Here is a 141,576-nt window from a genome sequence, read left to right on the forward strand (position 1 = left end):
GTTACTTTGTGACCCACTGGCCTAACCAGGGCTTCCTGCAAGGGTGTGGGTGTTGTGCTATCCACTAGAGTATGGATAACTTCCAGTGGCTACATCACTGTGAATAGTGACTTTTTCATCCACAGCAGCCCTCGGTTGTGCTAGCTCCTCTGGTGAGGGGCAGGGCCACAATGAACCCCTCTCCCATCTATGGCTGAATATTTACTGGTTCCGTTTTTGTGTGGGGTCTGTGCACAGCTGTTGTGAGTTCCTTGGTGTCATGACTGTGTCAAGCTCATAAGACGGCATTTCACAGACCTGCTTTTCATCATGCTCCCTCTTGCCACAAGATCCCTTAGTCATGGAGAGGCTGGTATGGGGATCCTGTTTAATGCTGAGCTCTCAGCAGGCATTTGTTTTCAACACCATGACCAGCCTTGAATCTGTCTTAACCACCGTTCGCTGCAAGAGACGCTTCTTTGATCAAGGCCCGGGACAACATTAGTCTATGGGTATAAACAGAATATTTAAGAGAAGTTTGACGTGTATGATTAACAGCACAAAAATAGTAGAGTTTACCTCAGCAATGAACCTGTGACTGGTCCACTGTACTGGGCATGAGTTTTCTCTACAAAGTAGGCCTCAGATTCAATCAGAGGGGAGTTGGTTTCCTCCTCCACTGCTCATGCCACTATTACACCAATAAGCACTTTGTATCTGGCATGTTGGTGTGGTGGCACACAAGGTCTAAAGCTGGGAAGATCATTGCTGACTTTTTGTCCCAGCTACCTCTATGGCAACCTCTGGCACTGAAGGCTAGCCAGCAGGAAGGAAGCTTTCATCTCAGTTATAACATTGCTTTTCTGTATTCTGTAACGGAAGTGTACGGTGTCTTTCGCAAAAGAGTTCTGTTGGTTTCGTTTTTCGTTGTTCTTTCTGCACATTTGACAGTGCCTTGCTTAAGCAACCCAAGATGACCTCAGACTCGCAGCAATCCTCCTTTCTCAGCCTCCTGAGATCTGGGGTTTAAGGCATGTGCCGCCATGCCTAGCTTCAAATCCTGTCATTTCCCAAGTACTAGCAAGCCTCTACCATTTCCCATTATTAAGAGATTAAAAGGTTGGGGAGATGGCTCAGTGGAAAAAACACTTGCCATACAAGAGTGAAGACTTGAGTTCAAATCCCAAGAACCCATAAAAGGCCAAGTCCATTTGGCACAGGTTATAATCCAGGCACATTTACAGCAAGATGGGAAACAGAGATAAAATTCCCAGAAGCTCACACCCCAGCTTCCTTGATGTACACAGCAACAAACAACAAAAGAGAGACACTGTCTCAGACAAGGTCGAGGGCAAAGACTGATATCCCAGGTTATCCTCTGACTTCCATACCTGTCATGGCATGTGCCATTTGGATGTACCCATGCGCGCACACGCACACACACACACACACAAACATGGCCAACTTCCTTGGTCCTAAATACTTCTTCAAATCTTCTTCCTTCTCTGCATCCCTGCCCAAAAGGCTCGCTCCACCACCCATCCCAGTGTTCTCTTCCTGGGGTTTCCTTGCCACCCACATTCACTGAACATTATCATCTGAATCCTCAGCCTATTTCTCCCGCCATACCTTCCCGTTGTGCTAGGCTGAGACTACTGTTTGTTGTGTCTGCATCTATCAGTGTCCTTCGTTGACCATAGCCTTCACAGCCCAGCCCTGGGCCGTGTCCCATTCACTTCTAAATCCTTACGATAACAGGGCTGAGTGTGCAGTGAGCCTCACCAAACAGAAGTGGCCTGTTGAGGTCCCTTGATGATTCAGAGGAGGAAAGATCTAAAAGTCTTCCTGTGCTACTTTCTAGACCTGTAGAAGCTGCATCCCAGACAGCTGAGCTAGAAGGGCCCCAGAGGTCACCTGCATTAATCCTTTATCTTTGAGATGTTGGACTGAGGCCCAGAGGGGGAAGGCCTAGCCCAAGACTGCTCACCAGGGAGGAGTTGTGGCTGGAATTCAGACCCCTGGCTGGAAGCCTAGGGTTCTTCCTCCTCTAACCATTCTATCTTGTCTCCTTTCTCTGCACAAACCATACCACAATGGCCAGTTACTGGGACTGAAAAATCAGCCTCTGATCTTGTAGTTCTAAATCTTTCCTTGTTCCTCTGCAAGTAACAACTATGAATTAACTTAATTGACATTTTACTAGCATTCTGAGTATGGGTGCCAATTAATGATTAAATTCTTATGGGGTAATGAATATTAAAAGCATAGCTTTCTAGTTTTTTGTTTTATCATTATTATATTATTTATTATTTAATTAGTTAATTAATTATTGCTTTGTTTTTACACGTATGGATATTTTGCCTACATATATGTCTATGCACCCACTATGTGCCTGGTGCCCATGGAGGCCAGAAGAGGTCATCAGACCCTTTGGGACTGCAGTTACAGACTGTTTAGTCGCCACGTGGATACAGGAATTAAACCTGGGTCTTCTGGAAGAGCGGCTGTGCTCCTAACCACTGTCCCATTGTTCCAGCCTCAGGTTTCTTATTTTTCATCCATTAAAGATCCATGTGAGACTTATGTCCATGACCAAAGTGTTTCAGTCATTGTAGCTCTATGCTCTGATAACTGGCAAGACTGGAGTTCCTCTCATGAATCATTCGCCTATGTCCTTTAGTTTTGACTTGCTTTTCCCCCCCTTTCAGATATTATTTTTGGTTGTCTAGAGGAATTAAGGGCAGGGGAGGAGTCTATCCCAGGCTACTGTAATTCAGGTCAGTTAAGCATGGCTTTCAACATGACAAAGAGGCCCAGTGATTAGGTGAAATGGTGTGTGTGTATGTGTGTGTGTGTGTGTGTGTGTGTGTGTGTGTGTGTGTGTGATAGTGATAATGAATTAGTTAATTTTCTTGTTGCCTGACAAAAGCACTTTAAGGAAGAATTTAATTTGGGACATAATTTAAGAAGGCATACAGTAGGCATGTCAGGACAGTGCACATGTTGGGGACAGCACAGTGGCAGGAGCAGGAGGCGGCCAGCAGAGAGTGATGGCAGTGGGTGCGCTCAGCCTTTTTCTTTCCATTTAGTCAGGGCCCAGCCCATGGAAAGTTGCTGCCCCCATTCATGGTGAGTCTCCCCTTTTCAGTCTAATCTCTCTAGAAAGGCACCCAACACTGACCTGTGGCACCCACATGCACCAACATGAACATGTGCACAGATGAACACGTATACAACATTCATAATCTCTCTCTCTCTCCTCTCTCTCTCTCTCTCTCTCTCTCTCTCTCTCTCTCTCTCTCTCTCATTACCAAAGCAGGGCTAAAGAACTCCCTGTATACTGTGGAGCTTCAGAATCCCCTTGGAACTGTTGTTTGAGTAGAACGGTCTCATTACCAAGATTTATTGTCTTTAAAACAGTCATTTTAGGAATCTCTCCTGCGTTGTTCATATAAATCTCAATTACATCTTACGGTTTTCTTCCTATGGATCACAATGAGTCTCATTTATATTATTTTAAAATGTTTCCTTCATAGTCCTGCCATTCTAAATGAGATCTTTTTCACTTTGTAATATTTCTCTATATCAGAATAGTATTGACGATCTTCTTTTTATCTGACACCTTTGACAAACCCCCATTCTTGTAGTTTTCTCCTTGATTTCTTCAGGTCTTCCTGAGACCCCAACTTACATTTGCTGTTATGTAAATTATCTGCCTAATTCAGTGAGCTAGTGAGTGCTCATCGGTGCCCCCTCAGGAACTTTAGAGAAGTGCAGGTAATTTGACCCTGTAACCCTTGTAGGTGGTGGGCTATTTCCACTGAACCTCAGCCTGGAACAAGGGGCCCCCACCTGGGAGTGTGGGAATGGCACTTGGACTCCAAACTCACTAAAGAACAGTGGAAAGTGTAGACAGGCCAAGAACCTAGCACCTGTGCAGACCAGTATGAATGGAGAGCAGAAACCATCCACTTTGCAGGCACTTTAAAAAAATTTTTGGCCTTGGAGCATGGAAGTCGGCAAAGGATTTAAACAGCAGGTGCAAGGATGGATTTGCATTCTGCAAAGAACACTCTCTGCCATGTGAGAACAGACTGCAGGGGGGCCAGAGGGAAAGGGGGTGCAGCTCCTTATATAACAACTCACACAGCCTAGTGGCTTTCCTGTATTAACGCTTCAGCTCCTAGGACACACCAAGGGAGCTCAGGTCTGCTTCCAAACCAGCACAGATTATCATGGGCTAAGGTAGTCGTAGCAGGGGGCATGGTGAACAGGATTAAACATAACAGGACCTGGTGACAGATTGACTGTCAAAGGAAGATGGCAGAGGGGAGGAGATAGCAGGTTTTCCACATATCTTTTGGGCACTGGAATTTTCCTATTGTGTTGTCCATGGCACTTGGCCCCTCTGTTCCTTTCCACAGGGAGGGTGGAAATTGAGGCCAGTTGCCTGGATGCTTCTTGCCCTTCCCACCTACCTGTTTTCTGCATGTGGGGTGGGCTGGGGGGAATCTTGCTGGATCTGAGCTCCCTGCTCTGTCTTCCTACAGCAGTTGATGGCTGAAGGGAGAAATGTTTGTCCTAAACTGTCAGATGGGAACTCATACAACTCTGGCAGCTTAGAGATTTCATCTCCTCCCCACAGATCCGCACACCAAGACCAAGGAACCTGGGAAGAGACGTTCCTATGGGCACAGAGGAGGCCAGGAACTCGGACCTAGAACTTACGTTTCCTGGTGTATGAGACACTGGTTGCATTTTCGTAGCATGTGTGGATATCAGACAATGATATTAGCAAATGTTTAGGCACCTGCAAGGAGCCAAACGAGGGTCCTAAAGGCCACTGGGGTGAAGACAATAGGGTTGGATGTTAGATTTTGCAGGATAAATGAGTGGCAGTAGTCCACAGACAGCAGATGGGCTGACACACAAGTATGAGAGCTAGGACACAGGGCAGAGCCCAGGGGAAGCACCAGGGTCAGGGAGCAAAGTGTGTCCTGAGCTAGAGGAGAGGGCTCTGACCACAGGGAACAGTTTGAAACCCCTGTAATTCATTCTGGGGTGTTTTAGTTCATCTGTCTCCAAGGGAGACAGACCTCCAGAAGGTCTGACACCTGTGAGGATTGGGTAATGGCCAACTAGCCTGAGGTGTCCAGCTCAGTAGCAGGGCTTTGTCCTGCTGACGATAGGGCCCTCAACCCTATGTTCCCCTTTTAGACTCAGGGCAGCAGACCCAGAAATGTCAAGGTAGTAGCTATAGGATAAACACAGTCATGGAGAGAAAGTAGACCATGCTGAGGACCAGGAATCAGAAGAGACTTGAGGCCAGTAGACAAGCCTGAAGAGTGTGCTGCCCCATCTGGCCCCCCCACCCTGGCCGTGATCTCACTTGAAGAAGGTCTGGAAACCAGTTACGTGTTGAGTCATCCCAGGCCAGACACTCGGAAGGGAAAGGAACCTGGCCCATTCCCTCTGAGTGCCAGGCCAATGCCATTAGCCAGAATCACCTCTGCTCATCCCTAGCTCCTCTGTAGGCAGTAGCCCTGTGGCCCAGACCTTGGCTGAGGCTGAGTAAATCCTTGCATTTTGACTGCCCACAGCACATCTGCTCCACCCCGTGAAAGAGTGCCTCAGGTTGCTATGAGCAGTCATTGAGGTTGTACCTGCTGGTGTTTGGCTGCCTTTCAGTTAGGGCTCAGGGAGTGGGGAACTAACAACTAAATGAGGTTGCCTCCCCCTGGAGCTTGGAGATTTAGTATTCACAGGTTCCCCTGCCTCCCATGTCTCACTTCAGCCTCACATACAGCACTACTAGTAAGCAAGTCCACACTGTCCCCATATAACAGATGGTGCCTTAGTTTGGGTTTTATTGCTGTGAGCAGACACCATGACCAAGGCAACTCTTATAAAGGTGAACATTTAATTGGGGCTGGCTTACAGTTTCAGAGATTCAGTCTATTATCAGCATGGAGGGAAACATGGTATCGTGCAGGCAGACTCGGTGCTGGAGGAGCCAGAGTTCTATATTTTGATCCAAAGGCAGCCAAGAGGGGACTGTTTCCTGCACTGGCCTGAGCCTGAGCGTAGGAGGCCTCAAAGCCCACCTACACAGTGACATACTTCCTTCAACAAGATCATACCTTCTCCAAGGAGGCCACACCTACTAGTAGTGCCACTCCCTATGGCCAAGCATTCAAACACATGAATTTATGGGGGCCAAAACTATTCAAACCACCACAGTTGGAGAAACCTACATGATACCAAAAGAATGGTCCCTGGATCTCATGAAATAGCAATACCAAAAGGACAAGAAAATCCAGCCTTCTCCCTAACTCTTGCTGGTCTTTGACACCAGAGTTTCCTCCGTGTTACATGAGAATTCTATCCTTGCTGCAGAGTTGTGCAAACTATAACCATCTTTCATCTCTCAACAGTCACACTGTAAAAAGTCAAAATGTCTGGGAAAGCCAGTTCTGGATAGAGCCTTTAGAATCGGCCTGATTTTTGGGAGGTAGAGAGGATTCCTCAAGGACATAGCTCATGAGTGACAGAATCATGACAGGACCCAGGGCTGTGTTTTCTCCCCTATGCTCTCAGGATCTATAGGCCTTTTATATAATGTTCATCCCCATTCCATAGGTGGGAAAACAGAGGCATCAAGGAACCACAGTGCTACCCTGTGGGACTCAGCACCTTCATTAATCGGGTCGCTTTGGAGTCTGATGTTTATGAATCAGAAGTAGCCACAAAGAAGGGGTATGGACTCCCTGCCCTCTCAAAAAATGCATATCAGGGTGTTTGGGGTACTAAATTTAGCAAATAGTTGACATTATATTTCAGAGACCGATTTCCTCTAGTTAGCTTGTGAATTCAGGAGAGGACTGTTTAAAAATGCATTTCAACCTTTAAATAACCTTGGTTTTCTTAGATAAGGGAAAAAAACAGGTCAAAAATCCACACTCATGGGCTTTGCAGCAGAAAGGTTATGGAATAAAACGTCCTTTGCTGGAGGATACAAAGGAAATGGCTCTCTGTTTGACAAAGGAGAGGACTCCTCCAGCTAAATCCTGCCTTATGGACAAATGAGGCCTCCCTCCCTCGACATGATCAGCTTAATTCCCTGTTGCTTATCTGCAAATCCAATAATGCCAGTAAAACAAGCACTCCTGGAGTCTGGGCACAGGGGCCTGGACCGACCTCTTATCTTCTATTTTAAACCCCAGCCTCAGTTCCTGAGAGAGCTGGACCAGTCTGCTTAGAGGAAAAAGCAAGCAAAAAAAAAAAAAAAAAAAAAAAAAAACAAACCCTTAGAGCTAGGGACACAGTGCTTCTGCTCTGGGTCTCCTTGCCCAGGGGTGTTCTAGCAGTGCCTCAAGATGGAGCAAGGTTGTGTTAGATGAAGGACAGGCACAGCAACTTAGCATCCTTCCTGCACCTCTGTACTCCCAGTAAAAGAACCACAGGCTGCACAAGTGAGAGGCTCTGTACTCTATCCCCAGCACCCATGTCAAAAATGAGGTACAATAGCCTGCACTTGCAATCTCAGTGCTGGGGAAGTATCGATAGAAGCATCCAGGGACTTGCCAGCCAGCCAATCCAGCCTAAAAACAGAGAACCCCAGATCCCTTCAATAGATTAGCTCAAAAAATAAAATTTATGACTCCTGAAAAACAACTAGAGGTTGACCTCTGGCCTCTATATGCATAAGTGCACGTGTGCGCGCGCGCGTGCACACACACACACACACACACTAAATGAATAACCAGACTAAGAATTGTGGAGACTTCCTACTCTGCTTGTATTAGTAGAGCTACTTGCATTGTCTTCCTACTGCTGTATCATATTGCCCATGGTGATTCAGGGTGGATCAGCCTACATTGTTTCAAATTGCTTTTTTTTTTTTTTTTTTTTAAAGCAAATACATGCATTGTACAGAGACAGAGTTTGTTTGTCTCCCCAGTTCTGGGACTTGGGATATTGTCTGCTATGCAGGGACCGCTAGGTCTCAGGTGCCAAAAGCTTGGAACTTCTGGAAGGAGGAGCCAAAAGTAATGGAGGATGTGGTCCCTGGGGTGCCATAGCCAATGACACTAGACCGCCTTTCTCACACTGGGCAGTTTTACTTTTAATGAGACCATTCATTAATTGCCAATGTCCCATCACATTAATCTGTTCCTCTGTCTTTAAATGTTTCTCATAAAGGATGCTTTGTGATCCATCTGGTGAAGTCAGAATTATTTATTCAACTGAATCCCAATCAATAGACATTCATCCCCACCTCCGCTGATTTCCTCTATTCTAGAATAAAATGGTAATGAATACATTTCTGTGTCAATAGACATGTTTCCTTTGGCTAGAATTCTGGAACAATTCTGAGTCAAAAGCTCAAGCTCTTGCTTGGTTTGTCTAGAGGATGATAGTTAAGTCTATGGGCCCTGGAACTCTCTGCTACCTAAATTTGAAGTTGAACCCTTACTGTTTATCGTGTGCGTGTCCTCGAGCAAATTTTATACTCTTTTATTTCTTCATCTATAAAATGAGGGTCACAGTAGTAGTTATCTCAAGTGATGTGGGGATGACGAGAGGAGCCATGTGTAACCAAGTTGAATGAGTGTGACTCATGAGACATCATAAAACCAATTTATTTTGTTTCTTTTGGTCTCTTTACATTATTCCATGTAGCTTCTTTCTCCCTAGAATTAGATGAAATTCAGTCCTAAGACTAAACCTTTGGGCTTTCATGGACATTTCAGGCAACCCAACGTTGTCTGACCTGTCATCCATCCTCTTAGACTAACCATATCCGTCTCTCTGTGTGTGATGTGATGCTGGGGAACAAGCCTAGGACCTTGTGCATGGTAGGGAAGGTTTCCACCATGGAATTGCATCCTTCTTCCCCAAAAGACTTCAGCTACTTTAACAACTCCTACCCAGTACAGTCTAACATAGAACAGCATCTTACAGGGGAGGGTAAGCTTGCAAAGAACTATCTGACCCCTCTCCAGGTTTCTAGATGGAAGGAGGGGGATGGGAGGAGAGGAAGTCAGGTTTCTTCTGTGACTGTACTCTGAGGAGCTCCTGTGTTTTTAAGAGTGCTGTTGGGAGATGCTGGAGACTGTGCTATCACTGATGTTCCTTCTAGCTGATCCTTCCCTGGGGCGCCTCTTCAAGTTCCTTTCTCCAGCCCTAAAAAGCTCAGGCTTGCGCCCTCCCTGCTGCCGTCACCTCCTACAATGGAGACTTCTTGGCCTGCACCTAAGCCACTCACACTTGGGTATCCTGGGGTCAGGACCCAAGGAACCATCACTGTCCCTTGTCTTGCAAACCTGGGCACAAGTCTATGCTGAGTCCTCCCAACGAAACCTTCCAGCCAGGAGGGAAGAGGCAGGTTGTTCCTGGCTCTATGTATTTGTCATGGATGGTGCCCCAAGGCCGTCATGGCCATACATTAAACTCCACTATGGGTCTCTGCAAAGCCTTACTCACTGCATTTGGGGTGAAGGCAGTAGCTTACTCCACATTTTCTAATTATTAGGAGTCTCTAGGCCCTAAGGCTTTCTCTAAAATTTCTTCTAAACTCTCCCCAGACCTTCTTTGAAGCATCTCTTATATGTGACAAGATGAGTGTTGGCTGGGGCACAGATCCAGGCTCTTCAAAGTCCTGCTTTTCTTTTTGTGAGACAAGGTTTCTCTATGTAGCCCTAGCTGTCCTTGGATTGGCTCTGTAGACCAGGCTGTCAAACTCAGAGATCCGCCTGCCTCTGCCTCCCAAATGCTGGGATAAAAGTCATGGGCCACCACCAACCGATGAATGTGTGATCTATTAATTCAGATCTTTGACTGGAACCTGGAGCAGAAGAATTCCATTTTATCATCTATCAACCAAGTTTGTTTTTATGAACTACATAGAGGGCTTACCTGACATAGAAGACATACTCAGCAAATGATAATCTTGTATGATACAAACCCAGTGGCTCTCTGTTATCACACACTGATATCGTAGCTGTTGTATTTGCTCTTTTTAAAAATGCCTTCAGAGCTTAGAACCTTGGACACTAAGCTTGTGCGTATGTAATTATTTGCTATTGTGTTCAGCAGTGCTTTGGAAAATAGGCTGTTTTCTCTATTAGTTGTTACCCTATGTGTTTTCAAAGCCAGCCACATGCCTGCTTAGCCTCACTTTCATCATCCACAGTGGAGCTCACAGTCTTTGTGGCTCTTCAAGTGGGACTAACTCGGGGTACTGTTTGACCACTGATATGCTAGCATCTACACCACAGCTTTGAAAGCACTGGGACATGCTGGGTTGCTCGAAAGGCCACCCCACTCACAAACCAGTTCTCATTCTAAGCTCAACATAGACACTTAATATTACTAGCAGAACTGTGTCCTTATTGATACACATCCAACCCTCACCCTACTTTCTCTCTTTTCCTACTAGCAGTTTTCTGTACAATTTATTTATTAGCCTCGTTTCCTTTTAGTTATCTTGTCCCCGATTATAGCTATCTAAAGGCTACTCCCAAGCAGCTATTCTCAGCTTAGAGCCCTGTAGTAACTCCCCATTGGCTGTACGATAAAAACCCAAACACACTAGCAGACAATCTAGCTTTACCCAACCTTGCAGGCCCATCTGCTGCCACCGGGACCATTCAGCACCCTGGTTAACTCCCTGGGTTTCAAGCACACTGTGTGCACTCTTCTGTGTCTGTGACTTTGCTCATGATACCTAGTTTGGGGTAGATATAATAGCTGGTATTCATAGTCTCTTGGTAACTATTAATCTCCCCCCTTTCCTTTCCTTCCGATCTATAAAAAAAAATCTTTTTCACTCTTCAAGGCCCAAGTCAACCATTACCCTTTTCTATACATAGAAGATCTTCCTACTTCCAAATTCATTGACTGTCCCTCCTCTGGTCTACTCTTGCAAGCACTCAGTTACTGCTATAGTCATCATTTTTCCCTGTTTATACTGCCAGAGTGAAAATTTCCTGAGAGCGGTCTTGCCCCTTATCCCTGCCACAGCCACCAACCCCTGCATCAGCCTTACACCTGGTAATGTCTAGTAGACATCTGATTGATTTGAATTGCTTTTGCCAGACTGCAGGATCACAATGCCAAGCCACAAGGCAGAGTTCAGCCTGTGCACATATTCATTTATTATTCATACCCCTTTGCTTCCACAGTTGAAAGAGGTGGCCTCGTTTCATAAACTGTTGAACTAAGCATAGATGATGTAGGACTCTACATGGCAGGTCTTCTTATCTGGGGGAATGGATCTTGCTGAGGAGAGCTGGCACTGGGGTCCTCAAGCTTAGGTGGCACACCCCCTTACAGACTGACTCCAGTTTGTCTTTTTAAAAAATGCCTACAGTATAACAAGAATTTAAAATACCAGCAAATACCCCATGCTAACGGTATTTAGACCAGTGGTGAGGAAGGCATCTCGGGCTTACTGCGTAAAAGGGTTTAAGTAGAGATGACCTTGTTCCTGGGGATAAATTTGAAAAGCTTATGACCTTCTTCAAAGTCACTTATATAACTCAACTGTAAGAATGTATAATGTTTAGTCGGCAGTCAACTATAATGTTCTGTATATGGCTTTCCAGAGCATCCCTTTGATTCAGCCACTGGGGTTAACTAAAAAAGTGAGCCAGTGATGTCATCATTCAAGTGGGAAACCCTCCACGAGTTGTGAGTTGAGTGTGAACACTACAAACCCTGTAGAACATCCAGATCCTACCCTGCCACCAGTTTCTAAAAAACATATCTCACCAACATTCTTGTGCAGATCTTCTTTGTCTGTAGAGGGGCTCACAGACTCCGATGCTCGCTCTCTCTCTCTCTCTCTCTCTCTCTCTCTCTCTCTCTCTCTCTCCCTCCCTCCCTCCCTCTCCCCACCATATATACTGACTGAGTCTCCAATAGCTTTTCATATCTCATGTGTACATACTTAGTCATGAAACAGCAACACATTTCCCCTTTCTCTTGAATATCACACACACACACACACACACACACACAAAATATGCACTGGCCTACAAATCCTTGGCTTCCCCATAGCATACAGGTTCTTGGTCCTCCCACATCTCATGTACATACATGTTCTTGGGTACACACACACTCATCCATGCACTGGCAGGCTTCCCGGCTCTTCTGAATCCCACATGCTCACATAGCCCATGCAGAAAAAGAAGCCATGGAAAGCATCTCATTTCTGCACCTCACTCTACCTCCAGATCTTGCTCCCTTAGGACAGAGCCAGGAGTGTCTGTTTAATAGATTCAATTACTTCAGGCTCCAGAGACCTTCCAACTTAATTCTGATTGCATTAAGGTGTCAGAGAATTTGGAAAGAAAGGGGAAAAGACAGCCGCAAAGTATTGATGGGGAAGTCTTCCAGACGCTTGTCATCCTACAGAGGTAGATAGCAAATAATTATAACTTTGTCAGAGGTGGAATGGACAACAGGGAGTTTAGGGGTCAGTGCCTCTCATACACCCTTTTTTCAGGTCTTCGGCCTAAAGGACAGCAGCCTCTGGGGGAGTAGCTTTGCTGCTGTCCTCTGGCTTCCAGGGAAGGAGGGACAAACTAGCCCTCTGCTGCTCTGAAGACCAGGCAGCAGCTTTACACTGCACCCTACTCTTGGGAGATTTTCTTGGGAGGTCCAGTATGACAGTAATAGCCCTTAGGAGGTTAATAAATAACCCAAGTGAACAGGGTTTGGGGAGCTAAGATCTCACTCTAGACAGATAAGGATTTAAGAGTAAACACATGCACAGCACATGGACTACTGGGAAGCAGAGGATGGAGACTGTGGACTGGGAGTTAGTATGTGAATGCTGGCTTCACCGAGGACTACCTGTGCAGCCTTGAGCATTGTGCTTGTCTTCTCTGTGCTTCATTTCCTCTGCTGAAAAAAAAATCTATCTATCTATCTATCTATCTATCTATCTATCTATCTATCTATTTATCTATATATATATATATACAGTTCCTAGGCCAGTCGTTAATGAAGTTATTTAAATCTCACCTAACAAAGCCCCAACCCCTGATAGCTCACCAAGCAGTCCATATATCATCATTATTGTATTTGTAGTTTATGGGTCAGACAAGGCTGAGAAGCTGGAATAAGCCCCAGGGGCAGGTTCTGGCTTGGCTCCAGGGCAGTAAGATGAGACCCACCCTAAACATGGGGGTCATTACCACACTCCTCCCAGTGCTGCCAGAATATCTCTCCATGGAGGCTCTACTGCATATCCGGTGCTGCTGAGCCTAAGGTACACTTGAGGAGTGTATAGGGTCTGTGTTCATCAGTAGTCCCTTCCCTGATCCCCATTATGAGGTTCAGGCTGGCCTTCCAGCCTCCTACGTTGCTGGATACCTGGCCTCTCCCTTCTTCCATCTAGCCCTATTATGGATCTTCCATCTTTCCCTCCCCTGCCTGTTATTAAATGTAGGTCCTCTGTACAGCCATCTCAGCAGCATTCAAGGTTAGGAGGATCTTTCTTGAGATTTTGCTGCCCTCCAAAAGGGCTTTGAGAGATGAGAGACCCTGGTTCAACTTCAGCTCCAACACTTCCTTGTTCCTTGCCCTTCGGTCAAGCCATTTCTCAGACTTCATTCCCTGGGAAATAGGGATAAAATATTTGCTTGTCAAAGCTGTTGTGCCCGCTAATGCTCCAACTTTCTAAGGACCTGGAGTGCAACCGTAAACAGAACTCTTCCCTTGGTTGTGGAAACGTGGATGGGAAGCGTAAGGTCCAAAAGAATGACCCAGGCAGAGGAAACACCGTTTACTTAACTAAAGATCAGAAGGTTATGGAGGCAGGCACATGAAATGGGAAGTTGAGAAGGAAACAGGGACTCAGTCAGTACTCAGACCAGAGGCTCCCTGAGTTGAGTCCAGGGTAAATCTGAGATAGTCAAGGACTGAGGGATAGCTGAGGTCCTAGAGGGAGAAACTGAGGCTAGGTGACAGCATCCTTCCGGCAGAGAGTGGGCATCCCGCGCGGTCTGCATCCACCGGCCAGGGTGGGGTCTCCGTCGAGGCGGGGCCAGGGGCGGGGCGGCGGCTGCCACGCAGGGCTCAGCCTGGGGCGCGAGACCCGGCGCCTGCGGTGCGGACTGCCTCTCCCGCCTCAGGCGCGCTCCAGCCCGCGCGCTCCCGGTGCCCCGCGCACTCCCGCCGCCTCTCCCGAGCGCTGCACCGCGCACAGACAACCGTTCTGGGAGCCCGCGGCCGGGGCCCTGGCGTGCAGAGAGGGCCTCGGCGGGGCCCAGCGGTCGGGCCGGGGAGGATGCGGCCCGGGGCGGCCCGAGAGTTGAGCAGGGTCCCCGCGCCAGCCCCGAGCGGTCCCGGCCACCGGAGCCGCAGCCGCCGCCCCGCCCCCGGGAGACATGACTTCCAAGCCGCATTCCGACTGGATTCCTTACAGGTACGCGGGCCCGGCTTCCCCGGCTCCAGGGCATGTTCGGACCCCCATTCCAACGCTGAGGGCGGGGAGGAGGACGGGAGCGCGCAGCCAGGGCACCCACCATCCTCCGAGTCGGGATGCAGCGTCGGTCGGGGCCATCTGGCCTGGAGGCAGGGTACTGCTCCCTCAGTCTCCTTTCCAACACCGGGAGCGCGGGTTGGAGGTGCCGGGCTTTTCCATCCCAACTTTGAGGGCCTCAAAGCCACCTGCCCTTTTCCACCCTTCTCAACACCCAAAGCTTCTTAAAAGATCTCTAGCCTTGTTGAGTCGGGTGGCACATGGAGAAAGGAACTGCTGTGAGCCAGCCGCCCCCTAGGCCCAGCACCCAGGACATGCGTCTGGATAGCTTGTGCGCACACATCCCTGCATCTTCACGCTTGCACACAAACAGAGCATCTGCGCGCTGGGCCAAATATGTCCCTGCTGTTCAGTTCATATCCCCAAAGCATGGATTTGCTGAGATGGTTAGAACCCAGGCCACATGGCAGCTTACATGTACCCATATATCTCAGTAGACCTTAATTTGGGGGCTGCACAGGTGCATACATTCAAATCTGTGCGTATAGGAATACACCGTATTACCTACTCATAAGTACTATTCAGTACCTTTCAGAGATGCTTGTTAGTGGAACTAGCTCACAATTCAGAGAATTGCTCTCACACACGCTCACGTGCACTCAAGAGCATTGACCAACCTCCTGTTCCTGGATACTTGGTTGGGCAGACCTAAGAGAGACTCGGGTTTTCTTGTGTGGGTGGTGGGGGAGGGGTGGTCTCCAGCCTCACACAGGTGCAGGCCTTTCTCCATCCACTACTCAATTCTATTACCAGGGAAAAGAGCTCATTGCCATAGCAGCGCCACATCCGTGGCCACTCATTGGCTCTCTAGTTGCCATGGGCTACCGGGCTGTCTCTAAAGCCTCCTGAAGAGGCATGTGTGTAAAAAGGGAGCTGGACTGCTAAGACCCACTTTTTATTGCTGACCCAGGTGCACATTTGTTGGTTTGCAGAATCAGACACTCAGGACCCACATAGCCCATGAAGGAAAGTGATCCTGACAGAGTCCTTCCAAAGAGTCGGTCCAGACAGAACCCCAATTAGAAACCAGCTCGAACTGCCTGAAGCTTGTTAAAAGCGGGTCTTTCTACCAACAGGCACCTGTCATAGGCCTGGGAATTCAGCGATTTTTTCTCGAGAATAATTATTGCCTCTGAGCTCAGCCTCTGTGGGGGCTTTTTGAGTTATTTTCTGTCTTACCACCAACACACACAGAGACACATGTAGACAGAGAGTCATACACAGGCTCCTGCAGACATGTGAGCCCACACCTCAGTCTCACATGGATAAGGGAGAAACCTCCAATTGGGAACTGGGGCCTGAGTTGTACTAACTCAGAAGACTATGTGCCCTTGACATATATCCAGGATGAGGGTGCAGATAGTGCTGAGGCCATTCTGGTATTTTCTTGACTCATGTGCAGCCTTACAGAGTATCTCTGACCATTTGTCTGCCAGCAGAGGTGGAAGGCAGTGCCTATGGACTGAACAGACAATAGTGCTGTGGAAGTATCTTCAAGGAGATCAGTTGTTGGGTAGTGGCCAGCCACAGGCTACACTGTGACTGTGGCAATAATGCTGTGCTTAGGTTTTGCAAAATGGAAGGCTTGGCTGGTTATGGTTCAAGACTGATTCTACCAGGGACCCAAGGACTAAAGCAACTTGCAAAGCTTGTAGAGAAAAAAAAAAAAATCTACCTCAAGCTAAGAGGGTTTAGTCTGCGCCTAGGAAAAGAGACCTCTGGGAGATAGGATTATCTCTGAGAACTCTATTGCAAGTGCCCAGGGCATTGATATCCTGAAATGGGTGATTGGCACTCAACCCAGCCTAAGCCTAACCATCCCCCATTCTCCCTCCCACACTCAGCTGAAAGCACAGAATCCTGCCACCCTGGAAGCCTAGCCCTGAAGGCAGCTTGGCACCCTGTGGCCCACCCTGCTTCCTCTCTCCCTTCCTGTCACCTGCCTTCTTGTTCTGTGCAGTGGGGAGAGTGGGTATTCAGCTGGGGGTGGGCTGCCATCAGGAGGAGCCTCCTCTGCCCTGTTCAGTCTTTCTGAGCATGCGCAGAGCCTGGAAAAGCACTGGGTTTGGGAATAGACTTCCTAGTAGGGAAGACCTGTGCTGAGAGGCGATCCAAATGGCCCTTTGCATCACTAGGCTGTGGATTGCAGGCAAAGCCACAGGTCTGTCTGGTGGCAGAAAACTGGGACAGAAGACAAAGCACAGTTCTTGGCAGCTAGGCAGGGGGCAGCATGCATACACGTGCTTTGCCTAGTGTGAGGTTTTCCCTAATGCCACAGCACTTCAGACTGGAATGTGGTGTATGGGGGAGAGAGACTGACTTGTTAGCGCTTCTGAAAGGCTCTCTCTCTCTGTCTCTGTCTGTCTGTCTGTCTGTCTGTCTCTCTCTCTCTCTCTCTCTCTCTCTCTCTCTCTCTTGCATCCTGCATTCCCTTGGCTCAGCTCATTTTCCTCAAAGCAGTGATAGTTGGTGCTAATCTTCTTAGGGGTAATTTTGGCTCAGTTTCTAATGATCATGGATTAAGCTCACATTCTGACTTAAAAGGGAGCCATTCCATTTATAAAGATCAACAACTAGAGTCATTTTTTCCCATCTCCTGTTACCTGTATTCTTGAAGAGTATTAGATGCCTGTAATGTTTGACTCTGCAGCTTTTTTATAAGTTGTAGGTGGGTGGAGTTCCAAGGAAGGACTGTAGCTTCAGGCCTGTTATAGGCCTGTGCAGTTGGTGGTTGTTTATTTGCATGTGTGTGTGTGTGTGTGTGTGTGTGTGTGTGTACGCCTGTGTAAATTTATGTGTACCACATGGAAGCCCATGGAAGCAAGGAGAGGGCAAGAGGTCCCATGGAACTAGAGTTACAGGCAGGTGTAAATTTGCCATGTGGGTGCTGGGAACTGAACTCAGGTTCTCTGCAAGAGGAATAAGCACTTTTAAATGCAGAGCCTTTCCTTAACACCCATTCTCAGTGTTCTTGCCTGCAGTGCCCAGGGTTTTCTTCACCAAATCATGAACTCCTTGTGAGCAGGCACCTCATGTGACATCTAGCTGAACCTCCAGCACTACCCAGCATAGAGAAAATGCTACCTCTATAAATCAAAGTGCTGTCAAACTTCAGACAACTTTTAGGAATTCCTGGACTTCCTGGTCCCATCACAGTGAGGCCTCCTGAACCCCTGAAAGGTACAGTTCCCACCCTAGAGAATCTCAGGCTGCATGGGCTCCCCAGGCCCTTACAGTTTCTTTGTGTGTGTATGTATGTATGTATGTATGTATGTATGTATGTATTCCTGCCAAGCATCTTCCATCAGCCAGTTGTGAATGGAAAGCGCTTCCTTGTGTTGAGTCTAAGCAAGACTTTGGGTTTCCCGCCCTTTTGGATCTTGTTAGACCCCACCCCCACCCCCCACGTCCACACACACCTTCAGTTCTGCTGCCAGGCTTAACCTCAGGCGTCTATTTTTGACAATCTCAAGCAATTCCTTCTGGAAACTAGTTTTTTATTCTTTAAAGATTACCAGCTGTGGTTACAAAAAGTCATTTGCATGGCTGATTATTAGAGAACCCTATGGTACTTGCCTCAAAGAACAAAATTGTTATGTCCCCCCAGTAGTTCTGAATTAGCAAGCCAAGGCCAAGGCCACCAGTAGCTTTAATTTACCTACTGTGCTTAGGAACCCCTGGCCGGAAAGGTGCTGCCGATGGCTCATCCTCGGACTTGAGAGCTCCTCTCCATTTATGGAAGTGCCCCCATTTCCAGCCATGTGCCACGCAGCTGCTAGGCAGTGGGAGCTACAGATATGCACTTCCCTCATTCTGGCATTCGGCACAGACTTGCAGCCTCATACTCAGGGCTGCTTGTCCTTAGAGCCCCTTGCTCTGGTTCCTGGGTTCCGAGCAGCTTCTGCTGCTGAGGGAAGGAAGGATGTAGACAGAAAGGGTTTACAGGTTGTAAAGCAGACGTGGATACAGATGGCTGAGTCTTGTCTCTACATTGCCCTGTGCCTGTGCCTCTGATAGTAACAGTGGATTAGCTGGAGATTACAAAGTGGAATGTATCCCCAGGTGAGTCAGTCTCTGGATGGTCATTTCTTCAGTCTCTACTCCACACTTTGTCTCTGTAACTCCTTCCGTGGGTGTTTTGTTCCTCCTTCTAAGAAGGTTCGAAGTATCCACACTTTGGTCTTCCTTCTCCTTGAGTGGTTTGTGAATTGTATCTTGGGTATTCTGAGCTTCTGGGGTAATATCCACTTATCAGTGAGTGCATATCATCTGTGTGCACCTGGGAATCCATCCCATATATAATCATCAAACCCAGACACTATTGTGGATGCCAACAAGTGCTTGCTGACAGGAGCCTGATATAGCTGTCTCCTGAGAGGCTCTGCCAGTGCCTGACAAATAGAGAAGTGGATGCTCACAGCCATCCATTGGCCTGAGCACAGGGTCCCCAATGAAGGAGCTAGAGAAAGGACCCAAGGAGCTGAATGGGGTTTGCAGCCCCATAGGAGGAACAACAATATGAACTAACCAGTACCCCCAGAGCTCTCGGGGACTAAACCACCAACCAAAGAAAACACATGGTGGGACTCACAGCTCCAGCTGCATATGTAGCAAAGAATGGCTTAGTCGGTCATCAATGGGAAGAGTAGGCCTTGGTCCTGTGAAGGCTCTATGCTCCAGTATGGGGGAATGCCAGGGCCAGGAAGTGGGAGTGGGTGGGTTGGTGAGCAGGAGGAGGGGGAAGTGGATGGTGGTTTTCCATAGGGGAAACCAGGAACCGGGATAATATTTGAAATGTAAATAAAGAAAATATCCAATTAAAAAAAAAAAGAAAGGGAAAATAACAAAGCCAAAGTGGAATGTAAAATGTAGAGAAGGATGGAAACAGGTTTCCTAAAAACAGTGGTCTGGTCATACTGGGCTTTCCCAGCCTACAGTAGAAGTCCCTAGACTGATTCCCTCCAGCGGTGTAAATGGCTGTAGATAGCTTGACTCTATGGGAGTTGAAGTTACAGCCTTTTTGACCCTGGCATAGAGCAGCTAAACTGGGGGGATTCTGAAGACTGGAGCCACGACTGGAACATTCCTTGGCCTTCTAGGTCTGGCTGCCAGTAGGAGGTGACCATAATGAAGGAGCCGCCAGGGTCAGCTGGGAGACCCATCCATCAGTGTCCTGTCTCCATCTGAGCCTCCTGGCGGGGCTGCAGCTGGCAGCCTGGGCTTGGCAGTGATTCCATAATTGGAACCAGCGTCATTAAAAAGCCATTAATGTCTCCTTGAATGGTTATCATTTAGTGCAGCCTAGAATGGTGCCCATCAGAGAGGCAGGCCTGGGAGGTGTTGTGAGAAAGACACACCCCAGGAATGGAGCCTCAGGGGAGCCAGAGAGGCAGGGCTGGATGGGTGGAGGCAGGGAGGGAGCCTTGGTTCTGCTCCCCCTTGAGACAACCGTCATTATTGTCACTGTTCCTCAGTACAAGCTGCTGTGCTGGGGATTCTTTTGTTATTCACCAGGGAGCTTGTCTGTGCCCATGTGCTTTGTCCTTACTAGAATACCCTTCCAATGCAAGCTTGTCACTGCCCTATGACTGTGATCGCCCAGTATCCACACAGCTCTCCTATACATCTGGCTTTCTCTGTGTTATGTGGATGGGCTATTATAGGACCTCCTCCAAGCATCCTGCTGGACCTAGAGGGGGCCATTCCTTGAAGCCACCCCACCCCACCCCCGTGCCGTGCGCCATTCCTTTTGAACATACCCGCCACCACTGAGTAAAGTGCTGGGTAGCTCTCTGGGCCCATCTGTATTCCCTGTGACTTCTAGAATCTCTCAGACCCTGTTCCCTTGTGCTCACCTTTCTCTGAAAGCCATAGTTAAGTTCCTCCTTATGGATGTGAGGAGAAAGACCACCAACCAAATCATGACCAAATTAGTTCAAGTTTTATTCATGTACACAGGCTCTCTCTCCCTAAGGCAGGGTTCAAGAGATCCGAATTGGATGAAGGGAAGAGAAGATTTTTATAGCTCAGTAGTAGGGATTTCCAAATAGGGGATTCGGCAGGCAAATCAGTGGGGAATCACAGAAGCAAAACATAAGCATAACCAGGTGGTCCTAACAGCCTTCTGTAACAAAGGCATGGTGGTAATAGTGAGGCGGTCATAACAACCTCTTGAAACAAAGGCATTTGTAGTTAAGGTTACAGGTGGGGCCTAGCCCAATCCTTGAGAAACACATTTCATCATAAACAGGAGTGAACCTAGTTTGTCTTTAATATAAGATGGCTTATCAGCCCAAGATGGAGGCAGGCTAGTTTATCACTACCTGTATCTTATCTGCTAGCCAATGGTACTAAAACCTATGGCTCAGTGTCCCTCTTCCCAACCAGGAAATGTGGAAGACAGTGGGAAAGGAAGGACCGTGCTCGTGGAAAACAGCCTCTGACCCCAGACACAACTGTATGGAAAGTCCAGGGCTGTGTGACAGTTCCTGTGACAGGAAAACACCTCCCCGTGTGGCACCAGGCAGTGAGGTCACCACTTCCAGAAACATCTTTTGTTACCAAGCTGCCTCGGGAGCCTCTCTTTCAGGAGATGGCTTTGCTGATGTGCGTCTTACTTTTCCTAGATGTCCCTAGACATTTTCATTGGCACCGAGGAAGGCATGTTCTTTGGTATGCTTAGCCGAGACCAACACCTGGAATGATACCAGGTGGCTGCCTCTGACCCCAACACTGTGCTTGGAAAGAATGTAGCCTGTGACTTCTAGTAAAAGGTAAATATCCTCTCCCTCTGGCACAGAGGTGAATACTGACCTGTGGAGATCACACAGGGACTTCTGAGGCCAGGTTGCCAGCACACAGATGCAAGGATCAGAGGCTGCCAGGCCCAACCAGAGCATCTCTGGATTTCAGACCCTTCAGCTCCTGCCAACAGGGATCACTGGATAGAGCGGGCATTTCTCACCCGTATTCTAGAAGCAGAGTGTGTGCTGCTATGGGCCTTGGTCTGGTCAGTGAGGCTTGGGTATCAGTTGCCGGGAGGGCTCTGTCCTTGTGCCACTGATGTAAGTAGTAGAGTGGTAGGCAGCTGTGGCCTCCCAGGTCTTTTGAGACTCTTGGTGTCTTGATTTCCTGACACCTCTGCTCTTTCTAGAGACCCAAGAGACTTAGGTTTCTAGAAGTGCTACAACTCAGGGTCAGTGTGCCTTCCATGGCAAGTTCGGCCACAACAAAGTTTTAGGCAGCTTGTAGAGGCCTTGGGTCCTGGTAATGCATCTAGGAGCACCAGATACAGCCGTGCTCTTGGGCAGGCAGGCTCTCTGGGGAAGACTGGGGCTTAGAGGCTTGTCTGTGAGCTGTCCTCTCCTGTCTTCTAGAAGCTGGGGGGTTGGTAAATGAGGCCATTTTGTACACAGTCCTACAAAACAGTTGGGGCTCCTCAAAGATCAATACAGAGGTGCTAAGAGAAGGCCTTCTACCCAGGTGTCATGTATTTGGGAGAGCCATCAGGTAAAATGGTGCATAGTAGTCCTGGGTGACCAGAAAGGTGAGTGGCAGTGGGTGGACTGGCTCCACAAGTAGTTAAGGGACATGTCAGTTCAGCTGTCAGAAGGCAAGCAGGGCTTCACCTCAATTTTGGAGTAATTTTGACCTTGTCTTTTGCCATTTGTCTTAGTTAGGGTTTCCATTGCTATGAAGAGACACCATGACCAAGGCAACTCTTATAAAGGACAACATTTAACTGTGGCTGGCTTACAGGTTCAGAAGTTCAGCCCATTGTCATACCAGCAGGCATGGCGCTGGAGTAGCTGAGAGTTCTACTTCTTGTTCAGAAGGCAATGAGGAGAAGACTGTCTTCCAGGCAGCTAGGGGGAGGGTCTCAAAGCCTACCTCCACAGTGACACACTTCCTCCAACAAGGCCACACCCACTCCAACAAGACCACACCTAACAGTGCTACTTCCTGGCCAAAGGATATTCAAACCATCCACACATATACCGTACTCGCCTTTACACAAGCAAGCCTACTTCTTAACACAGGTGTCTGCACACTCTTGTGCACATACATGGAAGCCACTCATACACTTCCTTACAGCCCCCCTCAAACCCTATGCACTCATGCCTACTTGAGCTTGTCGCCATCTGCTGGGTCTGGTTCAGCTAGTCTCCAGCATATAACTATGAGGAGCAGCCTGGGGCTTCTGGAACTCTGGGTCTCAGGTTCCACCGCCACCTCCTGGCAACATCTTGAGTTGGCATTTCATAGAATTTGGGCTTGAGGTGTCTTGAACTAGCAAGAAAGCTAAGTGGTTTAAACTACCAGTTCCCTGTTACGTATTCTGCCTTCTTTAAGCGTCGGGGACAGCCTGTGTGAAAAGAGGCTGCCTGACCTGGGACTGGTAAGACTCAAGGGTCTGATGCCCTTGGTACAACCTCTGCTGTGCCAGTGGCCAGGCTAATAGTCATCTGCTGGGCTGTGCATTGTGTCTGCCCGGCCTGGTCCTGGGGGAAACTGGTTGGTATTTTAACCTCTCCAAATGAGGATGCTATGTACAGAGGCTGTGTCAGTATATCCCTTAATCTTGCCTGGGAACCAGAAACTTACAATAGGGAGATGATCTGCCCCCAGAAGACCCAGCTTTTCCCCAAAAGGGTTGAAAGGTAGAAGAATCAGATGTGATGACGGTAGTGAACTGGCAGAAACAAGTCCTGGCATGAAGGCTGGCCTTCTTGGGATTGGTTAGTAGTGAGTGGTGCCCCTGCTTAGGCTCCTCTGGTTGTCACTTAGGCCTGGCCCTGCTCAGGGATCTGAAGGGGTTTCATCCTGTTCTTATCCGGGGCCAGGCTGGCTCGGAAGTTCTCAGGGTAATGGAGGAGAAGAAGCTTCTATCAGGGCAGAAAGATGGCTTGGCTTTTTGTTTTCTGTTGTTTTTGTTGTTTTGTTTTAAGACAGGGTGTCAGGTAGTCCAGGCTGACCTTGAACTCCAGTCCTCCTGCCTTAGTCTTCCTAGGGCTGGGCTTATAGGAGTACTGCACCACACCCAGCCCAGGGTCTTCTGCTCACTAGACAAGTGCTCTACCACTGAATGACACCCCTCCCTTCTTATCTTGAATTAGCTCCTAGATGGCAGCCTCTGTTTTTCTCCCTTTACCACATGAATTCACTGGGAACCATGGTAGAGTTTAAAAGATGGGGCTGGGTTCTGAACCACCTCCTGGAGTCTTACTGGGCAGCCCTGAATCCTTTGTTCTCCCTCTGCAGTGTCCTAGATGATGAGGGCAGCAACCTGAGGCAGCAGAAGCTCGACCGGCAGGTAAGTGAGGCTGATCGCTGTCTGATTGGGTAGAGAATAAGCCCTCTTCTCCTTTACCTGGTTTGTGTTATATTAACCCTACCCCAGTCCTTGCCTCTTCTGCCAGGCTGACAGCTAGTCAGAAGATGCCAATAACATGAGTCCTGACCCAGACAGGGTGGGCTAGAGACCCTAATACAACTCCTGGAACCCAGCCTGGTGATCAGGGTGCTCCTCTTGGCCCCTCTGTGGGAACCCCTTCCTCCTAGAGGAGGTAGTGGGCCAGTCCACCTGTGTGCCTACCCTGTGCCTCTTGTAGCGGGCCCTGTTGGAACAGAAGCAGAAGAAGAAGCGCCAAGAGCCCTTGATGGTACAGGCCAATGCAGATGGACGGCCCCGGAGTCGGCGAGCCCGGCAGTCAGAGGAGCAAGCCCCCCTGGTGGAGTCCTACCTCAGCAGCAGTGGCAGCACCAGCTACCAAGGTACACTCTCTGTCTGCCCCAGAGACAGCCAGCCTAGGGAATCCCCTGCATGGGTTACCATATCCTGGGGGTCAGGATGCTAGGGGGACTGGGAGTGGGCGGAGCTTAGGGATTCATCCTGTAGGGTTTGCCCTGATTGAGTGTTGTACCTGGTTCAGGCCAAGTGAGACATCCTCAGCCTTGCAATCCTGCTTATGTTCAGAATGCCACCTCCTGAGCCAGGTGGTTACAGTGATGGATTAGGGAGCGCCAAAGTCCAGGTTTCTGACCTGACGCATGTCTCTGAGATCTTGCACCCACCAGCACTCTCTCCTAGGAGCTCCTGGGTCACCTGCCTCCTTCCTCTCTGAGCTCTTGCATCCTCAGAATGTCTAGCTTCTGACCTGTAGGTCGCTGTTTCTGGCTGAGGGCTCCTTCACTTACACGTATACTCACACTTAGTGCCTCAGCAGCACCTAGCCTATGGGAATTTCATCTACCCAGGTGTGGATCTTTTGCACCTGGGTGTCCAGGGTTTTCTTCTTAGGTTTGGTGCCACTATGTTTGTGTGTGAGAGAGAGGGAAGGAGATAGGAGATAGATGGGGTTTGCTGCCCTCTGCTGGCTCTTGGTGTTAACGCAGGGGCTCACTTCCAGAAGAGGTAAGGGTGTGACATCAGAACTGACACTCTCCAGAGACGTTTGACCTGTTGCCAAGCTCTGTGATACACAACCATGAATCTGTGGCTGTGGGTGCTGTGTGAGCATCCAGGTGTGGTCTCTGTTCCCACAGAGCTTCTGGTCTAGGTGGGAGAGAATGTCGGCAGGTGGTTATAATTGTAAACAGGCCATGTGAGGAGAGCAGGGTCCTAGCTCTCGCTGGTGCTTCCAGGAAATCTGAAGTAAGAATCGGTCAGATGGGAAGGACGGTGCAGGCGAGGACTCGTAACATGAAAGGAGTGTGGTTCATACAGGGGACTAGGCCAGCCTGGTGCAGCTGGGTGCAGAGTGGGGCAAGGTTGAGGAAGGAAATGCAGGAAGCCTACCAGGAAGGAGGCTGCTGGTCTTAGGAGCTTTCAGAAACTGTTGATCGATTTTGAGCAGCTTGGGGTCTCACTGTGTGGAGAATGTGGATGGCACCAGCTGCGCCTTTCCTATACTTTCCCGCTGGTGTACCCAGCTCTTTGTTTGACAGAGCCCTTCCTCCCTCACAATGGATCCCATGAGCTCAGCACCCAAGGCCTCAGCAGGCTTTCTAGAGTGCCAAGATGCCTTTCTTGGCTTCAGTCTCTTTCAGAAGATGTGGGCATTGTGTCCTTCCCATCTTTCATGGCACATCCTCATCACACACAAACACACACACACACACACACTCACACACTGTACATGCCCAGGCTCAGAACAGTTGGCAGAACCCAGAGCTTTGGTTCCCAGCTGTCAACTTCAGTGTAGTGCGCAGAGGGCCCACCCTTGTCCGTTGTCTGTTTGCGATGACCGGGTTGATACTGTGGGTGAAGAGCCACACAAGGGCTGAGGTGGGAAGCGGGAGCTCTGATCTCACCAACACCCATTCTTTTCTTTCTTGGGTTCTCTCCTGAGCAGTTCAAGAGGCCGACTCGATTGCCAGTGTACAGCTGGGAGCCACCCGCCCACCAGCACCAGCCTCAGCCAAGAAATCCAAGGGAGCGGCTGCATCTGGGGGCCAGGGTGGAGCCCCTAGGAAGGAGAAGAAGGGAAAGCATAAAGGTTAGTTAGCCTGGCTTCTGCTCACACCTCCCAGAGGCCTGACCTCACTGGGGGGTCAGGGGGAGGGCAGAGCTTATCCTCCTGACTTCAAGGTGGTATAGTGTGAGCAGTCTCATTGAATGTGACCTCAGGGTGCCCATCAGTGGGCCTTGTCTAGTTCATGAGTACCTTGGCTAGTTTGTGGGTGTGGAAGGCCTCGCTAAACTGCCAGGAAGTGAAGTTTAGCTAAGCTATGACTCAGGATCACCCATTTCCTCCCAGCCTACCTTAGCCTGAGCTCTGTCCATCCAGTATCAAGCTAGGACGCTCCCTTTGGCAGAAGTGCTCTGCCCCCCCCCCCCCGCATTTGCTGCCAGTTCTACCTTATGTAGATTTCTCCCAACTTCCGTTCTTGTCCCCAGGACTCTTAAACCCACACACCAGTATGTTTTCTCTGCTCCTCAGTCAAACAGGTCCCCAGAGATCAATGACAGTGATGGTGGCCACTTCCCCAAGTCCTGTTTCCTGGCTACTGTTTCTTCAGTCCTTGTTCATAGCCATTGATTTCTAGGCTACTGTGTCATAGTTGGACAGTGGGGTGTCAGGCAGGATCCTTGGGCTTCGGGAGCTGGCTGTAACACTAAGCAAAGCTCGGCCAGGCAGAGAGGCTGCTACCTATGGGCCAGATCTTGTTTCTGCTACTAAAGCTGTGGCCCCTTGGGCAGGAAATGTAAAGAAGCCAGGCTCTGTAAGATGATGACGGGGCACGTGGAATGGGAGACCATGTGCTCTGGAAGATGACTTTATGTCAGCCACAGTCTTTGAGGGAGGGCCCTATTTTTAATGATGTATGTGAGCATACTGTACGCGTGTGAGTGTGTAAAGAACAGCAGTATGTGTAATGTGTAACTGGCTGTGTCCAGGAAAGACTGCTGCCTTCGATTACACCAGTATGTGTAATGTGTAACTGGCTGTGTCCAGGAAAGACTGCTGCCTTCGATTACACCAGTATGTGTAATGTGTAACTGGTGTGTCCAGGAAAGACTGCTGCCTTCGATTACACCAGTGTGTGTAATGTGTAACTGGCTGTGTCCAGGAAAGACTGCTGCCTTTGATTACACCAGTATGTGTAATGTGTAACTGGTGTGTCCAGGAAAGACTGCTGCCTTCGATTACAGCAGTATGTGTAATGTGTAACTGGTGTGTCCAGGAAAGATTGCTGCCTTCGATTACACCAGTATGTGTAATGTGTAACTGGCTGTGTCCAGGAAAGACTGCTGCCTTCGATTACACCAGTATGTGTAATGTGTAACTGGTGTGTCCAGGAAAGACTGCTGCCTTCGATTACACCAGTGTGTGTAATGTGTAACTGGCTGTGTCCAGGAAAGACTGCTGCCTTCGATTACACCAGTATGTGTAATGTGTAACTGGTGTGTCCAGGAAAGACTGCTGCCTTCGATTACGGTTTGGATCGATCTTGTTTTCCGTCTTCTTCTTTCCAGTGTGCAGTTGATTTTGTAGATAGTTGCTGTCTGTCTTAAGGATGTGGAGTATTTCAACCCCTGGCAGTTATCTGTGGGGAAAGATCGGAGAAGAAAGAAGCCCATGTCTTTTTACAATTTATAATATTAACAGGATGACAGCAGTCATTAGTTTTTACAGAGGGTCCTGTCATCCATCCCTTCCCCTTCATGGTCACCTGAGCATCCAGGCTTTCTTCTCCCTCGGGATGTAACTCAGGAGTATCTGGCCTGCAGGCACCAGCGGGCCAGCAACTCTGGCAGAAGACAAGTCTGAGGCCCAAGGCCCAGTGCAGATCTTGACTGTGGGACAGTCAGACCACGACAAGGATGCGGGAGAGACAGCAGCCGGCGGGGGCGCACAGCCCAGTGGGCAGGACCTCCGTGCCACGATGCAGAGGAAGGGTGAGCCCCGTGGGGGCCCAGCTGGGACCAAAGCTCAGTCCCAGGTTCTCTTCTCCAGGAACACAGCCTCCTTATGTTTGGTCCAGCCCTTCCCTGGATGTGGGGGAGGAGCATTCTTGGAATCAAATGAGAAGTTTGGGGCCATGACCCGTCATAAGGCCAAGTTAAGAGAAAGAAATATGAACAGGGGTAGCCTGCCAGCAGCCTATCCTATCTTTAGCTCCCACGAGGACCAGGTTTACATGCAGATTTCTTTTTCCTTTTGCCCTTTGAAAGGAGTTGTCCGTTTGTCTGATGGGAAGCAGGGCAGGTCCTCCCTGGAAACTCACTGCCCAATTTCTCTGTCATGAACCCTAACCCTAGGGAATCCTGGGTATAGCCTTGCAGGTCCACACCCATTATAAAGAACCTACTAAAAGACTGCTTCATGGGAAAAGAACTGTAAGGCCACTCAGAGGGACATTCAGGGTCAGGCAGGACAGCTGGGACAGGCTCAGGGCAAGCTCGGGGAAGCAGAGTCAGACCCACCCACAGACTGAGCCCAAGTCTGTGGTCTCTGCCATCCATGGCCTCTCGTCAGAAGTGCAGCTTTCCTGGGCAGGCTCAGCTTAGCTTAGGCTTTGATACACAAGAGATAGGGATGATGTAACTGCAAGTGAAGAAGAGGTGTGAGGTAGGGGCTGAGCTGAAATTGGGTGGTGGGGATGTATTCCTAGGAGAATCGTGACGAGCCCCAGTTCATGTGTGCACCAGAGAGAACCCGTGTCCTTGTATGTGTCTGGATGAGTGGGAGTCCTTACAGCTCTGTGAGGGTATGTGCAGATGGGTATCCCTGTGAGTGTCTGGATGTAGGTGAGTCAGTGGCTGAATGTGCATCCACACGGGATCACCTGTATTCCCACTATAAACCGTGTGTGTGCTCATCCCTACCTGTACTCTGCTCACCGTAGGCATCTCCAGCAGCATGAGCTTTGACGAGGACGAGGATGAGGATGAAAACAGCTCCAGCTCCTCCCAGCTAAACAGCAACACCCGCCCTAGTTCTGCCACTAGCAGAAAGTCCATCCGGGTGAGTGAGGAGGAACCTACATCCCTGCTAGGGGGCTGCCGTCAGTAGTTAGCTCTGCCAGTAGGCGGTGGTCTGGTTTGTTTTCTGTTGTGATAAACACAGACCAGAAGCATCCGGGAGAGGAAAGGGTCCCTTGGCTTGCACTGTCAGGTCACAGTCCATCATCGAGGGAGCTCAAGTAGAACCTGTGTAGGAACACTGCTTGCTAGCTCAGTGCCAGGTTCATGCTCTGATAGCTTTCTTACATAGCTGGACTCCACCCACCTACGGATGGTGCCGCCCACAGTGGGCTGGGTCCTCTCACATCATGACCATCCGTCATAAACATGGCCACAGGCCAGTTTGATCTGGGCATGAACACCTTTTGGCACCCCACCCCCACCCCTCTCTGCTGTGTCAAGTCAATAAACTAGGACATGAAGTAGTTCATGTATGTGACATCATACGGTGCTAGGTTTCCTTGGGCTTGCTGTCTGTGTGACGACAACATCATACGGTGCTAGTTTTCCTTGGGCTTGGTGTCTGTGTGGAGTTTCACTAGCTGGGTTCTTCTGCTTTTCTGCTGTACTTCCTATCTCTTCAGCAAGGTCAAGGGGCTAGGGTATGGGAAGAGCTGGCCTTGGGCAGGATGACCTCCTGAGAACCTGCCCTTATCCCTGACTCCACTCAGGAACTACTGAGGAAAGGGATGGGCTAGAAGATAGCTGCCGACCCTGGAGCAGGATGGCCACACCCACATCCCAGGGACGCCGACCTGATCCCCTCCTTCCCCTCACTGACTCGGGAGGCAGACTTTTGTCCTAGACCACCAATCACGCGCATAGTGTCCTTTTGATTTGGGTTTCTACTCTCCCTTTCCACAGGAGGCAGCTTCAGCCCCCAGCCCAGCCGCCCCAGAGCCACCAGTGGATATTGAGGTCCAGGATCTAGAGGAGTTTGCACTGAGGCCAGCCCCACAAGGGATCACCATCAAATGCCGCATCACTCGGGACAAGAAGGGGATGGACCGCGGCATGTACCCCACCTACTTTCTGCACCTAGACCGTGAGGATGGCAAGAAGGTGAGGTTCCTCCGGGCATGTATTTTCAGTTTGAAGGCCGGAAGGCTAGAATAGGAGGGGAGCTCAGCTCTGAGGCTGACCTCTTGGTTCTCCAGAGAAGTAAGCGTTTTGTGTGGGCTTAGGGGCTTGCCAGTGCTTGTGTGTGTACATGGGGGAGGGTGCAGGGCAAAGAGGCCGGATGGGTAATGTTACTTTGCCTTACTCTACTCTTTAAGGTGTTCCTCCTGGCGGGCAGGAAGAGAAAGAAGAGTAAAACTTCCAATTACCTCATCTCTGTGGACCCAACAGACTTGTCTCGGGGAGGCGATAGCTATATCGGGAAATTGCGGTACCAGTGTTCTCCCAGGAAGGCGAGGGAGGGAGGGGACGAGCAAGTCTTCTGATATCTCTGAAGGAGTCTTCCCAGCCTTGAGTCAGACAGGACCAGGCTGCTCCAGGGTGTTGGGTAGTAGGCCCAGCGTGAGTGACAAGTCAAACCAGGGTGTTGCCAATGATATAGGCCCCAGTGGAGGAGTTGCTTCGGGTCCCTGGTCAGAGCCAAGGGAGAGGCCTGCAAAGAAGCCCTGAGGAGGTGAGAAGGGGAGGCCCTGAGTGAGGTCTCATTGAGGAAGAATAAGTAAAGACATGAGTAACGTAAGCTGGACACAACCTGGGCAGGACAGACAGACATTCTCCGTGAGGTGCAGAATGCTCTCAGGCCTCCTAGATGCCACACTGCTTACTTTGTAGAAAAAGCAGTGCCATTGTCCCCTCTGAGAAACCCATGAACACTGACTCCCTGGATTTTCCTCACTGAAATGAAAGTCAACCCTTTGAGTTAACAGCTTGTGGAGTACTTCCACTGTGTTCCCAGGTCTGGCCTGGCCCATGCCATGAATGCTGTGTAGGCTCCTTGGAAGAGAAGGCGCTGTCCTGTGCCATGGGAAGAGGTATGTAAGCCTGTTGGGTGTGTACCTTTCCTTCAGGTCCAACCTGATGGGCACCAAGTTCACCGTTTATGACAATGGCGTCAACCCTCAGAAGGCATCCTCTTCCACGCTGGAAAGCGGAACCTTGCGCCAGGAGCTGGCAGCGGTGTGCTATGTGAGTCCTTAGTTCCTAAGCAGATATGAATCCAGGGCAAGGTGCCTGACTGGGGGCTGCCCCATTTACCATGATGGGTAGTCAAGACTGTGTCTAACGGGCTGTCTTCTGTAGAGTGACCCTGTGTGGGACTAGACCTTAACCTGTCTTCAGGGTTCAGGTCACAGCAGGCTAACTGCCTAGGGAGCTCTGGGAACCATCCTTGTGGCCTGACCCAGGAGGCTCCTGGACAGGAGGAAGTAGAGGCCTGGGTTCCTTTCTGTACTTGACCCACAGCTCGCTGCTGCAGCTGCATTGCCAGGCACTGCGTTGGTACGAGGCCTTTCAGAATTGTTTCAGAAAAGAGATTCTGTTCCCTCCGTGGTCTGGAAACGGAAGCTTGGAGTTGGGGCAATTGCCAACATTATACCAACAGGAACAAGATTGGGGTATAAATAGAAGAACATTCTCTGTTCACACTTGGTTTCTTCCTTTTAAAAGGAAGATATACCGGGGACACTTCTTAGGGACAATTAAGACTCTGCAGTTACTTTGGATGATCTCATAGTGCCATCTGCTGGTCAGTTTTAGAGAAGCAGCCTGAGACCGTCTAAATTCATGGTAGTGTTGGCTGGACTTAGGACATAGTAAACAGAAACAGTAAGACCCTATGGCATTTTAATCTTTAGTGAGAGACAAGCCATAAAACGTATGTAAATGAAATAGGCACGTTCTTGATCAGTGTTCAGAATGAAAAATCAAGTAGAGGTATGGGTATATGTGAAGGTGTGTGTAGACCCGTAGGAGTGACGGCAGAGAGGGTCTTGCCAAGGTAACTCCTGAGAAAAGATCAGAAGTGAAAATCAGCTGTGTGCATGTCTGTGGATGGCAGAGTGCTTGCAGAAGAGAGAGTTAAGATAGCAAGAAAACTAAGGAGTAGGGGCCAAATCACATAAGGCCCTGACCACAGAACACCAGCTCCAGCAGGGAGAAGAAAACCTCCTTTAACACTGCAAGGGCTACTGTGCTGAGATGTTGGGGGGGGGGGGAGATCAGGGCAGAAAGAAGGGGTTGCATTAGTGGCTGTCTGGTGGTCTTAGATGCTGGTGTAACATGAATGGATAGCTGACAGAAGCTGTGGCTAGGTTAGAAATGAGGTGAGAGAGTGACGTTTGTGTGACTCTAGTGCACTTGAGTGAGGACACTGTTCTCACTCTGACCTGAACTGCTGACCGGCCACTGACTGGAGCAAGCTGGGGTATACATGGGACCAGTCTGGCCTGTGCTAGATTTAGAGGTGACTATTAGACCATCAAATGTAGATGTTGCAGACATTTTATTCTTCATCTTTACCTCCCTGGTTCAGGCTCTCCATGGGTAAACACTTGTACTGAATTCTCTTGTTTTCCCAGGAGACAAATGTCCTAGGCTTCAAGGGACCTCGGAAGATGAGTGTGATCGTCCCAGGCATGAACATGGTTCATGAGAGAGTCTGTATCCGCCCCCGCAATGTGAGTCTCTATCGAACGCTTCCCTAGGCTCCAGCCTCTGTACGGGCTTCTAAGAATCCCATCAAGGTGTAATTTGAGAAACCCTGGAAGTCCAGGGATCCCTAAGAAGCCTCATTCCTGGGAGAGATCCCTTGGGGGGGTTATGATGCCAAGTCTTGGGTCTGGCTCAAGTGAGCTCCCCACACCCCACCAGGAACATGAGACCCTGTTAGCACGCTGGCAGAACAAGAACACGGAGAGCATCATTGAGCTGCAGAACAAGACGCCAGTCTGGAATGATGACACACAGTCCTATGTACTTAACTTCCACGGCCGTGTCACACAGGCTTCTGTGAAGAACTTCCAGATCATCCACGGCAATGACCGTGAGTGTTGCCACTCCCTGTTTTTGATGTTGTACGCATGGTGCCCAGCCCCCACCCCACCCCCAATCCCCTGATCTGGTCCATATCAGCCAGTGATGGGATGTGGGTATATGGCTTTTGTTAGAACTTTCTAACTGTAGTGATCTAGAGTCCTGCCCCTAGTGCCCTGCATGTCTGGGGCTTGGGAATACCCTTTAAATGGATGTCTTTTCTCTCCTGGGCCCTGCTGTCTGTGTGCATCTCCCCCCTTCACCCTCTTGCTTCATAATGTTTCTCTTGAACCTTTGTTTTGTTCATCCTTTCGATCTCTTTGGCATTTCTGCTTTCTCCTTCCCTCTTGTGGCCCATGTCTTACCTGGTCTCCCTGTCTCCACCATTCTTGCTTGTGCATGCCACAGCGGACTACATCGTCATGCAGTTTGGCCGGGTAGCAGAAGATGTGTTCACCATGGATTACAACTACCCACTGTGTGCACTGCAGGCCTTTGCCATTGCTCTGTCCAGCTTTGACAGCAAGCTGGCCTGCGAGTAGAGGCCCCCCACTGCCTTTAGGTGGCCCAGTCCGGAGTGGAGCTTGCCTGCCTGCCAAGACAGCCCTGCCTACCCTCTGTTCATAGGCCCTCTATGGGCTTTCTGGCCTTACCAACCAGAGACTGGCTGCTCTGCCTCTGCTGCTGAAGCAGGGGGGACAGCAAATGGGTATGACAGGAGAAGAATATTTCTGTGCCCCAAGGTCAACACACATGCCCAGTCCTGGGTCAGTCCCCTGCTGCAGTGGTGTTATCACACCGGAAAGCCTCTTCACCTGGAGGTACAGAGGGAGAGGAAGCACAAGCCTGGCTGCTGTGGCTCAGCCATCCACTCAGCCTACGAGTCAGAGACAGTGGGTGTCCCGGGAAGCAGGGGTACAGTGAGTGTGTGTGTATGTACAGGGCACTCAAGCTGTATGTAGAAAAAGCTCTGGTGGTCAGCAGAAAGCACTCCCACTTCAAAAGGGCCCATTAGGCCCAAAGGGGGTTAGGAGTGGTAGGGATAGGTGCGTGGCAGGTCCCTGCTAGGATTGCAGGGGCCTGGCCATGTGTATTAGCTGGAGGCTTAGAATGCTAGCTCATTTGTTGCTACAGATTTGCCCAGTGCTTGCACACGTAAGAACCCAGCTCTCAAGGCCAAATATCTGAGTGGATGGGGATGATAGGAGTCATCCAGTAGACTCCCTACATCAGGGCTCTCAGCAGCCCCAGCACAACACCTATGACACACACACAGGATCTAGGTCACCATTCAAGTAATGGTATGCTTCAGGAAGAATGTCCTCTCTGGGAAGACTCAGCTCCCATTATTGCCAGCATGCCATGATCAGTGAGGGCTGTGTGCCATGCTTAGGGGGATGGCGCAGGGTGAGGGGAGCAGAGGATATTTTAGGGCCACAAGAGCTCAGAGGTAGCGGACCTCTGTGTGGTTCACCAACAGCAATGCTGATCCCTGAGTATAGGGCACATGTCTCTTGGTTACCTCACTGGTTAATGGCAGAGTTGAGAACCTCAAATTCTTTTGTTCCTACTGTTGCCCAGAAACTAGACTCTCTGACCTGCTAGGGTCTATTCTGCATGTCCTTTCTCTTCCCAGTTCCAGAGATGAAACCCCTCCGAGTTAATGTATAAGGTTGGAAACCTTTCAGTAGGGAATCAGGCAGTTCCCTGTTGAAAGTTGTCTGAGTTTTTGCACACCATTCTGATCTGATGTGGCCTGTGCCTGGCTCCTCTATGAGGACTTCGAGCTGTGCACAGACCTTAGCAGGACCACTGCACACTTTGTGTCTGTGTGACAGGCAGCCCAAGGGTTCTGGGGCTGGGCTTGGACACGCCCTCCATTGGGATGGCACCACTCATCTGGTGGGCTTGGGAACTCCAAGCTCTTGCCTGTGTGCCATCTGTGAGAAGCTTCTTGGAGCTGAGACACCAGAGGGAAGCAAAGAGCATTTAGACATTGCTTTTTGCTTTGAAATAGATATGTTTGGAAACGCTAAGTAGAAGTTTAAAAAGTAGAGTCATGTAGAGTCATGCTTTGAATATGTGGGTCATGCTTTAGATATGAAGAGGCTATGCAGGTAAGGAGGCTGGATTGATGTAAATGGAAGTAGTACTTTAAGAAAGCTCTAGATTTCCCAGGTTGGACACTCGACGAAAGGCACACCTGCTGCAGCAGGTTCTGACACACCTGAGCCATACATTGCCATCAGAGAACCCTCAGCGAGGTAGCCTTTGTTTACAGTCTAGTTTCTAGAGGGCAGTAGGACTTCCATGCTGGGGCTGGCCTATCTCCTGATGAAAGATTACAGTGCCATCTCCTTCCCATAGTTCTGTGTCTGCCCTCCCTCCCTGACTTTATAGGGAGAAATCTCCTGACATTAGAGGTGATAGAAACCAGAGCTTTAGTCTAGTCAGGCTGTTTCTCTGGGTTGACAAGTTTAAGGTTGAACAGGCTGATTTCTGGAATCTCATGAGTGGAGGGGACCCTGGTGGTTAAGAGCGGAACTGGAAGCACAATGGAAAACTCTTGGACTCTGCTCTCTGCTTTACCACACACAAAAAAGAGGGTTCTTGGCTATTTGAATATAAAGTTGGTAGCACCAGGAAATAGGCTGAACTTTGTAGCCCACTGTGGAAAGGAGCAGCCTCAGCACAAACCCCTCTGTCGGGCCCTGAGTGACAAGACCAGCCTCACAAGGTCAGATTTTAAGACTCAGCTCCTGGTGATAATGCCTTTTCTTGACCACTGGCGCTGTGAACACAGGCTAATGGACTTCAGATACCAGGGCCCCGGGATCACCTGGGTTAGCCTCTCCCACAGGAAGATCCCTTACCCCTCATCCCCTCTTCTTTTTGGTCCTTGGCTGGGTAGCAAATTGGTGAGAAGAGCAGCCTAGTCTGTAAGAGTGCAGGGCAGCTGGAACCTTAGGCAGCTCCTCTGTATGCTACCGGCTCCACACCCTAACACTCTCCACCCTCTGCTCCAAACCAGTTCTTCTGCAGAGTGGTGATGTTAGCTTCCCCAGCTCCTCTCCAAGTCTAGCTTTTTCTGTCCTTCTGGCTCCAAGGTGCTCTGTGTCTGTGTGTGTGTGTCTGTCTGTGTGTGTGTGTGTCGAGGAAAGGGCAATCTGCAAACAATGAACAGAAGTTTAAGATCACATCAGAGTAGGGAAAGACAACGGAGGCAGTGGTGACCACTGTGGACTGTGGATGGTGCCCCTTCATTCCATGCTCTTTCTCCCATGGTTCTGAGCAGGCGACTGTCAAGGAAGTGTGTTGTCAGTTCACTGGAGGAGGAGCTGAGATGTGCACCCTTTTAAATGAACATGGGGTGGTGATGGTGCCTTAACAATCTTGACACTAAGGTGAAGCAAGCAAGTAAGGTGTGTGCCTCTGGGAAGACAGGAGTCGGAAGCCAAGGTGTGTGGCAACAGTCTGGAAGAGAGCTTTTGGTAATCATACCGTCTTCAGTGACAAGGCAACAATGCTGTAAAGTGGGTTTGTTTGGTTTTGTTTTTTCTTTCTCTTTTATGGAAATGGCAGGTCTATTTGCCTCAAACGTTATGTAGAAGTAGTTCTAAGTTTAACAAGCAATAGAGATGACTGCTTAGCTAGGATCTGCAGGGAGCTCTGCTCTGCAAGCACAACACCTGTCTCATAGATGGACAGCCTGGTTTCCCTTCTCAGCAGTCCTGGCCTCCCCTTCTCTGTATTCCTTGCCCCAGCTACGATATCCTCATGGGATTTCAGGATGCCAGGTGCCATCAAAGCATGCTTTTTTGTGGTGCCTAGCACTGTGACTGGGGCCCAACTGCCCTGCAGAGTTGGGACCTTGCACTGCCCTAGACCCTGGCTTTAGATCTGCTTCAGTCTCCAGAACAGGCTATGGGATAGATTTTTCTTTCAGTTTATGGCCACCTGCCCAAATTGACTTCCAGCTTACAATCTTCTGTCATTTCAAGATCGTAAGAAGTACTGGGATGGGTTTGAGTTTTCAGCACAGAGGCGAGTTGATCTAGGAGCATACAACTGTACTGAGCAGCTAGAGCATTTGAGCAACCCATGTAATCTTTGTGTTTCCCTCCCTGTAAGAAGGCCTGTCAGAGCTTGCTGTAGGAGTTAGGGTAAATGAAAGTTAGTCCTGGCTCTCATCACCACCTTTCCTAGCTCATCACTGTGCCTTCTTTCTTCCCTAAGAAAGACAATGCACCCCTCTCTTCTGTTCTCCTGCCCCTTCGCCCCCACTGAGGTCCAGGTAGAGCAGATGAGGCTGAAATGTAGAGTGTTCTATAGAGCATCTCAGTAGCATAGAAGGAGAAGCCCAGCTCCAACCTCCTGGACCCCATACTGGTGACCAGCTTGGTGAGGACAGGCAAAATTTCTCTAGCTGAGAGCACACTTAGCCAGTTTTCACGCCTAGAACATATATGTCGATTTGCACATGATTGTCTTTTCCTATTTTGGAGTGGTCAGACATTTTATTTTTGTTCAAAATTATCTGGAGTTTTAGACAAACTTGCAAAACTGTGCTTTTATTAAGTGACTTTTTGAATAAACTTTTTGGTATTCTGAAGCAAATGTATTTATTTATTGGTATGTGCAATGACAAACTTGGTATTTTCCCATAATGACATTATGTATGTTGTAGAATTTAGTGTTTGTCTAAGTACAGACATGTATCAACACATTAAACTTGAACTGTTTGACGGCTGTGTCCTTGGTTTTCATAGAGAAGAGAACATGTCTCTCCTAAAATGTTCTCCATCCCAGTCCTTTCTAGGCGCTTCAAAGGGTCAGGTGCGTAAGAGCAACTGAGGGCCCAGAGCACGTTTAGAACCAGTGAGTGGCATACAGATCAGCACTGCCTTCTCCTGTGAAACCACATCTATAGCATGGGGAAAAAAGGGTTAGAGGATACTTCAGGTCATCTGGTCACTTAAGGAACTGGCTGACAGTTCTTAAGTATGCTTGGTGGACATGGCCCTTGTGGACAGAACTGGGCTGTAGTACTCAAGAGTGGGAAAGGCCCAGCCACATGACTGCAGGCCTTGCTTGGAGGTGGGTCTATTTAAACAGGACTCTTACATAGTGGGAACCCTTTTTCAGTCTGTGGTGGATTTGAGGCCAACATGATGAAAGCCTATAGTTGTTCTAAAAGGAGTCATCACAAAGTCACAAGAACTCCTCAGAGTGACTCTGGACCATTCTTGGCATGCAGAGTGGCCATAGAGTATCAAGTTGGGTAGTCCAGAAGCATGAGATTCAAGACAGTGATGTGCTAATAAGCACCTACCATTGCACACTTCACACTGGGCAGCTTTCAGAAACAGTCCTGTAAGGTGGACGTGATTCCTGGTCCATCCATAAGGAAAGTGGTACCCTTTGAAGTGAAGGAATGGCCTGGTTTTTTGATACTACAAAGTGTTTTAGACATGCTAATGGTTAAGGAGATTACAGAATAGTTGATTAGTATCCTTCCTGATCACTGCCCAATAGGTGACATATGAAATGTTCTTTGCAGATACAAATTGTCTAAATAAAAAGAATTTAAGAGCAGGTCTATAATTAGGGTTCATTTATCTACTCAGCTAAGTGTTTTTGATGTGAGTCAAAAGCATTCCCTACCTGAACATGGCCTGGTTCCTGTAGTGATTGCATTTGTGAAGACCATATACAGGGTGTTCGACAAAGGGAAGAGGTTTTGTTTGTTTAGTCATCAAGTTTAAGAAAAAATCCTCAATTGTGTAGAACACATGCAGAGGAAAATCTTTATTTATACCTATTACCTCTGGTTTGCTCTTGATTGCCAACTTAAGGGGCTTAGAATCACCATGAAAACATACTTGTCTATGAAGGTGTTTACAAGAAAGTTAGTTGAGGAGGAAGACCCATCCTTACTATGGACAGTATCATCCCTTTGGCTGGGGTCCCAGACTGATAAGAGGGGCAAAACAAGCCAAGTGCTGTGTATCATCATTCACCTCAGCTCCCTGTGAGCCTGCCCGCTGGCTCCTGCTGCCCTGAAGGACTGCCCTCAACTACATGCTCCTCCTGCATTGTTACCTTCCATACAATGAGAACGTTTAATTATGCCGTGAGTTTAGGTTCTTCTTTCCAGAGTGTCTGAGTGAAGACCATTATTGCTTAAGTCTAAATACAAAGAACATAATTCTCTCAAGCCATTATTTCTAGAGGCTGAGTCCATCTCCACTCTTCAGCATACCTCCCAGGCCCAGGCCTTGAGATAAGGAGGCACACAGTCTTGTTCCATAGCTGTGTTAAGGGGTCTTCTGGCTGATCACCCACCTGACTTACCAAGCACACTCCTAGGTGATGTACAGTGGCTTCTTAGGCCAACTACTGCTATGGTGCCCCATAGGTCACTGGAGACCTAATGGTAAGGCCTTGATGAAACCCTTAATATTGAGAAATGAAGATCATACAATGAAACCAAGCCCCTTGATTTTGGTCAACCTGTAAAAATCATATCTAAAAGATAAAATTCTGGGAAAAAATGCCTATATTCCAAATTACTAATAGGTTCTTCAAAGTTTCTGGTATATACAAACAAATATATTCCTATATGCAGACTAACATGTAGAGTGGCAAGAACCATGAAGGACTGGTCCTTTTGGCAGGAATTGTTTCCATAGCTAATCCCCAATGATAGAGTTGGTGCTAAACCCTTTTCACCTGATTACCCATCTATACACCAACCACACTGTTCTTGCTAACCTACTTTTTTTGCCCAAATGTCCTTCCTCCTCTTGCCATGTTTTAGCTTTCCACAAGGTGTCTCTGAGATTTTTTTGGTACTTGGCAAGAACATTCTTGTTCTTCTGTGCTCCTACAGTTTAGGGTCCACACTATAATGAATAAAACAGCTACCACATGATATGTTGTTTTGCATGAGCTAACAACATAAGCATGCTGCCCTATGTGCACTGACTACCTCATTTGCAGCTTACAGCCCTGTAAGACCTGTGTTTTTACTACCCTCACACTTTATAGATGCCCAACCAGGCTTGGGATGCTTAAGGAGCCAATCCAGAATTCCACAGCCTGAATTGCAGGGAAATCTGTCTGAAGAATTCACAATCTCTAGCCTTCCTATGGTCCATAGTGCATCTGTTAGATTAGCACATTAAACTGAAATTCGTACAAATTCAGTCTTCTTAGTTGGGGCATTGGACTATGCACAGACACTCAGTACTTAGCACAGGGCCGTTGTCCAACAAATGAATGAGAAGGAAACAAGTTCTTATCTAATAACAGAATTATATCCTATGAACAAAAATTAGAACCAGTGATACGGGGCTATCTTAAATCAACTTCTCATGGTGGATGCCAGAACCATCCAGAAAACAATCTGCTCAAACAAGAGTATCTGCGTTGCTTTTTACACTTAGTTATGTCAAGACCATCTTCAGTACATGTTCAACTGCATTCTGCACAATTTCAATCAAACATTCTACACAGGGATTGGTACAGTGCAGCGTTTGTGTTTCTCTAGTCCCGTTAACATGTAAAGCTTTCTAGTAGCTGACAGTGTCTTAGTGTGGTCTCAGACCTGATGACAGCCAGGGCAGTACGCTCCTGAGTGGTCCAAACTATCTTCTGGCATCATAGGCATGCCAGGCACAATAGAACTCTAAAGACTATCCAGCTTCACAGAATTCCTTAAATTTTGAGTCTCCCATTTCATGACTCGGAATGTTGTTGGAGATGCACAGCCTTTCAGCTTTCAATTCATGTAACTGAACTGACACACCCTTGTTAGAATTCTCAGGGTTTCCTGGCTACTTGAGCTCCTCATGGAAGGACCACCATACTTAAGCAGTCCTGTAGCTTCAACAGCCTCAAACTTCAGCTCTGTGGGACACAGATTAATGCCTCCAAATCCCTCTAGCCACAGAAGACATTCAGAGTTGCCTCTAGATTTGGCAGTTCTGTTCAACAGAATAAAGACAAAGGAAGCAGGGATCGAGGGAATATACAAGCAAAATGGTCTCCAAATAGGCCCGTGAGTTCATGGCCTGCTGCTCTGGAGGAGTCAGGGCATCTTAGAAGGCTGTGAGGAGAGACTGCAGCTCAATCAGATATCTTGCTGTGCTCTGGGCCCCTAGGCTCAGAATTGAGCATGCTCTTCTCAGGGACCACTAACCAGCTGAAGGCCCAAAGAATAAGGCATTTGGGAATCTAAAATCTTCATTCTTAAAACTTAAGTCCTCAATATCAGCTAACCCAGTTCTCTTTCACGGTCATCCTATCCTAACAAATCCATTCAATAAATCATTCACAGGTAAATCATCTGTTGCTCCTATGAGGAGGGGTCAGACATTTGCCTAGGTGGTACCACCTGCAAGCACAAACAACCAAATACAATTACCGAGTGGATTAGTGTCTCTGATAGGGAAACTCATGAATAGGAAGGTGATTCTGTGCTGTGTTCACACTCTGATAGGGAAGCGCATGACTAGGAAGGTGATTCTGTCCCGTGTTCACACTACTGGCTACTTTACAAAGTGACAGGTGTGCAAGCACCGGGAAGGATTAGCTGTATCCATGGTAGTGGCCCAAGAGCTATGGTATTGAACACAGAGGATGCAGAGGGCACAAGGCCATGGATGAAACTGAGGAAAGGTGCCATGGGAACAGAGTAATGGATACTTTCCCAAGCAGGCTGCTTTCACTCAAAACCCTGGGGGTTGCGCTTCCTCAACATACCACCCACGTGTGCATTATCAGTGCTGACTCCCAGCCCTTCATTTGTAAAGTCCTGGGGCAAGTTTTCCTTGGTGGCTTCCTCTTGCTCACTGTAGCCATCTGCACTGAAACCAGCATTCTCTGCCAAGACAGCAGGATCCTCCTCTTCATGAACACAGCAGGAGCATGATTCTGGTTTGGGATCACACGGGGCAACAGAATTATCTTTCTGGGCTCCAGGGTCAGTGGGCAAATGATCCCAGCTCAAACGCTCTGATCCTTCCTCTTCTATCTCTCCCATTTGTTCAGCAATTTCTTCAGCAGAGGGCTCTTTTAGGTCAGGGTAATCCACCAGGATTGTTTCTTGCCTACGCTTGATACCATCCGAAAGGTCATATATTGGATAAGTCTCTTCTGGGTAACCTAGAGAGGAAAGTAGCACAAAGTCTTAAAAAGAGCATCTTTGAAAATAAATAGTGTCAGGATCAGAGAGCATTCTCTGGCAACAGCCATCCTATCCTAACAAATCCATTCAATAAATCTCTAAGATGGTCCTAATAGTCCTCAAGTTTCACTTGAACAAATTCTGAGCAGTCTGGCTGACTGTCTCAGTGCTCTGTGAAATACAACCCAGGGCAGAGGAAAATCCTTTGTAAGTAAGGTGCTTGGGGTAGAGGTAAGTCTCACCCCTCATGTTTCTGCAGCATTGATGAAGATTATGCAAACAGCATGAGCCTTCAGCGCTACAGATGGAGAGGGCTTAGCTTAAGGCTAGTATTTACAATTTCTATTTGGAACCAGTTCCAAATCTTCTGGTGGAGGTGGGGCTGGGAAAAGGAATGCTAAGCTCTTTGAAAAATAAACCACAGTGCTTTCTACTTATCAAAACAACCAAATAGTCTGTAACTGTCAGAAGCTGGGGCAAGTTAGCAAGACATGACCAAGACCCCACAAGGCAAGAACTGCATTTTTAGAGACAGAACTTCCAATGTTGGCATCTTCATTTTGACAAAATGGAACAAAAGGAAAAAACAACAAACAGGTAAGCAAAGTGAGTAACACTGCACCAAACCTCGGCTATGATAATAAGAAAGAGGCTGTGCTGCCAAGTAAGGAATGAAATGAACTAAATCTGTGTGTGCCAGGCCACGCCGAGCGGCAGATGGACCATGTGGGGGCTCATATGGCAGTGCTGGCAATGCAGTGCTCACTACACAGTGGAAACTGCAGAACTCAAATCCATTTGCACACTGATGATAACTGCATATTCAGCTCCAACAGACACCACTTTTGCCCATCAATTGCGAAAAACAGCAACCTTTTGGTACATGTGAGGTATCTAGAGACATTTTTACAACAGTATTATACAAATATTCAAATTTATAAAAGTATTACAACATTTATAAAAGTATTAAAACGCTGCAGTTTTTTAGGAGGGTGGTATAGCCTTTATTTTGTTATATTTTTCCTACTAGTTTTAATTACAAACAAGTTTTAGAAGAAAACACAATTCACCCAAAATCCTTCCACTGGTAATTTGTTTACCTCTGGCTTTTAAAATCATATGCATAGTATTTCCTGCTTTTTTTTTAATAAAGAAGGATTATGTTGTTTAATAAAGAAAGAATATATAATGTACTGTCGTCCTATACATATGTATCATTGGCATTTCTCTGTGTCATGCAACCAATGTGATTTGCCATTCTTATATAAGGCATCTGAGCAGCTTCCTTCTGATGTCTCCATTGCAAACTATGTGGTGGTGAGGAACTCTGTATAAACCCAGACCATCTACTCCAATTCCTCAAGAATTCCTCCATATTCTTCTAGAAATATGGAGAGTAGGCCAAGGAGAACAGTCATTTTAAAAGATTTTGTATCCTCACCAAATTACTCTGCAGGAGAGTCATATAGTAGTTCAGTTCTCCCAGTGATGTAGAAACTCCCTCTTACCAAACCCTTACCATCACTGGCATGATCATCAGAATCTTGGCTATACAGCCTTCACTCCCAGGATAGCTGTGGACAGAGTTCTAGGTAAAACAAGAGTGCAGCTACCACTACGGTTTGAGTGTCCCTATCCAAAACCCTTGTTGAAGTTCAATTCTCAAAGTTGTATGTTAATGGTATTTTGATGGCAGGTCTTTAGGAGGGGATTAAATCAGAAGGTGGGATTAAAACTGAAGGTAGTTTTCACATGATGGCATTCATGTCTTTGTAAGAGGAAAAATTGAAGGCATCAATCTTGTTCTGTCTGGCCATGTGACCTTTGCCATACAATGACACAGCAAGAAGTCTCTCACCAGATGCCAAGTGGATGCTGACACCATGTTTTTAGACTCCCAGAACATCAGCTAAATAAACCTCCATGCTTTATGAGCGACCTCATCTGGTATTCAGTTATAGCAACAGAAAAATGGACATTGATAATTACCCAAGGCCTTCATAACCTCATGGCAGGGGCTTGCTACTTAGCTCTCAACCACTGACTTCTCAAGAGAAGTCCATTTGCTTGCCTTCACTCTATATGAAGAGCAAAGCTTACCTTTGCATTTTGATGATTACCTGCTTTGGTGTCAGTGGGAAAGCAATTAGACTCTAGCTCTAGGCCCAATCTAGCTGCCCCAGGATTCAGTCATCCTGGCCTCCATGGCCCAAGGCATCAAGCCAAGATGGCACAAAGTCCCAGGGCAGCCCTATGACCATAGTTATGCCTACACCTAGCAATCTCTATACCAGCCCCACAGAAACAGGATCCAGGCCTACCCAGCAACAAATGAGCTATAGATTCCAGACCAACCCTGAAACAGGAAACCCAGCCACAGAATCTATGTCTGTCCAGAATCAAGGTACATCTAGAATCAGAAACCAAGTTGTTAAATGTAGACATAGGATCTAGACTTATCTACTGATAGTGCAGACCTGAAGCTAATTTCCACAGTCTGGTGGAATGCTCACTTCAGAAGATGTGAGTAATAGACAATACATCGCACCAAGCTTCTAGATCACCTCTGGATCCCATAGTCCCAGGACCTAAAGAAACATCCACAAGACTTTCTAACAAAGAATAGGTCCTCAGATTGCCCCAGCACCAGGCCAGACCTTTTAGACTCATGTTTCCAGGCCCATTTCAATACTTAGCCTCTGCAGACTTGGTTTTATAGCTCATTCCATCTCTAGGTCATCCCCCAGGGGATCCAAGCTTTAAACAAGCCGCATAAAGATACAAACAAAACAACAACAAAATCTAACCATAAAGAAAGACTGAAAGAGAGGAAAAGAACAAGGAATCTACAAAAGAACCAGATTTTTAAAAACTACCAAAATAATAGAGGCTAGTGAGATAGCTCCATAGGGTAAAAGCACTTACCTTACCACCAAGTCTAACAACCTGGGGGTCCATCCCCAAGACCAACTCAGTGGAAGGACAGAATCAACTTTGACAGGGTGTCTGACCTCCACATGCACACTATGGTGTACACCCACATGCATATGAACACACATACAAATACAAACATAAACAAATGTAGTAAAATATTAAATGACACTAGTAAGTCGTAACCTACCAATTGTTACATTGAATATAAATGAGTTAAATTCTCTAATCAACATAATAATGAAAAGATTTTAAAAATAAAAAGGCCCAGCTCTGTGCTAGCTTTGAGACATTTATTGCATCTCTAAGGGCATAGAGTGAAGAAGAAAGAAATAGAAGATACCCCATATAAATTGAAAACTCAAAAACAATATTTATATGTAAGTAAAACTAATGTTAAATCGAAAACTATCACTAATGACCCACCTGAATGCTGAAGTAGCTCATGTCAAATGATTTTACTTAATACTTTAAAATATCTTTAAGAAATATAAGCAAACAACAAAGAGTCATTGCTTCTGGGAAAAACACAGTAATTCAAAACATGAGAACCAAACTAAGCAAATTATACAGAAGCCACTAATAAAATAGTCAACACAGGAAATAGGATTTAACATGATAACTTATCCCTATTCAAGAGGATATGGAGCAAACAGAAAACAGAACTACTGTAAACAGAAAGGCATGATCACAAGATGAAAAATTTATACCCATGAATAAAGGTCACAAGATCAAGATCAATATGCCCGAAAATCAAATCCATATATTAGAAGTTCACATTAAAGAATTCTGTAACAAGATATAAATGACAAAGAAATGAAAAATATGAGAAATTGTGGAGGTTGATCAGTGTACTTGATTTTTAATTACTAGATCATGAAATCAAAGAAAGATACGTGTTAAAGCATTAATAAAAAGGGACGAAAGGAAACATCTACTCACTGAAGGAAGGTTCACAAACTGCTGGGCAAAAGTAGTGTAAAAACACACTCATGTTTACACAGACAGAACCAATGGCTGTGACTGAATTCAGATTTTTAAATATAAGATGAAAATAAATTCCAGGCTACCTACTGAGAAAAGGGATCAGACCAAACAATATTTCTTATTTTCAATCAAATGAAAAGTACAGAATGAAGAAGGATTTTCAGATTTTTTTTTAATATGTGAGTGTTCTTCCTGCACATATGGCTGTGTATCATGCGCATGCCTAGTGCCCAAAGAAGCTAAAAGGATTCCTTAAAACTGGAGTTACAGGTGGTTGTGAATAACCATATGGGCTCTGGAGAGGGAACCTAGGTACTCTGGAAGAGCAATCAATGCTCTTACCCACTGAGTTGGGTCTCTAGCACCAGATTTTCAGATTTTTAAGGAAAGGTGTGGTTGTAAATATTCTAGCAAGATGAAAACTCCATATACATATCTAAGTATTCTGAATTTATGGTACTTTATATAGAGTAAAAATGCTTTAAATGAACGTGTCATTTCTACATCACTTCAATGAAATGCCTAAGATAATTAGCTCAGAAGAGAAAGGTCTGCTGTGGCTGAAGAGTCTAGAGAGTCTAGCCCAAGATTGGGCAGCCCATTGCTTTAGGCCTCTGGCAAGAGCAGCACCTTATAATTGAAGCAAGTGTCAGAGCCAAATTGCTTACAAAGGCCAGAAAGTAAAGAGAAAATGATTGGGGTGCCACACAAAGTCACCCCTGAGGGCACCCACAAAAAGAAATAGGAACCTTACTTGAGGCCCTACTTCTTTTTGTTGTTGTTTGTTTGTTTGTTTGTTTGTTTGTTTGTTTGTTTTTCGAGACAGGGTTTCTCTGTATAGCCCTGGCTGTCCTGGAACTCACTTTGTAGACCAGGCTGGCCTCGAACTCAGAAATCCGCCTGCCTCTGCCTCCTGAGTGCTGGGATTAAAGGCGTGTGCCACCACTGCCCAGCTCCTACTTTTTTTCTTTTGTGACAGTGTCTGACTATGTAACCCTCTTGCCTGGAATTTGCTATATAGACCAGGCTGGCCTGGAACTCACCGGGATCCATCCACCTGCCTCTGCCTCTGGTCAGGTTAAAGGTGTGCTGTACTACACCCAGCTATCTTATTCTAATTGTAATTTAGAGAAAAATAATGTTGAACGTGCTTTAATGTGCATATTTGCAATCTGTATATCCTCTTTGCTGAAATGTCTGTTTATATCGTCTGCAAATGTTCAAGGCCTACAGAACAAGTGGTACACAGCAATTCCAAGGAAGGGAAAGGGGCTGACTGAGCTCCTTGAGTTAATAGAAAACAGACACAAGAGTTCAGAGGAAGAAGGGAAGTTAGAATTTGCTGAGATCTACAGTTTCTGCGGTACTCTAATGAGTACTGAAATGGGAAGGAACAAGATGTATGAACGTCCTAAAAGCGGTTGTGTTCTACTATCCAGGGGAGACTTGTGATTCACTAGGTGCAAACTGGCCTTCCTAGGGCTAAGTCAGCCCTTGAGTATACTCCAGAGCCAACCTAACAATGAGAACAAAACACAGGTCTTTGAGAAGATCAAAATGATAAGCCTCTGTGTACAATATTAGGAAAAGAAGCTACAGGAAGGAAAGATTATTGGCATCAGGACAGAAAAGTGCACACTCCCCTGTGTCACAGGCATTGAGTAGGTAGGGAAGATTATGAGCAACTTTTTTTCTAACAACATTTGAATGAAATTTTAAAAACTACCTTCAAAGCACATTTAAGAAAGTATTAAAGAAATTGAATTTATTTTTGTAATTCTACACAAACACACATGTGCATGCACGCACGCTGGCACGGGTGTGCACATGTACAGTCCAGAAAACAAAAATCCCCCAGGTTGGCATTGATAAACTCCACTAATAATTACAGATTAACAGCAATTCTACACAACTCTTCTGGAACAGTCTGCAATCCCAGTACATTTTATGAGTCTGTGACTAACATTACTCTAAAATAAAGTCCAAACTCAGCATAGGATAAAAGAAAATTACTAGTAAGAAGCCTTTATAAACACAAACATTAAAAGATAATCCTTCACAAACAAATTCAGAGACCTACAACCAGATATTACACAGAGAGTCCTTGGGACACACAGCTCTAAATAGAATGTCTCTATCAAATCCCTTCTCCTAAAGCTGAGGGAATCTTAAGGAAAAAGAGGCCAAAAAAGTATAAGAGCCAGAGACGATAGATGGAGGACATTAGGAGAACAAGGGCCTCAGAATCAACTTAGCAAGGCTCCTATGAGCTCACAGACACTGAAACAGCAAGCACAGCCAGCATGGGTCTGTACTAGATCCTCTGCATATGCAATGGCTTCCAGTTTAGTATTTTTATAGGACTCCTGTGTGTGAACAAATGGGTCTCTCATTATTGTGCCTTGTCTTGGGGCTCTTTTCCTTCTGCTGGCTTGCCTTGTGCAACTTTAATGTGATGGCTTTTATTTTATCTCCTATTTTGTTTTGTTACATTTTTGTTGTTATCTCTTAGAAGCCTGTTTTTTTTTGTTTTTTTTTGTTTTTTTTTTTTTTTTTTTGTAATGAGAGACAGAAATGGAGTGGATCTGAATGGGAAGGGAGGTGTGGAGGAATTGGGAGGAGTAGAGGGAAAAGAAAGTGTAATCAGAACATATTGTATGAAAAAAGAGTATCTTTAATGAAGGGGAAAATCCTTTGCAAATTGAGTCAGGTTACATATTACCATGACATATCAAGTAGGCTTTAACCTAGAAAGTAGGTTTTAACACATGAATATTTTCTATATTATAACAACAACAACACACACACACACAAAACAAATGTAAGGCTCTTTTTCTTTAATTGTTACATGTATGTGTTAGGACCTAGGTAAAATGTTAAGGCCTAGGTAACAGTTAAATGGATAGACTTTCTCCTATGTTTCTGCAGTTACTAGGAAACTTTCTAATGCCAAGATTAATTACATATTCTGTTATGTTCTGTGTCCTTTGGAACCAATCATGATAGAAGCCAGTAGAACTGCTTTGTATAAGTTACCTACAATAAGCTTAGACCTGAACCAACTACCTAACTGCACCTATATATAAGCTTTCATGGTATTTACCTTTCTAAGTTACCCCTGGGATGAACCCATCCTGGTGGACAAGTTAGGACATGAATATTAGGCAAGGCAAGTGCCCTGCTACAGTTGAATACGCCAACCAATGGGAGCAGGAAAAATGTACAACAAAGACATGTTCCTAAGGAAATATCAATCCCTAAATCCTGACTGGTGAAATAACTTGGCACAGATATTTGTGGATTTGGAGCTTTAAAACCCTCTAGGATCTTAACTCTGGGTCATGGTTAAGTCCCAAATCTGGACCATGGCCCTGGTCAACTATTCCCGGGGCACATGCTCTATAAACTATTCCTGTCTGACTGAGATTGGGGTTCATGTGGTTTGTGAGGCAATTCCTAGACCCCAACATGTGTATTCCTAAATATATAAATACAACCTGCTTGATCTGTATGCTACATATATGGTGTGTGTGTGTGTGTGTGTGTGTGTGTGTGTGTGTGTGTGTGTATGTGTGTATGTACGTATGTATGTATGTGTGTTTTCAGGGCTCACCTGAAACCATACCATTTGGTACTGAATTAGATTGGAGCTCACCCACCATGTGCAAACTCTAGGTTTCACACCATGGAATACACACACACACACACACACACACACACACACACACACACACACATACACGGTCAATTGATTTGTAACCAGTATGCTAAAGTTATTAATTAAATCAAATTAATGGAGAGTGACACAGTATTAAGATATGCAAAAGCAAATTTAAGTCCTAATGCCTTACAATCTATAAAGATTAACTCAAGGAAGGAGTTGGAAGGAGGAAAGGGAAGAAAGAAAATGATGCAATTATATTTTAATTTCAAATAATTTTTTTTTAATTCTCAAAATAAGGCTGAATGTAAACACTAAATCCATATAACTTCTAGATGAAAACATCTGGATTAGGCAAAGATATCTTAAAGAGATCAGACAAAAATGTGATTCAACAGAAAAATGACAAGTATGACTTTATAAAAATTTAACACTTCTCTTAGAAAGATGCTATTGAGCAAATAAACAGGTAAGTTGCGAGTATAAGAAAATACATGTAAAATGCCTAAGTGGTAAAGTACTTGTATCCAAGATGCATGAAAACTCCTGCTGCTGTGCACAGGTGAGGCACACATATACTGCCAATACCAGGGAGGCTGAGCCACAGGGTGATGAGTCAGGCTAGCTTGGGTGCTATACAGTGAGAATCAGGCCAGCCAGGGCCACTGTATCACAAAACCTTCTCTCTCTCTCAAACAAAAGGACCATCCTGCACAATTAATAAATATGTTGTACCTTAATAAAAATACAGTCAACCCAATATTCAAAAATGATGATTTGAACAGACTCTTCAACAAAGATATACAGTTTGCAAATAGCACATGTAAAAAATGTTTAGGCATTGTAGTCACTGGAGAAATGCAAATTTGAGTTATGATTGCAATACCACTGCAAACTCATTAGAATGGCTAACATTTACAAAGATAGTACATTAGCAAGGATATGGTAAAACTGACTCTCACAAGCTTCTAGTGGAAACGTACAGCCACTTTAAAGTGTTTAATAAATTTAAACATGCACCCACTATAAAACCTGAAATCCCACCCCTAAACATTTACCAAAAGAGAAGCACAGTATGTCCAAAAAAGCCTTTCATGCAAATTTCACAATAGTTTGAATCCTACAGTTCAAAGCAAGAAAGAGTCCAGTGTTAATCAACTATTGAGTGGATTAACAAATTGTGGTATATTTATATAATCCTACCCAGCAATATCAGAAAGAACTTGTGCTACAATCTCAACACCACACATGAATCTCAAAAGCATTCCTCTAAATAGAAGACAGCTATCACAGCGCTGCCAGAGGCAGGAGGTAAGACTTCCTAGGGTGATGAAATTGCCCTATTCTGACACTATAGTGTGATTATCACCGTACATTTGCCAAACTTTTCCAACTGCACATTTAAATTAGGTAAACAACTGGCAAGATCTTTCTGGGTGACAGCTAACAAGGAAGGGGCATTTTACCTTCCCAGTCCTCCATGTATGGGGCTTCCTCAGCTTCCTTCTCTGGAGATGTGTCGATGAACTTGCCTTCTTTCATGACCCTGGTGATTTCTCGGAGCTGATGCAGTAATCGTTTCTCTTGGTCAGAAGTCACAGCCTGTGCTCTGCTGAGAAACAGACAATACAGCCATTTAGTGGTCAGCACCCCTAGATAATGGAAAAACTTCACCATGATCTGTTCGGACCATCAAAGAGGAGGTCTAGCAACAGGTGATTTCTGGATGTCATGGCTGTAGCCAGAGATGTTAGTTCAATGCTGTGATTTTATAAACGGGGAATCTAATCTCCAGAATATTTCAATCAAGTAGCTGCTTGAGGTTCCAAGATGAATCAACATGGAACCAAGATCCCAGTGGTTCCACCCTCAGGCCTCAGCAGCCCGATTCCCCAGTTTCCCTGCAGCTCTTACATTTATTCCCTTCACTATGAGACACTTTCTCTGAAGCAAGACCTCAAAGAAAAATATTCTAGGCCATTAGACTCAACCAAGGAAAATACTAGACTGGAACCACAGGGCTTTTTCCATTTGTACAGTCTGAAATTTCAGAGGTAGATAATTCACAACACTCAGCCAAGTAAATCAGAGAAACTGGGGAACTGAGATCCACAAACTGAAATCTACGCACAGTGATTGGTGCCTTTTCTTTTTCCTCTTCTCCTTTCTTTTGGAATTCCTACTAAGCAAATACTACCGATGAGCCCATAACCCACCACAGTACACAATTTCCACAGTTTAGAAACCTCAAACTACCAACAGAGCTATGGTTCTGGGCAAATACCGGCAAGCACAGCATGGGACTTGAGGATAACCACACAGCTGAGAGGAACACACTGCATCTCACAGAAAGGCAGCGTCCTGGACAGAAACAGAAACCATCTAGTGGAGGATTTAAGAGAACTACTCTTTATTTCCGTATAGCCCAAAACATCCATCGGCAGCGCCTCATGCACCAGTAATGGAGGTGCCCTCCACTCTACTCAGTGCAGGTGCTCCCTGTGTCCCTCTCTGTGTTCAGACTAACAAAGTTCACCTAACAGAAAAGCAGGTTTCTCCTTCAAACATTAAGACTGTAAAAAAAACCTGCCCAGTTATCCAACTTCCTCTAATGAAAATGGCCCATTCTCTGGGAGAATTCAGGGACAGAATAGGACAACCTGCCTGCTTCCACAAAGCTTGGGCCAGCAGTTTTTACAAACCATTTCTGTAACTGTACACAGAGTGTACTGATGCTAAATGAAACAAAACTGAGCCTCTGCTTCCTAACCCAGGGAAAAATGGAAGCCCTTAACTACAATAGCCAGGCTTGGAGAAGCATCAACAGACAAAATTTCAAACTAAAACATCCTTTTAACTTGGAAAAAGTGTGTCTGTGCTGCCCATTAAACACAGAGGGCAGGATCCATATTAGTGCATCTTCAGAAGTTACTACAATGAATGTTTCTATGGAATTCTCTCTGTCAGGGTGGTCATGTACACGCATGGCAACATGGCCACAGCCATCTAATGCCTCTGTGCCCATCTGCCTGGTTTTCATTTCCTCACCTTCTGCTTTCGTCTGCCTCTCTGAAATGTGGCCTCCACTATATCGTTTTCCAAAACTTATAAAAATCATCAAGACTGCTCTACTCCTGAGTATCTTCCAGTTTGTTCCTTTTGATTTCTCATACTATAGTGCATCCTTCTGAATTTCCTGCTTTTGCCACAGACACAGCTGCCTTCCTCCCACTTCTGCAATCATTTCTTTTAGTTCTGACTGTGCCCATTTTCTCTGCTTACTAAAGTCTGGCCATCATGAAGGCACAATCTTTGGAGTCCTGTGTCTCCATTCTTGAAGTCATGCTCCAAGGAGGCTGTCCGAGTAGCACAGGTTAAGCTATGACCCTAAACGGAAGATAACCTAACCTGTCCTTCATCTTTACTTTTTACCCAGATGTCCATGCTGCCCAATTATTTCCTCAGCAGTTCTACTTGTGACTTTGTTGTCACATTAAATTTCAAATTAACCTTAAATTCAATCCCTCAAAACCAAGCTCCACCTGGCCAAGAATCATGAGAAGCCACATGAACAAGCAGAGCTGGATAATAAATAGGTTATATACGGCAGATTCCAAAATGCTAGAAAAATAAAAGATCACAGGTGGAAAATAATGGCATCTGACTTTTAACCAAAGGAAGTAGCAAGTCCAAATTCAAGAACTAAATACAGAGAGAATAAACAGAAAGGCAAGAGCAAGGCTAACAACACAACACAGTGGCCTCAATAACGTGGTGATCTCATCTTTCCCAGCAACAACACCCAGTCCTTTATTCTGCTCCCAAGGCCCACATTTCCTGTCGCTGTTGTATATTAGATGTGGGTGTTCTGATAGCATCTCAACCATACTCAAAGTTCAGTCCCTGTTTGCTCTCTCAAAATCCTTATCTTCTTTCTCTTCTGTGTTTTATCTTAGTTAATGCTGGAATCTCCTAGGAACTACTATAAATCTCCAGGCATCTCTGTATCCTTTTCCTTCCATGTCCTTATTTAGTTAGTTTTCCATTGTGGGTACAGTCTCTCTTCTGCTCATACTATAGCTTAGAGTATTCAAGTGGCAATCTTCCTATTCCATCTTCCTGACTGATGTGATTGGTTCATTGATAGCTGCATGATCCAAGCTGGACCAACTGTACTTTCTTACCAACTGGATCTTGAGCAAGTAAGTCCTGAAGTAGGATGATAATTCATCCTGGAGCAGTCCCTTTGCTCCTGCTTCCTAAACACTGAGAGCCACTAAGAGCCACTATGATTGCCTCTTTTCCTAAAAGCTGGAGGTTCAAAACTTGGATATCTTGAGATACCTCATATTTTTCTAAGTTGAAATCTAATAACTAGTACTGGTTTGCTTCCAATAACTACAAATTCCCATAATCTGTGCCCCTCTTTTATATTTTCACTGCCTATCACTCTGTTTCTTTTGGTTGGTTCTGTTTTTAACAACATTTGTCCACACAACCTGGCTGGCTTAGAGCACCCTGAATAGATGGCTGGCTGGAACCCTGCCACCTTCCTGCTGCCACCGTCAAGTGTCCACCACACTAGCACTTCCCATTGCCTTTTGCTGGAATGTTCTCAGTAGGCTTCTGGCATATGTCTGCTATATTCTAAACAAGAAAACATGACATTTTTTCTGAAAACCTTCACAAAAACAATAAATGCTAAATGCAGTCCATCATTCAGATACAGGTCTTAGTTGCCTTGTTGTCTCCCATTACCCACCTCTCTAGCCATTTATCCTATCCTGACTGTAAACACTACACCAGCTCCCAACAGAATGCTACTTCAAGCACCTGCCTTCTTCTCTCACCATTACTGTCTCCTTCTGAAACATTCTTTTTCTGAACTCTGCTTGAAGAAACTGTTCTATCTTGTAGAGCTTATTTAAGATCTTCCCTTTCAGACCTTAAGATCCCACTCACACCTACAGAGATATCCAGGTTCTAATCCCTAGAATCCATAAACTTCCCTCTAAGGGGACTATGATTGTAGGTGGACTTGAGGTTTCTAAAATCAGCTGACATTATAATGGGAGGTTATCCTGGATTATCTGAGAATATACAATGTAGTTACAAGTATTCTTAAAAGTGGGGAAAGGAAGCAGTAGAAGTCAAAGAGATATGCTTTGAATAGGTCTCAATCCAATATCTTTAAAGATAAAGGAAGGGGCCGTAAGCCAAGGAGTGTGGGCAACTTCTAGAACTTCTAGACTGCGAAAGGGCCTTGCAAAGGGAATCCTGCCAACACCAACAATTCTCACCCAATACAGGGCCACTAACCCAAGAACTCAAGCATAACTCTGTATTATTGAAGCTACTAGATTTGAGTTTATTTGCTATAGCAGTATACTTTATGCTCTCAAATAGTTACTCCTAGAGTAACTAATACCTGTCATTAACAACCATACAAGCTGTGCAGAACAAATGAAAAGAGGTTCCTAAGAAGACACTATTGTTGCTGAAGACCCTGCTTTAAAATACTAATTATTTCAGGGTGTGCAGATATCATCAGTGCTCCAGCAGAAGGACTTAAGACTGAATAGTGACAATTCTGTTCTCTCAAAGGTTGCAGGACATCAGGGAAGACATGCTTTGATGGTCAGTATCACCCAATATGCCCAGAAGATTCAGGTAAGGACTCTCAGAGAAAATGATGCTCTTGTTGAAAGCACAAAGTCAAATGGGTGTATGGTGGGGGTAGGAGGGAGATCGATGCCTCAGCAAAGGAAAATAAATTTGCAAGTTCCTAGATGAAAAAGTGCACAGATGCTTTAGAAAAAAAAAAAGAGTTGTTATGTGGGTTGGGCATACAAGAGAGCACACAAGGAACATCTGCAAGCTCAGGCTCCTCAGAACCAGGCTCCTTGTTAATCTGCTTCCTTAGGCTGCACCATGTTTCCAGCAGGTAAGTCACAAGACAAACCACTCCAAAAGGAAAGAAATCTTGCTAATTCTCAAGGCAGAAATTAGAACATTTCACCTTAGTCCCTTAGCCTGTGTATTTGAGTTTGATATTGTGTTTTCTATCAGACATAACTTGGAGGACACTGAATGTGTGTAGAGCTACATGTACATGAGAAAGATGTCTAAAATAAATCTACTGGTCATATCAGGAGTCATTTCCATGTTTCTATTCACACACAAACAGGGGACTACAATTTGAGGATGTCTTCTTATATACAACAAAGGATGGGCAAACTAGATGTCATCAAGCAAAAGGCGAGGAGGCAGAGCACAAACAGTTGAAAGATGGCAAACAGAAGGGGACACCGCCTATTCCTTGTATCAAAGACTCCATAGTTGCTCATGAACGTAATATACTGCATGTGATTTTATGGCCCACTGTGAAGTTTTCCCTCCTCCCTGTAAGAGGGCTCAGTTGAGACAGACTCTGTCTTACTCCTCAATACCACATCTGGTGTTCCTTTCCTGGCTCTTTTAGGTGCCTCAGTTTCCTTAGTTGTTCCAGTTTTCATAACCCTACCTTTTCAGATCCTTGGTCAGTATGGCAGAGTAGAAGTGTACCTTCCTAAAGGATTAATTTGGCCCTTGACACCTACTTTGCATGTTGAATTCTGCATAGGAGAACACAAAACACAAATGCCTGCTGTGATAACAGTTGCTTTTTTAGATATTTTAAAAAATGTGTATGAGTGTTTGCCTGGATGTATGTCTGTGCACCACATGTATGAAGTACCCACAGAGGCAGAAAGAGAGCAATGGATCTTCTCCCCTGGAACTGGTTAGAGACAACTGTGAGCTGCCCTGTAAGTGCTAAAAATTGAGCCCAGGTCCTCAAGAAGAGCAAGTGCTCTTAACCACCGAGTCATCTCTTCAGGCCCTTGCTTTTTTTTGGGGGGAGGGGGTATTTATTTCATTTACATTTCCAATGCTATCCCAAAAGTCCCCCACATGCTCCCCCACCCACTCCCCTACCCACCCACTCCAACTTCTTGGCCCTGTCATTCCCCTGTACTGGGGCATATAAAGTTTACACGACCAATGGGCCTCTCTTTCCAGTGATGGCCGACTAGGCCATCTTCTGATACAATATGCAGCTAGAGTCAAGAGCTCCGGGGTACTGGTTAGTTCATAATGTTGTTCCACCTATAGGGTTGCAGTTCCCTTTAGCTCCTTGGATACTTTCTCTAGCTCCTCCATTGGGGGCCCTGTGATCCATCCAATAGCTGACTGTGAGCATCCGCTTCTGTGTTTGCTAGGCCCCGGCATAGTCTCACAAGAGACAGCTATATCTGGGTCCTTTCAGCAAAATCTTGCTAGTGTATGCAATGGTGTCAGCGTTTGGAAGCTGATTATGGGATGGATCCCTGGATATGGCAGTCTCTAGATGGTCCATCCTTCGTCTCAGCTCCAAACTTTGTCTCTGTAACTCCTTCCATGGGTGTTTTGTTCCCAATTCTAAGAAGGGGCAAAGTGTACACACTTTGGTCTTTGTTCTTCTTGAGTTTCATGCATTTAGCAAATTGTATCTTATATCTTGGGTATTTTTTCTTATTTGATATCAAAATACAATGTTCAATAGCCAGACTTTACTTAAAATTTATATTAGATAACTAGAAGATCCTTCTTAAAACTAGGTTATTTGGCCCAACAAGATTTATAAATTTCACAAACTCTTACAATAATTTGTACAACACTTAATATTTGAAAACAAGTTTCTCAATGATAAGAAAATGAAATGTTAATTGAGAAAGGATACATATATTGTGCCTAAGCTGACAATTATATAAGATAAAAACATATGGTCTATACATCAACAGCCAAAGTGTAGAAAATCTATAAATGTGAAATTGTCTGAGTCCTATTTGATGAAAACTTACCTCTCACCATTAGGTCCAACTCTGTTGATTAATTTTTCCATGGCTTCTTCTGTCTCTTTTAGTTTTTCTTGTAGTTGAACAAGCTCAAAGTTGGCTGAAAAGACAAGCATCAGTCTAAGAACCATCATGGGCAACTCCCTAAGCCCTTTCCAGAAATGGCTAGCTGAAATGGTCTGTGGGAATCCAGGCTTGTTCAGAGACTCAAGAGGACAGGGATTCTCTGACTAATACAGAGGTCTGGCCAGCAGGCACAACAGGATACACATTCATTTAGGCTTATATAAATTAGGTATATAAATGGCCTAGATTTCATACCTCTCTGTGTAGTCCTGGCCATCCTGGAACTCACTCTGTATGACAGGCTGGCCTTGAACACAGAGGTTTGCTTGCCTCTGCCACCAAGTAGTGGGATTAAAGGCATATGCCAGCCGGGTGGTGGTGGCGCACACCTTTAATCCCAGCACTTGGGAGGCAGAGGCAGGCGGATTTCTGAGTTTGAGGCCAGCCTGGTCTACAAAGTGAGTTCCAGGACAGCCAGAGCTACACAGAGAAACCCGGTCTCGAAAAAAAACCAAACCAAAAAAAAAAGCATATGCCACCACTGCCTGGGTGTAAAACTCCTTTTAATTCAACTAATACCTGTGAAGTGGGTACAAACTGCACTGTGTGGTACGAGGTTACTATTATTTTGCATGATTCATAATAAAATAAAAAACTGACTCACTGGTATTGCTATTGCTATAAACAGAAGTCCATTTGGCCATTTGAATTACTTCTGTTTCTATCTGTCTCTGACAAGAGGAAGGTCTTAACAATTTTTGTTTTTTATTTTATTTATTATTGGTGTTTTGTTTATTTTGTGGTGTGTGTGTGTTTAGGTTAGAGGACAACCTTCAGGAGTCAGTTCTGACCTTCCACTCTATGGAGGCAGGGTATCTCTTGTTTCTCCTATACTTCACACTCTGTGTTAGCTGGTCTGCAAGCTTCTAGATGATTCTCCTGACTGTCTCAATGTCATCAAAAAATACTGGAATTACAGAAGCATGCTACAACATCTTATCTTTTTAATGGGTTCTAGGGACCAAATTCAACAAGCACTTCCGCCCACTGAGTCCTCCTACCAGTTCAAGATTTCCTTCTATGATTTTTGTAAATTACTGATACATGTCATCATTACTAACTACCTCATAATGAGACATAGCAGTTTTCTTCAGAGAGTCCTTGACTATTTAAGATTTCCAAAAAGGCTGTGAAATATGATTGAGGATTTAATACAATAAAGAACCCAAAAGTCATTCAAAAGGAGATACTGCTTAGGGCAGCTGCTTCTATGCCTCATCCCCAGGGCATTCTATCAATGCCTTTCTTTTAAAAACTTATAAGAAAAATACTTTATAATTTTAAAATTAAAAAAAATAAAAGCAAACAAGAAACCTTTGATGGGTGAAGTGATACAGATCTTCAATTCCAGCACTCAGGAGGCAGAGGCAGGCAGACCTTTGTGAGTTTGTACTACACAGCAAGACCACTACAAGCTCAGGAGTCCATGCTTGTGTAAGTTTTACTCAAGCCATCCAGACATGGTTCCCAAAATTCTTTTCACAAATCCCTTCTTTCTAGGTAATGGCTTCTTACAAGTTATTTTTCTCTGTGTGTGAAGTTTATGTGTATGTGACCCAAGCAAGTTAGTGTGCAGGTGTATACAAGAGGATGACAAGCAGCATCCCCCCCCCCTCCACTCCCTTATTCCTTTGAAATAGGGTCTCATAATAAACCAGACACTCACCATGTTGGCTAGGCTGACTGGCCAGGGAATCTAAGGACTGTCAGTGTCTGCTCACCAGCACTGGAGTTGCTGGCCTGCACAGCCATCCCTGGCTTTTTACATGAGTGTTGAAGATTCTAACTTAGGTCTTCATGCTTGCTTAGCAAGCGCTTTACCCCACAGATTACTTCTCCTAGCATCATGCTAATCTGTAAATTCTTAGAACAAAGGACTATGGCAGCACAGAGTACTCTGGCTGGGCACTATTTGACAGCACATTTAAAGACTCCAGAGTGTCAAGAGCTAAAAGTGGAATGTGACAATGATGCAATTTCTCCCTGAATTTTCCTCTGTGAAATAAACATATTTGCTCCAAATATTTTGCAGTCTGTAAGTGAAAAGTAACTAAGCCAAATGTTGACCGTTAATTTCCTACTCTGTACCAAAGTGAAGTAGCAGCCTCTTGCTAAAGCACAAGCAGCACTCATCCTCCCTCTCTGGTCCGACACCCATACACAACACTTGAGAAACGCTTTTGGGACACACCCACAGACTTCCCTTGTTGTACCGGACTCCGACTCACTACCACTGAAGACAGGGGACAGAGCACTTACTAATCTTCCTGTGGGCGTTTCCAGGTGGGGCAGTGGAGCAGTTCCGATCCTCTGCAGTTTTCCCCTTTGAAAGCTGAGGATGAAGGAGGCACAGCACATCAACAGCAGCTCAGAACCTCAAAGTCACGGAACACCTCATGTTAAATGAAAAAACAAAAAGAGCTGGGAGACAAAAATTAAGTCAGAAATCAAGCAAGCATCAACATTAGAGAAATGTCTTTTTAAAGCCACTGAGTCAAGAAGGTAAAAATGATTGAAGCAAAGATCAAATCACAAGGAAAACAAAGTCCTGTCAGTCACCTGCTATACTCATGCTCACCCAGTGGCAGGTGACACAGCACCTGGGGGACATTCCTATCTCCACTCAGACTGCCTGTAGAACTCCTGGGTGAGAAGAAACTAAACTCCCTTCACTTTACTGAGGCATGAGTGTAAAGTGAGGCTTCTATACCTCAACATAGAGAACACGCCTGTAACCTACAAACCCTGCCTAGAAGTGGAACTTATTTGGGGGTCTCCCTTAAAAGACTCAGCAAGACTTCCCACAACCAGGAAATGTAGGTCTTAGTGTCTGGACAGGACAAAATTACAGAGATGACATCAGGCCCAGTATCGCACACCCTGGCACCTCACAGTGGCTGCTTGGAAACCTTGGTGCCCATCCTATGAACAAGCTGCTTCTTAGAGCATCTTAATGGTCTATCAGCTTGCAAAGATGCCTAGTCTTTTGTTCTTTTTTTTTTGAATTATAGTGCTGACTGGATTATGAACTAGAAGATCCAAGCTCAAATCCTGGACTTGCATTTTAGTTGTAAACCTATCCTAAGATTTCTCTCTGTAAAACTGAGATGATGATGGTCCCAACAAGTTCACAAGGAGACAATGAGGCTTTCAAAGACGCGATGGATTTGAAAGGGCTACATGACCCTTGCAGGGGTTTACCAGAGACAATGATTTTATTACAATGGCATTAGATTTTCACTGATATACATATATAAGATATACATACATCTTATACATATAGGATAATTTCACTTACCTTAAACAAAATGTACAGTATGTACAAAAAGATCCCAAAGCCATAGATTGGAATGATCTGGCCCATCAGTCCTCTTCCACTACCCCCTCCTCCAGCACCTCCACCTGCTCCCTTGGCCTTTGCAAAGGCCTCTGCAAGGTGAGACCTCTGGAAACGAGCCCCTGGTGTCTGACCATCTGAGGGTGCCGAGTGGTGATGCATCATAGGTGGAAATCGGTCCAATTTTCCTGAGAAAATTAATTAATTGGTTTTATCTCTTCTGTTTTAAATATGTATTGAAGTTCAAATAATAAAAGCTACTTAAACATGCTTAAGAAAACAAGCAGGAATTTGATTAGAAAGATAGGGGTTTCATACAGATGCAAAGCATGTTGTGATAAACTCTATTTGTTCACTAAACCCATTTTCTTTTCCTTCTGGATCCATAGCTAAACTACATTTCCCAGCCTCCTGTAGAGTTAAATGTGGTCCTGTAACAGAGTTCCAGACAAAAGAACTTGGCCTATAAAGCTTCCCATAGGCTCAACTACATGATCATTTTCCTTCTATAGGATGGATACTAATGTCCAGGGAGACCTTGAAAGTCATATGTTGGAAATGGCAGAGCCTCCATTAGCCTTGGTTTCTAAGTAACTGTGGCACAGGCCTCCACTGCTGCTACCCTGATAACTTGGAACCATCTGGTCCTGTTTGTGTAAGCGAGAAACAAGCTTCTATTGTACGGGGGCCATTATATACGTTGGAGTCTATCTGTTACAGTGGTTAGCCACCCCTATCTAATACAAAAGGAAATGTAATGTCCTCAGGAGAGAACGGAACCAGAAACTGGAAAGCCATCAGGATTCAGGCTGGCTACTTTCACATTCCAACTCCAACTCTCTCCTCTCTATGGGACCATAGCCTTTTCCCTTTGTTTCATTGCTCACATCTTCATTCTCCTTCTTCAGATAACTTCTCTAATTTCTTCATGCCTATAGTAGAAGACAGTCATTCCAAACCTCTCAATTTGCAACTCCTTCAAGAAAATAGCTAATACTGGCCCTAATTCCAAATTCCTTGGAGGAAGATTGAGTCCCCAGCTTGGGGAGGAGGCAAGCATCCCTTTTTGAATTGGCTACAGCTGAGCCCCAGGATTCATAGAGCAGAAACAAGGTCAAAGGCCTAACCTTGGAAGAACTGAGAGAAGAGGAGGTTTATCATCCACTGTTTTGCATTTTAAAACTTGAACCAAGAGTCAATACAACAAGCACGATGGGAGACAAAATCTTGAAAGGGCCATAGGTAAAAGGGTGCTTGAAAAGACAGTGGGGAGAACACTCTAAATAATGATTTCTCTTCCTCCTCTTCCTCCTCTTCTTCCTCCTCCTCTTGCTCCTCCTCTTCCTCTTCCTCCTCTTCCTCCTCTTCTTTCTCCTCCCTCTCCTCCTTCTCCTCCTCCTTTCTTCTTCCTCCTCCATGTATGTATGTATGTATGTATGTATGTATGTATGTATGTATGTATACTCTGTGTGTTCATCTGCATGCAGAAAATGCTGGGAATGGAACTCAGAATCTCTGGGAGAGCAGCCAGTGCTCTTAACTACTGAACCATCTCTAATAGGGGTAACACACTAAAATATAGAACACCAGAGAACAAAAAGACCTTAAAGAAATTCTAAAAGTACAAATTTGCTGGGTTTGACTTCAACAAAATTAAGGGTTTCCATTCAATATAGAAGACCATGAACAGAATCAGGAAGAATGAAATTGAGGAAAAAATTCTAACATGTAAAACTGATAAAGGGCTACATATCTATAAAATACAAGAGTCTGCCACTTAATGACATCAGGTAAAATTCACAGCAAAAGGAACCAAAGACACGAGGAAGGAACTTACAGAAGGGAAAGCTTAAGTGGCTGCCAACACACAGAATGATGAAACTCAAAGTAAGGCGCTTACTGGTTGGTGGTGAGTTATCAGTACTAATGGGTATGCAAACTACGGCAGTGACCAAATGCTCAATTAGTGAGATAGGACTTTCTACCCAACAGGATGGTGGAAAGTGCAAAAGTGAGCCAAGATATGGGAAGGCAAGAATTTGTGTTCACTGAGGTAAGAGAATGCAAACACACAGCCACCCTGCTAAGTGGCTTGCCTGTCCTCCGAGACAAAGGCTGGATGATCCATTAGTCCCTCTCTGCTGGGTAAATTTGAGAGAAGTTGTCATATAGGTGTTGTTATAGGTTGTTGTCAGTCATATAAGTTGTCATATAGGTGTTATAGATGTCATATAGTCGTTATATAGGTGGGATGACTTACACACTACAGATCTGAGATGATATGCTCACTGTGATGATGTAGCAATATACTTCAAGCAACTGACCTCCATAACTGGAAATGAAAAATTGAAATGGAATTGATGTATTTTATACAGACTTTATGTTTTTAGAAACTATATTATAAGAGTGTCTACAGACAGACATGGTAGCACATATCTATCAATCCAGTACTGAGAAGATGAGGCAGAGGATTGTGGGTAAGGCTGGCCCGGGCAACATAGTGAGATCCTGTCTCAAAAGTGGGAAAGGGAACTGAGGATATGCAATAGCTCATAGATAAACAGCTGGTCTGTCATACCCAAAGCTCTAGAGTAAGTCCCCAGCACTGAAACAAGCTAACAAAGACAAGATAGAACGCTAGAGCAAAGAAAGGGGACAGGAAGGCAGAGGAGCCTCACAGCCTCCCAATCTGCTTTGCCTTTCTTGCTGGCTGAAAGTCAGGAATTTTCACTGAACTATAAAAACCACTGTGAAGATGATCTGCATAGAAAAAATATTTACTCTTCTGAGAGATTTCTCAAATAAGAGTGTTAAATAAGCTAACGAGCCATGCATGGTCATAGATCCCTTTACTTCTAGCACTAGGGAGGTGAAGGCAGGAGGAGCAGGAATTCAAAGCCATACTTGGGTAAATAACTGGCTTGGGTTACAGGAGTTACAGTCTCAAAAACAAACAAAAAAGCAAAATAAAATAGGATGACAGAAAGAGAGACAGTGATAGGCAGACAGACAGAACTGATGACTATGCTTAAGTCCCAGATTTTAAATTTAACTTTATCCCTATTCCTTTCTCATCTCTGAACTGCATTTTTCTGAGAAAATCTTATAAGCAGGTTTGTGGAACACCTTTAAAAACACATGCCTCAACCCTTACTGTGCAGTAAGAACTGTATTGACCTTGTTTTGTTTTTTTTTTCTATGCCTTCATCTTAAAAGCACTCTTTTCTTATCTGTAAATATGTACCACTTACCTAATAAGACACCTTTGAATAAAAAATCCCTTAAAGTCAAAAAAGTCAGGGTGGGGGATGTCATTCATTTGGCAAAGCAGCTGTCTAGCATGCACGAGGCTCCAAGGCAGGTCCCCAGCACTAGTCCCCCCAAAAGAATAGCAAAATACTCTTGCTTAATCTTTTAAACTTGGGTATCAATAACATCACTTGAATAATGTAACTTCAAAGCCACAAAACAACACACCACACAGGCACACAGAGCTAAGGCACTTAAATATGACTATCTTAAGAAGCCCACCTACACACTGGGCTTATGCATCTTTTCTTAGTAGACTCCCTTTTGCTTTATAAGATCCTGGCTACACCCAAAGTGAGAGTATCTATGAGGGGAACTTCTCAGACTAAACACCCAGCCTCAGCAACGCTACATTGCCATTTCTTGCTATGAATGATAGTATGATGTAAGCTGAGCACACATATAATTACTTTGCATTTCTTTCAAGGAAATACAAAAGTATAAAGGCTTAAAATAAAGGCATCAGAAAAGGTACACATAACCCAAGAAGGGGAAGGACATGCAGCTTGAGGATCAGTAGGTTAAGTTTTTGCTTTGCAAGCTTGAGGGCTGGAGTTTGGTCCCCAAAACCTGTATTTAAAAGCTAGGCATGGTGATATGCATTTGTAATCCTAGTGATAGGGAAATAGAGACAGGAGGATCCCTGGAACTTGATGACCAGACAGCTAAGCCCACTTGGCATGTTATAGTCAAGTATCTTATCTCAGAGAGAAGGAAGGAGGAATAGATAGATAGATAGATAGATAGAGCCCAAGGAAAGACAGCTGAGGCTTCCAATCCCTTCCAAATATGTATCCACACACATGTGCACACACACTTGAAAAACAGACCATGAAGTTCTGTGAACTGAGAGCTATCTTTAAATGGACTCTGTCCTTAGGTAGAGGGAAGGTAAACAAGGAGGTTAGATCATTAGCTACAGGGCATGGAAGCTGCCTTCTGCCTTGTACCCTTTCTAACCGATGCTCCTTTTCAGTAATGTTCTTTTCCCTCCCAATACTGACTTTGGATGCCATGGAAGCTATGGAGCAAGCCCTTCGTCTCCAGAGTGGGTCAACCCAAGAATGGTGCCTTACACTTGTAATTTCAACATCTCAGAGGCCAAGGCAGAAAGACTGCCATGAGTTTGAGGGCAGCATGGATACCATAGGGAGTTCCAGGCCAACCTGGGCTATAAAGTGAGACTGTCTCAAAGCATGAGGAAAAACTGAAATTATACAAATAATAGTGCATCAGTGTGCTGGTTAGAGTAAAATGCCTCCCACAGGCTCATAGAGTTGAATGCTTAGTTACCAGGGAGTGGAACTCATAGGATTAGAAGGATTGGGAGCTGTGGCCTTGTTGAAGGAACTATATCACTAGAGGGTATGCTTTGAGGTTTTAAAAACACATGACAGGCCTTTTCTCCCTTTCTGCTGTCTACAGATCTGAGATGTAGAGTTTTCAGCTGCTTCTCTAACACCATGTCTGCCAGCATGCCGCCATGCTTCCTTTCATGGTGATAATGGACTAAGCTTCTGAAACTGTAAGTAAGCCGCAGTTAAATGCCTTCTTTTATAAGACTTGCCATGGTTATGGTATCTCTTCACAGCACTAGAACACTGACTAAGACAGCAAAGGAAACACAACTTTGGGCAAAGAAATGACCAAGTCATCAGCTCTTGATTTGGGTGCCAATGACTATCTCGCTTACATTGTTAAGACTCATATTAACTGATGGTTTTTGGCTTTAAGATTATTAGGCAATGTTCCCCACCTTCAGACAGGGTTTCTCTGTGTAGCCCTGACAGCCCTGGAACTCACTCTGTAGACAAGGCTGGCCTGGAACTCAGAGATTCACTTGCCTCTGCCTCCTGGGTGTTGTGCCACCACTGCCCCGCTATGCAAATTTTAAAAAGTACCTAGCCACTGAGATTAGCCCCCCAGAACCCATGGCAAAGATGTAAGGGGATAACTGACACCACATAGTTTTCCTCTGGCCTTCCATACTTGCTATGGCATGAGAGACCCACCTCCCAGCTCTCTTGCTTCCTCTTTCTGCTTCTCTATCTCTGTCTCTATCCCTGTCTCCGTCTCTATCTCTGCCCCCTCTCTGTCTCTCTCTGTCTCATGTGCATATATATACTACTAAGTTTAAAATGATATCAAATGATCTTAAATGTTTCCATTTACCTCTTGTCCCAATAATTTTATGAACTTTGTCTGCTCCTTAAAGGTTTGAAAAATATTTTGTTTTACTAGGTCCTAGCACTTTTAATAAATTATAGTTCTTGGTTAATTTTAATTTTTTATATTTAAAAAATATCAGTTTTATAAATGTATTCTTCCTTAGAATATTATATACATTTCATCAAAACACATAAAAGTAGCTCAAAGGTTATACAAATTTTCTCTACATTTTTTCAAATTATTTCATTACTAATTCTGGGTATTTACAGTGTCTTTAGCTTCCCCAGGGTTTTAGACAAAAGGATGGACCATCTAGAGACTGCCATATCGAGGGATCCATCCCATAATCAGCCTCCAAACGCTGACACCATTGCATATACTAGCAAGATTTTGCTGAAAGGACCCAGATATAGCTGTCTCTTGTGAGACTATGCTGGGGCCTAGCAAACACAGAAGTGGATGCTCACAGTCAGCTATTGGATGGATCACGGGGCCCCCAATGGAGGAGCTAGAGAAAGTACCCAAGGAGCTAAAGGGATCTGCAACCCTATAGGTGGAACAACATTATGAACTAACCAGTACCCCAGAGCTCTTGACTCCAGCTGCATATGTATCAAAAGATGGCCTAAGTCGGCCATCACTGGAAAGAGAGGCCCATTGGACATGCAAACTTTATATGCCCCAGTACAGGGGAACGCCAGGGCCAAAAAGTGGGAGTGGGTAGGGAGGGGAGTGGGGGGGGGAGAGTATGGGGGACTTTTGGGATGGCATTGGAAATGTAAATGAGGAAAATACCTAATAAAAATATTTTTTAAAAAAGAATGGCATATAATTATAAGCAGATCTGAAAAAAAACAGCTCTTGTACATATTTGCTACATCTTTAACTCTGATTTTTCGCTTTCAGGATTTTTGTCTTTCTTAGACCTACTGTACGTACATAACTTCTACCAATTTTATTTACGTATTTTTATTCTTTCTTGAATTGCTGTGTTAATAAATCTTTGGCTACTTATCAAAATGAAATTTTGTTGCTTAGGTGCTTTAAATTTGAACATATTATTTTATTGCTTTTTATTCATTATAAAATTTTAAGCAATACAGGCATACGTAGCTAAACTCTCTTCTCAACCATATCTGTAGCCAATTCTACAATGTTACCTAGTACTAGCCTATTCTTTCAAATATTTTTTAAAGAAGTATTTATTTATTTTCTGTATATGAGTACACTGTAGCTGGCTTCAGACACACCAGAAGAGGGCATCAGATTCCATTACTGATGGTTGTGAGCCACCAGGTGATTGCTGGGAATTGAACCACTGGAAGAGCAGTCAGTGCTCTTAACCACTTAGCCATCTCTCCAGGCCCCTCTTTCAAATATTTTTAAACATATCAATATATTTTACATTTCTTGAAGGCTCAAAAAAAAAAAAAAAAAAAAAAAGCTCAGGCTTTTTTGTGTTCACATCCTTGCCTGCATAGTTAAGTATTTCTCTATAAGAGATTTCAAGTTGTTCTTCTGGGTTAAGGGATGTACACATGTTTATATTTAACAAGTATTCTCTAATTTCACTCCACAAAAGACCATATGGATTTACACACTGGATGATCTTGATAACTAATCAATATCTTAATTTATAGTTTGATCTCCTGTATTTAAGCAGACCAGTTTTCCTTTCTAATAGACTTTCCCCCCTCTTGCTATTAGGGGTTGTTAATCCTTTTATTGTTGTTTCAAATTTTTCTTGTGCTAATTTAATACAAAATAAAATTTGTAAGCATTACTTTTAAATTGCATTGAGATTTTTCTCTTAAATTTATATAGGTAAATTATAGCATGCCAAAGCACCATTAAAAGTTTTTTTCTGTAGACTAAAACTACTAATATATTATTATATATGATATTTTATTATTATATTAGTTATGCATATGGTCTACCTTGTTATTTATTTAAAGCTAAGAAAATTATTATTATTATTTTAACTTTCTATATTGATAGTAGTTTTTGTTTAGTTAAAAATCTTTTTCAAAATTATACAAAAAATGTTAAGACAGTATATTTAAAAAGCAGTCTTTCTCTTGATACAAATAAACTTGATATAATGTATGTAGCAACATGCCTTCAAACTCTTTTACTGTTTTAATAGGCCTTTTAAAATGACATAAAATTTAAATCAGATGAGATAAAACTACCGCTTTACATTATTTTAAACTGCAGACTAATGATGCTGTTAAGATTTCTTGGCCATGAAAACTTATTAGACATGTACGTTGTTGAAGATTCTACTGGGATAGAAAGGAAAAGAGCCATAGACAAAATAGAAATGAAGTTCCCTCATGGAACATGTTGATAAAGGGCACTGTGTCCAACAAAGACAGACAACATGCAAGGTTATACCACGGTTTTCATTAGTACATGAGGTTGGCACCATTAAGGAAGTAACAGGAGTTAAGGAAAGGATGGTAGAGACTGGAAGACTTTGCATACTACTGTGCAGTACCCTGGATCTTAGATCAGGAAACTGACTTAATGAGAAAGGTGCCTGAGGAGAACTAATCTAGCAGTTGAATACAGGGCCTAATAAAGGAGAAAGTAGGATCTGGAAGAAACAGCAGAGAGGCATTACAGTAAGTTAGCAGTGAGGTTCAAGAGCCAGAGGTGATGGCCAGAGCTGTAAAAAGGGGAAAATAGGCCCAAGACCTATTACCATGTAATTAGCAGAAGCATTTAATATCAAACATAGCAGAGATGTGGGAAAGATTTAGTTTCCTAGGAGAAGATAATGAAGGACTGAGAGGCTCGTGGTTAGGGTGAAGCCGGCTCACTTGCATCTGAAGTAGTGGTGGAGTACAGCAGAAATGGTATTTGACTGCAGTCAGATTGAGCAGTAACTCTGCTCAACCTAAGTGGCAAAGCTGGAAAACTGGATGAACTCTTCCCACCCCCCACAAGCCTGGAGGAATATGTATCCTCACACATACGGGGAAGGGGGCAAAAGGGAAACTGAATGATCACAGACAAACAAAAGCAAACCAATGTCATACAAGTCAGAGGACAGAAAAGGCCACTGGAAGGACTGCAACAATAAACTGAAAGCTGGGTGTGGGTGTACCTGTAATCTCAGCAATCACGGAGGCAGGGGACGGAGAGTCCTGGGGAGAGGGGGAGATGTGCTGCCACTGGGGCTGTGCAGTGAGATTGCTTAAAAAAATAAACCCCACCTTGTTAAAGACTAGTTTCTGATTTGTTTTCAGGTACAACGTATGTTTGAGAAACAGATGGAATGCCACATGATATTCTGACTGCTGGCCATTTTAGACATAACAGAAACCAAAGTATAGCAGTCTACTTCCTTTATACATGGTCCCACTTTCCATAAGTCCAGTTACCCACAGACAGCCATGATCTAAGAATATCAATTGGAAAATTCCAAAATAAGCAGTTCAGAAGTTAAAAACTACATGCCATTCTGAGTAGTGTGATAAAAGCTATGCCACCTCACCTCGTCCAGCCCAGTACATAAATTATCCCTACATCCATAGCACCCATGAGGCATAGCTGCCTGCGTACTAATCAGTTAGTATCCCCTCAGTTGTCAGGGTGCTAAGGCAGCACTGCCCAAGTGACCCTTACTTTATTGAGTACTGGCCACAAACCTGACCTGAAAGGTAATGATGCTTCCAGTTCTGTGGCAGCATCATTACAACTGTTCTTCTTTGTTATTAGTTCCTGGCATGTACTTACTATACCTAATTTATAAATTAAATTTCCTCAGAGCTATGTATGTGCAGGAAAAAGTACATACACAAACATATCTGGAAGGAGTGGGAGAGGGAGAAAGGTGTAGCCTTTCAGCAAATGTGTAAAGAGAGTCATACCATATTCCATAGCCATGTGTAAAAATAAACAAAATGGGCCTTTATCTCGCTCTAGTCTAAAATTAACCAGAAGTAGATGAAAGACTTAAAATATTTTAATTAGAGATATAAGTCTTTATGACCCTGGATTAGGTAGCAATTTCTTAAATATAAAACCAAAATAACAAAAAGATAGTGATTTTGACATAAACTTTTGCCTATAAAAGACACCATCAAGGAAATGAATATAACCCACTGAGTGGGAGAAAGACTTACCAGAGACATTTAGCTGATGAGAGCTAGTATCCAAATTACTCTTAACTTCTTAACATTCAATAGCAAAAGACAACCTCATGCAAAACAGGCAAAAGGTCTGACTGGAGACATCTCTATAGAAATGTCCAAGTGCCTTAACCCTTGAGTCATCTCTCCAGCCCCCCAGAACTTCTTTCCATGGAGTTCAGGAGTGACTCATGGGGGTAAGAATAGAGCAGGTGTTTCAAAACCAACACTGAGTGAATCCTGGGGAGGCAAGAACTGAACACACATCCATTAGAACTGACCCAAAAGGTTATTACTAAAACTTATTTTAGAATGAAGGTTACTCATGACATCACAGAATCATTGAAAAACTAGATAATGCCATTTTGAAAAGTGGAGAAATAATTTGGAGCATATAGGCTAGATGGTAAAAACAGCTTGTATAACCTAGCAGAGATTCTTCAATCTGCTAGTTCCTGTGTTTACTACTGAGCACTTTACAGCATGCCTGGCAGGCACCCTGTCAGACACAGACAACACATTTGCAGGTTCTCTTACTTTCTCTGCAACACAAGAAAGTAGCTATCAGCTATCACCTATTAGTCACTCAATGAATACTAACTTAAACAAAGCTCTGTCAAATCGTCCTACTTTGATCTGTATAGGACATTACTCTCCCAAGCTGCCTGGTCAATTCAACGTAGCCCTTCCCTGTCTCTTGAATCGTTCTTTAATTCCTCCAAGATTCAGTCTCAACCCCTCTTTCTTTTCCTTTTGTAAATGTGTTCATTCTTAAGGAATTGATTATAATCTCCAAAATGTATAGCCACGATCCTGACTTTTCCCCTAAGCTCTTTGCCTTATCCCCAACATCAACTGTTTATTTCTTTTGTATATTTATTACCTCAAAGCCGAAAATGAAACTCATTTTCACCTTCCACACCCTGCCTTTGTAGATTAATTCTCTCAAATTTTGGCTTTGACTAAAACCTCTAAAACCAAGGACGTACTTGAGAAAGTAGGCTGGGGTCAGAGCACGGAAGATGAAGGGAGTCTTCTTTTTATACAGATAAACGGCCTCCACAGGGAGGTCTCACCTACCAGAGCTTGGTAAACCAAGTTTTTCACAACAGAAGAACCTCAAATGTTTTAAAAGTCAACAACAATTAAACATGTGGAAACTACTACTTAGAGTGATTTTTAGGAGAAACATTTCAATTATGCAATATTCAGGTATACAAAAGTATGGGTGACATATCACATGTTCACACCTAGCACCCAGGGCTCCTTCTCTAACTCTCGGAGTTCTGTGTTCATATAATCATTTCACTTAACAATGGGAATAATCCCTGAAACTGCAGTGCTAGCAACTCTGCTGTGTGAACACTGAAGTATATACACAAATTAAGATGTGATGCCATCACTAAGCAATGTAATCTTACGGGAACATACTTTATGCAGCCACCATGAGCCTAACTTCTTGCCTTTCCCTTCCATTTAACTTGTTTGGTTTCTACTACTTTAATGTTTTTTGCTATTTGGTCAGTTCTCTCTCTCTCTCTCTCTCTCTCTCTCTCTCTCTCTCTCTCTCTCTCACACACACACACACACACACACACACACACATCTCACTTAACAAATTATTATGTGTCCAAGTTGGTTAGTGCAGGTCTCCTGCACCCAGCATATACAGTACCAACATGCCAACAGCAAATACATGACTGCATTAGTGCGCTTTTACATTTCATTGAGGTAACCATGGTTTGTAATGATTAAGTAATCAGAAAACACACGTAATACTGGGGCTGAAGACACGGCTCGGTAGTTAAGAGCATTCGCTTCTCTTGCAGGGGCCCCGAGTTTGGCTCCCAGCACTCACATGGCAGCTCATAAGCCTGTAACACCAATTCTAGGAGACCAAGCACCCCTTTCTGGCTTCCACGAGCATTGCAAACACTCACATACGTAAAATAACTCTTATAACTATACATACCATAGTGCCCTGAATGTTTGAAACTTTAAAGTATGAACAAATGGTGGTAATAGTTGTTCAGCACATACTTAATGACACCGAACTGTTACCTAAATGTGTTTAAATCATAAGTTTTGTTCCATATACACTCTACCACATTTTTTAGTCAGAAGACTTATGTCTTTCACTTTAATATTTCATCATTTTTGATCTAAATATATAACCTTAACTGCTTGCCATAAATTTAATTTCTTCTTGTCTTAAATATTCTACACATCTCAAAGTGCAAACATTACTGAGCATAACAGCAAATGCTGTGTTTTACTTGGTATTAACTGGCTGTCACTGAGATGGCTCCTCCCCTCTTCTGAGTTCTTGCTTTGGTTCCAGGCCTCATACCGCCCGAACCATTTTAACACTTCTTAGCCACAGTACGTGCTGCTCAAGAAGAAACTTTTTGGCACTAAGAACTCTGGCCTTTCTCCAGCGACCAAGGCTTCTAGACAGTAGCAGAGTCAGCTCAGGGTTAGAAATCAGTGCCATGAAGCAGAATCTAAAGGCTTGACCACAGAAGATCATTACTGTATTTTGGATCCTAAATACCTCCCAAAGGCCAATATGGTAAAAACCCTGGTGTCCAGGCTTCTGCTTTTGGGAGCTGATGGGACCTTTAAGAGGGGCCTGGTGGCAGGTCTTTGGGTCACTGGAGGTGTGCCTTTAAAGGTGACTGTGAGAACCCAGGTCCCCATTCTTTGGCTTTCTGGATCCTAAGGGTTTTTGCCCTTCAGATGTTCCTGCCTCATCACAGGTCCAAAATAAGCAGGCTAAACCAATCAGAATCTCCAAAACCAATAGCCAAAAATAAACCTTTCTGATAAATAAGCTGACTGTCTCCAGTATTTTTTTTAAAATCTGGCATCATGACACTATACTATACCCATGCTACTCAACTCCCTACCACTGTTTTGTTTGTTTTGTTTTGCCTTTTTATCTGAGAGTGATCAATACCTTGGACCAGAAATGTAGCCATGGTGATATGTATAGCTCAGTTCACCAATACTACTGACCAGCATCTTAAATAAACTTTCAGTTTTTCTACCTATTCTCCAGATAAAGACTGTTTAGATAACTTCCAATCTTTTAGTACTGCAAAGTTTTATGTTATGAATAGGATTTGTAGGCCTTTTTAAAGATTTGCTTTAATGGGGTTTGTGGACGGCTCAGCTGTAAGAACACTTACCATACAAGAATGAGGGCCTGAGTTTGGATGCTTAGAACCCACGTAAAGCTGGACTCAACAGCCTGTGATTGTAATACCGTCTCTCCCTTGATGAGATGGTAACCCAGCTACAAACAGAGACCATGTCCCAAACAAGATGGAAAGCAAGGACTGACACCTCAGGTCCTCTGACCTGCACACATATATGAATGTGTGTGTGTGTGTTTCTGTGTGTGTGTGCGTGTGCATGCACATATGCTACACATATGCATCATACACAAATAAAATAAATGGATGAGGGCCAGTAACGGCTCAGTGCGCAAAGGTCCTTGCTGACAGGCCGGATGCTAGAGTTTTGACCCTCAGGATCCACACAGTGAAAGGAGAGAACTCCTGTGTTGTGGCACATACCTCCTTACTCACCCCACCAAATAAAATATATAATAAAAATCTATAAAGAAACAGATGAAAATATCAAAATAAAAATACTAAAGACATTACAATTTATATTTTCCCAATGCAGAAAATATCTGTGCAACGACCTCTGGAAGTATTTAAATATTCAATAAAATGCAACTTAACTCAATCCAAACAGTCATTGAAGCTTTGCCATGTTTAGGTTTATTTGCTCATTAAGTTCTCCTTTAGCATATCATTTAGATTTGACTAAAACCTTAATGGCTTTCCAGAGTGAGTTTTACTTTGCTTGTTAATAACCACCCTACTGCTTGCTGCTGGTGAGACAAACCAACTCTTACAACTATTAACAAAAGAGCTTTCTGAAAGTAGCATTAACCATCTGCAGCATTTCATTCTTGAACAAATAAATCAATAAAGAGCTGGATGTGTTTATATTTCTCATTAGAGCAGTTCATGAAAGGTCTTAATGGGGCAAATAAATCAATAAAGAACTAGATGTGTTTGTGTGTCTGCTAACCACAATTTAAGAAAGGTCTTAATGGCCAGGTCCTTAAGATGCCGAAGCCTCTCCCTGAACACTGCAGTTGTAGCAACATCACTTAACTCAACATGACTTAATGTGGAGCTGGAACAGCTCTGACTGACTCTTCCTTACCAGTCTCCTGCAAAGATCCCATCTCCTATATCTTCCAGTGTAGATATCTGATGTCTCACATGGAGAATAGACATAATAAGACATCTGTCCTTGTATATTTATATACAAGGTAACAAAGCAATATGTGCCATATACCCCATATATATACATTTCTGTAACTCAGAGAAACCAAGACTCAATGAGTTCTGCACCACTCACAAACAGTAGCAAAGAGACTGAGCTATTATTCCAGGGGATGAGTTTCCGAGGAAGTGGCCAGTAAGGAAGTGCCCTTTTTAAGTACTAAAGTGAGGGACTCATCAGACAGCACGGCAGGCACATTCAGATATGTGACTGTGGTAGCAGCAAAAACTCCCAGCCAGTGCAGTTAGAGGATTCAACTACTTTGATGGCATTCAAAGTCTGATTCAGCTATGACTACAGAGTGTTAGCTTGATCCAGTGTGATGTTAATGTTCCACAAAAGGCATTTACAAGGTAAACAGAGGGATCACTACTGTGACCAGGAAGAAATGTATACCCTCTTGGTGGTGTACAACAGGTGTAGGAGCTATGTGGTACAAATTCAGGAAGACAGGGTTGAGAAGTTGGTTTTTGTTTGTTTGATTGTTTGGTTTGTTTTTTGTTTTTAAACAGAGACTCAATTTCACAGCATGAGACCCTAAGAGGAAAGTGCGTAGGCTGGACATTTCAAAATGTCTCAGCTGGTAGGAAAACAAGATGGAAAAGTAAATATAAGTATAAAGTGAAGTCAGCAAATAAGGCCTTGTAAAAGGTCAGAAAGATGAACAAGCACAGAAGAAATCAGCACAAATGACTCAGCCTACGAAAAGCTGGGCAAGGAATCAAGTCAAGACCTGCAAAAACGCCAGCAAAAGAAACAGCATTCTCAGTGAGGTTTAGAACAGAAGGGAAACGTGCTTGGCAATAAAGAGTGATTCACAGAAAGCAGAACTCCTTGGCCCTTAGTTTCTATGCATTCTATCAACAGGCGCAACCTTTAGGTTAAATGGATAATTAACAATACTTAAGGGGGTAATTCCAGAGGAAGGTTCATTCAAGTCTATTCATCAGGTAATTTCTACCAATAGAATTGGGAAATAAAGTCACTAAACTAAAGTAAATTTTATGAATTTCACAAGATGAAGTCTAAAATAATCGAGATAATTATTGCTGCACTTTGCAGAATGTAGAGTGGATTCTACCACTAGAGAGAAGCAGTCATGCTGTAGCTCTCCAACAGATTCTGAGAAGAATTTTTCCAGTAGGTGGCTAGGGGTATGGAAGAAAAGAGGCTGATCATAATAGAACTGTACACCCATATTTAAAAAACCACAAAAATATGTAAATAAATCCACCCATAATCCTACAGTCCAGATATAACAACTGTTAAAATGTGTATTTCTAATGAGTACATATTTTCATTTTCATTTGTATCATACAACATTCTCATCTCACTTAAAGCTCTTTGGGAATATAATTTACAAGTTCTATAGTAATTTAACACATGGAGGCAAGAGCAATTATGTAAAGAATGACACAACTGGGCTGGAAAGCTGACTCGGCCATTAAAGGCTAGGTTCACAACCAAAAATATAAGAACGACACAGTTGACAGCGATGGCTATAACTCACGAAATCTAACATGGAAACCAAGCAAGCAGCATGCACTAATTCACTCTGTCTTCCTTGTGTGCGTAAATACTTACTATCTACACCTGGTCTATAGCTGGACATGCATCGATGAGAAAACCCCTGCCCTGATTGGGCCTCACTTCTAAGTGAGAAAAAGAGACAATAAAGATAATGATAAACACTAAGAAGAAAAATAAAGAGTAAAGAATATAGATACTGGTTTGGGAAGCTGAGACTTTAACAGAAGTAGCCAGAGGTATACAGCCACACTTTACTATGAATCCTCAAAAAGATAACAGATTCATCTCAGTGAAGACATGAAGAGGAAGGAAAAAGCATATGGAAGGAAGAGCCCATCAGGCAGTGGGATCCACACATATAAGGACCTTGAGGAGAGATCATGTCCAGAGTGTTCAAGAAACAGCCAAGAGATGGCCAGTGTGACCAAAACAACACGGGAGAAAGTAGAAAATGAAGAAACTAGGAGAAAGGCTTCCAAAAGGCTTTAGGTCACATAAGACTCAGGAGGGGAATCTGTGTGTTAACTCAGGCTCGAACAAGACCCTTATGGTTCCTGCACAGAGAACAGGCTGAAGAGGAGGGAGCAAGCAAGCAAAGCAGAGGAAGATGGGCCATAGCAATCCAAAGACTAATAAATGCATGGAAGCCTTCACACAAAAATGTTTCTTCAGTGTTAAAAGTAGTTGCTAATAACTGGTACATTTTTTTTAATAACTTAAAGACCCCAGCACAGAGGCACACTGATCACAGTCAAGCATAAAGCAGGGTGGTATAGACACTGCATTATTCTACTTTTTTTGTGTGTGCTTGAAGCATTTTTTAAAAATATTTTATTAGGTATTTTCCTCATTTACATTTCCAATGCTATCCCAAAAGTCCCCCATACTCTGCCCCCCACTCCCCTACCTACCCACTCCCACTTCTTGGCCCTGGCGTTCCCCTGTATTGGGGCATATAAAGTTTGTATAACCAATGGGCCTCTCTTTCCAGTGATGGCCAACTAGGCCATCTTTTGATACATATGCAGCTAGAGTCAAGAGCTCCGGGGTACTGGTTAGTTCATAATGTTGTTCCACCTATAGGATTGCAGATCCCTTTAGCTCCTTAGGTACTTTCTCTAGCTCCTCCATTGAGGGCCCTGTGATCCATCCAATAGCTGACTATGAGCATCCACTTCTGTGTTTGCTAGGCCCCAGCATAGTCTCACAAGAGAGAGTTATATCTGGGTCCTTTCAGCAAAATCTTGCTAGTATATGCAATGGTGTCAGCGTTTGGAAGTTTATTATGGGATGGATCCCTGGATATGGCAGTCTCTAGATGGTCCATCCTTTCGTCACAGCTCCAAACTTTGTCTCTGTAACTCCTTCCATGGGTGTACTGGCTAGCTTTGTGTCAACTTGACACAGCTGGGGTTATCACAGAGAAAGGAGCTTCAGTTGAGGAAATGCCTCCATGAGATCCAACTCTAAGGCATTTTCTCAATTAGTGATCAAGGGGGAAAGGCCCCTTGTGGGTGGGACCATCTCTGGGCTGGTAGTCTTGGGTTCTATAAGAGAGCAGGCTGAGCAAGCCAGGGGAGGCAAGCCAGAAAAGAACATCCCTCCATGACCTCTGCATCAGTTCCTGCTCCCTGACCTGCTTGAGTTCCAGTTCTGACTTCCTTTGGTGATGAACAACAGCATGGAAGTGTAAGCTGTATAAACCCTTTTGTCCCCAACTTGCTTCTTGGTCATGTTTGTGCAGGAATAGAAACCCTGACTAAGACAATGGGTGTTTTGCTCCCAATTCTAAGAAGGGGCAAAGTGTCCACACTTTGGTCTTCGTTATTCTTGAGTTTCATGTGTTTTGCAACTTGTATCTTATATCTTGGGTATCCTAAGTTTTGGGCTAATATCCACTTATCAGTGAGTACATATTGTGTGAGTTCCTTTGTGATTGTGTTACCTCACTCAGGATGATGCCCTCCAGGTCCATCCATTTGCCTAGGAATTTCATAAATTCATTTTAATAGCTGAGTAGTACTCCATTGTGTAAATATACCACATTTTTTGTATCCATTCCTCTGTTGAGGGGCATCTGGGTTCTTTCCAACTTCTGGCTATTATAAATAAGGCTGCTATGAACATAGTGGAGCATGTGTCCTTCTTACTTGTTGGGACATCTTCTGGATATATGCCCAGGAGAGGTATTGCTGGATCCTCCGGTAGTACTATGTCCAATTTTCTAAGGAACCGCCAGACTGATTTCCAGAGTGGCTGTACAAGCTTGCAATCCCACCAACAATGGAGGAGTGTTCCTCTTTCTCCACATCCTCCCCAGCATCTGCTGTCACCTGAATTTTTGATCTTAGCCATTCTGACTGGTGCGAGGTGGAATCTCAGGGTTGTTTTGATTTGCATTTCCCTGATGATTAAGGATGTTGAACATTTTTTCAGGTGCTTCTCTGCCATTCGGTATTCCTCAGGTGAGAATTCTTTGTTCAGCTCTGAGCCCCATTTTTTAATGGGGTTATTTGATTTTCTGGAGTCCACCTTCTTGAGTTCTTTATATATGTTGGATATTAGTCCCCTATCTGATTTAGGATAGGTAAAGATCCTTTCCCAATCTGTTGGTGGTCTTTTTGTCTTGTTGACTGTGTCTTTTGCCTTGCAGAAGCTTTGCAACTTTATGAGGTCCCATTTATCGATTCTCGATCTTACAGCACAAGCCATTGCTGTTCTATTCAGGAACTTCTCCCCTGTACCCATATCTTCAAGGCTTTCCCCTACTTTCTCCTCTATAAGTTTCAGTGTCTCTGGAAAAATATGGAACGCTTCACGAATTTGCGTGTCATCCTTGGGCAGGGGCCATGCTAATCTTCTCTGTATCGTTCCAATTTTAGTACATGTGCTGCCGAAGCGAGCACTGCTTGAAGCATTTTAACAATTTTTTTCCAAGATAAATGATAGAGACACTGAATTCAACAAGGAATTACCTTAAAAAATACCTAAGTAGCTGAAGTGCCAGGACAAATTTAAACAGCAAAATTACAACAGAAAAAAAAAAAACTGCCAAGTCCTATATTTGGTTCCAAAATGCCAAGTGAACAGTACAAAATGGACAAGACCTCGGTGAGTGTTACAAGACGTGAACAACCTGGAGTTTTAAAACACCACAGCAAAGTCAGCGGTGAGACTGCCAAAGACTTACAGCAAGCTCAGTCCTTGTGTTTAAGAAGGAAAATGAAGGTAGGTGATTGTTTCTGCGCAGGCTGTTTAGACCTGCTACTATCTGCAGTTCTAGAAGCCAGTTGCAATGCAGCCTGGGTTCGGCCATCTCCACCTACATTATATGAGGAGTGGATAGGGGAGCTAGAGATGCCACAGCAGGAAGAAATGAAATGCTGAAGAAACAGGTAATAAAATCTAGTGGTCCTTCTTCTTCCTTCCCCATTCTCACTGAGGTAAGGATATTACCACCTGCCCACTCACCTAAGGCCGAGAACAGTTCACAATGCTTCCCACTCCTCACATCTATTTAAAAACATCTCTCATGATTGCTTTACTCTTCCCTCACAATGGTGACAGCCTTCCTTGCCCTGGTGACATATTTTCCTCTGAGACCAGGATATCTAGCACTTCTTTTTTTCTCATAGCACCAAAAGTAAGTTAATTTAAGACATTAAGGCAAAAGGCAAGTTTTTCTGGAAAAATAGAGTTGGGGTTAGGCCTGAGTAGCTGGGGAAGACCCTCTGATTCTTGGACAGTAGGATGTGAACATGCAATGCCTTCAAGTGTCGCAGCCATTGCTCATATCCAGAGATGGGAGATAGGGATGGGTGAGTCACTATGAGAAGGACACAGTACAAAGCGGAGTTCTGATGAGATAATCTATGGCTCAAACCTCCCTGGATGCCAGTTCTAACAATCTTTTCATTTACGCCATACAATAAATCCCTTCTTGTCAGACAACTCAGGCCACATCTTCTCTCACTTAAAAGCGTGCTGACTAATGACCTCAAGGTCACTGACTCTGTGATGCTCAAAGATCGTGGTGTCACACCTGGACATGACAACAACCTCCTGCTGAAAAACATTCTCATGTAGCTTCCACACATACCACTCTCATTCTAAAACTGTCTGTCTTCTTCTATAACTCATGATGATTAGGATAAAATCCAGGTTCCTCAATTATAGCAGAAAAATATTTCCACAATTTGGTCTCAACATCTTTAGTCTCAGATCTCAAAATTCTTATGCCTTTTCAATACTCTGTTTTCTCTACCTGAAATTTCCTTCCCCTGGATGGTTAATGACCTCAACTTGCATGTCATTCTTTAATTACAGGATCTTAAGGGAGAAGGTCAGCAGATGAAAAGATAAAAAAAGATAAGAAATCTGGAGTCAGGAGTCTTTCGTAAGTAATGTCTTATGCCAAGGAAGCTTATTAAGGAATACATATCTTATATAAAGTTTTACCTAAAAGGGAATGAGGAACAATGTCAGCAAAACTTATCATACAATGACGCAAAGTCATCGGGAAGCTAACCTAGCAATTTGGGACAGACACATAGCTCCTTAGGATGGAAGAGTTGGGTTGCCAGGATCTTAAACCACAGCTATTATGGTTTTGCCAAGTATATTACTGGTTTAGAGAAGATGCTATTTTCCTTCCCAGGACCTCGGGGGAATCTCAGGTCAAGTCCTCATCCTCAAAAGTAAATAAAATAAAATAAATAAAGCGGGGGGGGGAACAAACACATACGGGGGGGTGGTCTTTAGAGTTGCCCCTTCATTTCAGCCAAAGAATGCAAGGTTAATTTAATATCTATAAACCAATTAATGTAAATACCATATCAATGGAATTAAAAGCAAAAAACACAATCATCTTGACAGTAGGAAAAAAACATTTGGTAAAAATCAATAACCAATCCATGATCAAAACAGTCAACAAACTATAAACATAAGGAAATTTTCTTAGTCTGATAAAAGACAGCCAAGTCACCCCTTCCCACACTGTATTTAGTGGTATAAGAAGTGTCTTCTTAAGATCAGAAACAAGATAAAATACTGGCTTTTATCCTGTCTACTCTACACTGGTACTAGAGACTCCAGTTAACCAAGAAAAAAGGAACAAAAGGGCTGTAAATCAGAACAAAAAGTAAAACTACGTCATTTGAAGAGAACGTGGTTGTGTTCCAAAAGCTAACAAACAAGTTCAGCAAGTGGCAGAACACAGGATCAATCCAGAAGCATCCATGGTCTAGCAAAGAACAACCTCAAAATAAAACTAATAACTCAACTCATGATAGAGCCTAAAAAGGAAATAGGGGCCCATTTAACAAAGTAAGGCTTAAATACTGAAAACTAAAAGTTTTCGAAAGAAAAAAGATTTAGATAAATAAAAATCCTGTGTTCACAGATTGAAAGCTCAACACTGGTAAGGCAGCCATATTCACAAAACTGACTATACAATCTAGCAAAGTCCCAGCTAACTCTTTGTTGTTATTGTTTCCTTTAGGAGCCAATGAAATTGTCATAAAATTAACAAAGAAATGCTAGTCACAGGACACAGGAAATCCTAAACTGTTTTACAAAAGCAAAAACTTAGGGGATTGCAACATCATGCTTGCTTGCTTGCTTTCTTCCTCCCTTTCTTTCTTTCTTTCTTTCTTTCTTTCTTTCTTTCTTTCTTTCTTTTTTTTTTTTTTTCCGAGACAGGGTTTCTCTGTGTAGCCTTGGCTGTCCTGGAACTCACTCTGTAGACCAGGCTGGCTTCGAAATCAGAAATTCACCTGCCTCTGCCTATCATGGTTTCAAAACAACCATGTATAGCCTACGGGAACAGAACAAAGAATATAAGCATGAACTCATGTTTATAGCTAAGTGAGTTTTCACAAGGGTGTCACAACTAATTCATTGAGAAAGAGTGCTTTTCAATAAATGGTGTTAGAACAGCTATACACCCCACTGGACTATTTCCTCCTATCATATGCCAAAAAGTAACTTCAAAGGCCCAAAGATATAAATACAGGATCATAAACAATAGAACTTGCACACATAGGAATAAATCTTCATATGTGACAATGATTTGTATTAGACATAACCAACCCTAAGAGCAACAAAAGAAAAAAAAAACCTGAAATTCATCAGAATTTAAAACTTTCTTCTTTTGAAGACAGTAAGCGCAACACCCTGAATGGGAGCGGATAATGCGCCACTAAGTGCACTGCACAGCAACAGTCAACTCAACGACAAAAGGACGGGCAAGCTCCCCATGCTTAAACAATAAAAGACTTAAACAGATATTTCTCTACAGAAGATGCGCAAAAAGCAAACACATGCACACACGCTTCTTAATGCCACCAGTCACCAGAGAGATCAAAATACAACCACAAGGGACACCACTTTTGACACATTAGGATGGCTGTAATCAGAAGGGCAGGTAATCAATGCCCTGAAAAAAAAAAACAAAAAAACAAAAAAACCTAGCCCTGTGTATGTATACCAGCTGCAAGGAGACATGAGACCAGAGAAAGGCCCACAGATCCAGGGCTGCAGTATCATTTATTTGGGACTTACTGACACAAGTTTGGAGGTCAAGAGCAAAAAGCCTGGTGACTCTCCATTATCTAGGTCAGAAGGGGGCTTTAAAAAAGAAAAAAAGACTGTTGCTGTCTTCAGACACACCAGAAGAGGGCATCGGATCCCATTATAGATGTTTGTGAGCCACCATGTGGTGGCTGGGAATTGAACTCAGGACCTCTGGAAGAGCAATCTGTGCTCTTAATCGCTGAGCCATCATCTCTCTAGCCCAGAAGGTAGCTTTTTTTTTTTTTTTTTTTACATTTTCTTTATTTACATTTAAAATGTTATCCCTTTTCTGGCCATACCCCCCACCCGAAACCTCCTATCCTCTCCCCCTCTCCCTGCTTTTATGAGGGTGCTCCCCCATCCACCCACTCCTGCCTCCTAGCCCTCCCATCCCCCTACACTGGGGTGTCAAGCCTTCATAGGACCAAGGGCATCTTCTCCCATTGATGCCCGACAAGGCCATCCTCTGCTACACATGTGGCTGGAGCCATGGGTCCCTCCATGGATAGTCCTTGGTTAGTGGTTTAGTCCCTGGGAGCTCTGGGGGTCTGGTTGGTTGATATTGTTATTCTTCCTATGGAGTTGCAAACCCCTTCAGCTCCTTTAGTCCTTTTTCTAACTCCTCCATTGGGGACCCCATGCTCAGTCCAATGGATGGCTGCAAGCATTGGACTCTGTATTTGTCAGGTTCTAGCAGAGCCTCTCAGGAGACAGCTATCTCAGGCTCCTGTCAGCAAACACTTCTTGGCATCCACAATAGTGTCTGAGTTTGGTGACTGTATATGGGATAGATCCCCAGGTTGGGCAGTCTCTGGATGGCCTTTCCTTCAGTCTCTGCTCCACACTTTGTCTCTGTATATCCACTGGTGGGCATTTTGTTTCCCCTTCTATTAGGACATAATGTTTCCTCCAAATTCAGGAACACCCCATGCTTGTCTCAAGCTAATGCCAGAAATGGCAGGCACATTCGCATACGCAACAGACTGCTCAGACAGTCCCGCACTCTAAAGGTTTTCTCTACAAGCTACGCCAGGAAGCTCACTAGGCTTACTCAAGGGCAATCAATATGACCCAAGATGGACACAGTCAGTCATTTCAATCTTGTCACTCCAATTGGTAAAATGTAGAGAAACCAAAACTTTCGCATACTCCTGGTAGGCCTGTAAAGTAAAAAGGTTGCTTTGTTATCTATCTGGCAGTTTCTCAAAAAGTGAAATGTAACTATATGACCAGGAAATAATGCTTAGTTCCAATCACAAACATACCACACAGAAATCTTTAAATGAATGGCAGCATTATCCCGACATGCTGAAAGGCAAAACAACCCAGATGTCCATCAACTAACAAAGAGATCAGAAAAATGAGACCTATGAACAGGAGCTAGTGTTCAGCCACTGAAAGGGATGAAGTACAAGCTAGAAGAGAAATAAACCTTGGGACTTTATGCTAGCTTAAAGTCAGTCAGAAAGTACATAGGTGATCCTACAGACACAGAAAACGATGACTGGTTGCCCTCACTAAAGATGAAGAAATGAGGAGAGTGGTGACAACTTAAAGGCTCAGACTGCCTTTGGGAGATGATGAAATGTTCTAAAACTTATTGGGCTAATGGCTATACAACTGTAGATATGCAAAAAAAAAGTGACTTGTGTACTTAAATAGACAAATTACATGTTCCATGTGTTAGATTTGGGGGAGAGGAGAAAAACTCCTCTATAAAAGCTTTGTTGAGTTGTAATAACAGACTGTTGCATATGTACATCTTCAATGTTCCCAGTGTAGACCAGAATGAATACCAGTAACTACCACTTTGGTACTCACCTGGTAGCTTATCTGTTTTCCTCTACTAAGCCAGGAGTTCTTCTAGGCAGGGATTTGACTCCTGCTCTTTGGAATTCAGTGAGTGTCTATACACTGTGTATGACATGTGATAGGATGTACCATTAACTGTTAGTCAAGCTCACCCTTAAGTGACTCTGGGGGAAGCTTTGCCTCAACTGGGGTCAGCAGGCAAAGTCTAAGGGTACATCTGAGCAGAAACTCCAGCGATGAGAGAAAAGCAAGAGATGAGCATTTCAGCAATGGAGAAAACAAACAGGGCAAGGACCTCAAGGTGGGAATACAGGCCACCAGTACCTGGGCTCTCAAGGGACAGAGTCACATCTACAATGCACTCTGTACTCTCTAGAGCACTCAGAAGGAAAGGTGTCTTCCACTCACGTTCAGTAGCACTTTTTAAAGATATTTCAGTTGGGCAAAAGGGGGTTTTAGAACTCTTCACTGATTAGGATAATCGCAGATTTACTCTTCTTCAAGATAGAAATCATGGATAGGAAAAAAATGAGCAAAACTTTTTTGAATTTTGTAATGACAAGAAGTGCAGCTTTACATACACGGCTCATCAAATACATTCTGCAGGCAGGCTAATGTGCTCAACCTGCCCTCAGCCCCTAGAGCATGGCGCTTTGCATTTATAGTATTTTTAATCTCTAATGCTCCAGAGGCTGGAAGGACAGCCAATATGCACAAATTCAAAGAGGATTACAGTTCAAAGGGAGCTGTCCAGCAACCAACGGGCTGAAATCAGAGGAGATGATTCACAAACTGTTCCCGTAGCTCAAGGACATTACAGGGATTATTCACAAGACAAAGTTACCAGCAGAACTTTGTGAACAACAGCAAATTGTTCCAGTCCGTTCTCCCAGTATTCAGGCCCATGCATTTACAGAGTCTGTAAAACCGCCAGAATGTAGTAGTCAAAGGGGCTGATTTTGAAACATTCTCATGCCAAAAACCAAGAATAACAGCTATGAGGAGAGCAGTAACTTGTTTATCTCTACCTCAGGGACAAAAATGTTTTAAAGTATTAAATGAAATCTTCATGGTTTTGTTGTTTTGAGACTGAGTCTTACTACGTAGCCCTAGCTGGCCTGGAATTCATTAAGCAGAACAAGTTGGCCTTGGACTTAGTGATCCTCCTGACTCTAGAATGATAAAATTATAGGCGTGCACCACCCCAGATCAAGTTGTACTCTAAGAGGCAACAAGAGGCTGAACAAGTGAACGCCCAAAACCATGATAAAGCTCCACTACCAACTAAGATTCCTACAGATGCATGGTAGAAAGGGGAAACCTACTAACTCTAAGTTCAGGCACAGGTGACAAGACGACACGCAAGTCACTGAGGGGAAGAGTGGGGGCCGGGGAGGCCACGACCGCCCGCGAGCTCCGAGGCTGCCCAGTCGGCGCTCACCTTCCGGGCCCGGCGGCGGCTCCGGTCGCTTCCCGCGAGACAAGAAGGCCTTGGGCAGCAGCAGCGACACGGCCAGGACGAGCCCCGAGGCCAGCGCCACTCTCTGCACCGTGGAGTACGCCATGGCTGCGTACCGCAGGACCCAGGAGTCCGAACCGGAACCGGAACCGCAGCGCGCAATCCGGCTCACACTCGACCGGCGAGCTGCACGGACGGCGGCGCGCGAGGGACAAGATGAGAGCGCCCTCCACTCTACCAAAGTGCTCCAGGGCGGTGCGGTTGTAAGCCAACAGCAAGCTTCTATCTCCTAGCTCGCTTGCGTTCAGCTGTCACCCAGGCCCGGGCATCCAAGCACCTAAACCTGGCAGTTTTGCACTTCTCTCCATTTCTGCTCACCACATAACCCTAAACCCTTTCTCCTTTGAAGGAACTCGCTTTCCTAACTTCCATTCATGCACTTCCCTTCCACACTCTGTCTACAACCAAGGGCGATTAAAAACAAAACTCAGGACTATTGAGCTCTCGTCATAGCTTAAAGCCTTCCAGAACCTGCCATGACCTTCGGAACAACATCAAACTTCTTTCTCTGACCTCAAGACCATGCATGATCTACTCTTACCAATGTTCTTTAGAAAATGGATGACATATTCGCTACCAGTTTTCTTGGTTCAAGTGGACTTTTAATAAATTCATCCTGTTTCCTCTACTTGGAAAATTCCTATTGTCATCCTCATCTGTCAAAAATTCCCCAGAAGAAACAGCTTAGAACAACTATCCTTAAGAAACGTTTTCAGCCAGTCTTCTCCTCTGTTACAAAATCTTGGCTCCGTGCCACCCGTTTCTATTCCTTTAACAAATGTTCTTTTCATTTTAATCTACTTATCAAACTTTGAAGTTAGTATTACAGAGTGTGATGGATCAAATGGGTTCCGCTGAGAAACAGGTTGGTATCTAAACAAAAATTCTGGACTCCTCAGTCAGCTCAACTGCAAAAGGGAGTCAGGAAGGCTCTGCTGAGGTAAAATTTGAGCTCTTTATCTAATAAGCAGGCAAGTGAGAGGGGGTGGGGGAGTGTTCCAGGAAAAGAAGCATAGAAAGCTAAGGGAGGGGAATTCAACGCTTCCTGCCATGTTCTATAATGTACAGTAATTTAGTTTAGCTGGACATTCAGTTGGTGACCAAACATAAAGTGGTGAGACTGTAGATCTCAAAAGTAGATTTTGAAAAGTGTAGGGAAAACTTTCAGTGAAACGTGGAGAGTGGAACACCTGAATTTGTCTTTGCTTCCCGTAGATACCTCCTGAAATGAAAATGTGCACACACCTACAAGACTAAAGAGAATGGTTGAAAACGGGATTATCAGATGAGAAGGATCAAAAGTCTGTAAGGTACATAGCAACATCATCCAATAGAAACATAATGTCAGGTTTCCTAGTACTCACATTAAAAGGGTTAAAATAAAGAAGTGAAATTAATTTAAATAAGTTTTATATGATTTGGTGTACCCAAAATATTATTTCAGATTGTGTGGTACTAGTCAGTCACATTTTAGTGAGCCAGTAGACACATGCACTATCGGCTACCAACTGGACAGTAAAGGTATATAACATAAAAAGACAATTGGTCACAAAAGGAAAGCCTCTATGAAGCAAACTAATTTGTTCTCAAGAACCTATAAATTCTAGTAATTAGAAGCGCTGGGTACCTTTGAATGTGGGATGTGTCATGCAGCTGAATAAAGGACTAGTGGAGGGTCTAGTTAAGAAGTAGATATCCAAGCTGGACATGATGGTGCACACCTTCAATCCCAGCTCTTGGGAGGCAGTGGCAGGTGGATCTCTGTGAGTTCAAGGTCAGACTGGTCTACACAGTGAGTTCTAGGACACCCAGAACTACATAGAGACCCTGACTCCAACAAAGAACAAATCAAAATAGAAGTAAATATCCTTCTAATATCTTTCCAACAGAGGTTTATCCCTGCTGGAACCCTTCAGACAGCCTTGCCATTTGTGTCCTCCATGCCACTAAAGGCTATTAAGCCACTACAATGTTCTCAGAGTGGCACATAATGCCCTAGTTACTTTTCTCTTGCTGGGATAAACCCCATAACTAAAATCAACCCAGACTAGGAAACAGTTTATTTGGCTTACATTTTCCAGTCCTAAGCAGAACCTGAAGCAGAGACCATAGAGGAACGCTGGCTTGTTCCTCCATCTTGCTCAGCTACTCTTCTTATAACTCTAGCCCATATGCCCAGGGATGGCACCACCCACAATGGATGGTCCCTCTTACATCAACCAGCAACCAGGAAAGTGCTTCCATGGACACACCCACAGGAAAAACTGATGGACGCCATTCTGTAACTGAGGTTCCTCCTTCCCAGGTGAAACTAACCAGTAAACATCACTCAACTGATGGTCCTAGAAACTATATGAAGAAAGTCCTGTTTTATGACCATTTGAGAGATGAGAAAAACAAGGCACAAAAAGCTTAAGAAAGTTGCCAATGACTACCTGGTATAAAATTTGAATCTGTGATTTGAACCCATGGATACCTATCCTAGAACTACCAGTTTTAGTTTCTGCAGATGTTGGGCCATAGAAGCTCTGAGCTCATGGATAACAGGGGGCAAGTTAGGAAGCAATTACTGAGGGAAATATGGCCACCTAGAGATACAGAAGAATCTGATTCACTCTCCCAAATTCTAGCATGTGTGACTGGTAGGTATTGATTCTATAGTACAAAAATGTTCAAAATCGAAAAAGAATGAAGATGGTAAGAAAATCATGAGTTCAAGTTTTGAGTTTGATGTTCTATGAAATACATAAAAATATCTAGAACATATACTTGGCTTAGAAGAGTTACATAGGTTGAAGTCAACTGGTAACATAATTAGTAGTAATTAAGTTAGGGAGAAGATGACATTAGCAAGAGTGTTTGTGGAAAGTACAGGAATAACAATGGAAACCTAGATGGCAATGCTATATCAAAGTTTCCATGTGTGGACAAAGATGGGCAGATGAAAATAATGACCCAGAGGTGAAAATCTTGAGTGACAGAAGATTTGAAGGTAATATGTATAGAGATATAGCAAACAACTAGACATAAGTTCTTTTAAGGATGTGTGTGTGTGTGTGTGTGAGTCTGTGTGTGTGTGTATACAGGTGTGCATGCTTGTATAAATTCATGTGAAGACCAAGAAGACACCATTAGGAAACTTCAAGTGTCAGAGGAATATTGTTTACATTATATTTTGGGCAAGGTCTCTTACTGGCCTTCGAAGTCACTAAGTAGATTTGTCTAGGAAGGGTAGATGCCTAACAAGCCCTAGGGAACCACCTATTTTCATGTTTCAGTTCTGAGCTGAAACCATGGGCCACTGTGCCTGTCTGTTTGTTTTTACATTTGTTTTGTTTTAAGCAATTTTTTGGAATTGAGCATCGTTCTTCACACTTGTAAGAGAAAGTACTTTACTGACAGAGCCCCTGGAACTATATTTTTGTTGTTGTTAGTGGTGGTGGCAATGGTTTGTTTATAAAGCAGCAGCTATTTGAAAGCACCAAGGAAGTTTGAGTTGTACACCTCTTACATTCCTAGACTTCAAGCCATGGGAAGACAAATAGATCTTCTTTAGGGAAAATATGCCAAGTAACCAGTTGAGAGGAAATAGCCAAGTATCCATCAGAACAAGAAAGTTAGGAGAAGTACAGAAAAGAGAGGAAGGTGAGTAAGAGATGAAACATGTTATAGTAATATGGGGATGGAGGACCATATGAAGATGAATGAACTGGTGGCTTAAATTTCAGCCACAGTAAAGGGATCATGATCATGTCAGACCAGGGAAGTTGCCTGGTGAAAGTGAAAACACAAAGTTATAGTCTAGATTATCTATTACCTAGCTGGGTCCATAGTCAGTCAGTACTGCAGCCAGATGAAGTGTGGTCCTGAAAGGGACAGCAGCTGACTCAGGGGGTGGAGATGATTGGCTGCTACAGTGAAGTCTTGACGAGCTGTGCTCCGTGGTGGCTTATGACCTCCTGGATCCAGAAGTATTCTGTAATAAAACTCTCTAGAAATATGCAGGTCCTCCCTCAAAACAAGGCTTTTAAATGTAGTATTGGGAACTGAGAGCACACATCTACTGGTATGAGTAAATACTCATCAGGGAGGCAGAGCTGGCAAGTCAAGGCCATTCTGTGTATGATATGCATGGAAAGAACATAACAAAACTATAGTAGCAAGTCGGGGTACCTGGGGTTGAGGAAGGCCTGTATTCACTCTTTGGTTTTCCAAGACAGGGTCCTATGTAGCCCAGGTTGATGTAAAACTTGCTATGTAGTTGAGGTTGTCCTTGAACTTTCAATCCTCCTACTTCCACATCCTAAGTGCTGGATTACAGGTATGTGTCACCATATCTGGAGGAAATATATATATTTGTGTGTTTAGTGGGAAATGTCAGGAAAAGGATGATGACAAGTCTAGAAGTAAGAGAAACCACTATTAGAGCAAAGGCCAGACCTGGAGGAGAGATGAAGGCCACACAAGGACTCAGCAGTGGAACTAGTGTAGAGGAAAAGGTGTGAGAATGAGCTCAGACACATGTTAAAGTAATGGGACAGGGACAGAAGATCAAGACACTGTGTTTCCCAATGCAGCAGCCATCCTGACAAAAGGATGTATTCAGGTCATTAATTAAGGAAAAGGGTCTAGAAAGGACTTTTGAGTGTATAAAATCATTCCAGTTTGGCAAAGGGACATGACGATAACTAGAGACCATAAATAACTATGGATTATTTGTTCTCTCCCTGGAAACAAACAGCATCTCTCTACCAGTACATTCTGGGCTGGCCTTGGCATCCCTGTAGCATCCTTTGAGACTGGTAGTCTCTGAGAGACCCATAGACTAAAGGTAGACAGGAGAGAGGAGGGGAGACTAAGAGACCCTCAGTTATTAGACCAAAGAGACAATTAAGGTCCTCCATGAAGGATGGGCATTCCCTGTTGGTGACCCTGGTCGTGGGGTCCTCAAAGGGGTGATCCTGGTGATTAACAGCTGTGTTAGGTCCATGAAATTGATCCTGAAGTTGAAATGTCTTTAATATAAGGATGCTTACAGAGTCTTTACAGGGAGAAAGGAGGTGGTGGGAAGTAGAAATCCAGAGTATTTACTCATATGTAAATGTGAAGTGGTTGGATTAAAGTGACTGATGTTTCTTTGTTTCCTAAACACAAGGCCTCCATGGAAAGCAGGTGCACACAGGACTGGGGGAGAAGTAAGAGGCCAGAGAACTCTTATGGGAAGTTTGTAGGAGGAGGGATTTCAACTAAGATGTGAAAATAAGACATGGGAGAAATCAGCAAGAAGGAAACAAGGCAACAGCTGAGAAAGAAGAGAACAGATTCCCTTTAGGTAGGCTCCCTCCTGCCCACAGGCTCCCAGGTCCCATTTGCCTCACACCAGGGTACAGCGAGAGCTCTGGGCCCTCTTCTGTTCCCACTGGATGCCGTATCTTTCCCATTCAGTTGGTCTCCCCTTAAGGACCTGTATAATTCATCCTTTTGCCTAAAGTATCATCTCCTCTATAAGTCAGCATAAGCTCTCTCTCTTCGTTGCAATTCAGAATACTCATTGACCCAATTTCCTTCACCAATCCCCTCTCTTCCAATCTTCCCTTAAACACAGGCCCCATACCAATATGAACAACTTCTAGAAGGTTCTCATGGTACAGACTCTGGCTCGTGCTGACTCTTCTTTTTGATGGATTTCCCTGGGTACCATTCCTCTGGGTTGTTAGGATTTCTCATCTAGATGGGATCCTCAGAGTCACAAGGTTGCATCTTCTCCCATGGCGTGGCTGAGTAAGAACTGCCTTTCATAGAGGGTATCTTAGAGCCTTAGTCTACTGATTTCACAGATATACAACTGATGAGTCTTTCCTTCTTTGAAATGGGGCCTCACTATGTAGTCATGGCTGGCCTAGAACTCAATGTATAAACCAGGATGGTCTTGAAAGCCACAAATATCTGGCTGCCTCTGTCTCTTAAGTGCTAGGATTAAAAGATGAGCTAACACACCTGGCTTGATTTTTCTTTTTTAATACAGTCTCTGGCAACTGTGGACTTTGAACTTAAACTTCTGATTGGCCTAAAAAAATACTTTAAAGAAGAGCACATAAGGAATGATGGTAGTTCCATTGTGGAGAATTATAGTCCTTACTACAGACAAGAAGTTGGTATAGCCATTAAAGAAATGATATCTGAGTGGCCAGAATATAAAGGAAAAGAGGGAGGCTTCTAACTATAAAGTCTCCAAAAAAAAAAAAAAGAAAAGAAAAGAAAAGAAAATTTAAAAACAAATAAAACAACTTACCAAACAGGTGGGATACATAGAAGACAGTGAACTGGACTCACACTTTGAGAGATGGAATAAAAAGGAGTGTCTAGCACCAGACAAGTGTAGGTGCCCAACATCACTGCACATCATTTCTTGGTGCTATCCACATTGAGAATCTTGTGTTCTCACTGCAGGACCCAACAAATCCATCTCCTGATTTCTTTTGGCACCAGGATGCACTCGCCTAACCCTTTCCCACTCGGATTTTGGTTTGAAAGAAATTATACATTCTATCAGCAAAAGGAAGGCCTATTTTGATAAATACCAGTGGCAACAAAGCTGGGACATCCCGTTCTGACTGGCAGGCACAAGACAGCTTCCTGACAGACTGAGTAGAGTCCACACAGGTCTGGGATCAGTCAGCAGAGCTTCCCAGGAGACCAGTTCTGTAGTCCAGCACCCGGAGGCCATCCAAACTCCAGAGAACCACTGAGTTTCTCATCTGTAAAATGGAAACTGTGGGCTTCCCTCCCACTGGGCTTGAGGGAACTTGCACGTGCGTGACAGAAACAGCCATAGTAGCTGCCCCTCAAAGGCAAGTCTAAAGAAAAAGACTTTTGGGAGAAAGAGTCTAGATGGCCCAGATTCCCTCCCCAATGGGGCAGGGTAGGCAAAAGTAAGGAAGATGAAGACAGAGACTTCCTGGTTGCTAATGGGCAAGGGGACAATGACCTCTCTGCTTCCAAAGAGAAGTCAGAGCCAAATACTTTCTTTCTGCCCCAAATAAGGAGAAATGGTCTTTGGCGCCAATTAATTAAGCAAACTAATAGAAATTCCCTGCTTAAGTCACACTTTGCATATCCATAATCTCCGAACTACATTTTCTGTATACTTTACCCCTGGGTAAGAATGGGTGAGCATTTAAATGCTTCCTCACATAATCTCACTAAAGCACACTCTCGCCTATAAATATTCATGCCACTGCCAAAACATTTGCAAGCTTTCCCCAAAGGTGAAATGTGTAGAGTGTACTTTGTCTTCTGGGTATAAATATTACCCAATACATTTTGGTTAATATGAATACACTAATTATTCCTGTAACCCTTTTTAAAAGGGTCATCTTCCTGATGTGAATTTTTAAAAAATGTAATTACAGTAATTGGATACTTAATCTAATTAAAATTTGCTTTATCTTTAATGGAAGTTTTTCTAAAGAGGCGTAACGACAATTGGCTTTTTGATAATGACTGTTTTCTTTCTGCAAGGGGATCAAGTTGCTGAAAGCTGGAGAAGCAGGCAAGTTCACATCTGCCAGTGCCCTGGCTCCTCAGCAGAGCAAAGTCAGACCATCTCATAACTCAGTACTTAAGGGGTGAATGTGGCTTTAGCTACATAAAAGCGTGAGGGAAAGAGTAAGGGGAACTGGTTTTCATATTCCAACAAATGAGCCTCCCTCCTTCCCATGAAGAGGCCTCCTGATATTCTGAACCTGTGATTGGTCCATGGTGGTCATATGACCTTAGCCCTATCCTAGCAGGTCTTGCTTGTTTGCTGGGCTCTCTTGGGTAGGAGCTGGAGAAACAGCCCGCGATGCATTGGTAACTATAGTGTTGGAGGGAGTTCTGTAGTCATTGTGGGTGTGGTCTGTCCTTGAAGTCATCTACACACAGTTTCTGATTATGGGTAGGGGATTCTTGGATCTTCCAATAGGTCATTCTCTGGCCTAGGAAGTGAGCTGGGTCATCACCCTTAGACCAATTCTCAATGAGGAAGAGAGCAAGCGTTCTTACTTAGTGGAAGAAAAAGTATGAAGGCTGTTCCACACATTCTTTCTGTGGCAATCCAGTAAGGCTGAGATCTACCTGGTCCTGCTGTAGCCGCCACACTCACACCACACCACACACACACACCACACACACACACCACACACACACACCACATATACCACACACACGCCACACACATACACACACCACACATACCACACACACACCACACACACACACCAAACACACACCATACCACACACACACACACCACACATACACACACCACACACACACCACACACACACCACACATACACACACCACACATACCACACACACACCACACACACACACACACACACACACTACACACACCACAAACACACACCATATCACACACACACAGCACCTACCCCCACTCCTGCCCCCCTTGGCTCACTTTCCTACTCCCTCACTACCTGTACTGGCTTTGGGGAGCCCACAGGAAGATAGATATAATGAACCTTCCAGACAATCTTTTTCTTCACCAGGTGGAGCAGGCCTGCCTGAAGAAGAGGACAGGAAAAAGCTTGACAGCAGAAAGCAGGAGCAGTGAGCCCAAGAGCTCAGGAGCTGAGCTCCACAGCTTCCAACCCTCTGCCTATCCCCTTTCCCTAGGCTGCCCCCCACCCCACCCCCACCCCATCCCTTCGCCACTCAAGCAATACAGTCCCCCCATTATGGAGCCATTATTAGGTTTGCCTGAGTTTCATCTTCATCTCTAGCAACTCAAAGTTTTGTGCAAAGAATAAATTTTTCTGCAAAGCAATTTAAATAGAGCATGCCTCCATTAAATGTTACTGGTACTCCTAGGTGGATGTTATCTTTCACTAAATGCCTGACCTGTTTCCAGAGGGGTCTATGGATCAAGCACCTAAATAAAGCCTAGAAAAGATCCACAAAAAGTCAGTTCTGTTCTACCTCTTCCTTTTCGTCTTTGTCCTAACATGAGCTGTTTGGTATCTAGCTACTCTCTCCCAGTTAGAGATATTTATAAAAATAACTGTGGCTGTGCTATCTTCTTATTGCTAACAATAGGCAATTAAATGTCATTCTAGTTTACTTAAGGGGTTTTAATGCAATTAGGTCACCAGGATCTGAGAGACAAATCACCCAGGGTGAGTGAGCCAGTCAGGTTCGATTCCTGGAAGATCCTGCCTGGTTCCAAGGACTTATTAGGGTTGGCACCTTAGTTTTACATTTGTATTCACCCCGTTAAAAACATTTAAAATTATTCTTTAGGCCCGCATTGATATAAAGATTTTAAAAGTTAATATTGATGTAGTAGCATAGTTTTTGACCTAAAAGTTTATTTTTTCTTCTGATTTTTTTTAAAAAAGGAATGCGTGTTAGGGTCCAGCATACTTAGTGGTTTGAGATGCTCTGCCTGGTTGAATGCAGAGCCAATGCTTGGTCACAGCTTCTACTCCAGGGAGTCCAGTGTGTAGTGAAGTAATATGGTTCACAGTTTACATTGTCACAACACCATAGGGGTGTGTGTGTGTGTGTATGTGTGTGTGTGTGTGTGTGTGTGCACATGTGCATGTATTATACATCTGAAGTGTATGCTGTTTGTATCTATGCACATGCTTGTGTGTGAGGCCAGAGGAGTTGTATATCTTCTATCCCTCTCTATTTTGTGAGGCAGGATCTTTCTCTGATTTGGCTTAGAGTGGATAGCCAGCAAGCCACGGGGATCCTACTGTTCTCCTCTCCCCAGCACTCGGATCAAAGGCACCAACCATTCTAGGGGACCAGCCACAGGGCATCCTGCTTGCACTGTACAGCCCTTTGCTGGTTGAGTCATTTCCTCAGCCCCATAGTTTTTAATTTCGTCATGCATCATAGGAGTTAAAAGTCAGCATTTTAAGAAAAGATTCCAGCCGATGCTTCCATGTTCTAGGAGTGCAGGAGGCTCCCTTGGGTGGTGGGGAAGTGCTCCCAAGAATGTTCTGGGTATGCACAGTAAGGCTCAGGCTCCTCTTAGATTGAGGTGGAGTAGGGATTGAGACAATGAGGACAAGGGGTTTTTCCAAATAAATACTCATTACTTCCCTTCTGTAATGTAAATCTGTGGGTGCTCTGATGGCCCAGACACAGGAATTTGACAGCTTGGGGACTGGGGAGGAGAAGACTGTTTAAAGACATGTGATTCGTGGAGGGGTGAGGCCTCATAGAGCTAGGTTGAGGTCTGGTGCAGAAAAATTGCCGTTGCACTCGGTTTCAGTAAACTGATATCCAGGCTTGCTTTCTGCATGTTTTCCTTGAGCCTATAGAAAAGCCAATGAACATGGCAATAGTCCCAGGAATAAGGGGTGGATTTGTTTCCTAACCCTTGGCCCTGTATTAGAAAATGTGATGGGTAATCATTGCCAAATTAACTGGATTTAGACTCATCTATGAAACATATCTCTGACCATAGTATCCAAGAGGGAATCTCCAAAGAGGTTTAGCTGAGAAGGGAAGAGACACCCTGAGTGAGGGTGGCACCATTTCATGGGCTGAGATCCTGGACTAAATAAAAAAGGAGAAAGTGAGCTGGTACCAACCTTCACCGCTTCCTGCTTCCTAGCTGCAGTAACAATGTGACCTGCTGTTCCTGTCACCATGCCTCTCCTTCTGTGATGGACTGTATCCCTTTTAAACCATAAGCTGAAATAAACTATTTCTTCTTAAAGATGCTCTTACAGGTATTTTGTCACAGCAACCATACAGAAAGCTACAGCAGCAACAGTGATATTGAATGACTGGCTTATCCTAATCTTGACTGCCAAGATGACCAAAAATTGCAAGTGAAGGGCTAAGGTAAAGCAGATGTAAGCAGAGGATAGACATCCACCAAGGTCAGCAATGCCCTGGAGACATTGGGTATTTTCCCCCAGGATGCTGGCAGGCTGTGATCCTAGAATGGAAAGAGAAGGATTGGATCCTCATGGATGCAATTAAGTGATATTAATAGACACCTTTATCTCGCTGAGATTTCAGCCTCTATTTCCAGCCCCACTCTCTACCTCCCTCAAAACATCCCTAGAAAGCACTCACCCTGAGCCCGTAGACCGTGCCCTCTTCCTGAAATCCTCTGTCCTTAAACATCTTCGTGGCTCAATATCCGCCCCCTCCAAGGCTTTGTTCAAAGAGGACTTTCCTTAGTGAGTCCTTCACTGACTAACCGAGAACACAGTCAGAGCTGGGAGATGACTCAACTGGCAAGGCTCTTCCCTTGAAAACAAGAAGATCTGCGTTTGGATCCCCAGAACCCGTGTAAAAGTCTTGGCACAAGTGCTTGTCTCTGTAATTCCAGTGTTGGAGGCAGAGACAAGTTGAAGGCACCTAAGGAGTGACATTTAAGGTTGTTCTCTGGCCTCCATACACAAGTGCAGACATGTGTATCAATGCCCATCCCATTTCCACAATACCCAATCTCCTGTCCTATTCTGTCTTACCTCATTGTCCTTCCAACCTTCCAATACATATCAATTTCATGGGTTGCCTGACCCGCCTTTCCAGAGTATAAACTTCATGAGAACAAGAGGTCCTGTCAGATCTGGTTACTTGTGCTTCCCCAACAGCTAGAACACTTCCTGGCATATGGGCTCCAATAAATATTTGTCAGATGCATGAGTGGAGACGACAATATCTAGAGTCTATAGATAAAGGGCTTTGAAAAAAAACTTCCATCTGTCTGGAAATTAGTTTATATGTACATTACACAGCAACTGAGAACCAGAACTGGGTAAATGAAGTGAGAACAGGTTTGCAGTGAGTGATGGATCGCCCATGTTCCCATGTTGGATTTAGACTGCATTTATCAAGCTATATGTGGCTGGCTGTTTTTAAATGATGTTTCATAGCAACATGGAAACGACAGGCCTTTCTTCAATGTCTGTTCTTTATTTTATTTTCAAATATTTTAAGGATAAAACATATCCAGATATAGGATGTATTAAATTTGAATATATTAGCAACTTCTAATATCTGGTAATATGTTAACTCACTTTTTAAAAACAGAGCTTGAGAATAAAGAATCTTTTGCCACTTCCTTGAATTTCTTTGGGTTTCTTAGAATGTGCTCATAAAAGGTTGTTGTAAGGTGGCAGCTCTTGTTTGTCACTTTTATTTGTTTTTTGCTATTTTTGTTGTTGTTTTTAAAGATTTATTGATTTCATTTATATGAGTACACTGTAGCTGTCTTCAGACACACCAGAAGAGGGCATCGGATCCCATTTCAGATGGTTATGAGCTACCATGTGGTTGTTGGGAATTGGACTCAGGACCTCTGGAAGAGCAAGTAGCCAGTGCTCTTAACCACTGAGCCATCTCTCCAACCCCCATCACTTTTATTTGTGGTGAGGAATGCAAGCAGTTAGATAAATAGAGTAATGCACTGTTGTAAAAAAATGGAAACAAACAAAAACCAACCAGTTTTCTATTTCCATTCTTCTTCCTCTTTCTCTTTTTCTTCTTCCTTTCAACCCTTTTGAGACAAGGTTACACTCTGTATTTTTGGTTAGCCTAGAACTCACTACATAGACAGTCATCTGGGTATGGTGCTGTTCTCTTGTAATCCCAGGGCTGTGGAACCAGAGACAGGCAGTTCCTTAGGGTTTGCTGGCTAGCCAGCCTATCCTCTCAGTAAGCCCCAGCATAGTTATTGACTCTGTCTCTGAGCAAACAAAATCTGAGGCCTGGAACCTAAGGTTGCCAAGGTTGTCCTCTGGCTACCACTCATTCATGTTCACACACAAGTCTGTGCAACTATATTCAGATGTGGAGCCACACATACATGAGTGTACACACACACACACACACACACACACACACACACACACACACACACACACATCAAATAAAGCAATGTTTTATGCCTCTGTCCTCCTTGAATATGTAGGTGTCAATTTCCCTTGTTCATTCTTACAGCTGCATGGCACATCTGCTCAGCCCAATTTAAAAACTCAGGATCTGGTCAGAATTCCAGACTCTCTAAGCCCACTTAGGTGCAAATCTATAAATATGAGAGGTGCCCACCCTCTGGGCCCCACCAGGGCGTGTTGCATTTATTCCTGGCTTGCTTTGGTTCACACATCACACCCCATGGGGTTACCTGTTGGTTCCACAGATCCTTTGCCTTTGAACTTCTGTGGTCTCTGCATCTGCAGCCATGTGAGGCTCTCCTCCAGACTAGCTTGGATTCTGCTCAGATAGTCTGAAGTAGCTGCTGCTACAGACTAACCAATCATGGTCAGCTCAGGACAAGGATGTGAGGTTTGTTTCCCTGCAGATTATACTTTCTCTGCTTATTTTCCTTCTTTTCAAGTGCGTTTATGTATGTTGGCATGTTCATGCATGTGCAGGTGTCCTTGCACATGTGTAGGCCAGAGGACACTCTTGGGTATTGGTCGTAAGACACTAGCTACCTTTTTTTTTTTTTTTTTTTTTTAATGGTAACAGCTTTTTCTCATTGGCCCAGCACTTGCCAAGTAGGCCTTTATCTGCTCTCCAGTGCTGGGCATGACAAACTGTATCACCACACCCGGCTGAGTTAAAAACAACAACAACAACAAAACAGATTCTGGGGATTGGACTTGGGACCTCGTGTGTGTGTGTGTGTGTGTGTGTGTGTGTGTGTGTGTGTGTGTGTGTGTGTGTGTGAAGCACTTTACCAACTGAGCTATTACCTCCCCCTTTTTGTGTCCCTCTGAAGAGCTGAAGGTCAGATACACATTTTAGGAATGGGGGTGGGGTGTCTAGGTGGTCTCAGCCCTGAGCTAAGCACAATGAGGAATTTCTGCATCCTGCTGGGAACTCCAGGGAAGATGGAGACAAGATGCCACCACCACCACCACCACCACCATTTTCACAACTTTAGAACAATCTGGACTCTTGGACTTTTTCCTCAAGAGGGAGTGTGGGGATCCATATGATTTCTAATGTAAACAATATACAGTGACAGGATGTGAGCGAATAAAAGATGAGTAAACAAAAGCATGGGAATAAATAAGCCGCCCATCTCGGCCCTGTTCTAAGCTGCGAGGCAGATGGAGGAAGCATTCCAGCAGGACAGGATGACACAGTGGCTGCTGGTTCCTCCTCCCAGAAGCTCACACAGCCTCCCACCCCCAGTCCCCACCCTCGGAGTCCACTCTCTTCAGCAGAGCCTATTTTAGGGCCTGACCACTTCATGCTCTAACAGTCTGGTGCCCAAGAAAAGCAGGACAGATATTGCGAGATAGTGTGGCAACCTTCCTCTCTGCTGTCGCCCCAGAGGCTCAGTTTCCCTTGTCCAAGTGAGGGGATTAGACTAGATGATCTTAAGCCCTTTCACAGAGTTCCCATGGTCCCTCCTGTCAGGAATGCATCATATTTCTGACCCTCAGTTTTCCTATGTATAAAATATGCACTTCTGATGGGAAGTCTCAGGCTGCTTTCCCCCTCCTCTATCCCACTAGGTATTTTTGTGCTGGTGTGTGGAGGTATTGTGTCGATGTGTGGTATATACCTATCTGTGCATGTTCATATGTGAGCATGAAAATGTATGATCATGCTTGCTTGTATATGTGGATGCCAGAAGTCAACGTCAGTATCTTCTTCAATCAGTCTCCACCCATTTTTATTTTATTTTACTTTATTTTATTTTATTTTATTTTATTATTTTATTTTATTTAGACAAGGTCTCTCTCTGAACCTAGAGCTCTCTGATTCATCCAGACTGACCGACCAGTAAGCTCTAGCAGTCTTCCTAGATCCATCCCCTCCAGTGTTGGAATTACAGTCACATGCCACTTCACCTGACCTTTTACATTGGTGTTGGGGGTTTGAACTCAGGGCCTTGTGCTTGTGCAGGAAACATTTTGCTAACCTAGCCATCTACTAGGCTTTGACTTCCCTAATTTGTTCTCTCCGTTTGTATGCAGATACACAGAACCCCAACCACACTCCTTACTTCAAGGCAGCTTTGGACTTGTCTACCCTACTCTTCTGGGCCTGCAACCCTTGAGTAGACTAGAGGCAGTATATCCATATAGCACCACTCCAGACCTCCAGTAGGTGATCTCCCTTTGATCTCCCTTTCCCGTGCTCCCTGCCTGACAGAAGGCACCACCTCAACCCCAGACACATTTACCCAAAGCCTCCCTGCTGTATCCCTAAGCAATCCTATGGTTTGCTAAAACCCCAGCCTCTGGGCCTGCACCTCTGTGGTAGTACTGAGTCTATCTTAGGAGTAATTACCTAAAGGGGGGTGGCTGGGGAGCAGAACACAAGGGATAAAGGGATTGGTTCCCGCATGAGGTGTAGGGTAGCACTTGGGAAGCCAGAAGAGGCAAGCAGGCAAGGCAGCTAGTGAGAGGTAAATTCTGCCTTGGGCCTAATGTCACTGAGGCTTTGGGATCAGTCCTCTTGTCCCCCAGCAGATGGCAGTGTGTGAATAGTGATGGTTCGGGCTCTCTGGATGAGAATTTTGCAGGCTATAGAGCAGGAAGGGTCACTGCCCATCAAAGGGCATCGGTCAAATAGGGATCATTTGTCCTTTTATAGACTCACCCACTATGCATGTGCTCTGCTGCGAAGAGGCTTATCCAGGAGCAATGTGGTCAGCATGGCAAGCTTCTCCCCTTGCTCCAGATGCTCCTGCTCACCCTGCTGTGCCTTGTGCTCAGATTCATGAGGGTCTGGATGGGGCTCAGACTTGACCCCAAGTCCTCATGGTACCCACCAAGGAAGCTCACTGCTACCTGGCCAGCTCTGCTGCTGCAACTCTCTCAAGTTAAAGTTGCTTTGAGATAGCTCTCCCCAGGACATTCAACTCTATGTGGTGATCCTGCAGTAAAGGCAAGCCCAGCTGCACCGGCTAGTTTGAATTGTCAACTTGTAACACTCTAGAATCATCTGAGAAGAGAGTTTCAAGTATGGATTTCCTAGATGGACTTGGCCTGTGGGGGGGAGAGTCTTAATTACATTATGATTGTGGGAAGGCCCAGCCTAGACGTGGACCCTGAGTTTGGGGTCCTTGACTGTCTAAGAGTAGAGATGGAGAGATGAATAGAAAACATGCATTCGCTCATCTCTCTCTGTTCTTGACTGGATGTGACTACCTGCTTCATGTTCTTGGCTGCCATGACTTCCTCACAGCGATAGACTGTAACCTGAAGCTGTGAACTGAATAACCCTCACTCCCCTTAAAGCTGCTTTTGTCGGGGTGTTTTTTTTTAATCACAACAACAAAATGAAACTAGAACACAGCCCATGTCCACAATTGTTCCCCAAAGAATAGCACCTAGAATGCTAGCCCCTGCCCACCTCCACCTGCTGAGTCCTGGGTCCCCCCATCCCCTGACGCTTGAAATAGGATCTCCCACAAATGTCCTAGGATGCTTAACCCTCATTGTCAACTTGACTGATTTAGACTTCTTTATGAAACACCCCTCTGGTTATGTCTGTTACAGCATTTCCAAAGTAGTTTAACTGAGGAGGGAAGACCTACCTTGACCAGAGACAGCACCATCCCTTGGGACTGAATACAGAGCAGGTAAGAAGAAAGCTAGCTGAGCCCTCCATCCATCTCTCCCTGCTTCCTGAGTGCAGATACAAGGTGACTGGACATATCACACTCCAGCTGCTGTATTTTGTTCACCACGGAAGACTGTACTTTCTAAATCATAATCCACCATAGGAACAGAGGGTAAGGGAAATTTTCCTTAAGTTGGTCTTGCCATATGTTAACACAGCAGTGAGAGAAAGATAACTAATATAATCCCCACCCCACCCGGGTCTGGGATTCAGGATGTCAGGTTCAGGTTGAATCAACAGCTCTATTTAATCCAGAAGGAAGCAGCCAGTGGGATCCCAGATCTTAGACTAGCCTGGACCAAGAAGAGACACTCTAGCTTGTGCCTGCTCTCACCGTTGCCCCCAGGTATTGCTCCTTCGCAACTTTCAGATGCCCGTTGTAGCATCCTAGAGGTAGCTGGACTATGGAGTCAGACAGCTTCTGGCCTTCCCTTCTCGCCTTCACTTTGCTGCTCTCTGTGTAGCATGAATGATTTTGTCTGTGAGCCCCAGATTCCTCTTCTACAGGATGAGAATCTTAGACGTATACCACAAAAGTTGTGAGGCACTGGATGAGCCCCCACAGAGGGAAGCCGCAAAACTCATGAAGGGAGAAGGAAGAGTAGAAGGAAGGGTAGATTCCGAGGTTGGTCTGTTTCATGCCTCTTATTCCAGAACAGGCAGAGGGTGAGACTCTGGGGCAGTACTCCATCAGCACCACTAGTGTGGAAAACAGAAGAGTGATCATGGTAGCTATCCCTTGGTCACCCTCTAGGGACCTCTGAGAACTGGCTTTTTAGAGTGTGTGGGTTCTGGTTCTGCCATTGGCCCTGAGAAGTACTCAGGGTTGAGTTGATCCAGAGGGAATGTTGAAGATTGCATTACTTAAAGGATTTGTGATTGAAGTAAAGCTTGACAGATAATGAATGGCCAAAAATAGTGTGTGTGGGGGCTGAAGAGATGGCTCAGTGGTTAAGAGTCCTGGCTGTTCTTCCAGAGGACCTGGGTTCAATTCCCAACAGCCACATGATAGCGCACAACTGCCTGTAACTCCAATTGCAGGGGATCTAACACCTTCATACAGACTTACATGTAGGAAAAACACCAAAGAACATAAAATAAAATTAAATTAAAAAGTTATTTTTAAAAATAGTGCATGAATGCACACTGTTTTAGTGGCTGTACTTATCTTATAGGCTTTCCCAACTGGTTGGGAATCTTTTGAAATAGAAAGGAGGCAGGTAATAAGGGATCCAGTTCTTACACATCTTATTTCCTGATTCTGTCCAGCATCTGTGACCTGGGATACTCTTTTTAGTGAGCCCTGATTTCTCATTTAAAACTGGGACAGGGTGAACTTTATAGGGTTTTCTCACTCTGAGACCACTGGGTCCTAGTGGGAGAAGTTAGAAGCTGAGAACATGCATCTTCCTACCTGGTATAGAATGTAGGCCTTTGTAGGTGGCCACGGCTTCTCCTGGTGTGAACTGACAGCAGATGTTCAGAGAGTTTTCCACAGTGGGTAGAAGAGCGGAGTCATGGACAGGCTCAGGAGTGACTGTGAGCACTGAGGAGTTGGTGTATAGCTGTTTCTTGCTGGCCCTGGCTATATTTGTTCCCAGATCTGTCCTACCAAGACTCAGGGAGAAGACAGAGACGCTTCAGTGCTGGGATTCATCTGCCATTGGATCTATGAGGAGATATGGCTCTGTGTTACCTGGGGAGCTTTAACAAACAAGGGGTAGTATTATTTAGATTAACCCAAGTACAAGAGGTGAATAAGCAGAGAGTCTGAACATTTACAAACCAAGGACAGGACCCTGGCTGATTCCCAGTAGCTTGGATGAAAGCTGGTTTTCTGATCTTGGTGGCTGAAGGAACTCAGTAGCAGGTCTCACAGTCCTTGTTGTCCTGTCCTCCGCCCAATGAATCCGTAGCCCTTGTGTCTGCTACTCATCTGCTAGTCATCATTGCTCATAACTGTTCAGTTTCAGCTTGCCGTAACCTACTATGGCCCTTCAGGACTCAAACCCAGACCTTTACTGTAAGACCTTTGTAGATGCACCTACAACCATCTAGTCCACTATAAAATCTGTATTACTCACATTTTACCGTTAACAAGAGAAAGATGATAACCCACCATTTCCAGTCAGGTACCAGATTCCCATCCAATTAGCTGTGTTAGGAGACAACACAGTACACTTGCTGTCTGAAGAGGACATTAGGTTCCTTGATGACACACAAGGAGGCTATTACAATTTGAGCGACTGGTACATGTACAAGGGAGTCTAAGGGGACAAATGGGGCTGTGTTCTATTTGCAATACCTTGTCAAGACATGCTCTTTTGTTTAGGGCTCTATCAGCCCAGAGGGAGAAAGGGACAGCATTTTGCAGAAGAGAAATGGTCCTGTTATATATCAAGTACTGATCATAATCTCTTTATTACATAGGATAGTGCACCTTTATGTCTTCTCCATTCCATTCTGTATCTGCTAGCTTTTGCTGCATAATAAACCAAGCATCCCCTAAAGTTGTGACTTCTAATGATAACTATTATTTCTCATGAGTCTATGGGCTACTGTGTGACTCTGACAATTTGAGTCTTGTCTGGTTGATCTAGCCTTGGCTTTTTTGTGGGGACTCAAATAGGGGCAGAATGATCCAAGATTGCATCATACAATGGCTCAAAGTTTTAGAAATGAGCTGAATTTAAGTTAGACACTACAGATCCCCTACCAATTAGCAACCTAACTTGAACTTATAAACATGGCCTCTTGGAAAAGCCAAGGTCAAAACTTGTATAACATTCCTTGTCTTTTAGATCATTCTTCAAACCACTCTAGATTCAAAAGTTAGGAATCCTGACTAGGTGTTCCAAACCACACTACAAAAGGGAAAAGAAAAGATTAACATCAATCATATCTGCCACACACCACCAACTTGTTCATGTTGTCTCAGAGGTGGCTGAGGGGACTTAAGCCTAGGTCAAGGGAGCAGGAATGCAGGGGTCTGCTTCTAAGCTTTGTACATGGATCTGATATCCTGAGTTGAGATGCCAGCTGGATAATACATCATGGAGATCATTTCTCTAAATGTCCCTGTCTTTGCCCTCATGATTTATTGAACACAAATCCCCATAGTTAGAACCCCACCCTGAACCTTGTGTTCCCTAGATCACCTCTTAACCAGCATCAGGGAAGAAGCAGACGGTTCAGACAGCCATGGGAAGGGACCATGCCACGCTCTGAACTCCCAGCTTCTCAGCCTCCTTCCATGTGCACATGACTCTGGTCTCTAGCCTTATTCTGGTTTGCTTCTTATTGTTGTGATTTAAAGAAAATGACCAAAAGCAACTTGGGAAGGAAAGGGTTAATTTCTTCTCATACCTTACATTCCATCTTGAAGAAAGTCAGGGTAGCAACTCAAGGCAGGAACCTGGAGGCATGAACTGAGGCAGAAGCCCTGGAGAAACACTGTTTACTGGCCTGCTCTCCCATCTTAGTTTCATTTTTTATACAACCCAGGACCACATGCCCAGGGTAGTACCATTCAAGGTATACCAGGCCATTCCATATCATCATTAATCAAGATAATGCTACACAGACTTTCCTATAGGCAATCTGATGGAGACAATCCCTCAACTGAGATCCCTCTTTCCAGATTATGCTAGCTTGTGTTGATTTGATATCAACCTCCACCACCACCACCACCACCACCACCACCACCACCACCTAACCAGTACAATTCTCACACTACCTGGTTTTCCTTGCTGATCAAAACAACCTTGGCCCTGACTCCATCCACGTTGTGTTACCTGTAAATCCTTACTTTCTATTATTTCCTGGGATGGTGAGAGCTTCATGTTCTGAGAGTACCCACACTTAAGTCCTCTTGATTCTATTGGTTTTGCCCTAATTATACTTGGCAGCTTCTCAAGTCCCCCTTTTCTCTGTAAGTCTCTGGGCCTCTCCTGGCATCAGTTTCTCTCTTCCCTCCACTAATCTGCTACATTTACTAGTGGTTGGCCAAAGCACTCAACCCCACTGACCTCCATTTTCCATTCTACTGTTAGCAAACTTCCAGCAGCCATTTTTTTGTAGTTAAACAATTTAAGCTGATCCCCATCTAGCTTACAAATGAATGAGCCTCAGACTGCGGTTATTTTATTTGGCTTTGACAATTTCTGGGAGTAACTCCTAATCTACTATCATAACTGCTGACCTGGCTACCTCCCCAGTGGTGCACCCGAATACTTGCTGTTTCTCCTGGCCATGTGCTCATGCTCCATCGCCTCTCATGGCGGCTTCTTCCTCTCTCTTCCACACCCTTCTCGTCGTCTCTCTCCTCTACCTGTGACCCCCAACCAGGTTAACTGAAAATCCACCTACCTCTATTCCCTCCAGTAATTGGCTGTAGCCATTTTTATTTGAAAAGTATTTTTAAATTAAGGAGCAAGGTTTGCACAACAAAGGCTGATATACATGAGAATTTGCTCTTCTTGAGGCAACTAGACCTTGGGATATAGAATTTAGCATTACAATGCATAACAACAGACCAACCCTCTACATTTTTTTTTCTGTCTCTGCATATGGGGAGCTGAGTGCTACTAAGGACAATTGCGCAGGCACAAGCTGGCATCCTATAAACTTTGGCACCATTTCTGCTAGGTCCTTAACACTGGCCACTGTTCCCTCTCTTGATCCCCAGCATCTCTAACTCCTCCTTTTCATGGATACTATTTCAGAGCGCATCCCCTCTCCTTTAGTCTCCTGTAGCTTCGCCTGCCACTCCACTCATTATTAAAAGAAACCCTAAGAAATAGAAGCCTTTCTGTGGGAAGCCATTTCATGCCCTCCTCCACCAGGAGCGCATTGCAGCCTCTCCCTGGCTATGGCTCTGACACCAAATAGTCCTCAAACAGTAGTTTTCTCTTTCTCTCCTGGGTTATAAGTTATACCCACACCAACTATCTGTCTAGGTTCAGCCTAGAGGAAAATGTAGCTGCTCCCTGGGGTACATGGAGGTCTGGGTGCCATGTCATGGGCTCTGATCAAGGCAAGACAAGGGCAGGTCAAATCAGAATTCATTTTAGGAAAAATCAAAGTCATAGGACAAACTCTTAAAGTCTGAGAGAATAGTGGAGGGATGGTAGTTGGAGTTGTGGGACAAGAGCTCACTCACAGGAGGTGGTATCAGGAAGTGAGGCAAGAAGAAGAACAGGAAGAGTGTATCTACGAGATTTCTATAAGTAGCCTTGGAATATGCAGATAAGCTTGCTTGGCCTTTGAATGACTTATGCTGAAAGAATGAGCTATAGATTGTCTTAAATGTGTGAAGAATGGAAGCCACAAGCTCCCTTTACAGTGGGAGGGCAGATTTTCCCAGAGCACATAAAGTTCTTCTAGAGAAAATAACAAATGAGAGAGAGAGAGAGAGAGAGAGAGAGAGAGAGAGAGAGAGAGAGAGAGAGAGAGAGAGAGGGAGAGAGAGAGAATGTGTGTGTGTTATGTGTGTGTTGTGTGTCTCCTGTCTTCTTTGCAGACTTAATGTATTCCTTTATTCCTTGATGGCCTGCACTGAGTTGTTTGTGGTACCCAAGATTCTACAGTCCTGTTTTGAGTTTTAAGGAATAGGGGAGAAGAGGACTGAGCCCAGGTACTGTGATAGACTGTCCCCCAGAACAAGTCTTGGCACACAGCAGGACTTCAGTCAATATTTGACTGAGGACTGATTCAGATACTCTGGGATTGTCCAGAAGACACTTAATCCATGTGTTGCTTTCTTCCACACAGGGAACTCTGACTTGGACTTAGGCTCTTTGAGCAGATGCTAAATGCCAGATAAGTGGTCCCCAGTGTCAGAGTCATAGTTCTCCTGTCCCTCCACCCCATCCAATTAGATGGTATGCTTTGAAGGGGGGAATTCTGGGCTAGGAATTAAGCAAGGGGGTCCTGGTCCTTTCACTATCAATGACTCATTGAGTAAAACTGGAAGGATCATCTACCCATGAGGCTTTAGTTACCTCCTAGGGTGGATGTATGAACCAGAATTTTGTCATTTTACTGAGAGACCTAAGATTATTAACATATAAAAGACAAGGTTTATTTACTTCTCAATTTTGGAGATTCCTTTTCTTAACTGAGTGGTCCCATTACTAAAGATCTTTGATCATGGTGCCAGAAGACAATGGCCTGAAGCATTTGACAGACAAAACCACATGCCTCCTGAGCCAGAAAGCAAAGCAGAAGAGAAGATACAGGAGTCAGCATCCTACACTTCCACAGATCACTGGTCTACCACAAGTGATCTAAGGACTTCTCATGAGCCTCCCTCTCCTAGAGATCCACAGCATCTCTTAGTAGTCACACTCTGAGAACCAAGCCTTTAGCACATGAACCTTTAGAGGACGTTCAACATCCAAACTAGAGCAGTAATTATCTTTTTTAAATGAAGTTGTTGCAAGATTAAATGACCTAATTAATCAAAACAGCTGCAGATCGTACAGTTCCTATATGTTGCTTGAGATAGGACTTTACTAGGGGTTATAGTTTATCTTTTATTATTTAATTTATTTGGGGTGTGAGAGTATTTTTTGGTGGAGGGGTACCTCCCTCTTTCTCCCCTTCTCCCTCCCTTTCTCCCTCCCTCCCCCCTCTCTTTGTGTGTGTGTTTATGCACACGTGCACATGCGCATGTGCAGAGGTCAGAGGAAGATGTTGGGTGTCCCACGGTATCTATTTCTGCCTTGTTCCCTTGAAGAAAGATCTCTCACTAAACATGGAGCAAGATTGTCAGACAGCAAGACTTCACAGTCCTAGCTGTGTCCCCACACCAAGTACCAAAGTTATAGGAATGTATACAGTCACACCAAGCTTTTTAATGGGTAACAGGGATTCAAACTGAGACCCTTGTACTTGCACTTCAAGGGCTCTTTGCCACTGAGCTTTCTCCTCAGACACACCGGATATAATGGCATATATATATCTCCATATCCGTGTGTGTGTGTGTGTGTGTGTGTGTGTGTGTGTGTGTGTATGTTTTTCTGCATTTATGTCTATATCACACAAATGCTTACAGAGGTCAGAAAGGGGTGTCAGATCCCCTGAACTGGAACCACAGCAAGTTGTGATCCACCCTGTGGATGCTGGGAATAGAAGCGTCCCCTACAAGAGCACCACCGAGGAATCTCTTCAGCCCTTCGATAGGTAATCTTGATTGTCAATATGATTAGATCTGAAATGGTTAGACCATGTAAGAGACATACCTGTGAATGGGTGTGTGTAAGCATTTCCAGTAGAGACTCACAGAACGGAAAAGACTGTCCTTCACAGTGGGCAGAACCTGCTGGTAGTGGCCCAGACATTTCCTTAGAAAGGCAGAGATGTTTACTTGCCTTCACCTCCACTTTTTGAAGAAAAATGATTTATTTTAATATTTTTATAATGTGTAGGTGTATATCTGCATGGGTATGTGCATTCGGAGCTGGAGCTACAGATAATTCTGAGCTATTTGATGTGGGTAACTGGGAATGGGAGCTGAACTCAGGTTCTCTGGAGGAAGATCTACAAGTGCTTTTCACTACTGAGCTATCTCTTCTGCCTACCTTCACCTCTTGCTGGTGTGTATATCCTGTTGCTGCCTCTACCACCATCCTTTCCTGTCATCAGAACTCAGTCTCTGCAGCTTTCTTACGAGGATGGAAGACCTGTGGCTCTCCAAGAATCCCTGAGGCCTACAGCAACAGGTTGGGACTGCCAAGGCATCCAGCTACCAGGTACTCAGCTCCTTTAGCATGCAGGCATTCGGTGCTCAACTACTCAGCCCTATTGTGAAGTCAGTCTAATAAATCTCCTTAGTCAGGTATGTTCTATCAGTTCTGCTCCTCCAGAAACTGGGCAAAGACCCAAAGAAAGTTCAGCTCTTCATCTCCACTCTTCCCTGGGGGCAGCTTCACCTCTTCTTGTGCATGTCCATCCACCCATCAAGCTTTAAAGAGACCCTGAGATCTTAAGTCTCCATATTGACTAACTGCTTCCTCTATACTCCTCTCATAGCAGACTGCAATTATAATTGCCATGTGCAGAGACTTGGCCACCCACAGGAGGAAGATGCCAGCATCAGCCTTTGTTTATCAAGAACCCTTCTTGAAACACTACTTGATCCAAGACTGAAAATGACACTTAGGCTACCTACATCACATTCTTGTTGTTGGACTTTATTCAGCAGGGTGGCTATATTACTGTGTCATTTTATAGATTTAAATTTCTTAGTTACATTTGGCCAAAGATTGATAATTACTGTCTACCTTCTTGATTTATACCATAGATTATTGTATTAGTAACTTTTTTTTATTGATCTGACAACAAAACAAAACACCCTAAACTAAAAACAACTTAAGGAAAGAAGAGTTTACTTGGCTCACAGTTTGAGGGGACACACTGTACAGTAACAGGGATGTGAGGAGGCTGGTCATATTGCATTCAACTCAGCTTCTCCTTTTTTCCATTTTATTTAACTCAGGTTCCCTGTCCATGGGATGTGCCACCTGCATTGAGGGTGAGTGTAGTCGCCCCTCACTTTGAACTCTCTGAGAACTCCTTCATATTTAAGAATAGAGCTATATTTCCTAGGTGATCCTAAGCCCAGTTATGGCGATGATGAAGATAAACCGTAACAGGTACCCTTCTAGGATAATTCTCATGCCTTCCCTCCTCCCACTTTTGGCCATTGGTAATGTCTCTGTGCTGAGCACTGGTAGAGCAATGTAAAGGTGAAGACATTATGGGGTTTGCGTAGCTGAGGGGACAAATTTCACTTGAGTGCAGGGAACATATATGAAGAAGCACACACATGCACAAACATATACCTGAACATACAAACACTAACACACACAAATAGACCATTGTACACACAAGGATAAACACATAGACACAAACATGTATACACAAACATATAAGAAAACACACACAAGCATGAGCACACTAACACACACATGAGCAAATATGTAAATCATACATATGCATGCATATACATACATAAATGTGGATATGTGCATATGTGTAAACATATTCACATGCAAATGTGCACAGGTATACACACATGCACATGTGTATGCACACTAATAGATGCACACATGAATGTACACATGAATACTTCCAGGGAAATGTGCATGCATACACACACAGTATATATGCACACATTTATGAACATGGGTATACACTACCAACTATATGTAGACACATATGTATATGTATATAAATTCATGCTTACACTCCTAAAAACACATATATGTGCACATACATGTACACAAGCATGCATATGCATCCACTACAAACACATGCATACATATACTAATGTACATATATGTGCAAACAAACACTATCCACATGAAAACATACACTCCCATTCTTTCACAAATATGCAATACACACAAGTGAACACATGCACCAAGACAAAACCACATATGATCACACACATATGCACACCTAACTTTAAATACACATAAGTTGAGGCATGAACACACACATTAATACACATGCATGCATGCACTTAAAGGTGTAAACATATGTATACATGAACACACATACAAACATTTTTGGGCACACTAATTCATACAAACATACATTTGCTCAAGCACAAGCATTCTGATATACACAAATATATATTTGTGTATGCACACACCCACATTTTTTCACATGAATGCACACATGAGCACATAGAGGCACTTGTTCATAACTCCACATACACATAACATACATATGCACACACATAAACACATGCATGGACATGTTTGTACATAAACACACACACTCATGCACCCACATGCAAGTGATGGAAAGAGGCAGAAGAATGAAAATGTGTCTCTAAGCTGAAGAGTGTGTGGTCCTCAGTCTTAGAGGGACAGGAAAGGAATGGGAAAGAGAAGGAAAGCCTGTTTCTAGAAAGCTGGAATTCAGAATGTGGTGTCAGGAAGCCAGGACCCAAGTCTTCCTTGCTGTGTGTGCTACTAAGAACCCACAGGCAGTCCTGTCCCTGAAAACACCAAAAGCTCTGCTCTCCCAGAAGCCAGCCCAGCGGACCCTGGGTCCAGAACTCCTCCCTGGCAGAACTGGCATCTGCTCCAGTGCCCAGAGGTGAGGACCCAACTAGCTCTCGGATGGCTTTGCAGAGAGCTCAAGAAGGTAAAGGCAGGCTTCGCAGAGCTTCATGGCTCTCTAAACGCCCCTAGAGCTCTCCTTGTGTGTTCTCCAATCAGGACTTAATTCCTGGTGTTAATGGGAGTGAGTTGAAGCTGTGTTTCTGCAGTCTCCTGGGCCTTCTGACTTGGCAGAGCAAAAGCATACCAATGCCTACGATAGCTGTGTGCCCTTCAATTTCCCACATCCCGCATGAGCCCAGTCCCCAGAAAGCACAATGGGCTCCTGAATTCCCTATGATTCTCAACAACAACAACAACAAAAAAAAAAAAGCTGCATTTTGTTGTTGTTGTTGTTGTTGTTTTGTTTTTAAGACAAGGTCTTTTGTATTCTAGGCTAGCTTTGAACTCTGTGTAGCTGAGACCAACCTTGAAGCCCTGATCCTCCTGCCCAAGTACTGGGATTACAGACATGTGCCACATACCTAGTTTATGCAGTGCTGGGGACTGAGCCCAGGGCTTTGTGCATGCTAGGTCAACACTCTATTAATTGAGCCACATTGTCAGTCAGGGCTGCTTTTGTTGGACTCACTCAATGTGAAAAGAGTGGCAAAGAGAAAGCACAAATAGGCTGAAGCTTGCCAGTCACTTCCTTCAAACTGGAAAAGTCACCCCACGTATTGCACAGGAGGCAATGGTGGCTCAGAGAAGGGAAGGTGCTCACCCAAGGTCACACAGCCAGTCTCTGTTCCTTGCTCGAATAAGCTATTCTCTGTAATACTGTACTCAGCTCCAAACTGTAGGCCACCCTGAAAGAAGGAAAACTAAAGAATGGATCTCAAAGCCTGCATCTCAGCCATAGAACCCTCTGTGTTACAAGGCCTTAAGGAAACTGAGCACCGCCCTCCCCAAAGTCTGAAGTGAGGAGGCCCCCTCTTGAAAAATCAGTTAAAATGCCCTCCTTTATGCACATGCCAACTTTGACTTCAAAAAGACTTTATTCCCAAGGATAAACAACCCCATGTTTGTGTAATATAATTAAGTGAAGGCATCTTTAAATGTCATACTAGCTTGTGCCCATTTCAAATTGTTATGCATCAACAGAACTTAACGAGATAGCCAAGCCTTTGCCTTGCTGTGAGACTGAGATAAGCCACAGCACTGTGGGCCCTTTAATAGATTGCCAAAATAAAGCATTTTCTATGCAAATTATTCATGCAGTGGGACAGCTAATCGCTTGCCAAGAGCCCGCCCACCGCCTCTCTGCAATTAGTCCTGAAGTTGAAGGAGCTCCAAACTCCACAGGCACACTCAGGGCCTCCTGCTCCTACGCCTTGCTTTCAGGTTAACAGAAACTTTCTTTCCCCTGGTGGTAGTGCTTGGATGCCCCCACAGTGGAGTCAGTCCAGTAAGGGAGTGTGTTTGTGGGGGTAGATGGCAGGCATACTGTAAGAGAGCTAGGGCTATCCCTAGATTTGTGCTGTCCCTGACCCAAAGTAGATGGTATACATTTGGAAAACAGCCCCGGGAGATGGTTCAGCCAATAGAGGGCTTGCCTTGCAAGCATGAGGATCTGAATTCAATCCCAAGAACCTACAATTAAAAACAGACAAACAAACAAACAACAAAGCAGACAGGTGTGAGAGAATAGCACACTGCAATCCCTGTGGACTTCTGGGGCTTGCTGGCCATGGCGCCGGCCAACTTAGCCTGTTTTCTAAGTTCCAGGTCAATGACAGACCCTGTGTAAAACAAACATAAATGTGTATTGTGCCTGATGATGCCACCCAAAGTTGCCCTCTGGCTTACACACACACACACACGCACATGCACACGCACACACACACATGCACACACACACCCATGTACTCATGTAAAGCTATTGTGCTCTGGACCTCAGTATTCCTTACCCATAAAAATGAACTGGACTGATCTGAGGGTCCCCAAAAGAGCAATCGCAGCCTTCATCCTGCTCAAGCAAGAAGCCACTTGGGGTACATGGAAAACCAGAGACTCAGGTCAGGGTAGGAATTTTGAAAACCGGCAGACCTCCTGTCTATCATCACTTTTATACTGGCAACTGTCACTATCGACTTAGGAAGCCAAGAGTGCCCTCCCCAATCCAGTGACCATAAGTCTTTCTCTTGTCCCAAGCCAGCCAGCTCTTGAGGGTGCCCTCTGCTTCTCTCAGATTTGACTCTTGGGAGACTTAATATCTCATTACTATGGGTTCTGTCACTGTCTCTTCCACCTAACTTTGCCCAGGAGCCTCCTAAAACATAACCAGGACAGATTGAAACCAGAAAAAAAAAAGAGTCCTGTGTGCCTTAGCTCTGCACCCACTTGTCTGGAGCAGCATCTATATCCCAGAATCATCCACTCCCTCTGAAAAGAGGATATGACCACAACTCAAACCCAGAAGAGAACAATGCTGACGTCCAGTTCCAACACCCAGGGAGATGAGCTAAACCCAGATTGTCCAAAGAAGTAGACTTGCTCAAGGAAGGACCCAGGAGTCCAGAGGGCTAGTCCCAGGTCTGAGCAGGTGTGAGAGAAAGAAGGGAAGATGTGGGTGCCCTGCCAGCTTCGGATCTGAGTGTTTACTTGCTGGGATTCAGGCTCTGCTAACCCATGGTTCTTAAGTAAGCAAAGCAGACGGTTATGTTCCTCACCAGAGTTTATCATAACCCAGATTGCAATCATCAGATCTAGAAGAACAGTGACAGGTACCTGCTTTTGATATTTTTATCAGCCTCTGTGTCACCCTCAAACCCTGGATGGTTTTGGTTGGGCCCCGGAACATCAGCTATTTCTCCCCAAAGCTCTTTGCTGATGATCTTCTAGCCCACACCCATCTGAGCAAGAGGCTGAGCCTGCCCCAGGGCCCTGGGAAGCTCTGGAAATTCCTTTTAGAACCTCCGAATGGCAGGAGGCGGTGATACCTGTTCCCAGAGGAGCCCATAGAGCTTGTGATGTGGCTTTGTATTGGACAAGGTACTATTCAGATTGCCAGCCACATATGGGATGTTCCTGGAGATGGAAAAAGAACTTCAGGAGCCCAACCCTCACATTTCTATCTCACCTACTGCCATAGCTGCTGGGTTTCAGGACTAACAGCTTGAATTGTTTTGAAACTCAAGGCTCTGCCAGGTCACATGCCCAAGGTATCATTTTCTTATCGAGCTGTGCTTTGCCTGAGCTGTCTTTGCCTTCCGGCTTCCCGGAACTCCTATGGCTGGATCCTGCCACCTGTTGATATCCATACTCCCTTGCCCTTGGCCATGACCCTAGGAGGATTTCAGATCTCCTTTCCTTTTACTGAGGCCTGCAGCATCCTCTCTGGACAGAGTTGGACTGGAAATACTGAGGGTGAACTGGGCTAGTTTTGCTGGCGTTTGCTCTATACTGCCGTCATGTACCTGTTGCTTGACTGGTTTCCACATAGCAGCTTAAAGAAGGCAAGGTACGGTCAGAGTGGGTTCTCTTTACCTGCCTCATCTTAGGCTACACTCAAGTCCAAACCTCTACAACCCTTCACCCTCAGTGATTAGGTGTCCTTATTGATATGAAGAACAAGGACAAACTGGCCCCCTGATACATACAGCTCCAGACATGTGGATTTTAGGCTAAGGAGGGCAGGAAGAAGGGAGACATATGGGACTATAAGGCCTCTCAGAGCAGGCCTGGGAAGGTGCATTGAGAGCGATAGGCAAGTGGGGTAAATAAAGAGATGGAGTGAGGAAGGAATGAGGACCACTGAAGAAACTGTCTCCCTAGAAAGTCAAGTAGCTGAAACCTAACTATGATCGTCAGTATTGATGGTCAACTTGACAAAATCAAAAATCAACCCAGGGTACCAACCTCTGGAAATGCCTATAAAAACTTTAATTAGGTTCACAGAGGTTAGGAAACCCTAAATGTAGGTGCACCATCCTACGGACTGGGGTCTCCAATTGAGTAAAATGGAGAAAGTAAGCTAAACACCAGCTTTCATTTCTTCCTGTTTTCTGATTGTAGATTCAATGTGACCAAATGCTTCCCATCCCTGCAGCCATGCCTTCCCCATGGTGGGCTGTAGCATCAAACTGTGAGTCAGAGAAAACCCTTTCTTCCTTAACTTGCTTCTTGTCAAGGATTTGCTTACACCAACAAGAAAAATAACTGCTATAATGGCCCTGTGCTTTGAGTCCTTGCAAAATGTAAGTCCCTCTTCTTCACTGGCTTCCTCTGCTTCCTCCTCTTTTTCTGATTGCATGATCCATCCCATGGAGGAGGTGAGTGGAGATTCAGCCTGCTATGGGTCTCAGAGAATCTGGGGACTAGCCTTGGAAGCCCTTCCTTCTCACAGGAAACAGTCTATGGAATTACATTCTACCTCTTGATGGATTCCTGGAGCTCTGTGTAACCAGAACTTGCCAACCCCCTTGGTCATGCGCATTCTTATCCCACAGGCATGACCATGACAGTGACTGCCATCCTACTTCTCTCGGAATACCTTGTGTCTCGGAACTGAGGGGAGGAGGCCCCAAGACAGCAGAGTAACCTCCTCATGCCCACATGATCCTAAGACACAACCAGAGATTTGAACTGTGATCCTTTCAACCACTTCTTAAATCTCAGCTTGAGAGTTTTCCAGAGAGCTAAGCTATATAATAAATATAGACTCTCAGATCTCTACTCCATAAGCTCCAACTCTAGAAGTCTGAAATCTCTCTGAAGCTCTCGGGCAATGGCAGCTGCAAGCTCATGGGACATGTTTGGAGTAGTAAGGATCTGCTCCAACCTCTTTCTTTCCTGAAAGAAAGACTGGAAGAATGACAAAGCAAGGCAAGGGACACTGGCTTTCTACTCACACATCCACAAACCCAAGTCGCTTTAGGGAGACAACAAAAGTCAGGCCAAACCCAGCAGGCCACGAAGCTGCATGTCAGGCCTCTGGCCTGGCCCAGATGGTTGGGATATGAAAAATGTTAGCCACCGTCATTGGCTGATCCCCCATTGACAGGTTGTCATTGACAGCAGAAACTTGGCCAATGGCAATCAATCAGAGGGTCCCGCGTTGCCTTAAATACCAGCAGAGCAAACAGCCTTAGACAAAGCTGAGCCATATATCAATTACCAAGAGGCTGCATGCTCCTCTGGGTGGAGGCAACCAGAGTGAGCGGCCAGGGCTGCTGCCCCAGCTGATAAGGACGGGTATTGTTTGGGGACAGCTGGCAGTCCGATAAGGGCCTGCTAGCCCGAGATAATGGCAGTGGGCAGACGCCTCTCGGCAGTTTAGAATTTCTTGGGTCTCCAAGAAAGGTTCTATTAAGCCCACTGACCCCAATTGAATATTAATTAGCTAATTAACGGATTTATTGTTCCACGCCATTTCTGGAGAGGCCATTTTTTTTGAGTGCCATTATTTTTGTAAATGATTTTTCGCATTGTGCATAATTGAATCTTCGCAGCTGCCAGCATCTTCTGCATGATTTGGCAAAAAAAAAAAAAAAAAAAAAGCAAGCAGAAGCACTTAGGGTTTTCTCCCCCCCATCCTCTCTCAGAACAAATGTTTTCAGCCCCTCCTGCTCCTACTGGAGGAGGGGGAACAGGGGACCTCTCTCTATTTCACAGGTTTGTTTTTTAAGCTCAACTGCAGAGTCTGCACTCCTTTTTCCTGCCTATTGTAGACAGCTGAGGGCTGAGGCACTCGGGGCAATCTTGTACGAGCCCTTTGTCTAGCTGTCTTGAAACTGGGCAGGCTTGGCTTTGCTCAGCCTGGACTCCTTAAAGGCATTGTGTTTTCTAGGAGAGGGTAGAGGGAGGGAACACAGCAAGAGCTGGCCCCACGGCCAGTTCTGGATTGCCAGAGGAGGTTCTCTGTTAGCAAGCGACTCTGGCCTGGGGGTCTGCCCCTATCTACCCAAACCTTCGCTACTGGAACCAATCCTGGTTCTCTCTGTTCTGGGGGAGGGAACGAGTGCCCCCGTGCCTCTCTGTTGATCTTTAATAAGTCTTTCCTCCAAATTCCGAACCAGTGTTGCCTGACTCCCTGGAGCTGGCATGTGGCCACAATAAGTTGACCCAGTTGGTCCCATAGGCAAATGGCTGATTGCATGGAGCCCATTCCTCCAGTCTGGAGTGGGAGGCTATGTATACTGGGGTGGGGCTGGAGTGGGCAGCTTGACAATATTGTCAGGCAGCATTGGGGAGCCTTGTTGGACCTCTTGTCCCTTCTGAATGGCTAATGAAGCCAGGGGCAGGCAGAGGCTCCGGAAATATTAGTTAGGGCCCCTGGTGGGAGGGTCTATGGCAAGCTTGTGCCCAGGCTTTGCCCCTGGCCACCAGGGGCTGCAAAGCTTTATTGGGATTTTTTATTAAGCCACCTCTTCCTGGCCCCATTTTGGTCCCTCTCCTGCTGTTTGTGTTCAGAAAAGGAAAGGAGGGGGCGCTTTTCTGCATGGAGACATGAGTCAGGAAATAGTTCTGGGGTCCTCTACTGCAGACAGTGGGTGGAAGTACCTTAATGCCCCCCCTTTTCTGTACCACAAATAGACCAAAAGACTGTTGTGGATACCCCTCCAGGTGTAAAAGGCATGGAAAGAGACCAGGTGAGGTAATACATTTGTTAATCACCTAGCTTTCTCCCTTTCACGATGTGTGTGTACTTCAAAAACATTGTGTTATGGATGGTACATAAATACTATTTGTATCTGTTAATCTATCCTTTTTAAAGTTGTAGAAAGGACATCAATCATCTAGCTAAGAATGAGTGGTGTTCCTTAGAGATGGAGACCAGGGCCATCCAGTGTCTATGTGAACACCTGAAGGAATGGGATGCCCACTAACAAGCAGCTTGAAGATCCTTGTACAGAGCCTGAACACTCCTTTCTCTAACCCCAGTCTCCCTCTTTGTGATGTCATTCTGCTAATAATAGTAATAACAATAATAGTACACAGGTTAGTGTTAACTTTGGATCTATTATATGGCATACATTGCCTTAGGCACTTTTGATCTGCTACCTCCTTTAGTCTCCTACTGTCTCTTTGAGGTCGGGACACTCTCTTGAAGATGTAAAGCCATAGCAGCCACTCCAGAGACTGAAAGGTGCTAGAGTCTCTACTTTAGACCACTCTGCTCCTTGGTGGGAAACCATGGACAAGGCTGCCTTCCAATAGGGAGCTGCAGCTCTGATACAGTAAACAGACCTTACGTGGTGTCTTTGCTGCCCTGAACCTCTCCAGAAGCCTGGGGTGATCTACGCAGGAGAGCAGTGGGAGCCCGTGGTCGTCCATACTTTATACCCACACTCTAGAAAACTGCATGGGATGCTGACTTGATATTTAGAAAAGAAGACAAAATAAATCCTCTTCGCCACCTCTCAGAATGTTTGAATAACTTGATTTGATCCTCCTTGAGGTACCAAATATGTAGGCTTTGCCACAGCTCCAGAATCTGCTGCTTGGGGTGCGTTAGTCTGCATCCAGTTGCTGTGATAAACACATGACCAAAAGCAAGTTGGGGGAGGGAAGAGCTTGTGCCTTTATAAAGCTGTATCTTACAGCTTATAGTCCATCACAAAGGAAAGCCAGGGCATGAACTCCAGCAGAAACCTGGAGTCTAAAACCAAAGAAGGGACCATGGAAGAACATTTCTTACTGTCTTGCTTCCCATGGCTTGCCCAATTTGCTACTTATAATAACCAGGATAACCTGTTTAGGGGTGGTACATAGTTGGTTGGATGCTCCTACATCAAACATCAATCAAGAAAGTGTGCCACAGATTTGCTTGCTGGCCAGTCTGATGGAGGCATTTTCTCAGTTGAGATCCCCTCTTCCCAGATGAGTCTAGTTTGTGTCAAGTTGAGAACAATAACTGTATTAGTCAGGGTTCTCTAGAGTCACAGAACTTATGGATAGTCTCTAGATAATAAAGGAATTTATTGATGACTTACAGTCGGCAGCTCAATTCCCAACAATCGTTCAGTCACAGCTGTGAATGGAAGTCCAAGGATCTAGCAGTTACTCAGTCTCACACAGCAAGCAGGCGAAGGAGCAGGAGCAAGAGCTAGACTCCCTTCTTCCAATGTCCTTATATTGTCTCCAGCAGAAGGTGGAGCCCAGATTAAAGGTGTGTTCTACCACACCTTTAATCCCAGATGAAAGGCGTAGCCCAGATTAAAGGTGTGTTCCTTAAACTCGGAGATTCAATCTTCTGGAATCTATAGCCACTATGGCTCAAGATCTTCAAACCAAGATCCAGATAAGGATCTCCAAGCCTCCAGATAAGGTTCACTGGTGAGCCTTCCAATTCCGGATTGTAGTTCATTCCAAATATTGTCAAGTTGACAACCAGGAATAGCCACTACAATCCACCCCTTGTCAACTTGACACAAATAATATCTCATGTTCACATGAAACAGTAACAAGGTTGTAAATACGCCTAACATGATATAACTATCCCTCGTACAATCGCAAACGCATTAGTAAATTTACAATGGGCATTCATATTACTTTATAATCCTCGTTTCTGCAACTGGTTACGTGGCCTTAATTGGTATTTATAACAACCTTCCTCTACTACCCATTCTGTATTTCCTTCTCCTTCAGCCAGCACCTCAGCAGGTCTTGGCTCTTTTCCTGGAGGATTGACCCATACCTTCATTCCTGATGGGTCTGCGTTCTTTGTCATCCTGCTTGGATTAGGCTGTTGTAGTTTCCCATTGACTTTAATCACAGGACATGGTAGTACTAAGAGACGCCCTAAGGGGTCTCCTACACTCCAGACATAATCTTGCTTACCACCATTGTGAAGAGGTAATCCAATTTCTCCATGGTAATCTGGATCTATCACCCCTCCTAACACTGTTATTCCTTTTTTAGCCTGTTGGTTTAAGGGCATAAGAAGCCCAAAATGACCAGGGGGAAGTCTGAGCTTCCAGTTCAATGGAATGTTTGTTGTAGCTCCTGGTAGGAGCACTCCCCTCTCTGGAGCCAAAACTTCTAAGCCAGCAGAACCTAGAGTTATGGGGACAGGAAGCAAAAATTTTCCTAGAGGGTCACTAGGAGTGATAGTAAGTGGAACTATTCCTTTTTCCACCCCTTGATTCCTGGACCCATGAATCCTGGCTATGGGTGAAACTGTACCATATATCGATCGCTGATTCAAAGCATATACTGCCTTCTGAAGAACTCTGCCCCAGCCTTCCAAGCTGTTACCACCTAATTGGCGCTGTAACTGCGTCTTCAAAAGGCCATTTCATCTTTCTATCAGCCCAGCTGCTTCAGGATGATGGGGAATGTGGTAAGTCCAGTGAATTCCATGATCGTGGGCCCACTGTCGTACTTCTCTGGCTGTGAAATGAGTTCCTTGGTCAGAAGCAATACTGTGTGGAATACCATGACGATAGATAAGGCATTCTGTCAGTCCGTGAATGGTGGTTTTAGCAGAGGCATTACGTGCAGAAAAGGCAAATCCATAACCAGAATAAGTATCTACTCCAGTAAGAACAAAACGCTGTCCTTTCCATGAAGGAAGTGGTCCAATGTAGTCAACCTGCCACCAGGTTGCTGGCTGGTCACCTCGAGGAATGGTGCCATATCTGGGGCTCAGTGTTGGTTTCTGCTGTTGGCAGATCTGGCAATCAGCAGCAGCTGTAGCCAGGTCAGCCTTGGTGAGTGGAAGCCCATGTTGCTGAGCCCAAGCATAAGCTCCATCCCGACCACCATGGCCACTTTGTTCATGTGCCCATTGAGCAATGACAGGGATGGCTGGGGAGAGAGGCTGACTGTCCACAGAACGGGTCATCTTATCCACTTGATTATTGAACTCCTCCTCGGCTGAAGTCACCTTTTGGTGAGCATTTACATGGGACACAAATATCTTCACATCCTTTGCCCATTTGGAGAGATCTATCCACATACTTCTTCCCCAGATGTCTTTCTCACCAATTTTCCAATTGTGATCTTTCCAAGTCCCTGACCATCCAGCCAATCCATTGGCTACAGCCCATGAGTCAGTGAATAATCGTACATCTGGCCATTTCTTCTTGCAAACAAACTGTAATGCCATGTGTACTGCCCGAAGTTCTGCCCACTGTGAAAGACACTTCACCTGTGTCTTTCAAGGTTGTCCCAGAAAGGGGTTGTAATGCTGCAGCTGTCCACTTCTGGGTGGTGCCTGCATAACGTGCAGAGCCATCAGTAAACCAGGCTCTAGTCTTCTCCTCTTCAGTCAGTTGATCATAGGGAACACCCCATGAGGCTATAGGTGCATGCTTGGCAGCAGATGGCATTGTAACAGGAGTAGAAACCATAGGCATTTGAGCAACTTCTTCATGTAACTTGCTTGTGCCTTCAGGACCTGCTCTGGCCCGATCACGTATATACCACTTCCATTTGATAATAGACTGCTGCTGTGCGCGTCCCACTTTATGACTTGCAGGGTCTGATAGTACCCAGCTCATGATGGGTAGTTCAGGTCGCATAGTAACCTGGTGTCCTATTGTCAAACGTTCAGTTTCCACTAAGGCCCAATAGCAGGCCAAGAGCTGTTTTTCAAAGGGAGAATAGTTGTCTGCAGATGATGGTAGAGCTTTGCTCCAAAATCCCAAAGGTCTTTTCTGTGATTCACCTACAGGGGCCTGCCAGAGGCTCCAAACAGCATCTCTATCAGCCACAGACACCTCAAGTACCATCGGGTCTGCTGGGTCATATGGTCCAAGTGGTAGAGCAGCCTGCACAGCAGCCTGGACCTGTTGAAGGGCCTTCTCCTGTTCCAGGCCCCACACAAAGCTAGCAGCTTTCCGAGTCACTTGGTAAATAGGCCTAAGTAACACACCCAAGTGAGGGATGTGTTGTCTCCAGAATCCAAATAGACCCACTAAACGTTGTCCTTCTTTCTTGGTTGTAGGAGGGGCCAGGTGCAATAACTTATCTTTCACCTTAGAAGGAATATCTCTGCATGCCCCACACCACTGGACTCCTAAGAATTTCACTGAGGTAGATGGTCCTTGAATTTTGGTTGGATTTATTTCCCATCCTCTGATACGCATATGTGTTACCAATGAGTCCAAAGTGGTTGCTACTTCCTGCTCACTTGGTCCAATCAGCATAATGTCATCAATATAATGCACCAATGTGATATTTTGTGGAAGATCCAAACGATCAAGATCCCTTCTAACTAAATTATGACACAGGGCAGGAGAGTTAATATATCTTTGAGGCAAAACTGTGAAGGTATACTGTTGGCCTTGCCAACTGAAAGCAAATTGCTTCTGGTGGTCCTTATGAACAGGTACTGAGAAGAAGGCATTTGCCAGATCAATAGCCGAATACCAGGTGCCAGGAGATGTGTTAATTTGCTCAAGTAACGAAACTACATCTGGTACAGCAGCTGCAATTGGAGTTACTACCTGATTTAGTTTTCGATAATCGACTGTCATTCTCCATGATCCATCTGTTTTCTGCACTGGCCAGATAGGAGAGTTAAACGGAGATGTGGTGGGAACCACCACCCCTGCATCTTTCAAGTCCTTGATAGTGGCAGTAATTTCTGCAATGCCTCCAGGAATACGATACTGTTTTTGATTCACTATTTTCTTTGGCAGAGGCAACTCTAAAGGCTTCCATTTGGCCTTTCCAACCATAATAGCCCTCACTTTACAGTTCAGGGAACCAATATGAGAATTCTGCCAATTTCTGAGTATATCTATCCCAATTATACATTCTGGAACTGGGGAAATCACCACAGGATGTGTCCGGGGACCTACTGGACCTACTGTGAGTCGGACATCAGTCAAAACTCCATTAATCACCTGCCCTCCATAAGCCCCTACTTTAACTGGAGGGCCACAATGTTTCTTGGGATCCCCTGGTATCAGTGTCAACTCAGAACCAGTATCCAGCAGACCCCGAAAAGTCTGATTATTTCCTTTTCCCCAGTGTACAGTTACCCTTGTAAAAGGCCGTAGGTCCCTCTGGGGAAGAACTGGAGAAAGGGTAACAGCAAAACCTTTGGGTGTCTTATCAAGATCCTTCCTCAGTGGAACCTGGCCACCCCTTCATTCAAGGGGTTCTGGATCTGCAAACTGTCTCAAGTCTGGAAATTGATTCACTGGCCGAGATTGCTGTTTACCACGATCTAATGTAGCCTTTCTTTCATTGTGCTGTTTACCACGATCTAATGTAGCCTTTCTTTCATTTGTTTGAGAATTTTTCTGCTTATACAGATCAAACAAATAAGCAGTAGGCTTCCTATGTATTTCATTCCTGGAAACACCATGATTGGTTAGCCAGTACCAAAGGTCCAACCGAGTCATGCCATTATAAATTTCACCTCTCCTGTGCTGACCATTACTGGGTATGTTATTATAAACATTCTTTTGTCTCCGCTGTCCATTATAATAACTAGAATCACCTTGTCTCCGGCGATTCAATGCTGCCACCTGGCCCTTGTTACCTCGGAATCCAACTAAACCCAGTGAATTTAATTCATCTAATTGAGCAGAAGCATCCCCAATGCTAAGATCTGGCACAAGGAAAAGGGAAAGAACAAAACCCTTCAAATGTGCTGGTGCCCCTCTCACCAATTTGCGTCTTATAGAGCTGGTGAAAGGCATATCTTCTGGACCTTCCCATTGTGGACAATTATGCTTTACACAATATATCCACTCTAGCATTGCAATTTCCCTAAGTCTTAAAATCCCTTCATCAACACTAAGCCACGGAATATCAGGCATCTCCAAGTCATTTCCAGTAGGCCATCTTTTGATAAACACCTCAGCCAACCATTCAAACAAACTTTTGACACCTTTTTTAACTATGCGAGCTTCCGTATTAAACCTAGAATCTCTACTCAGAGGACCCATGTCAATAAACTCAGCCTGCTCTAGTTTTATGTTCCTTCCACCCTTATCCCACACCCTTAAAATCCATTCCCACACATATTCACCAGGTTTCTGCTGGAATGAATTAGCAAACTCATTAAGCTCCTTAGTAGTGTAGCGAATTTCCTCATGGACTACACTTTCTACCTCCCCTCTAGGAGCCTGTTTTGCTTTGAGTCTGGTTACAGGTCTAGAAGAAACTATTGGTGGGCCTTGAGAAACATCAGTAGTGAAAGTCATTGCTGGTTTATCAGACTCTGAAAAATTAATTTCCTCATGTGGGGAAGGCATTATTTCAAGGGGTGGGGCTGAGGGTACTACTTCCTCAGGTGGGGCAAACCCTTGAGAATCTGAAGATTCAAAATTCTCAGCTTCAACATGGTCTTCCCACACATCCCCATCCCATGTCGTAGGATCCCATTCTTTGCCAATTAGAGCCCTTATTTTAACTGTTGACACACTCTGAGGCTGAGACTTGAATTTTCGCTGTAGTTCAGCCAACCTTACAATGAGAGTTTCTGTTTGATTTTCTGCAACTTGAACTCTATTGCTACAAGAGAGAAGATTCTCCTCAAGGACACACTTAGCAACTTTTAGATCATTTACTTGTGTCTGGAGCCTTTCGATTTTATCACACAACTCCTTCCTTTCATTCATCATTTTTTCCACACATACTAAGAGCAGCCAGCCAGTAAAATCATTTTCCGATTTTTTCCCCATCTTGTAGAAAGCTTTGTGCACTGAATCACCTAATTCATTAAGAAAATCAAGGGCATTAGCTTCTTTAAGTTCGGAATATAGTTTCAACCATGGGTCCTCAAAATTCTCTGAGCTCCCAGGAGGGAGAGAATCTGGAGAGGTTTCAATAGTTGAAAGTGCTGGTGGATCAACAAGCCAATTCCAGTATTTTAAAAGATTCATCCTTGTACTTCTGTTACTCTAGAACCACTCCTGGTACCAACTTCTGTATTAGTCAGGGTTCTCTAGAGTCATAGAACTTATGGATAGTCTCTAGATAATAAAGGAATTTATTGATGACTTACAGTCGGCAGCTCAATTCCCAACAATCGTTCAGTCACAGCTGTGAATGGAAGTCCAAGGATCTAGCAGTTACTCAGTCTCACGCAGCAAGCAGGCGAAGGAGCAGGAGCAAGAGCTAGACTCCCTTCTTCCAATGTCCTTATATTGTCTCCAGCAGAAGGTGGAGCCCAGATTAAAGGTGTGTTCTACCACACCTTTAATCCCAGATGAAAGGCGTAGCCCAGATTAAAGGTGTGTTCCTTAAACTCGGAGATTCAATCTTCTGGAATCTATAGCCACTATGGCTCAAGATCTTCAAACCAAGATCCAGATAAGGATCTCCAAGCCTCCAGATAAGGTTCACTGGTGAGCCTTCCAATTCCGGATTGTAGTTCATTCCAAATATTGTCAAGTTGACAACCAGGAATAGCCACTACAATAACTAACTAGCCACACGAGAGTTTGTCCTCAGATGGCAATGAGCCGACAGCTAGACATCCTCTGGTTAGTAAGCAGAGGCCTCTTGCCAAGCAGCTAGGGAACCTTTGAAGCCTGCTTTGCCTTTCTGTTGGTGTGCCATAGTGGAGTGCCTTCTGGTGGCTTCCCTGGGGGTCACAACTCACATCCTCAGACTTGCTAGTGTCTTAGGCTAGGGTGGAGGCTCAGAGTGGAGGGCAGATGCCTGTCCAGAGTCACCTTGCCACACTAAGAGAACTGACTGCCCCAGTCTCTGCCTCCAGGGGAGAGTGTCCAGTCATGGACTTGAGAAGCCAACAGTCATATTCAGTTCAGAGGGCTCTGGATCAGGAGCTGGCTACCTGGAGAGAGCATCAGCTGACCCAGTAGCCACCCAAGCTCAGCTACCTGGAGTTCTCTGCTTTGGCTCAGTCCTTGGAATTGGTGTGACTTAAGCTCCCCCACGTCCCTAACCATGTTCTCCCATCCTTCCACAGGAATCTTCTCACCAGACAGGGCATCCTAGGTTCCAGCAAGCACATCTCTGTTCCCCCCTGGGGACACCAGGTCCTGGGAGGCCTAACATCTACAATTCACCCACAGAGGTTGGGGTGCGGTGACTCACAAGTCACTTTCTTGACTGCAATGTGTGGAAAGTAATATGTCAGTCCCTGTAGTCAGTGGAGCTGTCAAGAAGACTAAACAGGAGGGGGTTCTATGTTACTCCATCTGGCATAACCCCACACTGCTGGGGTGAACCAGTGGCTCAGAGTGGCACAGGCGTCTCCAAGCAACGGTTAACTCAGGGGCAAGGAACGTAAGGCTTCGAACAACATATGTTGTGAAGTGGCAGGATATGTGTCACCTTTCATGGGTAGAACCCAGGAGAGGTCCCTGGAAATTTCTGGGGTGCTTAAAGTATTGCCTTTCTGGGAAATCCTGTTGAGTGCTATGGTTATTATACCATTTTTATTTGTGCTATACTTGAGTAAAAGCTACACTTAAGAGATTACATATTATAAACTGGAATACAAGGATGTATGTGAACTTTCAGGACAGAACATAAAACTTAGCATGTTGTGGGGACTTGAGAGATGACTCAGTGGTTATGAGCACATACTGCTCTTGCAGAGGACCTGAGTTCAAGGCAGAAGATGTGGTAAAAAGCAGATGTAATGGCTCCTATAGCCCTGGATGGCCACACCTTGGATACAAGGAGAGTTGATGTGCACATACCACCTCTATGGCCTGCATCTGACACCCTCTCTGGACTGATACTTCAGCCTTAGAGAAGGATGACTTATGGCTGGTAGTTGATCCATTGGATTGCTGCACTGGGCCCACAGCTGAGCTCTAACCCCTCAGCAATGAGTTCTCAGGCAATGAGTTCTCAAGAGAGATGCAAAGTCCTCCTAGTTGTCTTATAAACACCACCTGGAATGGTTGTGCTGTTTGTCTCCCTTCCTTCCTTCTTTCCTTTCTTTCTTCTGTCCTTCCTTCCTTCCTTCCTTCCTTCCTTCCTTCCTTCCTTCCTTCCTCCCTTCCTCCCTCCCTCCCTCCCTCCCTCCCTCCCTCCCTCCCTCCCTCTCTCCCTCTCCATCCCTTCTTCCTTTCCTTTCCTTTCCTTTCCTTTCCTTTCCTTTCCTTTCCTTTCTGTTCCTCCTTCCTTCCTTCTTTCCTTCCCTCCTCCCTTTCTTCCTGTTTTTCAACAGTGTATCTCTGCATAACCCAGGATTTTTTGAATATATGATCCTCCTGCCTTACACTCTTGAGTGACGGGATTGTAGGCTGGTGCCATCACTCAAGATTTTCCTCATTTCTGTCCCTGTTTTGATAGCAGATGGACCTCCTATTCACAGAAGATGCCAATCTTCATCATTTGGGGATACTGACACCACTCACAACTCATCTTTCATTAAGTCCCAAATGTCCTACTAGGTACTGAAAAGAGAACCATGGCTCATTTCATCTGCCCAGTATGAACACCTTTCCTAATTTTATTCTCTGGGGTGAGAGGTGACTGAGGAGTGAAAATTGGCTGAAATCCCTGGTGGGTAATCTAAACAGAGGCAAATAGACCCAGGGAACTCTGGGAGCACCTGCCCTCTGACACCTCAAGGGGGGTTTGATGAAATAAGACAAAAGAAGTAAATCAAGGTGGCCATGAGATAAATAGATTCCTAGTACTTGAGAGGTAGAAGCAGGAGACTCAGGAGCTGAAGTCCTTGGCTACATAACTGGTTTAAGGTCAGTCTGGTCTACAAGAGACTTTGTCTCAAATCCCCATCCCTTCTAAAAAAGAGTTCTACATCTTGTAGTAACAGAACTCAAACCCTGGACTGAAAGTTCAAGGCCAGACTGGAATACAGAGCAAGCTCTGAGTTAGCCTAAGTATGTGAAGAGCTCTTGCCTCAAATTTTATTTTTGAAAAACAAAACACATAAATGCCCATCAAGGGCTCATGAAGAGCAACTGATGAAACATCCACCCTTACTTCAACAACAGACGCTGTGTCTCTAAGGCTGCTGTCTGCTCTGTCCCCACCCCTTGGATTCCCTCTGTCTGGCCCTTGATGTCTTCCATGAATGATCTCTCAGAGTGCAGATTTGATCATGTCCTTGTTCTATTTAAAAGAGAAAAAAAGCTTTGCCATTTCCTTGTGGATGAAGGTCTATCTCCCTGGCCTGGTATATGAGAGCCTCTGTGAGCAGCTTTGCAGATCGCCTCTGGGGCCGCTGGGCTGCAAGCATGCTAAGCTGTGGGCCCTGCTCTCTTCCATCTCTTTGCCTCTACCTGCTGCCTCACATGTGCATCAACCAGTATTTGAGAGCTCACAAACTCTCTTCTGGACTGCTGGCTCCCTCCCATTTCTTCTTGAAGGTTCTGTTCTGAAACAAAGAGTTATGATGTTTTCATGGACTGGTGGTTCCTGAATCTCCTCTCTGCGACAGTTTTTGTGGGAAGGGCACTGACTTCATATCTTTTGCAATCTCTCTTAATCTCTGTTAGACACTGGTTAGATGGATGGAAGGCAGGATGAAGGGATGGCAGGATAGCAGTGGAAGAGTGAATCAAACTGCCTCGCTGTTTTCTGTCTGCCTCAGTCACTCTTCTTGAGAACGCTTTCCCATTCTACGGGTACCATTTATGTAGGTGGTACCCGGGAGAGAATCAACATCAGCTCTTTTGCTTCTTGGGAAGGTGTATTAAGGGTTGTCATGATTCAAAACTGAAGTATTCCTTGTATACTCATGGTTTGGGTGGCAGTTTCCCAGATGGCACTATTTGGGGAGGCTGTGAAGCCTTTAGTTGGTAGGACCTATATGGTGGAAATAAGTCATTAGGTTGGAAGTTTGAAGGTGATGCCTGGCCTCTAGTTCTTGACTGTGTGAACCACCACATTCTCTTAGTAATACCGCATCTGCTGCTGTGGTGCGCTGAAACCATGGGCTGAAGTGAATGCTTCCTCCTTCTAGTTGTTTCTGCCAGGCATTGTGGTCATGGTGACACAAAAGTCATCAATGCAGATGTGGACCACTGGCATAGTTAATGGGGAATGGGGAATCATGTCTGGAGAACTCTGAAGGGCTAGCTCCTGCGGTGGAAAATACCAAAGAGACAGCTATTAGGCTGCTCCTTGCACGTACAGCAAGTGGAGACATTGGGTGTCTGTGGTCTTGACTGGATGAAACAGGATATGGGGCACTGAGAAGTGGAGTGTGCTTGGACCAGGCAGAGGGGGGAGTTGTGGAGATCTGGATGTCACCCAGATGGGGTCAGGAGCCTGAGGTGATGCATTTGGCAGCTCTTAAATGGGTGCTTCTTCCTTTACACAGTTTTTCTCCTTGCCCAGACACTAGCTTGCAAGCCTCGGAAGGCAAATTTTGGAAACATACAGGACTGAGAGAGTCCAGAAAAGGACGTAAGGACATAGACTATAGTACCTCATGCTTTGAAACCCCTCTGCTGCTGGGGATCAGCAGGGGAAAGCATCAGTAAGGCAGAGTCTGGTTCCCACTTGGCCTAAGTACACACTGGGAAGGCATTGGTATCTCCAACAGAGCAGGTAACATCACTCTCCTTCCATGTGCCCCTCCACATGGGGCTCACTTAGGAGCTAAGCATTAATGTGCATTTCCTACTAGTGAGGCTGGAAGGAAGACATGCTGGGACCCTTCATACCACCTGCCCCTTGGAAAGCAAATGAAAGGCTTCTAATATATGTCAGGAGATGAGCCTTAGGGACTGTGTCTTCCAGGCCTCAATAGATACAGAAAAGCCAGGCAGTGGTGGTGCACACCTTTAATCCCAGCATTTGGGAGGCAGAGACAGGGAGATCTCTGTAAGTTTGAGGCCAGCCTGGTCTACAGAGTGAGATCCAGAATGATCAAGGCTATACAGAGAAACCCTGACTCAAAAGGGTGACACACACACACACACACACCAAAAACAACAAAACAAAGCAAAACAAAACAGAAAAGCAGAGCCAAATGGAGTTCAGAGCCTAAGTTAGAGACCCTAAATTCAAAGAACAGATACTAGGACATAAGCATATTTAAACTGAAACTAAGAATGAGAGCTGAGGATGTTCCTGAGTTTGTCTAGCATGCACGAGGCCCTGGGTTGGATTCCCAGTACTGCGCAAACCATGTACTTGGAAGGTAAAGACAGGAGGACTACAAGTTCAAGGTCATCCTTGCCTACACAGTGAGTCTGAGGTCAGCCTGAGCTACCCCAAACTCTGGTGTTTTATAACTACTTCCTCTGAATTGAAACATCTCCTTCTGCAGGGAGGGCCATAAGGTTGAGGAACCTGACAACGCTTTCAAGGCCCAGGAAGCTGAGAAAGTGTCAAGCATCACAGAGTTATAAAAACAATGAACAACTGCTGGGAGGGGGAGACCTGTTGGTGCAGGAGCCCGCCCGTTGAGCAGGGAGTTGCAGGAATGCAGCTTTTGTGGGCCATCATCCATGCAGGGCTGTGCAGCTCCATTTAAGTCACTCCTGTTCCTATAAAGAACCCCAACAAATCTGTTGTTCTCCTGAAGCCAGACTTAGATGAAATAATTTCTTTGGTCTGTCATCAGTGCCCCATTGGGTTTATTGGCATTTTTTTCACATCTCCTTATGAAAAGCCACAGGACTTTATTAATTAATTATATTAGTAGCAGTAGCAGTAGGAGCAGCAGCAGCAGCAGCAGCAGCAGCAGCAGTAGCAGTAGCAGTTTTCTGGTTCTATGAGCCAAAAGATTTTTCTGGGAAAGTCCAGCACCACAGCCCAGCACCATGGCCCAGCACCATGGAGAGCTCCATGGAGCACACAGACCTTGACTGACTTCTGGATGCAATGAGTTCTTGTTTGGGGGGTCAGCAGCTTTGCAGCAAGTTTCAGAGGTGTTGGTGTCTCCTCACCATGCAGATCTTTCCCCTCCTCAACACCACTCTATCCAACTCCACCAGCCTGATCCCTTCTTGCTTGTTGCTTTCAGCCTTAGCTTTCAGGGCTTTGATAGGTGTCATGGTGTGGTAGGTTTTCAATATCCAGTCAAGATAAGGAAGAGCCTCTGCTGTTGCCCAGGAAGGTTCTGAGCAGAACCACATCCTTAGGTAGGGTTGGGCAGAGGGTGAGAGCAAGGCTCCTCCTTAAATGGGAAGCATTTAGTAATTAGCCTTAATGAGGAGGGAAGGGTGGCCCATTTCATTGCAGGGAAATGGGATTTTTAAATCATTTCAAGGGCTGTGTCAGTTCTAAATGGCCTGTAGCTGGGCCTCTGAGGGGTGGTAATTAACTCTCTTGTCTCTAATGAAAGAAGAGGGCAGAGGAGGGGGGGTCACATAATGAACACAAGGATTAGTTCCCACATAGGCCCTAAGAAGACAGGTGCAGAGAAGGCAGAGGCTGGAAAAGCCCTAGGAGAGAACCAAGGGTCTCGGCGCTCCTGAGTCCCAAGGAGCTAGTGGTTACTCCTACTCTCCTTTGTACAAAGACAGCCTCATTCCTTCACTCTGGGGAGGGGGTTGCGGGGGGCTATGCATAGAAGGAGGTCTGGTGTCCATGGACTAGAAGCTACTGTCACCTTGACTGGAAACCCTCAGCCCTGAATGAAACCCCAGCTGAAGCAAGATGTGAAGTTAACAGGAGCCAGCCAGCTAGGGGGCGCTGTCAGCGGCAGAAAACAAGCCTGTGGACACCCCTACTCCCCACTGCCACCTGTGAGTCACAGCTAAGGGGAACCCAGCAACCTCAAGCTATTTCTGTTCCAGTAGCTAGGAGGGTACAGAATGAGTGCCAAGGCTTAGCCTCAGCCCATAGCCTTTCCCATCACAGAAAATCAGGCAGATTAAGATGGGACAGGGAAAGAAAGAACAGTGGGGCTAGTCTGCCATCTCCCGATGTCCTGTGGCCCTTTGGGCATTGCTAATTCCCACTTTTAGAGCAAACTGTCTTTTCCCCTAGAAAACCAGTCATGCAGAGTATAGAGATGCTTTCTAGATGCATCTTTTGCTCAGGGTAGTAATTTTAAGTGTTCAGAACATTCTCTCACCAGGACCCCAAGAGAACCTCCAGAAGCCATAGATCCAGCCAATGTGTCCCTAGCTGGTAACACAATGGGACAGGAATATGGGTGATGGCAGCCCTGAACCCGAAACCTCAATTTCTTTATATTTTAGGGGAAATATTTTTAACTAGCCTGGAAAACAAAGGGAGACATGCACTAAGGAGGGGGTGCGGCATGGAACTTCCTGCCCTCCACCCACTGTGTGCAGGCAGAGTCTCAGGCTGGAGCACAAGGCATGGCAGGCAGGAGGCAAAGACCTAGGGCATAAGGATACCAGGCCCTCAAGCTATATGGATCTGGTGTGCACTTGCCTGTCACTTCCTTGGACCTCAGTGTCCGCAGAGTGAGCCCTTTGAGTAAGGTAGTCTCTAAGGGTGGGTGAACAGAGGTCATTCCATTCTATCTATCTATCTATCTATCTATCTATCTATCTATCTATCTATCTATCTATCTATCTATCTATCATTCTATCTATCTATCTATATATCATTCTATCTATCTATCTATCTATCTATCTATCTATCTATCTATCTATCTATCTATCTATCTATCATTCTATCTATCTATCTATCATTCTATATATCTATCTATCTATCTATCTATCTATCTATCTATCTATCTATCTATCATTTATCTATCTAAGTGTGTGTATGCTACAGTCTGCTTGTGAGGGTCAGAGGACAACATGTAGGGCTAGACCTCTCCATCTCCAGCTAGGGATAAAACTGAGGTCATCAGACTTAATGGCAGATGCCTTTACTCACTGAGCCATCCTGTCTACCCCGAGGCCTCTTGGTCTAAATAAGCTTCTCTCTGCTGTCCCATGTCTTGAAATATGTTTAGCTCCTTATCTGCCCATGTTTCCTGTCTCCTCAACCTCTACACCCTTGCCTTGTGCCTTCTCTGCTCTCAGCAGCAAACCTGGCATGTGGCCAGTTGCTTGAATAGGCTTGCTTCCCAACTGAAGACTGCTGCCCTGGGATTTGCCTCCCCGATAGGCACCAAGCAGAGGAGTAGATGAAGAGTCTGCCCCAGCTATCTTATCTAGCATCCAGACCAAGCTTGGCTAAGACATGTAGTGAAGGACAAATACGCCTGGGCCCCACCTTTACCCAAGAACAATCCCTCAGTAGGTTTAAATGTGCATGTGCTCGTTGGTGTGAAAATCAGAGGACAACATCAGGTACCTTCCCTTAGGAATCATCCACTCTTATTTTTTGACACATGGTCTCTCATTGGCCTGGAACTTATCAAATGTCCCCAGGGATCCACCTGCCTCTGTGGCCACAGGGTTTGGATTGCAAGTAGCACATGCTCACTTTTTTTTAAAAATTATTTATTTATTTATTTATTTATTTAATGTATATGAGTACACTGTTGCTGTCTTCAGACACACCAGAAGAGGGCATTGGATCTCATTATGGATGGTTGTGAGCCACCATGTGGTTGCTGGGAATTGAACTCAGGACCTTCGGAAGAGCAGTCAGTGCTCTTAACCACTGAACCATCTCTCCATCCCACACATGCTCACTTTTTAATGTAGCTTCTGGAACTCATATGCTGGTCCTCTTCTTGGAAGGAAAGCAGTTAACCAACTGAGTCCCCACCCCAGGCCCACGGCTCTGTTGGAAGTAAAATTTACTTCTGGATTCCAAGACCCTTCTCCTGTCCAGGTCTTTGCTTTTGAGATTTTCATCCCTCAGTGACTTGCATGGAATGTAGAGTCTGACCAGGTTCAAGTTCAAATCCAGATTTCATAGCTCACAAAGTTTCATGGGCCTCTGGGTGTTTTTAAACTGCCAAATAGTGGACACAGTGCAAAGAGGCTGAAATGGGTCAGGTATAACTTTATCTGCATCCACCTGTTCTCCCCTGCTCCGGGGTGTAATGTTCTCTCTAGAGAGCATGCAGGTACCAGAAATGTCCTGCAATGATGAGGCCAAGACTATGAAAGTAAGTCAGGCCTTTGCACAGCAGGGACTCAGGAACTGTCCTGGAGATAGACTGAGGCCAGACCAGTGGACATGATTCAGTCTGTGGAATGTGAAGTGTCCTACATCGAGTGCTGGTGTGGTGTTTGTCTGGGCTCATGGTCATGTCTGCATCCATGAGAGCTCTCCGTGGGACCATCTTCTAAATCTCAGGACAACTTTGAAAAATAGGCATTGTCAATATTCTTCTTTAAAGAAAAGGATGGCTCTCTGTAAACAGAGATTCAAGTAAGCAACCCCAGACTGTTCAGCTGCTGGCTGGGGAGGCTATGATTCTAACCATGTCACCCATTGGGCTTCTGAGCCAGCATTTAAATGCCACATCAGACTGCCCTTTCTATTAGGCTCATCCCTACAATTAGAAACCCTTTTCTGGATACTTCTCCCATGCCTGCTCTCTTCACCTTGTTTCTTTCCCTACCTCCTAGTGTTCTCCCCTCCCCCACCCCTCTCTTTTGTGTTTATGAGACAGAAAAAGCTCAGGCTGGCTTTGAACTCACTATGTAGCTAAGGATGACAATGAACTTTGGATCCATCCGCCTCTATTTCCTATGTGCTGGGATGACAGATGTGTGCCCCCATGCCAGACCTCTCCTATTCTTTCTCATCTCTTTGTTTTGTTCTATCTGTGTCTGACCCCAGATATCACCTATGGCATGGGATGGCAGATGAACAGAGAAGTGGAAACAAAAGAGGAACCTTGAGATTCTTTGGTTCCCTCTTACTCCTCCATAGGAAGAATCTCTATGGTTCCCAAACACAGCGAGGAGACCCACTACATCCGAAGATACAACCCAGTGTCTGCCTTAGCAGTCGCCCCACCCCCACCCCATCAAATGTCTTTCAGCTTTGAGAGACAAAATTGAGTTTGTCCAAACCCTGGATATTTCAGTCCCCCAACAGAGCCCTATCAAAGAGCAGACTCAGGCCAGAAAATGTACCTAACATTCAGGCAAGACCTCCTCTCTGGAATCTGTCTGTATGCCAATGATGGAAGGGATAGGAGAAAAACTATTCCCATCGCAAAGGGCTACTACTTGACAAAGGGATCCAAGGGGTATTGGATTCTCTGCCAAGCCAAAGCTCAGGAAGGATAACTGGGTACTTGCTTTTGCTGGGCTCGAAATGCATGAACTCAGAGAATCAGAGTCTTGACAGCATCCACTGGGAGCCTTAAGTAGGTGTGCAGCCTGATGAGAAGGGGAAATGGGTGTTTTGAGGAGGCTCAGCAGCACAGAGGGCTTCCACCAGCTCTCATGGATGAGTGGTGCCCAGAACAAAATCCACCTGGGAGAGTCCACACTGAATGCAGGCCTGTTTGGCACAGCCCCATTGGAAACAGGGTTTAAAGACTACTTCTTTCCCAAGTGCCTGGCCCCCGCCTCCCTAAGCCATCCCAGAATAGGAACCAGACCTTCTTCTACAGCTGTGAACAGCAACTGCCTTCTTTCTGGTCTGCCCCAAACCCAGGAGTGTCAAGCAGGTAGAACCCCAGGTCCAAGGAGCTCCATTAAGGGATGTCTCAAGCTCTAATAAGAGGATGCAAGTGGCTAAAGCGCTAGAAAGAAGTTTCACATGAAGCCTACTTACTCTTTGACCTCTGGACACAGTTAGGAGTCCATGTTGGACATACAAGAGTTTAAAAGAATCTAAATAGGGTAGCACGGCCAAGAGTTTTATGAAGCTGAAGACAAGGCCACGGGAAGGATGGGCCGGCTCTTGGTGGGTGACAAGAAGGATGTCAAGAGCTCAAAAGTAATTTACTTCGGTGGCACCAACAGTCTGAGAAGATCTGGGACATCCTTTTGTCTCCCTGACCCAGGGACAAGAAACTGAGACCTTAAATGGGCAAATGCAATACAAGTGCCTGCACCCAGGATCTCATGCAGAGATAAAAGTGGCTGTGGCTTCTGATTAAAGTAATTCTTTGTGTGTGTGTGTGTGTGTGTGTGTGTGTGTGTGTGTGTGTGTGTGTGTGAGAGAGAGAGAGAGAGAGAGAGAGAGAGAAAGAGAGAGAGAGAGAGAGAGAGAGAGAGAGAGAGAGAGAGAGAGAGAGAGAGATCTGGTTGTGTGTCTTTCTGTCATCTGGTTGTGTGTGTCTATCTGTCTGTCATCTGGTTTGTGTGTGTGTGATCTGGTTGTGTGTCTTTCTGTCATCTGGTTGTGTGTATCTATCTGTCTGTCATCTGGTTTGTGTGTGTGTCTGTCTGTCTGTCTGTCATCTGGTTGTGTGTGTGTCTGTCATCTGGTTTGTGTGTGTGTCTGTCATCTGGTTGTGTGTCTTTCTGTCATCTGGTTGTGTGTGTCTGTCTATCTGTCTGTCATCTGTTTTGTGTGTGTGTGTGTGTGTCTGTCATCTGGTTGTGTGTCTTTCTGTCATCTGGTTGTGTATGTCTGTCTATCTGTCTGTCATCTGGTTGTGTGTGTCTGTCTGTCATCTGGTTTGTGTGTGTGTGTGTATACATATATGTGTATGTGATTTTTTTTCCTATTATTATTTTCTCATGATAAACCAGGCTTGGCCAAAAATTTTCCTGAGCCTACCTATCTTCATATCAGCTCATCTATATTCATTCATTTTCAGGAAATTCAAGCTTTCAAGGTAAAAGATAGCTAAATATTGACTCACCACCACCACCCTCTCTGAGGCATTTTCTCCAAGGGCAATGAGCAGCTGCAGCTAGGAAGGATCTTCTCTGGGCCTGCCCTCACTTGGTATGCCAGGTAGGCGGTTCTGGGGATCGCTCAGTGCCAGATTCAGTCAGCCTGGTCATGAATGATCTCTGATGGCAGAACTGAGAAAAGCCATTCATTGTCCCTTCAGAGTGAGGAGCCCTCCAAGACAGGACTGCCATGCCATGTGGGTTTTGTCAGTCCTTCCTGCATACAAGGTCACTGTGATCAGACCCAGGAGATAAGACCCAAGTGAGACGCCACGATAGGCAGCATCAACATTGGAATCAGGCTTCTTTCTCAGCCCTTCCCTGTCACTCAGCTTCAGATCAAGGACTGGGGATAGGAACAGGTTCTACCATGCATGGGGCCCAGGAGCTCTGTGATGGTATTTCTGACATCAAAGTAAGACAAGGATTGAAGATGGAGCCCCCTACACACCTGGGGCTGTCTATGGAAGGGTTTTGTGTGTAGTTCAAATTCAGTCCACAGTTCAAGGACTACATGCCCCAGGCTAGACCTGATACAGCCTCCAATGCTTCTGCTCAGCTCCCTCTGTCCCTGACCCTCAATCATCAGTGGGCTACAGTCTCCAAGGAGAACCAGCCTAGGACAAATTATACCCTGCACTTAGTGGCTTGAGTGGGGGAGGCTAGACTTTTCCTAAATCACCCCTAGAGACCATAAATGCCCTACAAAGACTTAATCCCTAGACTTCAGTAGCCACTGAGAACCTTCTCCAGTTGTCCCATGAACAATGCCCCTCCCCTCCTACTGGCCTCACGTGGCCGAAGCCAGGCCAGTATAGTTTGCCTTCAGAGCATCTGTGGACTGACAGGGAGCTTCCTGGTGAGGTGCATCCTACTCAGGCCCTCACAACAGCCAGCATGGCGATGCCAGCTCATGTCAGTCAGCACAGCACTTCAGTGTGGATCTGGGTCTCTTGGCTCACCTAGGAATTGGATCATTCTTACTTCCTGGGCAGGGTGGTAAGAGAGCAGTAAGTTGGATCCGTGACTCTGGGCTTGGCAAGTTTTGGGACATATGGAGCTGGGAAACCCCCTGATAAGGTCTGAGATGGATAGAGTAGGTTTGGGGTCTTAGAAGGCCAGCTCCTCTACTGGGGGCTTTCAAATGCAGCCTGTTTGATTTTGAGTCTATCTTATTGTGAGTGAATTAATTGTTGTGCAACCTAGAGTAGTGAGACAAGTTAATTACATAATTACCGCAGAATGACATGCTATTTCATGGCTGCAATATGGTAACTCTGTTGGAAACAATTGTAATTGCCCAGAAACTGCATTTCAGTGCCTCCGTTATCTCTCCATAACCATGTAATTAACTTGTGTTACAACTTTATCTGCAGCAAACTCTGAAGTTAGGAGGCAGGCCTTTGGGGCAGGCATCCTAGGCCTTAAGAGCCCACAGAGCGTCTGGCATTGACAACAGTGCTACCATCCAGGAAAGACATCTGCTTTCTCATGTTGAGAGAAAAAAACTGCTCACTGTAGACTGCAATCCTCCTGTCTCTGCATACACTCAATCTCATTCCCAGTCTACTGTCAATCACACTGCCGGTACCCCAACCTAGCGCATCACACACACACACACACAAACACCCCTGCAGGTCCACTGGCCCTTTCTCCATATATTCTCACACATACATGGGTATAACTCCTTCAGAGAATTTCTACACCATGATCCTTGGTCCTACCTATTCCTTCCTCTGGCCACAAAACCCGGACTTATAGAAGCAGTCTCTTCCAGGCGCCGGAGAGACTTGTCTCCACACTTGAGAATGGAGAAGTGAGCCTGGTGCATAGATATGGGAGGGGCAGCCATAGCTGGAGGCCATAGTCAGGCTCCTCCATTAGCACTGGGCTCCTGGCTGTGGCCAGGTGGAAAATAGGCCCTGAGGAAGAAAGCAAAGGGTCTGGGTGGAGCGCCTGTCCACACGGCCTTCCCTGGCCAGGCTTCTCACTGATGCTCCTTACCTACTCTGCTCCCTTCCAGGCTCCGTGCCCAGTACTGTGGCATTATCCTTGCTACCCCGGGTGAGCCTAGCTCAGCCAGGCAGACAGAAATGCCTGTCTGACTGTCTGCCACAGGTCTGGCTGTCTCCTGGCTTGGGCTGACTGCCTGCTGGCTCGCCTGCCTGTCTCTGCTGCCTGTCCACACATGTGTCTGTTTGAGAGTATGTCCGCTGGCTCCTCTGTCCCGGACTCTTGAGAGTCAGTCATCATGGCCCATGTCTGCTGCGGGGAATGGGCTCATTTCAGCTCTCCCCAGAAGCAGTCTGCCTCCCCTGCTGCGCCCTGTTAGTGTTCCTGGTTTTCTTCTCTCTCCCCCTACCTAGGCTTCAGACCTCCAGGTCCCCAGCAGACTTCTCAAGAGCAGAGACTGTGTCTCAACAATGACTCAACCCCATGCCTGATTCCCTTGGTGTTAGCTCCAATAGAGGCATACGGCTAAGACTTGGAGTAGATTGAGGTTTGCTGAGTGACTGACTGACTGTCTCGAGCCTGCATAGACAAGCTCAAGGGAAACAGAATGTTTTGATTGATAAGCAAGATACTAGGATCCAGGTCAGTCCCAGCAAACACTATCTGTCACTGTGAAAGGGAAAGGGGTTAAGAGGGTACTGTCATGATATGGGGCTTGGGATTTGGGGTTCTACTGTGGACCCAGAGCATGGGTCCCCATCTTGCTACTTTGCTAGGGGTTCCAGTGACTTTTAGGGTTGGTC

At 44.9% G+C, this 141,576-nt stretch overlaps 2 protein-coding genes and 1 non-coding gene across 8 annotated transcripts; 1 reads left to right on the forward strand and 2 right to left on the reverse strand.

Moving 5' to 3' along the window:
• Positions 1-14,157: 14,157 nt before the first annotated feature.
• Positions 14,158-37,737, forward strand: Tub (tubby bipartite transcription factor). Its single transcript, NM_021885.4, has 12 exons — positions 14,158-14,416; positions 23,795-23,846; positions 24,145-24,307; positions 25,888-26,031; positions 27,768-27,935; positions 28,886-29,004; positions 29,868-30,065; positions 30,281-30,393; positions 31,031-31,148; positions 32,540-32,638; positions 32,832-33,003; positions 33,402-37,737. Exons 1-12 carry the CDS (start codon positions 14,379-14,381, stop codon positions 33,533-33,535), a joined length of 1,518 nt encoding a protein of 505 aa, NP_068685.1. The 5' UTR covers positions 14,158-14,378; the 3' UTR covers positions 33,536-37,737.
• Ric3 (RIC3 acetylcholine receptor chaperone) lies at positions 37,546-86,710 on the reverse strand. 6 transcript variants are annotated; one of them, XM_006507943.4, is made up of 6 exons: positions 86,441-86,600; positions 61,061-61,287; positions 60,022-60,155; positions 57,643-57,736; positions 51,229-51,374; positions 37,546-42,161 (listed from the first exon to the last, which is right to left on the reverse strand). In XM_006507943.4, the coding sequence occupies exons 4-6, from the start codon at positions 57,681-57,683 to the stop codon at positions 41,722-41,724; spliced, it is 627 nt and encodes a 208-aa protein (XP_006508006.1). In that variant the 5' UTR covers positions 57,684-57,736; positions 60,022-60,155; positions 61,061-61,287; positions 86,441-86,600; the 3' UTR covers positions 37,546-41,721. The 6 variants fall into 6 exon arrangements, with proteins under 6 accessions (XP_006508006.1, XP_006508005.1, NP_001298090.1 ...); NM_001311161.1 differs by having other exon boundaries at positions 37,597-42,161; positions 51,229-51,371; positions 60,022-60,094; positions 86,441-86,609; NM_001038624.1 differs by having other exon boundaries at positions 37,597-42,161; positions 60,022-60,094; positions 86,441-86,602.
• On the reverse strand, positions 79,414-79,520 carry Gm25450. The gene has a single exon (XR_003947176.1). It is a non-coding gene; the product is annotated as a U6 spliceosomal RNA (small nuclear RNA).
• Positions 86,711-141,576: the final 54,866 nt, after the last annotated feature.

Source organism: Mus musculus, chromosome 7 (assembly GCF_000001635.26).
Source record: "Mus musculus strain C57BL/6J chromosome 7, GRCm38.p6 C57BL/6J".
Classification (NCBI taxonomy): Eukaryota; Metazoa; Chordata; class Mammalia; order Rodentia; family Muridae; genus Mus; species Mus musculus.

Bases quoted from the DNA above. Each gene is read 5' to 3' on its own strand.
- Ric3 (NM_001038624.1), bottom strand. From the start codon at position 86,564: ATGGCGTACTCCACGGTGCAGAGAGTGGCGCTGGCCTCGGGGCTCGTC. The intron at 57,737-60,021 runs GTAAGTGCTCTG...TTGTCTTTTCAG, and splicing joins AAACGCCCACAGGAAGATTA to CCAACTTTGAGCTTGTTCAA. The intron at 42,162-51,228 runs GTAAAATGCCCC...TTTCCTCTCTAG, and splicing joins ATACATGGAGGACTGGGAAG to GTTACCCAGAAGAGACTTAT.
- Tub (NM_021885.4), top strand. From the start codon at position 14,379: ATGACTTCCAAGCCGCATTCCGACTGGATTCCTTACAG. The intron at 14,417-23,794 runs GTACGCGGGCCC...CTCCCTCTGCAG, and splicing joins TCCGACTGGATTCCTTACAG to TGTCCTAGATGATGAGGGCA. The intron at 27,936-28,885 runs GTGAGCCCCGTG...TGCTCACCGTAG, and splicing joins TGCCACGATGCAGAGGAAGG to GCATCTCCAGCAGCATGAGC.